The 144179-nt window shown below is 42.3% G+C and overlaps 3 protein-coding genes and 1 pseudogene across 7 annotated transcripts; 3 read left to right on the forward strand and 1 right to left on the reverse strand.

The window, feature by feature from the left end:
* Positions 1 to 23541: 23541 nt before the first annotated feature.
* On the reverse strand, positions 23542 to 78700 carry PTDSS1 (phosphatidylserine synthase 1). 3 transcript variants are annotated; one of them, XM_074944065.1, is made up of 13 exons: positions 78451 to 78700; positions 73045 to 73136; positions 68515 to 68559; positions 58780 to 58904; positions 55104 to 55262; positions 50996 to 51147; positions 48596 to 48737; positions 46170 to 46282; positions 43965 to 44030; positions 30861 to 30960; positions 30347 to 30415; positions 29714 to 29783; positions 23543 to 28171 (listed from the first exon to the last, which is right to left on the reverse strand). In XM_074944065.1, the coding sequence occupies exons 1-13, from the start codon at positions 78627 to 78629 to the stop codon at positions 28062 to 28064; spliced, it is 1422 nt and encodes a 473-aa protein (XP_074800166.1). In that variant the 5' UTR covers positions 78630 to 78700; the 3' UTR covers positions 23543 to 28061. The 3 variants fall into 3 exon arrangements, with proteins under 3 accessions (XP_074800165.1, XP_074800166.1, XP_074800167.1); XM_074944066.1 differs by having other exon boundaries at positions 78546 to 78587; XM_074944064.1 differs by lacking the exons at positions 73045 to 73136; positions 78451 to 78700 and adding an exon at positions 71606 to 71942 and having other exon boundaries at positions 23542 to 28171.
* A 280-nt stretch (positions 78701 to 78980) lies between these two features.
* On the forward strand, positions 78981 to 114766 carry MTERF3 (mitochondrial transcription termination factor 3). Of its 2 annotated transcripts, none has more exons than XM_074944067.1 (8): positions 78981 to 79013; positions 82310 to 82661; positions 85541 to 85693; positions 87122 to 87311; positions 96404 to 96551; positions 97828 to 97899; positions 105896 to 106057; positions 113645 to 114766. In XM_074944067.1, exons 2-8 carry the CDS (start codon positions 82331 to 82333, stop codon positions 113837 to 113839), a joined length of 1251 nt encoding a protein of 416 aa, XP_074800168.1. In that variant the 5' UTR covers positions 78981 to 79013; positions 82310 to 82330; the 3' UTR covers positions 113840 to 114766. The 2 variants fall into 2 exon arrangements, with proteins under 2 accessions (XP_074800168.1, XP_074800169.1); XM_074944068.1 differs by having other exon boundaries at positions 78985 to 79013; positions 82307 to 82661.
* A 5904-nt stretch (positions 114767 to 120670) lies between these two features.
* On the forward strand, positions 120671 to 134383 carry UQCRB (ubiquinol-cytochrome c reductase binding protein). Of its 2 annotated transcripts, XM_074944070.1 has the most exons (5): positions 120671 to 120767; positions 121294 to 121395; positions 126803 to 126874; positions 127097 to 127263; positions 134150 to 134383. In XM_074944070.1, the coding sequence occupies exons 4-5, from the start codon at positions 127102 to 127104 to the stop codon at positions 134225 to 134227; spliced, it is 240 nt and encodes a 79-aa protein (XP_074800171.1). In that variant the 5' UTR covers positions 120671 to 120767; positions 121294 to 121395; positions 126803 to 126874; positions 127097 to 127101; the 3' UTR covers positions 134228 to 134383. The 2 variants fall into 2 exon arrangements, with proteins under 2 accessions (XP_074800171.1, XP_074800170.1); XM_074944069.1 differs by lacking the exon at positions 121294 to 121395 and having other exon boundaries at positions 120682 to 120767.
* A 3501-nt stretch (positions 134384 to 137884) lies between these two features.
* LOC141981317 (elongation factor 1-beta pseudogene) lies at positions 137885 to 139526 on the forward strand (annotated as a pseudogene).
* The last annotated feature ends 4653 nt before the right edge of the window (positions 139527 to 144179 follow it).

Consider the following 144179-nt stretch of genomic DNA (forward strand, 5'->3'; position numbering starts at 1 on the left):
TATTCCCCATGCCCCGGACCATGATGGGTGGAGGTGGCAGTTATATTAATCCAAAAAGGCACTGTCAGTATACTTTTTTCAGCAAGGAAACGTGGATTACTGGGTGCATTTTCATTGCCCTAGGCAGTTGGAGTTTGAAGGCCATAGGGTTGATCCCCTGGATGACCCAGAATGGCCCAAGATATCAGTAATCTAACTTCCTTGAAGGCTGGGTAGAGTCAAGGTGCTGTGCTAAGAGCCATATTTTATCTCCACCTGTGATCTGAGGGGTTGCCTGCTGATAAAAGTCACTGTAATGCTTGTCATCTCTTTCTGGCTGACTCTAGGTGAGTTTTCAATTCTTCCTGGATGTGGGGTTCAAAAGGGAGCTAGATAGATTCATGGAAGATAGGTCCATCAATGGTTATTAGTCAGGATGGGCAGGAATGGTGTCCCTGTTTGCCAGAAACTGGGATTGGGTGACAGGGCATGGATCACTTGATGATAACCTGTCTGTTCATTCCCTTTGGGAAACCCTGCCATTGGCCACTGTCAGAGGACAGGATACTGGGCTTGATGGACCTTCGGTCTGACCCAGTATGGCTGTTCTTATGTTCTTATGGTGGAGATATTTGACTAGGTCAGGGGCTGCAGGTTCATAGGAGGCTTGTGGCATGGATGAGTGAAATCAAGGGTGGAAACCATATGTGGCAGAGCTCGTTCTCCGCCTTGTTGGGTTCTGTGCTTCCTCTTAGCGGCGGGCTGAGGGATTCCTCTCTCCCTGGGAATTTCTCCACACCCATGGGTTTACTGCCTCCACATTGTCTGGACAGGGGTTCCTCCCGGCCACCCTGACAGGGGGCAAGGTCTCTTCTCCCCTAACCTCTGGGGCCTGGAAGGGCTGTACACCCTGTTGGGCAGGGTTTCTCCTGCTCTTCACCTCTGTACCTGTGAGTTCTGTCTCCAGTGTTTGTCGGTGTCTGCACTGTCCGGCTCTCCAGTAGCATGCTTGCTCCCCACAGCTCCTATTGTGTGCACCTATCTGACTGGAGGGGAGGCTTTTAACAGCTTCTGGCAGGCCCTTGATTGGCCCCAGGTGTCCTAATTAACCTGGAGTAAGTCCTGTTCAATTACCAGGGGAAAAGGGACCTGCTTATCCTGGGACTAATATACCTGCCTTCTATCACTCTCCTATAGCCTTCTGGCCTGACCCCATCACACATAGTTGGCATAAAAAGGACTCTGGCAGGTTGACTGGTGGTCAGAATTACTGTATGCGAATTTGGCTAAGGGAAAGAGGGAAAACCAGTCATTCTGATGAAGATTGATAGAGCAATGAAGGTATTGCTCAAGAATTTGGTTCACTCATTCTGTCTGTCCCTCAGTCTGGGGGTGATAAGCTGAGGAAGCATATAGGTCACCATCCAGAAGCTCGATCAGCTCCTGTCAAAAACGTGAAATGAACTGTGATCATTGGTCAGAGGTAATATTAGATGGTAGGCCATGGAGTTTGAAGATAGAGATGAAAAACAGTTGTCCTGTTACCTGTGTGGTAGGAATTTTAAGGCACGGCATGAAATGGGACATTTTCATAAGTAGGTTGACAACAACTAGCACTTCAGTATGGCCCTGAGAATCAGGGAGGTCAACAATAAAATCCATGGAGATGGATGGCCAGGGCTGAGATGGAGCTGGAAGCAGAATCAGAGCACCAACCGGTTTGGTGGTGGTGGGAGGAGGTATTTGTTTGGGCACGGACACCACAGGAGTTGATGTGTGACTCAATCGACAAATATAGTTTTAGCCACCAGAGATATCAAATGACCAGTTTCAATGTTTTCCAGTGACCTAAATAGTTGGCCAGTACAGAGTCATGGCATAGCTGGAGTATTGCTAAATGCATTGCAGCATCAGGGACATAGATCCGGTCCTTAAATATGAGAATCCCGTTGCTGACAGAATTTTGAGTCTGAAGTTAAGTCTGCGCTGGTTGAAATATGGTTTACTGCAAATGGATTGTGGGATAGGAGGAGCTATATGACAGACAGCAAGTCATTGTTCCCATCACATTGATGAAGTGGAAGGGTTTCAGGACTGTGGCAGGTTCTGGAGCCATATTTTTCTTGTCCAGGTACTCACCCTGGTGGCATAGAGCACTGGATTTACCATTCTGGGTATGCAGATGATAGGTCAGGGTTAAATTGAACCTGGAGAAAAAAAGGGACCACCAGATCTGATGTTGGTTGAGAGGCCTTGCAGTTTGCAGGTACTCCAGGTTCTTATGGTTTGTATATACCTGGACCAGGAAACATGCATCTTCCAGGTGATGACACCATACCTCAAAAGTGGATTTATTAGCCAGTAGTTTTGTCATAGATTTCATAGTTTTGTTTCACCAGCATCAGTTTCCAGGAATAAAATGCACAAGAATGGAGCACATTCTGGGGCCCATGCTGCTGTGACAACACCACTCCAGATGCATAATCGGAAGCATCTGTTTCAACAATGAAAGGTTTTGCCAGGTCCAGATGTACCAAGATGGGTGCCGATGGGAATGTTTCCTTCAACAACTCAAAGGCAGATTGGGCTTCCTGTGTCCAAGTAAATGTGGTGTTCTTTTGAAGCAGCTGGATAATTGGGGTCACCATCTTCGAAAGGTCCTTGATGAACTTCAGTAAAAATTAGCAAACTCCAAGAAGCACTAGACATTGGGAATGTTCCTTGGAGCTGCCAGTCCACAACTGTGTACACTCTTGGGGGGTCCATACCTATTCCATCAGGGGACAAGATGTGTTCTAAGAATTTGACAGAAGCGTAGCTGAACTCACACTTCTTGGGTTTTATCTACAGGCTATTCACTTGGAAGTGCTCAAGTAGGTCGTGAAGACTTTAATTTTCCAAGAAGATGAGGATGTCATCTAGGTAGATCACCACAAAATGGTTTAAAATATCCCTGAAAATGTCATTGTCAAAGTACTGGAATGTGTCATGGGTGTTGGAGAGACCAAAATTCAAAACCACGTATTCAAAATGACTATAACAGGTGAGAAATGCTATTTTCCCTTTATCGCCCCTCCCAAATACAAACTAGGTTGTAAGCAACATGCTTGGCAAATACCTTGGTGGAAACAATTCTTTCCAACAGCACATTGTTCAAGGCAAAAGAGACTTGTTCTTGACAGTGATTTTTTTCAAGGCATGGTAGTGAATGCAAAGGTGCAAGGAACCATCCTTCTTTTTCATGAACAAAACTGGAGCCCCAGCGGGAGACCTGCATGGATGGAAGAAGTTCTTTGCAAGATTCTCATCAAGTTGTTCTCTTAGGGCCCTGAGTTCTGGTTCTGATAAAGAGTAAATCTGCCTGAATGGAATGTTAGATCCTGACTGGAGATCAATGAGGCATCTTAGGAGCCATTCAATGGTAAAATATCAGCATTCCTTTTATCAAATACATCAGTAAACTCTTGAGATTTTGCAGGGATTAATGAACCATTGGCTCTTTCAATCTGCTGGACACAGAAGGCAGTGGACTTCTCAGTGCTGGTTCTTGTTTCCTTGTCCCCTGATTTAGCTAGATGTGACTGTCAGCAGTAGCTCATCTCAAATTGTGTCTCAAGCATCTTCTATGAAACGTTTGGATCATGCATTGAGAACCAGGGAATACCGAGCATAATCGGAAAGTGTGGTGACTTAATTAAATTAAACTGCAGTGGCTTTAGAAGATCTTGGATTTCAACCTGGAGGGGTACAGTTTGATGGGAGAGCATACTAGCTTCGATCGTTTCCACTAGGGCTGGGGTAGACTTCCTTTGCACCAGAAGTTGATTTGCCTTAGCGAATCCAGTGTCCCTGAATTGCTAGAGGCACCAGAAAACATTAGCACAAGCTGGGAGCAATTCATCTCAGGTGTCAGAGAGGAAGAGGGTAGTTGGGATCCTGGGAGGAAGCAAGACCTGCAGATGTGGCTGCCAAGATACATGTGGGCAGAAGAGGGGGCCTGGTTGGAGGATTTGACTTTGAGGTTATGTCCAGCCACAAATCCTGTAATGGGACTTGACATGGTTGTTTCCCCAGGTATGTCAAAGGTCTGGATTTAAGGGTCCATTCAGTGGAAAAGTGTAGCCAACCAGGTCATGGGTGATCAGGCCTACTGGTTAGAGCTGGGTTCAGGGTGGGCAGAGTCCAGGAAATGAGCTGAGGATCAGTACTGGAGGGATAGAAGCCAAATGCCAGAGCTGGAGGATAAACTGGAGCTGTAAGCAAGAGGCAGAGCTGGGGATCAAAGCCAGACATCTGAAGCCAGAGTGGAGCATGGGCTGGAGCAGAGCAGGAGCAGGGATTGGAAGCAGGAACTGAACAAGGGCTGGAAAAAAGCAAGAGCAGGGACTCGAGCAAAGGCAAATGCAGCTGCAGGTGTGGTACATATTGAGCAGCCACGAATTTGCTGTGGGGGCCAGCCTTATAAGCAGGGCTGTTAAACCAGCAACCAATCAGGACCTGTGGCCACTCTGTCAGTTCCAAGGCCATGCAGTTGGGCTCATTGGTTGCCTAGCAGCGAAGTTAGTCAGGGAGCAAATAAGTGGCTGGCCCTAGCTGGTCAGGTCCCTGACATGAAGTGGCCCCGCTTCGCACAGTACAGGCAAAGACCATTCTGCTGCCAATACTGCTTCTGATCCATGAGGAGTCTTCACATCACATTGGTCTGTGTAGGCTACAGCTCTGGGGATAGCTTGAGGGGATGGCTGGAATGAAACAGGACCAGGCTGGAGTTGAGGGTACAACCTCTTCTTTTCTTGTTGTCGTTTGAACAAACGACTGCCAATCTGGAGGCACAGTGTGATGTACGAGTCCAAACTAGTGGGAGGTTCAACTTGTGCCAATTCATCTTTCATGTTGTTGATCACACCCAGCTGAAATGGTAAACCCGTGCTGCCTCGTTCCACACTGTTAGTGACCAGTTGCTGAAAATGGACAGCATGGGCTGAGACAGGCTGATGGCCTTGCTGGAGAAACTGCAGGGTGGCTTTGGCTGTACAGGCATCATTTGGATCATCAGATATTACAGAGAAGGTCTGGATGAACTCGTCAAAGTTACGGAGAATTGGGTGACCCATTCCAGGAGTGGCGAGGCCCAGTTCAGGGCTTCACTCGTCAATATACTGATAATAAGCCCCACTTTGGTCTGACCATTGGGATACATTGCAGGACGTAACAGGAGTGAAAGGTGACACTGGTTAAGAAAACCACAGAACACCTGATGATGCCTGTCAGATCTTTCCAGCAGTGGAACCTTTGGGCCAGGTTCTAAAGGTACCATGTGGAACCTTTGGGCCAGGTTCTACTGGGATTACCAGGGCAAAGGGAGGGATTCTCCAGATGCAACTTGGTCCCGAAGGCTGTGGACCAAATCTGTCATCTCAGTGATGAACATTCCAGGGGTCTCCATTTCAACTGCTGGAGTAGGGTACAAAAGAAGGCAGTCTGTTCAAACTGTCAAAAACTGAGAAGTGGATTGTCAGGCCTAATGGTTGAAGCAGCAGTGGTCAGGCCAGGGACCACAGCCCAGGTCAGAGCAGGAATCAGGAACTAAGAGCAGGGTTGGAACAGAGCAGAAGGCAGGCAGAGGAGGGGAGGGATAGGATACAGAAGGACCTAGACAAATTGGAGGATTGGGCCAAAAGAAATCTGATGAGGTTCAATAAGGATAAGTGCAGGGTCCTGCACTTAGGATGGAAGAATCCAATGCACCGCTACAGACTAGGGACCGAATGGCTAGGCAGCAGTTCTGCGGAAAAGGACCTAGGGGTGACAGTGGACGAGAAGCTGGATATGAGTCAACAGTGTGCCCTTGTTGCCAAGAAGGCCAATGGCATTTTGGGATGTATAAGTAGGGGCATAGCCAGCAGATCGAGGGATGTGATCGTTCCCCTCTATTCGACACTGGTGAGGCCTCATCTGGAGTACTGTGTCCAGTTTTGGGCCCCACACTACAAGAAGGATGTGGATAAATTGGAGAGAGTCCAGCGAAGGGCAACAAAAATGATTAGGGGTCTAGAGCACATGACTTATGAGGAGAGGCTGAGGGAGCTGGGATTGTTTAGTCTGCAGAAGAGAAGAATGAGGGGGGATTTGATAGCTGCTTTCAACTACCTGAAAGGGGGTTCCAAAGAGGATGGCTCTAGACTGTTCTCAATGGTAGCAGATGACAGAACGAGGAGTAATGGTCTCAAGTTGCAATGGGGGAGGTTTAGATTGGATATTAGGAAAAACTTTTTCACTAAGAGGGTGGTGAAACACTGGAATGCGTTACCTAGGGAGGTGGTAGAATCTCCTTCCTTAGAGGTTTTTAAGGTCAGGCTTGACAAAGCCCTGGCTGGGATGATTTAACTGGGAATTGGTCCTGCTTCGAGCAGGGGGTTGGACTAGATGACCTTCTGGGGTCCCTTCCAACCCTGATATTCTATGATTCTATGGGGCTGGGGCTGGGGCTGGAAAGGAGCAGGAGCCGTTGGGCAGAACCATCAAGCGGCGGGAGATACTCCCAGTAAGGTAGTAACGTTGAGCAGACTTGAGTGGCTATGCTCATTGGAAGTCTATATCCCTGGCCCAGAGGTCACCTGGTTAGACCTTCACTTGTGGATTGGCTGAACCCTGGCTGATTGACATGAAGCTCTCAGGTAATCAGGCTCAGGGATGACTCATCAAGCTCAGGCTGAAGGAATGACTCATTAGACTCAGCAGCACTCATCGGGCTCATAGAGCATCCTTCAGGCTCATTGCGGTCTGTGCTTTATAGTTTGCTACAATAGTGAAATGATAATTATTATTAGATATTAACCTGTGATGCATTTTTCTTAGCTAATCATTGCTCGCAGTATAAAAGCAAAGAGGTCATTTTATCCCTGAACTCATGTATATTTCATGTACATTTTCTGGGATATTTGCTCACTTATTTTAATTTAAAAAGAGGAACCCAATGAACCAAACAGCTTCAAAATCAACATTTATCTGTGTGATATTCTCCTAATTCATCTTGTGGGAAACTGCTGCTATTGCCCGCTTTTGTGCTTATCTCCATAAGACTTTTCCCCCCAAGGTTGCATTTAGTGAAACACAATCCTGGAATTAAGTGCAGTGTTTTCAAGGTGCGTCAGATCATTTCATTTGGTGGCTAGATCTCAGACGTAGGTTTGCTCAGCTCCACCAATTCCTGGAAAATTAAAACCACCACCTTCCAGTTTATTGGGAGTGATTAACTCCACTGGGTGAAGTTAATTTTGGTAGCGAGGGAAACGGGAAAATGAAAAAATGGCAAGAACGAACAAAGGGGGAGGTTGCAATTCAAAATTTAGAGCATATAGGATTGGGTGAGGTCCTGTGTTCTGATGTAAAAAATCTTGTAGTATGCAGCTCAACAACTAAGCTTTGATCCTGCAGAAGGAGTCCAAGGGGTGAACATTGACACCTTCATGAAGTCCTATTGAAGTCAGTAGGATTCAGTGCTGGTGCCTGGGCCCACCAGTTGGGATTTGCAGGATCTCTGCCTGATGTAAGAACAGTTGGAATTAAATGTTTACTAGGATGGAATGGGGAGTGTGATCAAGAAGTGAGAGGCTAGTCTTGGAGATTTTATCTTTTAATAGCCCAATTTTTTTAGGCTGAGCAATTTCCTGTGGTCTATAATGTATTTCCAGACAGGAAACACAAATTCTCTGCTGTACTACCCTCAGTAACTGCCACCAAAAAAGGGGAAAACATCAGCAACTTCTGCTCAGTTCAACCTTCCAAAACAATCAAGCTCCATGCAAATCAAATATGCCTCTCAGTCAAAGCTCTCCGTGTGCCTACTGAGCTATAAAATCACTTTCTGTGGTTAGAATAAATATGTCTTGTATATTGATTTCAGTCCAGGATCTGTGGAGAGGTGCCCACATCAAAACAATATCACCATTTCACACACATTTCATTTAACCCTCTTCTTGATACCTTCCAAGCCATTCTCTAGCCAGGAGAAGGAAGGCATTAGGAAGGCTCTGATTCTGGTATTCAGTATTACGAAGGGCATAGTGAGAAATGACCAATGCCCTCCTCTTAGGTCAAGTCTACACTACAAAATGTTGTCAGTATGGCTACATCGGTCAGGAGCAAGAAAAGAACCACACCTCTGACTGGCCTGGCTATGTTGGCAAAGCCCACTCACCCCTTCCCATATACTTCCCATTTTAAAAGTAAAATGAAAAGAAATTGTACAAAAGTTATTTTGAACTGAAAAATGCTAACCCTGATTAAATCCCTGATTGAAGAAGGCTCAAGGGCCGAGTTAAAACAGAGAAAAGAAAACCATAGAAATAAAGGCATGTAAATCTAGGATAATATGGGTAACGCTGTGCATAGTAAGAAATTTGGCTTCACTTTCAGTTTGCATTAACTGTTATTAAATGTCAGTGGAGCCATTATGGAAATATGTGTGAACCACATGAAATACTTATAATGAAAGCTGGTACAGTAGGTTCCAAATGGGCTCTTAATGAATGGACACCTGTGTGTTACTGAAAATGCTTCTACTGCTCTCCATGCTTCATCGGCTTTGTACTCTGTAACATATCAACTGGTTTGGAATGGATCAGATTGGAAAGTAATTTGGAAAACTCTCAGCACACTAGACACACAATTTCCATAGTGATTGCTAAGGCACTTTTTGAGGGCGAGGAATTTTGAAACACAACTCTGTAGTAATGTTTTATTTAAACACTTTTCAGAAAAAACAGATTGTTCATCAGGAAAGTTGGACTAAAGTAAAAGTCCCAGTTTTAACCACATATGAGGCCAGGCAACTGAAGGCATTCATATTGCAGATGGTGCATGCAATAAATATGAAGCAAATATTAAAACTCTACAAGTGGAGGCAGTTTAGCTTTAGCAGAGCCTTTTTCATAGCCTACATGTTACCTTCATGTTATATTACAAACAAGAGTCTCCCCTCACATATGGTCGTGACAGGATCAGGACACCTTACCAGGTATGCACATTTCAGGCTGCTAGCAGACAGGAAGGGTGGCCAAGTGGTTAGAGCACTAGAGTGAGACTCAGGAGAGCTTGGTTCAATTTCTTGTTCCAACACAGACTTTTCATGGGCAAGTCACTTAGGCCTTCTATGCCTCAATTCCCCATCTGTAAAATGGGGATAATAGCACTGCCTTGCCTCACGGACGTGGTGTGAGAATAAATACACTGAAGACAGTGAAAGGCTCAGTTATTATGGCAATGGGGGTCATAACAGTACAGCTGATAAAGTAATTGTCCCTTTAAGTCATGGACAGGCCAATGAAACTGCAAAAGGGCAGATAGTGGGTTAAAATGTAAAGCTGACTTTGGTTAACCTGTGAAATATTAGAAGAGCAAGAATTCAAGTGCATTAATTAATTCTTCCAGCTTCACATTTTGAAGTAGAGGATCTTAAACAAAGTAGCTTCATAAGGCCTAAAAGAATAGAACACAATCCCTCCCTATTTCATAACCTCCACTCCTATTTCTTCTCTCTCTAGATAGCAAACACTGTCTATCTGCTCTTCTTTGATGATGTAGGCAAGACCATTATTGCCCAGCTACCATTTGTGATAACAAAGAGTTTATACTGGCTCTGCCTTCTGACCTGGCGTAGGGCTGGAGATCAGTAAGTACATGAACCTGCTAAAATCCCAAGGGCAGTGTTGGGGGGTAGGGGGGAAATATTGATAAGCATGTGGCCTTTATCTGGTGAAGGAAAACATAGGCCACCGTGTTGAGTGCTGTTGTGTACTGTTCCTTTGTTTCTAGGTAACATGAGGTCAATTCTCTGTAAAGTGCCTTCTCTTGATTACCCCATTTGTTTATCATGTGTTTAAAAAGAAAAATAGAACCAAGGTTCCTTTTTAACTCTCAGTAATACTGGGCCTAGTGAAAATGTAAAATGTTTCTCAAGGGTAAAATCTGTGTGGGTGGATTCAAAGGGATGAATGGAATTTAGGGATTATGGTACAGAATTTTGCAATCATTCTTTTATTCACATATGGGTATTTCAATATATTAAATACCCATTTTGTTGTATCCCCCACTGCAAAGGGGGATGAAAATAATAGAAGTCCTTCCAAGTAATGACCTTAAGTAGCAATTAGGAGTATTAACCTGTTGGTGTGAGTGGTTCCACCTGTAAAGGACCCCAATATATAATAATAATAATATAATATACCTTATTGTACAGTGCTTTATATCAGCAGAGCTCAAAGTGCTTTACAAAGGAGGTCAGTATCATTATGCCCATTTCACAAATGAGAAAACTGAGGCACAGAGGAGCTATGACCTGTCCAAGCAGAGCAGTGGAAGAACCAGGAGTGGAACCCAGCTCTTTTGAGTGCCACATCAGCGCTCACGCCACAAGGCATCACCTCCTCAATGCCCTTGGGATGTAAAATTAATTAGACACATGAAGATGAAAAAGTATAAACTAAGAAAACCTTGTGCCAGCTCCTCAGTCCATTGAAGTCCATGTATGCAGAGATGGTTCACCATGTGAAATTCAGCTGAGGACTTTCTTAAAGTCCCACGCTGTTTGGATCTGGGGTTTTTGCTTGGGCCTCATTACACCTAGAAGCAAAAATGTTAAAATTAAATATAGTATTCAATATTATAACAATGTTTTTCTTTAAAGTAAGAGAGTAAATTGTATTTCTCTGTAGTCAGGTCTGTTTTCACTGCCTGACTGATGGTGCAGTTTTATTTAAGCCCTTGGATTGGGAAGAGGGTGGAATTGTTTCTCTTTCCTGCAGAGTGATGAAGGACAGAATGGGCAAGAAGAATGAACTACCATTTCCACACTGAAGTTTGGGTCAGGTTTGAGGCACGGCGAGGAATCTTGTTCTTACTGTCTACCTTATTTCTATGGCTAGAAGACTCCAGGGTCCTGACTAAAGCTGACTGTCAACATTTTTAACTGGAAAATGGCGTTTTGATTAAATGGAAATTTGTGGAACACAGTTAATCTGTTGTTGTTGAATATGGTCAGGGGTTTGAGGTTTGATGAAAAACCAAACCATTTCAACAAAAATTTTGAGAAGAAAAAAAACAAAAAACAAAAAAATACCCCAATTATTTTCCAAATCACTCTAGTCCTGATTCCTTGCACCTGGTGTAGTCATTTACTGCTGTAAAACAAAAACCACCCCCGAGAGTCAGGCCCTGAGGCTTTTAATCTGGTACCTTTCATGAGCACTAGATTTAAGGAATTTTAAAGAGAGAAAAATACACTATCTCCCTGGGTCATAATTTACCGCCCTGGAATTTTATTGGGTGGCCCTTTGTGTCCATCTTATCCAAAGGAACTAGGAGTGGATCATCAGTTTTTACAATCAATGGCCAGCTCCACACTTACGCTTCTCCTTTCTAGAGAATGGCATGGAATATATTATTTAAAAGGAGAGTGGATAATACAAAACCTTGCCAGTGAGATGCCACTGTGTATTAGAGAAGCAGCTGCAGAAGAGAAAAGCTGCAACAACTATTAGGTTTTGCCATTGACAACTGAACAGCTAATCACTGAAACGAAAACCAAATGAAGTGAATGAAGGTCTGTAGAGGAGTTTCAAATGTTCTTGGTAAGTATACCTAGTGGAATTGCCGTCTCTCTTCCCACAAGAAACAAAAACCCTAATCAAATGCCAAGAAGGCTAAACATTCCGTTCCCACACCCCCTTGCCACACCCCGACATTTTCCCTGCATGAGCACAGATCCTCTGGCCAGACTCCTGAAGTATCTGTTTTCCCACTGCCATGTATTTCTCTGCCCACTACAAAGCCAAACTGAGATCTCACTTACACACCCTGCAATCCAACTGACTGCAGTGGGATGAGTGGGGCGTAAGTCATATAGAATTCGGACATTAATATCCATCCTTCAGTTCTTCTTGATTTTGAAGAAGTTGTAAATTTCCATTGTCTCAAACGTCTTCTCTTCTTGACTTCCCTTGTATTTCAAGCTTTTTTCTTCATCATACTCTCATTTTCCTGAGAATAAATTTGATACCATCTTCAAGCCCTACTGGACACCGGACCCACAGTCAAAGGCAATCAAAAATAACACTGGCAAACAGTCAAACCAGTGGGCATTGTAACAGCTTTGATAATACTCAACCAAAGTTTGCAAAAGGATTTAACCGAAAGGTCAATGAAAGAATCTGTGCATATTGCAAATCCAGTAATCAGGATAAATTTAGTTTGTTTAAACTCAGGGAAGAGCCAAAGTAAACTCTCTAAAGAAATTGGCTGTATTTCTGAGGCTAGCAGCCTGGCAATAAAGAACAGAAATATGTACATGGTACCTGTTGCGGTAAGAAAACGTAACCTTTGGGTATTGATATGAGGTGATTCTTGCTTCCGCATGAATATATGCCTGCAAATGAATTTATTTGTTTTAGAAAAGTTAACGAAATATATATACGAACTGAGATGAAAGAGTCATCTGGACTACATTAGGCCAATCTGTGATATAAGCAAGGAGAGCATGCACCATTTGATCCAATCATGTAGAATTGAAATAAAAGAAAATGAGCAATTCGTACTAAATAATTGGAAAAAGTTTGTAATGTGTGTCACTAAGAATGAGCCCAGAACACTGCATATTGGGAAAGCTTCTCCAGCATATAAACTAGGCATAAGGTTAATTAAATCCACTTTCTTTTTTAATCAGTCATTGGGAGTTATTGGTGCTCTGCACTTTTTATGATCACAACAAGGCCCGATGGGAGGCGGCGGTCTTTGGGGGCCCCGTGGGCTGGTGCGATTGGCCAACTCAGTGGATCCCGGAAGTGATGGATTGGTCCCGGAAGTGACGGATTTGTCATATTTCATTTTGTTTTGATCAATGGTTTTCATTTTATTTTGAGTATTCTGGTATGTGATTTTTCATGGATTCTTGGCAACAACTGCAGCAAATTCTAGGATGTTTATAACAATTCAGCTGTTATATAGGAAACCCAAATGTGTCAGCAACAGCACACAACAGAGCAGAGATGGGGTACCCCTTTGGAGTGGCTGCTGGGTGGGTAGAAGTGTTTCAAGCTGGCGATGAATAGCTCTAGACTGACATATTAGTGAGTAACCAAACCCATGTGTAATCAGAGTCTGAATGAGCTCCCCCCTGACATATAGTGATGAGCTGTGGAAGAGGACTTCAGGAGCTGATCTCGTTTGCATGGGCAGACCCACCCTGCCTAGGTGCTCAGCATGATGGGATTGCTTGCCCAATGGTCACTTTTGGCTGGTGTTGGATTCTCAGTCTTCTTGTTATTGGGGCAGGAATAATAAAGCGTCGTTATCCTTGTTGTGTGAATCCAGGGCAGCAGAACTGTACTTGGCAGTTCCCGATTGAGGGACTCACCCTCAGGTAAATGGCACTCACTAGGCAGGGGACATGGGTTCCAAAGCCCAGTGAGTTGAGAGAGGATATGGTCAGTCTGTAAGGGTTCTTGACACCATTTGATCCTTTCTGTCTGTATTGTGTAATAATAGAGCTAACTGAGAGTTTTGTTACCTGCTGCAGAGCTGTAACCACTGCTACCTAGGTCTAAGTATTAGACCTGCTTTGGGAAAGTGCCTCTGATGCAAGAGACTATCCAGTTTGAGAGCAGTGAGGCTCTCCCACTAACAGCTGAAATCACTGTGTGCTGTGTTATGTGGGGGCCCTGAAGACATCTTGGAGTGGGTGGAGAGGTATGGTGAGTGGCTAGTAGGGTGGCTGGTAGAGAGGCATGGTGAGTACGGTGGCTAGCAGAGAGTGTCACAGCAGAACCCTGCAGAGAGGGGTGGTGAGCAAGTACTTGAGCAGCAGAGCGAGTAAGGTGCCTCCTTACCCCCCCTCCACCTAGGGTGGGAGGTGAACTCTGCAGATGCACCTCTGAACTCTGGGTCTGCACTGTTCAAGGACAGCAACTGTGAGTGGGGTGTAGAGAAGGGATGGGTATGTTAAAGGGACTTTTGGATTGCTGGACTTAAGAACCTGAGGGGAAAAGGACACTGCCCAACTTACTTGGGGGTGGGTCTTTTGCTCATGGTTTATGTTTATAAACTCTGTTTGCAGTGTTTTCCCAAATTAATGCCGCATTATTTCCCTCCTTTTATTAACTCTTTTGCTACACTCTGCTTGTGAGAGAAGTATTGCCTCTTAGAGGCGCCCAGGGGGTGATGTGTAATTGTCCTAGGTCACTGAGTGGGGGCTCAAGCCGGTTTTGTGTTGTATTATTGAAAAGGAACCCCTAGATACAGAACCGGGCCCTTGCTGCGGCCAATTATGACTGGCAGAAGGGTTACACGTGTTACTGCTATTCCAGTATATCCCTTACATATGGCACCATAGGTGATAATCTACTTTTTCGAGGCCTACAGTATCTCTGATTGTTACATATATATGAGGATTGTGTATTGAATGGAAGTGGAAAGATGGAGTTACGTTCAGAACGAATTATCACTCTACTGCTTTCGTATAGTATACGACAAAGCTAAGGTTATCACTACATATGGTACTATGGGATGGTTCCAGGTTCTTTTGCAACTACCACATGATAACACTGTCAGTGTAGAAGGGGAAGAGATTTAAGCTACAATTTTTTTTTTAATGGCATAGCAAAGCAATACCCTTTTTTCAGGGATCTAAGTCTTGCCAATGTGTGCTGCTTGGTCTAGAAGAGGGTTAAAGCATCTCACTAGAAAGCAGAGAACTTTATCATAGCTAAGTAGGATTAATTCTGGCATAATCCCTGTACAAAAGCTATTTGTCTTCCAATTCCAGTGCACAAAAATAAAAAAAGGATTGACTCAAAATATTATTCTCACCTCTAATTCTAGAACAATGACTGTTAGGATATAGATATTCAGGCCTGTCTGCAAAGGCCTGTGTTTTAAGAATTTAGGTGTATTCTTATCACTTAGCTAGTTATAGAGGTATAAAAGAATCAAAATCACTGTCTGCCGGTATAAGGGCCTTCTCTTACTGTGACAGTCCGAGGCCCTGTTCTTAGGCTAAGGCCTTTGGCTAAGCAGCAGAGGCAGCCATAAGCTGGGAAGCGACTGGTCACATCCTCACATTCCAAACTAGTCACATTGAAAGAAGGTGCTATTGGGCTGTTAGGAATACAATCCTGTCCTGATAGTGCCTATCACCTCCAGAGAAAGGGAAGCGCCTAGAAGATGTGAAAGGAAACTTAGTTTGATAGCATCCTGTCTGGCAAGAACTCACTTATCAATAGCTGGGATGTGAAATCCTCACTTCTGTATTGTTTTGTCATTATAGTTCCCACTTTGCTATTGTTTGTCTGTATAATCTCTGTCCGGTTCTGTGATTGTTTCTGTCTGCTGTATAATTAATTTTGCTGGGTGTAAACTAATTAAGGTGGTGGGATATAATTGGTTACATAGTCACATTACAATACGTTAGGATTGATTAGTTAAATTTCAGGAAAATGATTGGTTAAGGTATAGCTAAGCAGAACTCAAGTTTTACTATATAGTCTACAGTCAATCAGGAAGTGGGTGGGTGTGTGGAAGGGTGAGGGGAGGGGAAATGGGAACAGGGAATGGGGTTGGGGAAATTGGAATCATGTTTTGCTAAAGGGGGAAATGGGAACAGGGAATGGGGGTAAGGAAATTGGAATCATGTTTGGCTAAGGGCAGGAATGGGAACAGGGACACAGGTATAAGGCTCTGTGGTGTCAGAGTTGGAAAGGGAGACACTAAGGAAGGAAACTGGAATCATGCTTGCTGGAAGTTCACCCCCATAAACATCGAATTGTTTGCACCTTTGGACTTCGGGTATTGTTGCTCTCTGTTCATGGGAGAAGGACCAGGGAAGTAAGTGGGTGAAGGAATAAGCCCCCTAACAATAACCATATTAACTAATTAAAGGTTTCTAAACAAAGACTGGTGGAAGATGTATGATTAGCTACAGTGAGGTGCCTAGTTGTTTACTTTAGTTAATTTATTTGCACCCTGGGTGGGATCCCCTAGAATTTTTATATTTGAAAATATTTTGTAGCTGTGTCAGTCATTGCAGGGGGGCTGGGAATGGGGCAAAGTGGGCAAGGAAGAAAAAAGGGGAGCCCTTTTTATTGAATGAACATACAATATAGTTTATAACAGGATTTCAGGCAAGAAAGGGGCCTTCTGAAAATGCTGGCAGGCTTTTCTTTTAGGAGGATTTTAATTTTCTCAACAGGGCAAATGAACTTTGTAAACCCATTCTCCAAGAATAGCATTGCTTTTATTGTGGTGGAGGCTAGAAGCCCATTGTGCTAGGCACTGTCCGGATATGTAACAAAGACAATCCCTGTTCTGGAGTGCTTACACTCAAAGTATAAAAGGAGAGGCAGTAGGTGGATAAAATAGTTGGGGGAGCACTAGGCCACATTGAGGTAACTTACAATCACTGTATCCCTCCATTTGACCCTCTCTGGGACATACAAAAAACTAAGGTTTAGAGCATGGCAGCTGCAGGGAACTCGACCGCCTCAAAAATATATTCTTCATTGCTTTGGCTTTCCTGGCGGAACAGCGATGTCAGGGCCACTGCTGAGTGCACCGCGGTATGGAAAGTATGCGCAGGAACTGATTTTTATTTGCCTTCCCACTGCTGACTCTCTGCACACCCCAAATTGGGGCAGGGACAGAGTAAGTACATCCAGGGTAATCCCTTCTGCAGCCCCTATAAAGGGAATGCCACCTTCATTGGAAGACTCTTGTGTGTTGTTTAACGAAGAATTGATGTCTTCAGTGCTCTTAGATTTAGACAAGAGTCTAACGAAATCCAGTTCCACCTGATCACAAAATAATCAAACTTTTCTCTTTGACTGTTTTAGTTAGAAAAAAAATACACAGTCCTATTCAGCCCTGGTGTTAGGTCACTGAAGTTAATTGATTTGACCCATTAACTTTAAACTGAATTTACTCTAACACCAAGACTTCTTAGGTTAATCATGATTCATTTATATTTTATTTTGATTTAAATAACTATCTAAAAATTGCCTACATGGGAGATCAAGGCACCCTGATGCTTACTTGATATTACAGCATAATATGCCTGGCAGCATTAAAACTAACATTCAAGAGGAATGAAAAAAAACCAAAAACCAAAAATACCCAGCTCAGCCAGGGACCTGCTGTAGAAAAACTCCAACCATCCTCACCTTTGCTCTGAGTACATGCCTTCACCCCACTACAAAAATCCAGTCAATTAGATGGCCTTCACTGTGTGCCCAGAAAGCCATTTCAGACCCAGGGAGAGCAAATACCAGAGCCTGGGTGCACTCAGAGAATTTCTATCATCAGCTCTCCTCTCTCATAGAATGAGGTGCTTCAGCAGTATGTGGTGCAGTACATGGCATATTCAGTGACACAGACTTACATGTTTTCCTCTAAAGCAGGAAATCTCAAACTTTGCCTTAATAGAGACGGCTGGTCTTGTGGAACCCACACCTTCCCATTCACCTTCTTCAACCCAATCATAATTCATATTAAATAGCACTTAGAGTTGAAGGCCAGAAGGGACCATCAAATAATCTAGTCTGATGTCCTGTGTGTCACAGGCCATTACATTTCACCCAGATACCCCTGTATTAAGCACAAAGAGTTTAGTTAGACCAAAGCATTTCAGTTCTCAGGGCACTAAACTGTGTGCCACAGGGAGAGAACAAGAGAGAGCTAAGGTGCCACCAATGCCTGAGGCCCCTGCAATGGCAAGGAGTTGACAAATGAGATCCACGCAAATGATCCCAGCAGACAAACCACAGCGGTGCTTCAGAGAACATAAGAATTGTCACACGGGGTCAGATCACTGGTCCACCTAGCCCAGCACCCTGTCTTCCGGCACCAGCCACTGTCAGATGCTTCAGAGGGAATGAATGGAACAGGGCAATTTATCGAGTGATTCACCCCATTATCCAGTCCCAGCTTCTGACAGTGAAAGGGGGAAAAATTGAAGAATTTTTATGAGGTCATGGATGGAAAAAAAAAACCCTCACAAACTTTTTGACCTGGTAGAAAGTCATTTGGTTTTTCTTTCCCACGATTAACCTAGCTGTACCGCTAGGTAAATGGAAGACACCCGGAAAAATCATATGGTGCACATGAGGTCAGATCAGCTGATTGATTGAAAAAAAATACAAAGACAAGAAACATGAAGGGTCTTAAATTATTTGTATTTATGGTGGGGGCAGGACTGTGGCCAGACTGCAGACAGATGTGTAGTTTCCTGTAAACAGATACTAGAAAATACGTGTGCCCATGCATACAAAGCCAAACATAATCCTGCAAACAGGATGCACGTCTCTGCAACTCGATGGAGTTAGTTGTAAAAGGGGAATAATTCATGCCGTTTTAAAAACGCAATGGCCAGAATCCAGCACGTCCTCAGCTTTGAGGTCTCAGGTTACAATGGCTTCTGAGGAGTGGCAAAATCAGTTCCAGTGCTCCACATTATTTGTGGGACTGTATTTACCAAGTTAATGGTTGTTTGGAAGTGCTGTTGTCACATGGGCCAAGGAGTCATGGTACCACAGCAAAAAAACCCAACAAAAACAAACCACAAACTCCAAAAAACATGATGGCAGTGACTGTCTTTTTGTTCTGTTTGCACAGAACCTAGCCCAATGAGGCCCTGGTCTGTGACTAAGGCTCCTAGGTGCTATGGTAATATGAAATGAAAAAAAAGAATTGGCTGGAAGGAATATCAGGCTCTGCTGAGATTGGGATCCAGGCTGCAGGAAAGAGACATAGGAGGAGTGTGTTGGGGTCTTGCTGGCTCACCTAAGCAGGGTGTCTTCTCTCAGAAAGGCTCTTTGAAGTTAGGGTGGGGAATGCAGTCAGAGGTCAAGCAGGTAAAAATCACAGAGCTAGCGGAGATCACCAGGCAGGTCCAAAGCAAGAGCGAGGTTCCTAGCAGGGAAGAAGCTGCAGTCAGTCAAAAGACAAATGGGAGCAGGGTGATTGTGGCTCTGCCAAACTGGTGACAAATGGAAGTTCCAGAAGAAAGGAGCCTTGAATTAACTCAGACCCAAGAATTGAGGGTCTGAGCATTTCCACGGAGACTGTGCCTGAGAGTGGAGTTCTATTATTGTCTCATTGTTTCTTTTGTCCCCTCTCCCAAACTGTCTGTATCCAGCTGTCATGTCTTGTCTTATACTCAGATGGTAAGCTCTTTGGGGCAGGGACAGTTTTTTCTGTTCTGTTTGTGCAATGCCTCGCACAATGGGCTCCTGGTCCATGACAGACTCCTAGGCACTACAGTAATACAAATGAAAAGTTTGCGGGACAGGAAGTCTGTTCATGCAGGCATTTAGGTAAGCAGCAAGGATTTCAGGAGACTGAAAAAACTGTGTGTGTGTGTATAAAAACACAGTTCCAAAGTCCTGTTTTTCAGGTATTTGGGATTCATAGTGGATATTACACATAAAAAGAGAGAAGATTTCTATATGAAGCAGATACAGACTCAAAAGCATTGTAAGAATCCTACCACCACACTCCAGATGATGTTAAATCTATAGCACTGATTCACAGTCAGTAGCCTTTAGAAAGGTTGAGCTGTGAAAACCTCAAGAATGCGGATACAATCTTCACATCCTTGTGGTCTGATTGCTCAGAATCAAGGGAAGTCCAAGCATCCCAGTTCCATGTTTTCTCTCATTCAAGCATTTAGAACTCCTACACTTATTCAGAGCCACAAAGGTCTGATACGCTTTACAGGAATGAAAAAGTGCAAATCACTCTGAAAAGGAAAGAAGACAGGACTAACCCTGTTCTAGCTAGAAGAAAGGATATATTAAAATGGAGTCTGACATTCTCTCTCCTTCCCTCCCCAGATCTAAGCTGACCAGATACCTTTAAAAAAGTACTAATCATTTTTAAAACAATATCATTTAAGTGCACATGGAAGCTTATTGACAGAACCCTGCAAAATACAGTGAATATAATGAGAATTGAGAATATAATGTGGTGGGCACCTCTCTCCCTCCTTCCTTTGTCGGTACTGTGAGCTGTTTTTTGTTTTAGTATTGAACAGAAGTGGACAGTATTCTTTTGTTTACTTTAGAAGGGATAAAAAACAAATCCCAAGATGGTCGTGTGGTTAAACCCTGGGACACAGGGGCCTTGGATTCTATTCCGGTCTCTGCTTCCAGCTTCCCTTTCTACCTTAGTCCTACTTTCCAATCCAGAAGATGAGATTACTCAGCAATATTGCAGGGGTGGCTGTGAGGCCTAATTCATTTGTTTTGGGGCAAAATGCTTCAAGATCCTAGGATAGAAGGTGGGGATAGAAGTGCACTTTATTGCATTAAAAAGCAATTTCATTATTCACAATGACATTGCCTGGAAATGCAACAAGACTGTACATTTAATTACACAGTGTTTTGTAGGATCACATTTTGGTGTATGAGCTACATGAAGTATGGGGTTTTTTACACGTTTAAAAAGTGGAATACCAAGATTGATGGGGTATTTTGGGGCAATTCAAACTGGCTGCGGAGTATAATATCTAAGAGACATACAAAGATGGAGTAAAACCAAGAAAAAGCATTGTTTTGTGGTTGCACACATTCCTCACCCTCCAATCTTCTCCTCACACATCCCCCAAAAAGATCATCTGTGCCAGTGGCTCTCTACCTTTCCAGACTACTGTACCCCTTTCAGCAGTCTGATTTGTCTTGCGTATCCCAAAGTTTCACATCACTTAAAAACTACTTGCTTACAAAATCAGACATAAAAAAATACAAAAGTGTCACAGCACACTATTACTGAGAAATTACTTTCTCATTTTTGACATATAATGATAAAATAAATCAGTTGGACTATAAATACTGTACTTACATTTCAGTGTATAGCATATAGAGCAGTATAAACGTCATGGTCTGTATGAAATTTTAGTTTGTACTGATTTTGCTAGTGCTTTTAACGTAGCCTGTTGTAACACTAGGCAAATACCTAGATGAGTTGATGTCCCCCCTGGGAGACCTCTGTGTACCCCCAGGGGTACGCGTACCCTTGGTGGAGAACCACTGATTTGTGCAACTGCAAAGCTACTAGCATAATTTTTTGGTTACAACGGCAGTATTTCTATTGCTCCTCAGCTTTTTTCAATCCGTTTCCCTGCTACTCTTTAAACTTATTCTAAAAGCGGTCAGATGGAATGCGCTGATCCTAGCAAACTTGTGATCCAAATGTGGCAAAACAAGCTGACCTGCAGAACTAAATATATAAATATAAAAACATGTAATGGCAACATTGTGTGCTTTGGGACACCTACTGTTCTTCCAGCACATGTAGAGAAAAGAAACCACATCATCTTGATTAATTTAATAAAAGGGATATCAAGTTTTGGCAGAGTACATTTTTGGTTAACAAAAATATACCTTAGTTAGTTCGTTCACTGTACTGTTTCTCCTCCATGCAGGAGAATCAGTGCTAAAAGTCAGGTTAAAACAAAAAAGCAACACTGTACATTACCCTCTGTGATGTAGCAATATAGAACAGAGTTAGGGACTATGAGGTTTTGTGTTTCCTTTTCTCAGAAACGTGGGCTGTTGATTCTTCAGGCAACTTATGAAGCACCTGACCATCTATCACTCAGAACTGAAATGGATTTTCTTAGCAGCAGCTAGAATCATTTAGACATTAATACGTGGACGTGCCTCAATACTAACTTCTACAACGCGGCTGTCATTGATAATGACAACCCATGTTGAGGTCTCTATTATAAATAGCATTTTCAAAACCTTTTAACACTTCTTGGCTTTTACCAGAAAACATAAAAATTATTTAGCAGCGTGAGAAGATTTAAAATTTGCCACAATGTAGTGACTTCTCACCAACTCCAGAGCACATAATAGAGGAAGAAATAATATTTTGTATTTAGTTGTCTCAGGTTCCCCAACAAGACTAGAGATGTGAGAATAAGAGAGTGAGTTTCAAGCAAGCAAGCTTGCTGCCTCATTACCACAACCGGACACGCTGGCTTCTGTGAAAGAGCACAAGGCATTGTGGGTCATGGTATGGCACACTACAGACAGCATGAGAGTTTTCCTCAGCAAAATTGAACAGCCTTTTCAAAGAGCAGTCATCCTCCTAGCTCCACATCCCACCCAATGAGTGTTGGTAATGGGAGGAAAGCCAGAGAGCCCTGCCCCCAGATCCCCTCCCAAAGGACTGTTGGAGAGATCTGTACTCCCTTCCAACAGGAAAGCTATTTGGACAACAAACTGGTGGTTGTGGCTGTGTGCTGGAAACTCAGTAGAAGTCTCTCTCCAAAGACTATTTTTAAGCTGTCAAGGTGAAAGCTACCATTTAACGTTTTAATTAAAATGCTTCCAAAACCTATTCGTGTGTGTGTGTTTTGCGTTGGTTATTTTTTTAGTAAGTATAACATTCTTTGATAACAGTAACAGTTTGTAGGTCTGTGTGGACAGTGTATGTAATTGAAGTCAATGGGAGCTGTAGATTCCTTTGAAACATCAGGCTGGGATGAATGAAGTTAGCCACCCAAAATTACAAAGCAACTTTTGAAAATTCAGGGCCTTATTTTGTATTTGTAAGAAGGCATCACCTAGAGGCCCCATCTAAGACTGGTTCCCGCTTGTGCCAGGCACCATACATACACACACAGAAGGGAGACCGTTCATGCCCTGATGAGACAACAATTCAAATTGATATCAAGCATTTTGGGGAAAATACACACTTGGGATATTTAGATGAAATTATGCAGATTTTATCAATGTGCATTTTCAAAGCAAGTCACCAAGCACTTAAAACTTCCCCCATATGATGTAATATCTGTTTATCTAAAGCTCATTCTGTAAAGTCCATACAAGTACTGTGTGTTTAAAAAAACAAACAGAAAACCCACACAAAATAAGTCATCAGGACCTTTCATTTTTATCTGCAACCTTAAAAGTATGAAAAAATACTAAAATTAAATCCATATGGTACACTGCAGTATAGTCTGGGACTTGCATTATTGCTGATTATAGGAATTCAGTGTTTATAATTTGCATTCTTTCCCAGGCTTTTTTTTTGGGGGGGAAGTGAAGAGCTGAGGTTTATGCTCTTGCCAGGTCATAAATCAGACTCTAGAACAGAGTGGGAGCTTTAAAGACCGCCCCGTTGGGTGAAGTGTCATGTTCCCAAGCTTGAGGAGACCAGGCCTGCAGTTTGATAATGGAAACACTAGGATAAGATCTACAGTGGAGACACACCGGGAGCCTATGACAAAGGGATCTTGAAACACTTTATAAGTCCATACCGCTAACTCGGAGTTCAACATGGAACCACATTGTACAATAAACCATACATTTTTTAAAGGATGAGGAAATTCAGGATTTATTACACAAATTCTACTGAGGATGAATCCCGTTGTCAGTAATGAACCAACATATGAAGAACAGTGAAAATACCAGTGCAACCATGTAAACAAAACAGAGCTGAGCTCACTACAGTTCACGGCTTTCAAGAAGGGACTGGAAGAATCATTCCTCTCCAGTTTCCAGTGAATGTGCCTGTAAAATATAGAATCAGTCTTCAGTACGAGCTGTGAAAGTGGAGAGGATAAGCCAAAACGTCCATTGTTCCAGAGATTATTCAATAAGGGCCAAATCCTCCTCCCACTGAAATCAATGGCATCCATTACCCATTTTGCTGTGAATTGCGAGGTTTTGTTTTTTATGTTTATCTTTTTGCTTTTCTACTTTTCACATTTCCTTCTTTTTAGCATTGAAAACCTCTCCTGTTCCTGAGAAAAGATACACACAGTTAAACAAGCAGAGCTGCACATGTTGTTTGTATTCACTATCCAGACGCAGCAGTGCACATGGCTGGTTGTAAATTACAAGTCCTGTATCTCACATGTAAAACAGGCCATGGTTTGCAGACAGTATCAGCATTACGAGTATGTCTTTCAGAAAGCTTCTCATGATAGAACATAGGCCTCAAGTTGTGCCCGCAGTGTCTAGACACTGTGCTGCCTGGTGCTTTTAGCATATTTCAATAGCAAATAGCTACCTTTAACACACAGTTTTTATACAGTATAAGAACAGTGCTGCTGCCGCAACTACATCGGCTGTGAAAACTAAGCCTAAGTATTCCTGTTATCCAAATGTTGCTATTGTACTTCACTGATGGAAACATGAGCAAAAGCCCACCTTCTAATAACCTGTGTCTTCCGGTTCCTCTATGAGAAACCTTTCTGTTCACCTTAGAAGGTCTGCAATCAAAGCCACTTTGTGACAACTCACTTCTTTCCATATCTTTGTGGTCTGCAATAATAAAGTAACATATCCAAAATGCAAAACGAATAGCCAGGTTTACTAGAACAGCGGTATTCTGCCTGCTAGAAACCTGAGAAGTAGCGTCAGAAACAAGAGAAAGCTCTCATATTACTGATGTATTTTAAAAGTCTGCTCTCCTCCCAAGTAGCAGACTGCAGCGAGACCCGAGAGTGCTTTAGCCTCGGTTCTGTGATGGAAGTGGATGAATGTGTCAGCCTGCAACTAGGCGTATAAAAAATAACAGCTTCCAACAAGTGATCACCTGCTGTGCCCTGTTGTATATAGATGACAAACACATAGTGGTGACATGAGTTGTTTTACTGAACTACTGCAAAATACGATGCTTCGCAATCAGTACAGAGCAATTCTACTGAAAACAATGTCAAATACATGGTAATTGGTATTGGCACATATTGTTTGTATTCACTATCCAGACGCAGCATTTACTACATTATCACACTATCTTGTAATAATGTAGTAAATACCAAGAATTTAATAGATGAAACAGCAAACTATTTTCTTCACAGCCGAGTAACAAAAGAACAAAAGAAATCAAGCTCCTCCATGTATTTTATTAGAGACTGTGTTTGATTTACACAGCTCTCCATCCAGCTTTAATACTGGCAGCTGGTAGTGAGGTTCACTTTTGGTGGCTTCCGGTTCATTTTATACCCTCCCAGCATTCCCCATCCTGAAAACTGTCTACTGCTATTAAATCCACTCAGTGTTGTAAAGTGTTGCCACTATCCTCTGCTTATGCCATGCTGGACTGAATTAGCCCCCCTTCAATGACTGACATTGAGTAACGTCTCTGGAGGGCAAATTCAGTCCTTTCAACGGCAGGGAATAGCTTGTTTTAAAACTGGAGGACAGAATAATAGGAGAGAGAAAAGAATAAAAGGAAGGCAAGATGAGAAAACATGGAAGGACAAAGAATGGGTAAAAAAGGGACAGTGCATTTGTAACAGTAACAATGACTATTCAAGCAGCAGAATTCTTGATACAAGGAAATTAGTTAATGTAACAGCTCAAGTTATTCATTCTCACTGGCCATTGCAGATGGACTGTATGTGGAGTTCAGCGATAAGGGGGGAAATGATAATTACTTCAGATTTACAGCAGTGATCAAAAGCACCATCCTATTTGTGCCAATGCAAGGCCCATTGCCATGGAAAATGGAGTGGAAATAGCACTTGTCAGCCAGCGGATTAATTGTCAGAACACTTGTCAATCTCAGCCAGGATTGCTGGCGGAGTGCAGAAGGTGCCATTTTTCAAACTGCGTAAAAGACTCTACTTAATTCCCCCCCTGCATCCCCAACTCTCCCTTTAATTTTCAAAAAAGTAAAAACAAAACACATACTGGGGAAACGTGAAAGATGTTTTTTCTGCACATTCCTTTTCCATAGGCGTTATGAGTTGAAGGTCCTGACCTATGTTTTACTGGTCAGACCTGTGCTAGTGTAACAGAATTCAGAAGTCAGAACCTTCAACAGATGAACCTTCAACTTTCTTCATATTTCCTTTTTAAAATTTTTAGGGTCCAATTCACAAATGTGAGCACCAATTCTGCACTTGCAAAACATTCGCATATACTCACTGTGTGTGGGAAATGGATAACTGTACACATAAGCCCCAGTTTACACAAGCCATGGTGTGTTTTATATGTACAATGCGAGTATGCACATATTTTGCAAGTACAAAACAAGCTCTTACCTTTGAAAAACTGTGTCCTTTAAAATAAAAATTATACATCTGAAATACAAAATGTAAATATGATGTTAAACTTCAGCTTCCTGCTTTGGTACTGAATCAATAGGAAAAACAATTCACAATGCCATCCTCAGTCATGCAGTGACTGAATTATAAACGAGCAAAATATAAAAGTAACAATTTCGAATAGCCAAAGAAACTTGCTAATACATTCAACAATAAGCAGCATGCTAAGAACAAATGGAGATGCCACAGACCACAGCTTTGGTAATATAAATGAAAAGAGAATTTTTGTAGAAAAATCCAAAGAAGTCTTCCAGGCCTTTTTTCCTATAAAATTCAACATAGTTGCAGAAAAATGACATAGCAGACTTCAATACAATTTAGTTCTTAAGTTGTACATTTGTGTTGGACTGAAGAAAATTAAAAGGGCTTCCAATGAGTTAGGCTGCAGCATAAGTGTATTCAAAATGTTGATAATCTGTGGCACATAGGTCGTCATGGAATACACATAGGATGGTTTTCCTATTTACAGTATCATACACTTGTATGATAAAGTCTTTACAGCATTTTACTTTACTAGTACATAACATGTGGCAAATCACAGTAACATTTCTCAGAAATTAAATCTTAGTTATTACAAGGACTAGTGACTCATGGATGTTATTTATTTGTCTTAACCTGTCTGCTTTGCTGAGCTCTCTAGGGTTATAGGCCCCACAACCCAGTTGGCACCAAAAAAATCAAAAATCTGATAACTTAGTTCAGGAACTAACTGATTTCGCAGGTTTACTTAAAGAACAATCCTTATGCTAGCTGCAGTTTGAGGGAATCACCCACTTTGAGATCATAATTAGTATGGATGTTTCAAATATGTGGTTTATTTGCTGTTTGCTGTTTGATAGCATGTTAGGAAATAGGAAAACACTGTATAAACACAATAATATTGTGAGACCCCTTCTACTCTCAGCAACACAATGAGTCTTTACGAATGATTATAAACTTACAAAAAAGTGAGCTGCAGTACTTCGTGAAGAAGCTGCCCATCACCAGACTGGGCAGTACCAAAAGCCCTCAAGCTGCCTTTAACATGAATCTTGTTTAAAACTTGAGGCAAAGCAAGGGGCAAGTATTTTACAAAGTATGACGCAACTGAAAGAGTAATGCCTACTAGTACCGTACACAACATTACGTGCAGCTAATGGCAGCAAATACATAGCGGTAAATGGGGGGGAGGTGTGTGTAAACTGAACAATACTACATCTGCCCCCGGGGTCAACAGGTACAGCCCTCACTACTGTGTAACAGGTTTCATATATGCACTGGTATTAGGCTTTAACAAACGGGATAGGGAACAGAATCAGAAACAAGGAAACATTTGAAATTAACTCTGCAATCTTTCTAAGAAACCTGGACACATACCCCAGTTGGTAAAATCCTGCCACCGAGTGGAGATTTTTTAAATAAAAATGAGCAATTGGATAGAAATATGGAATTTTGTTTAAATACTTAAAATAAAAAGAACCATTAGTATGGAAAAGTTTAGTTGTCTGATTTTAATCAAAGATTGTGTATGTTTCAAAACAAAGGAACTAATCAAAACAAAGACACAAAAACAACCAATCAATCCCCTGGCGTTCCCCCCCCCAAACATCTGGTTATCATCCATTAGCCTTTGGGTTAACGTTCTCAACTAACAAAGATATTAAAAATGCAAATCGGGATACCTGAACATACACCTCTACATACCTGCCAAGAGCAAACTATTCTTCCTTTCAACATACTACTACTTGTTTCTGAATGCCAAGTGCTGAAGAAATTAGATTTAAGTCAGTGAATGGCACGTGGCAACAGGCAATGATCTGCAATACACTGATGGTTACATCTTAAAAGGTACTAGGACCCTTCGGTTGCTGCAAACATTTCCCCCCCATCTTCCACCTGTTTTCTTATTAACCTTCTAATAGGGAATTCAGAACCAGGTCCAGTTTTCCTTCTCATGTCTAGGCACACTCTGGAACATCTTTAGAGACTGATCTTATTTCTTGCCAATTCCATTGGTTACTTTTGTTTTGGAATGACGATTCCTTCTTCTAGATGAATGGCTCTCAATGTTGCCTGAATGTTTTGGTGGACTGTCTTCAGTACCTACAAAGAAATCAAAATTCATTTAAGATTTGGAGCTGACTGTTTAAAGCAATTCTTCACTGTTTTAGTTTTTAAGGTTTCCTAGATATGTAACGTTTAAACTAATTATTTCAGGCGGAAACTATTTGTTTGATACTAGCACTCCATCTAGTGGCCAAATTAAAACATTTATTGTGTCAGCATCTGCAAGGCAACTTCAAAAATTTAACAAATTAAAATGTCATGCAGAAGTGTCCCTCATTTACACTGATGTCACTCATTTTAATTTGCCATCTCCCTCATACTGTTGATAATTTTTTACATTAGAAATTAAGAACCATGAACCTGAGGTTGAAGAGAATTATGGAACGAATCCTCACATCACCAAGTTTCCTGCATGAATAATTGTTTAGTATCTCTCATTTTGGATCTTTGTCACACACATTGGGCCTGTGCAGGTGGAGAGGTCTGATGATGATTAATATACGCTGGCATTAACCTCATGCACACTTTAGCAGAAAATTTGCTATTGAGCAGATAACTCTGATGAAGTCAGGGGACACGGTCAAAGTTTTTAGACCAACAATTAGAGTTTTTTCTTTTTCTATGCTTGAAAAATCTATTTTAATGTATGTATTTTTTTAAAGAAATCAATACGCTTCTTTAAACAACAAACCAAAAAGAAATCAATACAGGCAACCTAGGAAATCTGTGTATGCAACTGAAGAAAAACACATTTAAGTGCTTTAAGTGTCAGGACTCCAGGAAGTTAAAATGAAAAGAAAATATTGTTTTAACGTTGTAAATACACCTGGAGTGTAACCTCTGAATGGTAGTTTCCAGACGCTAATTTTGTCCTTTTTCCACAGGAAGGTCCTCACTAAAGTGTAAGAAGGCGAAAACAGGCTGCCTACTTGACTTTCATTGCCATAAAAAGTGGCTGACTAACTGTCCGTGTGGACCCTGCTGAACTGCATTAAGTTGTTAACTAACTAATATACTTTGATCTAGTTCTCTTTGAAACAAAACGCACATCAGTAGGGTCCACATAGACAGCTAGTCTGTGGCAGGCTAGTGCAGGGTAGACTGGCACCCCAACGTGCCATGAACTAAATGTTCATGTAGTCAAGCCCTTAGTAAGTGTCAGTAGGAACATAAGCTCCTGGGCACATACCTGCCTGCTCACTAATAAGCAGGCATAAAAGCACATTTCACATTGTTCACTTGAAGCCATACAGGGGATGTTCAGTGAGAAAACCTGCCCAACAAGGTTGTGAAATTCTCCAATCTCAAACATTCACTGTCAGGAAGGAATGGAACAGCAACAGGTGGAGGAGCCATTTGTTCCATTAAAAATTGAATCACATTCTAACGAAATGAAAGAAAATCAGTGGGGAAAAATAAAAGTGGCTTTTGCAGCTTATTTCTATATGCACTTGAATTGCAAGGGTCAGAAAGGAAATCAAATAACCTATACTGCAGGTTTCTCAAGCTACATTTATTAGGACTGAGCTGTATTCCCAGTGATACGACACTGAAAATGTGCATGCAAAGCAGCAGTACCTTTAGTGAATTTAGAATGAAGCCATGAGGCATCTGGGCTGTATGGACTGTCCTCGCTTTCCGACAAGGTCTGTAAAGACAAGGAGGACACATGTCATGGGGAGGCTGAGTCAATCTCTACTTCTCCTCTCCACTACATTTTCGGTTAGGACTTGTAGCATTAAAGCTGCAGCAAGAATTCTGACGAAAATGCTAATGGAATTAAAGGCCTTTCCCCATCTCATTATCAAGCACAAATAGCTGATACAACAATGGGACCGTAAAATGGCAATAAAGCAACAGCTCCAAGGTGGTCTGTCCTTTAACAAAGCTTTTCTCAATATTTTTCATATTCTTCTGATCTTTTCACGTAGACAGTGGAGACATTAGTTATTTATTATTCCAGTCTTTGATAAAGTTCCAGCCCTATTTCATATAGCTAGGATTACAGTGCTCCTTGGAGACACCACCACACTTCGGGCTCACTCCAAAGCCAAATGACTTCAATGGAAGTGTTTCCAACTCACTTCCAAGGACTCTGGATCACACCCTTGATTCCTGTGTCAGAATTCTCTTTACAAGAACTTATAACAATATGGCTTTGCTGCAGTTTAATTTTGGCTTAAAATAAAAACTGAGTCCCCACCAAAGTACCTTTTCTCGGTGGCCATAGTACTCCGCATACCAAACCATTCCATATAAACACAAGAAAGTCGTAACAGCCTACAAGAGGGTGGAAAAAACAACATACAAATGTTTTTAGAATCATAGAATATCAGGGACCTCAGGAGGTCATCTAGTCCAACCCCCTGCTCAAAGCAGGACCAGAACTTTACAGAACTTTGGGCCAAGATCTCTACTGGTTTAATTGCACTGAGTCAATGCAATTACTCCATTTGAGAGAGTTTGGCCCTTTGTTTCTGAGAATATTAGTAAATTCAATTTGTTTATTAAAGAAAGAGTATTTACAAATTCATAGTAGCATCAATAATTTTCAAAGTATTAGGGCTCATATCTGCAACTCTTACTGGGTTAAGAAGTCCTTACTTACTGAATTCAGCAGGAGTTCTTGTATATGTACACACTACCCAGGTACATAAGGTTTGCAGGATCGAGGCCTCAAGGCATTGCTGGGCACGGTGTTTCATGAGCGAGAAGTCTCACTTACCACACAAAGAAGCCAAAACACAACATACAATATTTGTGTTTTGGAGAAGAGCTCTTGACCAAACTTTATGCACACAAAAGCTTCAAGGAAACCAATGACTCTGTGGGCAGAGAAAGAAAAAGGGTGAGGTTATAAACACTGATGAGGTAGAGAGTCTGGACTCTGTCCACGCTAAATAAGCAGTAGCTTTAGCCAGATTTCTGATGAGCATGCCATTCTTTTGCAGCAGCGTTACTGTAGAGAACATGGAGAATGCTGGGCTGACAGCCCTCAGGCTGAAATTCTCTGCTTATCCATGGTATGGGCACAAATGATTCAATGACAGTGAAAGCTTCCCCACACTCTCTGCTAATACGCCTCCATCTTTACCTGCAGGGATAAGATGATCATTCCATTTCTATGTCCACTCAACCCACAGGTTCTCTGTTGAGACAGTCAACTGTACTGTGGACACTTGTCTAACTCCATGCTGGACTGACACCACCAACTCATTTCATGCAGGCCAAACAGCCATTAGATGGTAGATGATAGCTACTTTACCATCCTAGAATCGTTTCAGCTGGGGAGCCAGAGGTGAAAAGCCATTCCCAATCCCCTGAGCCACCATTCACTCTGGGTTAGTCCCCAGGCTGCTGGCTCCAGTAGTTAGGTTTGATAGACATGTGAAAGTTCTCCCTCAAATTCTCCACCCAGCGGTAAGATGGGAAGAGTAGAAGGAGGGTAGCAAGAAGAAAGGGTAGACCTGCCTATTATGAGACAGCCAGTTCCCTCTCCTAGCTAATATGCATTGGGACATGAGTAGTGGCCACACAAAGCTGAGACTATGCCTTCCTGGCAGAAAGAGGATTCCAGAATTTTGGCCGCAAGTACACACATGAAAGACATTAAAAATGAAGGTCCAGATCCTCAGTAAATCAGTGCAGTTCCACTGCCATCAAGAGAACTGTACTCATTTACACCACATGATCTGGTCCTGTAAGTTTGAAAACACAGAGAAACAACCTTAATTTTATAAACTTGAAGAGATTAGCGCTTACATTTATGGTACAACTGACATATCTGACAACATCCCAGGAAACAAAGCTTCCACACTTGCTAAGTAGCAGGTGACACAATATCACTGACATACATGACTAATTCATGGATCAGGCCATAGGCGAGAGAAGATAGGGCAGCTCAGATAGCAGCAAGCAAAGTAAATTTGCAGACAGAAAACACAGCTTCCAAAAGGGTAGGTTTTTCTGGTTTGCTCTTTACAGGAAGATACCATGTAGGTCAATATGAAAATTGTAGGACAACAATGCAACATTTAATTTTGCACCCTGGAGTGCAATTATTCTTTCGATGACTCCTATAAAAATTTGCATATATAATTTGCAGCTGCTTACACATGTAAAATATTGTTTGATCCAAGTGATACTGAACATTGTACATTCATAAACACAAATCCAATTTAGGCATAGCAATAAACCCAAATACTTTGCTATAAGACAAAGGGTCAAGTACTGACTGCATTAGTCATTATTAAACATCCTTTTAAAAGGCTGCAGAAAGAAGGGCTTTTTCAGATGCCATTCTTATACCAAAAAATATTCTTCACAAAGGCTGTCAATTTAAAATAGGTCACCAGTTATCAAAGACATCTATTTTAGTCAGTTTATAATTAAATCTTCAAAAGCTCATGGGAACTTGGTGAGAAACTACCATAAGGGGTATATACAATCTATAGCTCATGAGGCAGCTGGATAGGCAGTGGTACCTTAGAATTTCTTATTAACTTGTTGAAACTGAGGTTCTCTAAGAACAATAAAAATAAGTTTTCTCCTCAGAAGTGTGTCCAGAAAGAACTATGAAAAATTAAATGAGACTGATTGGCTTACAATAACAGTATGCTCACTAAGGACTGGAAAGACTACAAAGAGATGTTATCAGAATATCTGTGAGGGTGTTGGTGGGGGGTGAGGGGAGATTTTGTATGATGTCACAACAGTAAGAGTGTGTGCATGAGGAGAGGAGGGAGGGAGGACAGTTAACAGATGCCTAAGCAACTACTGGTTTACTGGTCTTCCTAAAGAAACCAACAGAGATGAGAAGGAGTCTAATGGAGTCTCAGGTTCTCATACAGCTGGAGATTTCTAACGCAGAGGATATGAAAAAAGAAGGACTTTTAGTTCTGGTCATCTACCTCAATCTCCATTTGTTGCAGCTGTTTGAGATGCTGTTTGCTCAGCAGAAAAAGCACATCTATCCCCTCCTCAAACCTCCCTGAAGAGGATATCAAACACCCTGCTTAATGCAAATCTTTCTGGAACCATGACCTTGAATCACCCTCACTCATCTAAAACTGATGCTTTAGAAAAGAGGGTAGATGATGTTGAAGATTTCACAAGAGACTGGATGCAAGACCAGAGTGAAGTATGAAGTCCATTAGTGGAGTCCTTATCAATTCATTGTTAAATAGAACTCTAAGAAGAATAATTGTGAGAACATCAGAGCTACCAGAAAAAGTTGAAGGACTTATAGATTCATAGATACTAAGGTCAGAAGGGACCATTATGATCATCTAGTCTGACCTCCTGCACAACGCAGGCCACAGAATTTCACCCACCCACTCCTGCAAAAAACCTCTCACCTATGTCTGAGCTATTGAAGTCCTCAAATCGTGGTTTAAAGACTTCAAGGAGCAGAGAATCCTCCAGCAAGTGACTCGTGCCCCATGCTACAGAGGAAGGCGAAAAACCTCCAGGGCCTCTTCCAATCTGCCCTGGAAGAAAATTCCTTCCCGACCCCAAATATGGCGATCAGCTAAACCCTGAGCATATGGGCAAGATTCACCAGCCAGATACTACAGAAAATTCTTTCCTGGGTAACTCAGATCCTACCCCATCTAACATCCCATCACAGGCCATTAGGCCTATTTACCATGAATATTTAAAGATCAATTAATTACCAAAATCATGTTATCCCATCATACCATCTCCTCCATAAACTTATTGAGTTTAATCTTAAAGCCAGATAGATCTTTTGCTCCCACTGCTTCCCTTGGAAGGCTATTCCAAAACTTCACTCCTCTGGTGGTTAGAAACCTTCGTCTAATTTCAAGTCTAAACTTCCTGGTGGCCAGTTTATATTCACTTGGTGCACATGCTCTTACATTCCATAGTGATAGGCATCTTCAGATACTTTTTAGCATTAGAAAGCATTGGGTCAGAAGTTTGAAATGCTATTCTGTGTTCTAAAGTTTTTCAGAATGCATTTTAAATGATGTCCGGGCCCCTCCATCTGACTCATCCCATCTTTCTAAAACCCGTATTAAGCACAAATTGGAAGGCAACAAATAAGAAAAGGAGCATGAAGGTAATCTGGAGTCATAAAGACACCTTAAAATTATGACAAAATATACAATATTTGTGATCTTGCAAAGTCTATTCAGATGCACAGAAGTAAATCTTTGACTTGTCAATCAGGATATTTTCTCTTCAGGCAGAAGGGCATAGTTCTTTTTCTTGTCAAAACTTTCTGTAGTTGATCAGGGAGAGAAATGCACATTTTTGATTTTTATGACGAACAGCCACTTTTAAGCAATTCAATTGAGAAAAATAATTTGACTGGGCTAAGTAGGGTGATGAATGTGATAAAAAACTATAAAGAACAAAAACAGAACTTCTGAAGAAACCCTTTCAGATTCTGTTCTTCCTGAACTTCACTCAGGTTTTGTTTAAATATGTTATCTGCATTATCCCCCTTATTTTAGTGAAACTTCTATATTCTTTCAAATGATCATTTACATTTTTTTCCTATTTTAAGGATGATTTTTTTCTGACTGCTCAAGGAAGTTTTTTTTTTTTTTTTTAAATTTGTGATGAAGCTTTTTCAAGGAGAGATGAGGCTGTTAAATTCAGCTAGTGGTAAAGTTTCTGCTCCTCCTAATTCTGAATGTTCAGATTTATAAGCACAAAAGCACAAACTTATGTCCCTTTTTGGCAATAATTTTTTTTAATGATTTGATATTATCTGACTACAGTCTAAACACTTCCATAGTAATCTATTTATTAGACAGCTCTCTTCTTACCAAGGAAACTTCTATTTAAATTTTCTTTAAAACACATTTTCTTGCTGATTGTCAGTCACCCTATTATCTTTTTACAAATCAGATATCAATGACTGAGACTATTAAATCCCCTTCCATGCACAGAGCTTCTTTATACATTTTGATTTATAAAACACACCTAACCTGACGCTCCAGATGTACACACAATGCAGTCTTTAAAAACCCTATAGAAAACAAAAGTCAAGTTTAACCTAATCTGAATCTACTCATCCTTACTCAGCCCTGAAAAAAAACCTACAATAAAGAAACAGGGTTTGCAACATGCTGTGAAGGTCAAAACCTGTGTCAGACCAAAAGAGTCTGGGGAATTTCCACTGTGAACTTCATCTTCCCAGCCCCCAAAATAATTATTTCTAGAGCTTGTCATCTTGAGTGTGTCATCACAACCTTTGGGTTAAAAACTAAGAGGAGAGGATCTTTCTGAGATACACAGAATACTAACAGTAAAGAGAGTGTTATAGATCAATGCCAACACCCTGACTTGCATGAAACGGAAGCCAGTAGAGTCTCTGCAGTGCAGGTGTAATGTGCTTCCTGCGGGAAGTACTGGTAAGTAGGTGGGGAGCTGCATTCAATACCAGCTGAAATTACCCAACTTGTCTTCATAATTCTGTCAAGGCAACATTACCCTCTTGTAATTTCATAATCTGCCCTAAAATGGTAACGAAAGAACTAGACTTTCCATGCTGAGCTAGATAACACAACTGTACAGAAGTATGTTAACACAGGTTTTGAGGCAATAATGAACAGTCTAGCAAACTATGAACTGTAGGGTGCATTTTTGGATTCATGTACAAAGGTGCATGTTTCTAATCTATTATTGACATTAATGAGGGTTCCTGTGCTTAAATCTCCATAGATGGACATTAAAATACAGCCCTGACTGTGAATACGCGAAGGATACCTTACGCTTGTTGAAGGACCCCAGACTGTAACAAGTTTCAGAGTAGCAGCCGTGTTAGTCTGTATTCGCAAAAAGAAAAGGAGGACTTGTGGCACCTTAGAAACTAACAAATTTATTTGAGCATAAGCTTTCGTGAGCTACTGCATCCGATGAAGTGAGCTGTAGCTCACGAAAGCTTATGCTCAAATAAATTTGTTAGTCTCTAAGGTGCCACAAGTACTCCTTTTCTTTTTGATCTTTTTTATGATGCAGTCCACTCTTCTCCCAAGAAAGAGCAACAAAAGGAATCCACCAATACCACTTGTCAGTTGGTGAGAAGGGCCGCTACGGAGCATGTTTGGTTTTCTCCCTTTGACGGGAATGTCTGCACTGATCCCATGAAGCTTCAAATCTCCAACAGTCCATGGAGATTGAGAGGTTTTACATCAACAATGTAAACAGACCTTTACTTAACTAAAATGATACAGTAAAACTACATAGAGAAAGGATAGCAAAAAGGATACTGTACTTCTTACATTTTTCATCTTTTGTCAGTAGTACATAAGAACACTAGACATTTTCCTATAAGAAGCATGCAGAAGCTGTTCTAGCAGTGGTTGAAAATAAATTTTAAAGGCAACTCCCCTTCAAAATAAATTTAAAGAAAAATCAAATGATCACAGAGAACAAAAAACAGACCCCCGTCTGCATCAGGTAAATCAATTTTGTGGACAAAAGAAACGATTAGACATTTAAGAAGAACCAGGCGTTAAATTGTGGCTCTCTTGAAGTCACTGGCAAACTCTCCTCCACTTCAGTGGGACCACAATTTCACCCTGGTCTCTACTTAAAAGGAATTATTCAAGTCCTTACTGGTCCAAATACTTTGATTCTTTTAAAAAAATTTGCTTTAAGGGACTATATCCTGCTAAATTCTTCCACTTCTCTAAATGATATAGTGATGCCAAGCAAACTAGTGTTCACATTCAATCTCCAAGAGGCACAACATTACCATAACAGTAACGAATTTCTTGGCACATTTCCCTTTGGTCTGAAATGTACAAGTATACTGATGATCCATTAGTGTGTGCACATTCATGCCACTTCTTGATCCATTCTTTAAGAAAAGAAACCTAATCCACTTTGTGAAAGATTAAACAGCTTTCTCTGCCCAGAATAAAGTCAGTCTATCTTAAAAGAATCAATGACATATAGCTAAAAGCTGCCTTTTATCTTCCTATATTGTTTGGCCACATTTGTTCACATATAGGACCCACTCAAGAAAAAAAAAAAAAACTGGAACTTGTACATTTAGCATCAAGAAGCTCTATCCCTCAAACCTGCAGCCAAAACCTCAGAACCTAAATTAAAGCCTGCACTACTCTTAAGCACCCTTAAGAGGATATATGAATATAATAAAAAGGTTCCTTCATTGAACACATAATAGCTCTTCAGTGAAGACTTTTGCTTAATGTTCTCACCAACTTTGTGTGGGTATTTCAGGTGCTAGAAATTCATTGCTTAAAAGGGATGTCCATTTGTTCAGATTCTTGTTTAACATTTTTATTTTACTAGTGCTTGTTATATAAAATATCCACATGCAGTTCAAAGTCTGAACCACCCCCTATGACCTTGCTATATTAGGATTTTATATAATTTACAGGATTGCCAACCACAAGCATACCAATTTTTGTATATAAATGAGATTAAAAGAAACCAAACAGCTTTTAGGTTTTTTATTTACTTTCTTATGATTGAGCCTTTAGGGTTCACATTTTCCAGCTTTGTTCCACATTCCAAAACTTCCTTTTAAATGAAAACTAAGATTCTTACTTAGTCAGATGATTCTAGGAGCTGGGGCTATCAGAGAAACACCAAATGATTTAACTGGGAATTGGTCCTGCTTCGAGCAGGGGGTTGGACTAGATGACCTTCTGGGGTCCCTTCCAACCCTGATATTCTATGATTCTATGAAATACCATATGACTTCTGATAAAATCACAAGAGTTGGCAGCAATATTAAATGTATATATTGGTGGTACCTAAGCACTGTACAAAATTAAAGAACATAAAAGCCTAGAACAAAATGGTGTTTTAGTAAGCAAAAGTACCCAAGTTCAAAGGACTGACATGTGAGTGTGTGACTTATTCAGCTCTCTAGAACAATGGCTCTTGACCAGACGTCTGGAGCCCCCCGGGGGGGCCATGAGACATTTCAGAGGGTCCACCAAAATAAACCAGAGAGGGGCCAGCATTAGACTTGCGGGGTGCCCAGGGCAGAAAGCCGAAGCCTGAGCCCCACCACCCTCGGCTGAAGCCGAAGCCTGACCAACTTAGCTTTCTGGGGCCCTGGGCAACTGCCCTAACACTGGTGGCTTTAATCTACTGGATATACAGAAAAACAGTTGTGGCACAGGTGGGCCGTGGATTTTTTATAGCATGTTAGGAAGGCCTCAGAAAGAAAAAGGTTGGGGACCTCTGCTCTAGAACATCTTAAATTGCAGTGTGAAATATGCCATTACTGTATTTTGATTTTCTTTTATCATCTCTTCCAATGTTTTGTACTGTGCTAAACAATATAGTGCTCAGATAAATAGGAAGTTACACTCGTTTGGGGAATCTTCTGACGTTTCAGAGTTTAATTAACTGCAATTAAAAAAATTAATCACGATTAATCACACTGTTAAATAATAGAATACCAAATGAAATTTATTAAATATTTTTGGATGTTTTTCTACATTTTCAAATATATTGATTTCTATTACAACACAGAATACAAAGTGTAAAGTGCTCACTTTATATTATTATTTTTATTACAAATATTTGCACTGTAAAAATGATTAACGAAAGAAATAGTATTTTTCAATTCACCCCAAATAAGTACCATAGTGCAATCTTTTTATCATGAAAGTGTAACTTACAAATGTAGATTTTTTTGATTTACATAACAGCACTCAAAAACAAAACAATGTAAAACTTTAGAGCCTACAAGTCCACTCAGTCCTACTTCTTGTTCAGCCAATTGCTAAGACAAACAAGTTTTTTTTACATTTATGGGAGATACTGCTGACTGCTTCCTATTTACATTGCCTGAAAGTGAGAACAGGCATTCGCACGGCACTTTTGTAGCCAGCATTGCAAGGTATTTATGTGCCAGATATGCTGAACATTCATATGCCCCTTCATGATTCAATCACCATTCCAGAGAACATGCTTCCATGCTGATGATGCTCATTAAAAAAATAATGCATTAATTAAATTTGTGACTGAGCTCCTTGGGGGAGAACCGTATGCCTCCTGTTCTGTTTTACCGGCATTCTGCCATATATTTCATGTTATAGAAGTCTTGGATGATGACCCAGCACAAGGTCATGTTAAGAACACTTTCACAGCAGATTTGACAAAACGCAAAGAAGGTACCAATGTGAGATTTCTAACGACAGATACAGCACTCGACCCAAGGTTTCAGAATCTGAAGTGCCTTCCAAAATCTGAGAGGGACGAGGTGTGGAGAATGCTTTCAGATGTCTTAAAAGAGCAACATTCCAATGTGGAAACTACAGAACCTGAGCCACCAAAAAAGAAAATCAACCTTCTGCTGGTGGCATCTGACTCAGATGATGAAATGAACATGCGTTGGTCTGCTCTGCTTTGGATCGTTATCGAGCAGAACCTGTCATCAGCATAGACGCATGTATTCTGGAATGGTGGTTGAAGCCTGAAGGGACATATGAATCTTTAGCGCATCTGGCACATAAATATCTTGCGATGCCGGCTACAACAGTGCCATGCGAACGCCTGTTCTCACTTTCAGGTGACATTGTAAACAAGATGTGGGCAGCATTATCTCCTGCAAATTGTAACCAAACTTGTTTGTCTGAGCGATTGGCTGAAGTAGGACTAAGTGGATTTCGTGGACTTCTAGGTTCTAAAGTTTTACACTGTTTTATTTTTGAATGAATTTTTTCTTTACATAATTCTAGATTTGTAAGTTCAACTTTCATTATAAAGTACTTGTATTAGGTGAATTGAAATATACTATTTCTTTTGTTTTTTACAGTGTAAATATTTGTAATAAAAATAAATATAAGGTGAGCACTGTATTCTGTGTTGTAATTGAAATCAATATATTTAAAAATGTAGAAAACATCCAAAAATATTTAAATAAATGATATTCTATTATTGTTTAACAGTGTGATTAATCGCAATTAGTTTTTTTAATCGCTTGACAGCCCTAAAAAATATCATTAATCTTGCCAGCTCCATAAATGACTTGGCTATACAGCACATCAGTCCGGATGCGATTCCAAAAGCAGAATCTGAATGTTCACTGGTTGTTATAATAGAATCTCTTGAGATTCAGCAAATGGGTGCGAAATGGACGTCCCTTAAAACCTCAGAGCTAACTCATTCACCTAGGTTGGTTGTATTTGCCAAAAGCAAGAAGCAGGAGTAAAAACATACCTCAGCATGGATCAGCCCTGATGGGACAATATCTACATGAGCAAGCCTTACTGACATAAACAGCACTGATGTCTGTAACTTCAAGAGGACAGAATGTTCCTTTCAAAAAAAGCACAGCTGTTTTAAGACAGATTTGTTCCCGTCACCTTTTATAATGTTTCTGTGAGAAAACAGCAAGTCCTTAAAGGCTTTCTGCAGACTGTAATCCTCTCCTAGCTTTAGAGGACAGGTTTCCATGATTTTTGCCAGCTGTGCTGCTACATTGTCAGGGGCCAGACACCTGAAATATGGATCTTACCCAGGCAGTTACAGACATTTTGCTTTCCAGAACTGTCCATTTTAAAATGATCCTTTCCATATCTCAAAAAGAGAAAAAGAAAGGAAAGGAAAAAAATAAGAAAGAAAAAAAAAAGCAGGATAAGACTCTAAAGAGAGATGACTTTTTAAAAATGTTTTTTCTGCTTAACGTCTTTCATTGCCATCACTTGCATTACTTTTAACATGTTAAATTTCACTATTGTAGAAAAGAACATTTGGGATAACCGCATTGTTTAAAAGAACCTGTGTATACAAGTGAGGGAACAGTACATCAAAAAATAAGGAAATTTTAGTACTAAAAGTGTTGCCCTACACTACTCCAAGATTGATGGGAATCAAACAGTTACCTACCTGAATAGTAACTGTTGTTCTGCAAAACGTGGGTGCAGACATATATTTCACTTGGTGTGCATGTGCCCACTGCACTGAAATGGAAGAATTTTGCTTTACATTGCCCGTTGGGGTGACGCTTGTGCCCTCTGGCCCCATAGCCCCTCCCATAGCTATTTAAAGGCAGCGCTGCCTCGAACCCTCTCTGTAGTACTGAATGTCAACAGTTGAGACTTCAGTGCAGAAGGGACAGAAGTTGGGTTGTGGAATACACATCTGCACCCACATCTGGAAGAACAACAATTGCAGTACAGGTAGGTGACTTTTTTTCTCTTCAACTGGTTGAAAAGGTGTATTCTACTCAGATGACTCTTAAGCAGTAAACGATGGAGGTGGGGCTCGGAATCTACTTAAATAATGACAGCAGAAATGCTCTTCCAAAGTTTGGTTCTGATCTAGATGCCCCACTTAAGACAAGAACTTCGGGTGTGGCCTCATGGACACCTTGTTTTTGAAGAACTGAGTATAGGGAGAGTCCACCATTAAGGCCTACAAGCTCACTAAATCTCACAGAAGATATGACGATAAAAAAAAAAGCTGTTTTTTGGCAAAGAAGAGACAGAGAGCAAGTGGCTAGGAGCTCAAATAGAGGACCCTAATGGCAGTGTGTTGAGATCGCACCAGGTGGACCCTCAGTGAGCTGACTGGATACAATTAACTTAGGCTTGAATAGAGACTGGGAATGGATGTGTCATCACACAAAGTAAAACTATTTCCCCATGTTTATTCTCTTCCCCCCGCCCCACTGCTCCTCGGACGTTCCTGTTAACTGCTGGAAATGGCCCACCTTGATTATCACTACAAAAGGTTTCCCCGCTCTCCTGCTGGTAATAGCTCATCTTAAGTGATCACTCTCCTTACAGTGTGTATGACAACACCCATTTTTTCATGTTCTGTGTGTATATAAATCTCCTCACTGTATTTTCCACTGAATGCATCCGATGAAGTGAGCGGTAGCTCACGAAAGCTTATGCTCAAATAAATTGGTTAGTCTCTAAGGTGCCACTAGTACTCCTTTTCTTTTTGCGAATACAGACTAACACGGCTGCTACTCTGAAACCAGTCATTGTGATTCCAGCCACAGGAAGGAGGAACAGATAGAATTTGGATGGTATAACCCAATTGCACAGTGCTTAGGACCCACTTGTCTGAGGTTATTGAATCCCAAGCCCTATGGAAGTGGGACAGCATGTCCCCAAATGGAGGGGAAATAGCCTTGACTGGTGACTAGTTTGTTGCCCTTGAAGGGAGGGTCAAATTGGCTGCTTGCCATTAGTTGATGGACTATGGGCTGGCCGACTGAAGATGGAAAAAAGAGGGCCTTCTCCTGTGCAACTTGTGTCTCCTCTTGGAGAAGTCCTGTTGTGTTGCAGAATAAGCAGTCTGCCTGAAATACTGCTGGGAGGATCATTGGAATTGTTGTTGTTGTTGCTGATCCCCATAATGATGTCTTAACTGTTGAGGTATAAACCCCAAAGGATCATAATGTGGCCCTGGAGTCCTTAAAAGAATGTAATGTCTCATCAGTCTTTTCAGAAAACAAAGACATAGCCAAGTAGCTCTCTTCATTGTTACAGTTGAAGCTATAATCCTAGATGAGGTGTCCGCCATATCGACTGCTGATTGCAGTGATGTCTTAGACACTAGTGGGCTCTCTGCCAGAAAAGCCTTAAACTCTTCCACAGCATCCTCAGGCAACTCATCTATAAATCTGGACATTCTGTCCCAATTCACAAAGTCGTATTTAGATAAAAGCACCTGCTGATTATCAATGTGCATATGTAAGGAAGACATAGAATAAATTTCTCCCCCATTTAATCCAATCTTTTGGCCTCTTTTAGACATTCACTTACATATGCCCTGTCACATTCTCTCATTAGTGGCAGTCACTGTAAGCGAATTAGGAAGTGGATGCAAGTAGAAACACTCAAATCCTTGCACAGGGCCTGCACTAATGTGACCCTTGGTGTTGAAAACAGGATCAGTTCTGTTCTAGTTAAGCATCTGTTGAAGCACTTTACTAGAGAGTTCCCTTGTGATCCAAAAGAAGGCTTCCTGCAGTGTCAAAGAACCTTTTTACTGGATAGCGCTATAATCTGGTGGGGGGAGCCCACTAGCTCAGATTGGAAGTTCTGGTTAGCAAAAAGGTCTGTTCCATCTCTAATTTCTATGATATGAAGAGGATTTTGTCATTTAACATTTTATTAAGCCACTGTTCCAGAAGCCAAGTAACTAATAAATGAAGACTAATACAAATTAGCTTGATTGGATTTTTATATTGATCTAAAAATAAAATCTGATAAATGCCATCTATCTGCGGACAATGGTGAAATAATTTACAAAGTGTGCTTAATAAAAATTTGTATAGTGCCCAGCACTATGAGATCCTGATCCATGACCTGGGCTCCCAGGTGCTACTACAATGAAAAGTTATTATTTATTAAGAGCCTAAGATTCAGCTCTCATAAAGCCAATAATCACTGAAAACAGAAGGAGTTGTGCCCTCATATCTGAAGGCAGAATTTAGCCCTACTTAATTATGCTTCACAATATCCCTGCTAGGCAGGCACTTTGCACAGTTAAAATGGATGCATCAGAGGTTAAGCTATTTGCTAAAGCCACCAAATGCACCACCAACTAAGTGGGGAACAGAATGCAGATGCCCTGACTAACATTTCTTTCTTTAACCAGCAGCACCTATAAACTCTCCCTTCCCTTCTCCATCCTTTCCACCCCACAAATCTAAGATATTCTTCCCCCGTAGGCTTCTCCCCAGGAACCTTTTCTGTGCCTGTCTTTTAGATTGAAAGCAATTTGGGGCAAGGACTGGCTTCACAGCATACCTGGCACCGCACTGAGCGCACTGCCAACACTTAAAACAACAAGAACAGAACACAGCCTCACGTTTGTAAAATTTCCAACAGTCGAGAACACTTACCCAAACACCCAGCACTGAGTTCCTACCCTTTTGCACTGTGTGTCTGTGAGGTAGGCGTAATATTGCCTGGAAACAGAAACAACAAATGAAAATTCTTTAACAAAGCACAAAGCTTCTGAAATACATTTATACTTTTAAAAAAATGATGAACATTAATATTCCCTGTATCAAAAGTGGAGCACTTAGGGCTTGTATCATGCGTTACACTAAAACATGATGAAAGCCTACTGGATAGCTTCAGTTTTAGTAGGACTAATCATCAGATGGGGAAAAAACTCAACCAGAGGCGAACAAGTCTTGGAAGAGCAAATTTGATTTAAAAAATGATCTATGCTCTAAACTTGGAAGTTATTTTTCATTTTAAGTTATTCTAGTTCCTGAGTGCGCATGTACGTCTTGGGAGGTACAGTGTGTCAGTAGAGGGTTAGTCTTAGGGAAAAACATAGTCTAAGGAAACCAAGGATCTGTTTAAAAATTAGATTAATCATTTTAAAATACGCCTCTTTCCAGTTTTGACATTACTCTGAAAGGCTCCCATTCTGACACTGCGTCTCCATGGGAATGGAACACAGTTTACAGGACTATCCTGACAGCCCTGGTGACTGTTATCCTCCATTCACAGAACACACACAGCACAGGGAGCAGCACAATGCAAGGTTTTTCATAATCTGCCAACCTGTATCAGCACTGACCTGGAGAGATCACTGCTAGGGATGGGGGATAATTCAGTTTCAAGCCAGGCAGTTCATTGTTTTTCTACAGAGACTGCCAATAAAGGATACCACTTATGACAGTGATTGTATTTTGAGGGTAGCAGATTAACAGCTAATTAATGTGAATGGAAGGTAGAGCAATATTTGTGATATGATTATTAGGAAAAATGCCATTTGCCAGCACAGTGGGACACACGATATCAGCACTGTCTTCTTTTTATCCTTTCACAAATACAGAGGAAATTAAATTCAAAAGTCTTATGTTGCTGTAACATCAGGGTTAAGAATTTAAGCAGAGGAAGTATAATGGGGAAGAATGGTCCAGTGGTTCGGGGTGTTAAGCTGCGACTCTGGAGACCTAGATTCAATTCCCTGTTTTGCCATAGACTTCCTGTGTAACTTTGGGCAAGTCACTTATAATATGCTCCAGCCCGACCAGGAACGTCTACACTGCTATTTTTAACCCACTAGCACGAGCCCTGCAAGACCAAGTCAGTTGACCCGGGCTCTGAGACTCGCTGCCATGGGCTTTTTTTTTTTTTTTTTTTTTGGGCAGTGTAGACATACCCTTTGTTTCTCTGTGCTTCTGTTCCCCATCAGTAAAAGGAGGATAATAGCACTTCCCTACTCACAAGAGTGTTATGAGGATAAATACACTAAAGACCGTTAGGCGCTCAGATACTATGGTAATGGGGTCCATATAAGTACCTAAGAAAGACAGAACACACAATATTGAAAAGTTACGGTTCCTACACAAATAATTTGCACATACATATTAAAATATATATTCACCAGAACCCCACCCAAAAACAACCTCAAATACAATATATGCTTCAATAGCTGTAATCTTCACTTTTCAATTCGGATGTAAACAGAAGCTGGTACAAGACATTTTGGTTGCTACACAAAATTACTTCATGAAATAATTTTGTAAGGTGACTATGGATTGATTAGTTCTCAAGTCCCAGTCATGGTTCATATTTTGTAGCTTCACTAATTATTCAAAACAAGGAACTACCACCTTTCCTTATAAACACATTGTGGTATATTCCATACTCAAGCACAAATAGGTAGCTAGAGACAGGGATCATGGAAAGACGCACAGGTGTAAATTCCCTAACGTGCATGCTATAATGATCATATGGCTCTTGTCAACAAAAGAACCTAATATGAAATTATGGATGGCTGCATATGGAGTTAATCCACCCAACACAGGCAACTGCTGCGCAATCAGAAGAGAGAATGATGGATTCTTATCAAATGCAGATTTTCACACAAGTCTCACCATTAGTAGCATACACCCAGACTGCTGAATTTTATCCTTAGTCTTATACCTAGTACTGCAAAAATAAGGATAATTTTGCCCTTTTTGGAGACTTAAATGCATTATTTCTTTTCACATACTGTACTTATTTATAAAGCCTGCACACCTTTTCTTGTGTTCCTAAGGGTCACAACTACTGTACAATTAGAAAAAAATAAAATAAGTTACCTTACAGTGGGTGCTGTGATAATTCCAATGAAGAGAATTCTACCCCAGCTTAAAGGGTGACTTGCTTGGAACACAAAGATATGTTTCAAAAAGAATGTGTTCAACTCAGTCAGCTGGAAATAAAAAAGTCAGTTAATAAGGTTCTGTTTTACAGGACAGACCCATGCACATGTAACCCCTTTTCAGAGACTGATACATAAAATGTTAGAATTAATACAATAATTAAAATACACAAGAGGGAATGATTTATGGTTTATTTCAGCTCAGTAACTAGCTCTGCTGGTTGGATTAAGAATTAAAAGCTCTTAAAATATCATCTTCAGAACAGGCAAAGTTGTATACCAAGTCAACAAAACAAAAATTAAAAAAACCCATCACCACAAAAAAGAAAAAACCCAGTGCTGAATTACTTCGTATACTTCAGATAACCCATCACGGTTTCAGTTAATAGTTTATAGAGTTCCATTTTGGAATAACAGCATAATTCTTGAAGCAGGGCTAGGATGCAAATTTAGAAAGAAGAGAAAGTGTTCAAGTCTGTAAAATTCAGAGCTCACTGGACTCCTCACAAACCAAATCCAGCTTTTTTCTTTCTAAAAGAGATGCCCATATACACCTGTTTAGTTAAAAAAGTTGTTTTTTTAAATTAAATCCCTTAAAAAGATCTAAAGTTAGTATAAATTATGGGCAGGTGGCTGAAATATGCACAAACATGTTCATAATTTAGTACCAGCATATTTATGCTCTCACCCCAACAAAACCAGAAATGATCAAACTAGTCCATCACTTTTAAAAAAAAAAAATAGCTAAAATGGAATATGAAAATGTGGAATTGGAGGTGGTAACTCCAAACAGCTGTAATATACCACCTGCTCCCTTGAAACAGGTACTCCTGTTTAATTTTATTGAAGTTTTTAACCCCTTAAGAATTCTCACAGTAGAAAATGAAGTGAGGATGTGACTACTCAATATGATCATTTGTTATTTTAGATAGCGTGTCCTACACTGTATTGTACTGAAGTATTTTTGGAGTAAGAATTGTAGGAATGGCGCCCCAGTGGGCCTCATCTCAAAACAAGATACATCTCTCACAAAGGAAGTCTGTTCCAATCAGCAAAATTGTAAGTAAGTAAATTGCATGCTATCTTAGGGGTGAATTTTCTAAGATGCTAGAATGATTATATTCAAACATCTCTGTGGACATTGCAGAAATTATTCTTTCCCCATTAAAATTAGGCTCTCTTCTACTCCCTCCACCCTTTACATTCAATGCATTATTAGTTCCTTTCTCTTTTTGCATTAAAGTAAAAGCCTTTGGTGGCAGCAATATAACTGGGGCCAGACACCAATGACTGTAAAGGGTTTGCAGTCCCTCGGTAATGCAGTGCTCTCTTGCTGTATCTCCCTCTGATCAAGAATGGTTTACATTAAACCAGTGGCTCCTCAGCTTTTAGGGCAAGCGGACCAGTTTAACAGAGTTGTATGAGGTAGTGCCTGCCGACTCAGACTGCACAACTGAATGAGAGGCAGGTAGCAGTAGCCCAGAAGTGCCCAGGAAACAGGGTCACCACTAAAGGCTATGTCATTAAGGGCTATTATGGGCTTCACTTAAGCAAAACTGCCACTTGTATTAAATGTTGTCTGACTGAACACAGATTAAGGGCAATGGGATTAAAGTCCTAAAAAAGAGAGCACATCCCTGGGTACCATCACAAATGCTGTAAGGTATTTCAGCAAGTGCCTAATTTTAAGCACATGAGTAATTCCATTAAAGTCATATGCACTTAAAGTTAGGCACATGTTGAAGAACCTGGGTGCACTGATGACTGAATTCTGATCATCATACTGGTACATGCACTGAATTCTGATCATCATACTGGTACATGCACCAGCTGGGAAAAACCTACCCATCTGTTTCTTCAGTTCTCATAACTATCCATTGCATACAGACAGGTTTCAGAGTAACAGCCGTGTTAGTCTGTATTCGCAAAAAGACAAGGAGGACTTGTGGCACCTTAGAGACTAACCAATTTATTTGAGCATGAGCTTTCGTGAGCTACAGCTCACTTCATCGGATGCATACTGTGGAAACCGATGAAGTGAGCTGTAGCTCACGAAAGCTCATGCTCAAATAAATTGGTTAGTCTCTAAGGTGCCACAAGTCCTCCTTGTCTCATTGCATACAGTAATCCCACAGCCAGTACATCAATCTGCAGCCATTTGTTTCTTCCACAGATATTGCAATTTCACTTGTAACTGTAGTCCAGATGCGTTGGATAGTGTCCAGAATAGTTTGTGGTATCAGTTCATTTAACTGTACATTTCAATGATGGACTAAGATAAGAATATAATATCTTCTAACCAAATTCAGCCAGTAAGTAAACTGAGCTGATACGAGTTTTGATTTCACAAAAGTTATTTCTTACCTGCCAGATGATCATGAAAAGGTATATTCCAGCCACTCTTTGAAATGAAGACTTGGGGTCAAACCAGCGAACATAGGTCCAGCTAGCTGGAGTGAACTGTAATACAGCTCTTTTGATTTTCCCTGTGGTGGTATGAATGTCCCTGAAAGAAAAGAATGGCTGCAGTAAAGACAAGGAAAAGATAAGGCGGGGGGGAGAGGGAGGGTGAAGACAAGTGATACTGCATTTTAGTATTTCTATTACAAATCATGATGCAGTGCTCTTTCCCATAAATCTATACTTAAGGGCAATGTGTTGTGTGTTACAGCAAAGGTTGCATTAAGAGGCAGAATTTATTGAGTGTTTCAGTGAAGAGGAAAACAGCTATTATGAGAAATAGCCTTCTTATAGCAGAGCTATATACAGACTTCAGTCAGTAGTAAAAAAGCAAAAACTAGAAAACATTGAAGTCAAACTCCCAGTACTATCTAAAGTACAGTTATTCAGTTTGGGTTTCAAAGCATTTTTTTCTTTCCCTGAAGGAAAAAGGACCAAGAAGAATGGTGTTCTGCAAATCTGCCACAGATTCCTGAAGAGAGGTTCCCTCATTATCTCCCTATTTTACAGCTTCACTGTCCTTACCAACGAGGTGTAGATGGTGATTCCCTTCTATAGATCATCAGCACCACTCTTATTCCACAGGTCTGAGTGTGTTGCTATTGCAGGATTCCCAGCCCATGCTAAGCTTGGTATTGGACCCAACTTGGGTGTCCCACATGGCCACGTACCGCACTGGATGTAAGCCATAAGCTTACCCCTGCTTCATATATTTTTTCCCCCACGTCCCATCTTGGGAGGAAGGGGAGTCTCTGTCAGATGGGCTGCATTTTGTTTTTGTTAACATCTTTGTTACTTGAACAGTTAACAAAACAAATGAAAGGAAAGCTTTTGGTGAAACCTTCCAATTCTCCTCTCCTCCAGCTGAGGGTTGGGAAAGCGACAAATTAGATTTCAGCCTGTTGCAATGTCACTATCCCACTCCCTGTGCTCCTCCAGCGGAAACAGGGAAATAGAGACTGAAATTTCCGGTATTTGTTTTTTAAAGTGTAAGTTTGGTTTGTTTGTTTCTTTCTTTTAATCTTCCAAACCCACCTTTACATAACAGAAATTTAAAATACTAGAAATTCACATGAGCCTTTTAAAAGATAGTGACAACCACCACCACACCGCCATAAAATAAAAAGCTAGTGGTGAAGACGGTTCCCTCAATGGATATACTATTTGTCTTACTCTTAATCTGCACTGCACTCTCCCACAGACGTCGGACACCAACTCTATGATGCTCCCTGTGTCCCTGCTGGACTGAGAGGCAGGAAATCCTGAATTTAGACCAAAACCCAGGTCTCCCTCATCTTAGCAAACAGCATGTCCAGTTAAGGAAGGTAGTGTTGTTTAGCGTATAGGATACAAGACTGGAAGGTAGGAGATCTGGACTCTCTTCCTAGCTCTGTCCCCAGCTTGTTGTGAGTGACCTGGGGCAAGTCACTTATCCTCTTTCAGTTTTGCCATCTGTAAAAGATGGATAATACTGCTTGCCATCTCAGTTAAACTTTGGATGAAACTAAATCTTTGATTTAGGCCGGATTCTGCCACTCTTATTCACACTGCCTACTATCTTATACTGCAAGTGCTTCCACTGATATTAATAAAAAGAAAAGGAGTACTTGTGGCACCTTAGAGACTAACAAATTTATTTTAAATATATAAATATATAATATATATATTAATGCTCAAATAAATTTGTTAGTTTCTAAGGTGCCACAAGTCCTCCTTTTCTTTTTGCAAATACAGACTAACATGGCCGCTACTCGGAAACACTGATATTATTGGAACCACCTGTGGAGTAAGGTACTACACAACATACGTTTATCATAATGTGATCTTATGTATATTAGGTACTGATAGTATTATTGCTGGGTCACTACACTAGAGCATAACAGCCTGATCCCAAACCTACTATTAAAAGGACGAGTCAAACAGTTCAGATGTATGTGTGTATTTGGTTCCTTTTTCTTCAAACAATGCTTTGCTGCCATGAATTAAAAGATTAAAAATGCAAATATTTCCTTCTACCATTTTGTACTCTATTTGGCCTCAACTTTCACATTTAAGACTAAGCAAAAAATTCTTAAAAATTCAGTTATAATCAGGTACACAATTCATACAAAAGGATTGACACAAGATGGTGCCCCAACATTATTAATCTCATATATAGCACTGTAAATATACACTGATCATACTCCATTTCTATAGCACATGCATTTTACATACATAAAGACATTTAACTAGGAGCTAATAATTCAAAATTTTATACTGCAATATTTTAAACATGAAGCTTATTGGCTTTTACTTTAGACCTACTTGAAACTTGCCCAGTGATAGGTCCTCATCTCCAAGAAACGACAAACTATCATGCCCAACCAGATGCCACCCCCGTTACATAGCAGGATGTCCAAAATGACTTGATCCCACCAGCATTCAGCAAAATTAGGCAGAAGATGCATGAAGAACAGCTACAGAATACAGCAAAAAAATTCTGGATGAGGAACAACATAGAATCCTTACAAAGATTTTCAACTTTTTTTTTTTTTAAAGCAACTGTTGAACAAAAAGTGTCATATTTTATGAGCCTGCTTAAAAGTCTATTGAAGTCAATGGGCATCTTTCCACTGATTCTAGTGGACTTTGGATCAGGGTCCTACGAAGGCTTCAGAGGTTTCCCTCCTCTCACCTTTTCCCTCTGGTGCTGTACTATCTATAGGAATCAAATGCAGAGTTTTGAGCCCCACAGACATAAAATGTTATAACACAGAACCCTTGCAGAACAACTGCATTTCTTTCAGAGAAAGGAAGGTGATTTTGTGCTTGTCTAAAATCAAAAGGCTACATTTTAAAGAGAATCTTCTTTGTTATTTAGTGTTAAACTGTCTGTTCTCATGAGCATCAATACTGAAGCATGTTGGAATGCAAGATTTTTAAGACTTCTAATTGAACACATTTCAGGAACTTAAGTCTTTTTTGTTAATGACGTTTTGGGGAATTTCCTGCTTGTAAAAGGTTATAGGGCTGGCAACACGTATGATGCAGTTTTTCTGTTCACAGATAGATACAGCATAGACAGTGGCAGTGCAAGCTTTGCCATGCTGACCTACCAAACTGTCTCATTCTTGACCTGGAGGGACCTAGGAGCGAGAGGGTATTTCACACTCTGTGTGCTTTCAATCCCTTGCATTTCTGCTAACTACTGACCAAGATAGTGCTGTGATGGTGCTATTAAAAAAGAAGACCAAGGGTTGGTCTACTCTGCCGCTTAAGTTGATGTAACTTACCTCACTCAGGGGTGTGAAAACGACAACCCCCTGAGCCATGTAAGTTACACTGACTTAAGGCACTGTCCACATCATGCTATATTGGCGGGAGAGCAGCTCCTGCTGACATTACTTCTGCCTCTCGCGGAGGTAGAGTAATTATGCCGACGGGAGAGCGCTCTCCCGTCGCATAGCGTGTCTTCACGAGACATGCTACAGCAGCGCAGCTGCATCAGTGCAGTTGTGCTGATGTGGCGCGGTAGAGTAGACATGTCCCTGGACCAACTACTCATTTCACATAGGGCAGAACAGACAGTAATGACTTTCAGTCCTCAATAGCTAGATTCAAACTAGCAATACAGGGGTAAAAGAGCTGATACAATCTCCCAAAATTTCCAGTTTCCTACAAACTTCCTTTGGAGAGTGTAACAGCATTCATTTCTAAAGGTCACCGTCTTGCTCCTGTATGACTCAGGTTCATGTCATGAGCAGCGTATGGATTCAGTCCAGCAAGAATATATACCCTCTGCCCCTCAAGAAGAAGTAACTTTATAATCTTCATTCATAGAGTGAGTGAGGCAGAATGGTGGGACTGAGACATTTTAAGTAAAACAGAAACCTGATTCATTCAGGGCTAGAACCGGATTGCTCATCTTAAGTGAAAACAAGTTTTGATCTCTATTACAGATTATCTCCCCAAACCCCAAAGGCTTGAAATTGGATAACATTTAACAATTCATCAGAAAAGGGGATACGTGCATGTTGAACAGTCCCTGTGGTACGTTCAAGGAGGTGCCAAGCAAAACAGATATTCCTCATGGTATTCTATATTTTCTTTCATTAAACGCCAACAAAAGTGAATGGAATTGGCTTGTGTAGTCTCTTGCGTGCTACCAGAATTTCACATTAAAACATCTTTTCATTGCCAGAAGCATGCAGAAAAAATGTTATGTCAGATCTGTGAGGGAGGGGCAAGAAGTGCCTCATGCACAGAGCAAGAAAGGATGCTGGTCACTGTAAAACGAGATACAGTGATCTATCCTGACAGTGATACCTTTCCTCCAGGGTAACTGCAGAAACAGAACTGTTTAAACATCTTTATTTTCCCTGCACTAAAGGTGTGGGCCAGTTTTAACATGAAAAGGAAGAACTTTAAATTATTCTCCAGAATCAAAGATGTACACGACTTATACTCTCACAGTGGTTTCAAATCAATCATCTTACTTCGTAAAGTTTTTGGATAAATCTGGTGTGAAATGGGCATTATATCCATTTCTCATATTATGTTTTAACTCTCTTACAGTATTTAATGATCATATATACTGCACTATTTTTGCCCAAAGACACTACAGATTACAGCTGAGGATGCTGAGTGTAAACAGAGTAACGCTATTTGCATAATACCAATTTGTGGTGTGGTGGTGCCGAGCACAGAGCATCAAAGGTATGTTTGAATTCCAATTTTAAGAAGATAGTATTCAGCATGTGTGAGTGTCCAGTGTCAGTATGGGGATTTAGCCAGCTGACAGCTAGCAATGTTAACAGGAGATGCACAACAACTAAATCCCTATGCAACTCCCCTGATAACGACTGTAGGTTTCTAATGACTCTTCTGAAATAGTTAAAGGACTAAAAATCCATTTGAGTGGCAGCATCCTATGTATATGGTAAACTTTCCCCTAAACACATTGTCTATTCCAATACTCTGTCCTTCACTAGCAGGGAATACCAATCGTATGGGGTCAAGTTGTGGGTGGTGGCTTTGTGATGATCCATAGGGGATGATAAGAGTCACTTTAATTTGTGAGCTGAGTCAGGATTTCAACCTGTTCTCCCAAGGTGACGGCTAGTGCATTAGCTCACTGTGCCACCTAGGGCCTTCATGAATTGGAATTCTCTTTTAATTTTAAACAATACTGTTGTAAGGGGGCCTGGAAGAGACAGAATCCATGAATACCTAAGAATAACAGTACACATTAGTAGGAGGAGATGTTAGGGACAATATTTTCAAACTGAGTGGGACTCATATTAGGTTCCTAAATCCGTATTTAGTTTCTAAAACATAAGTCAGTTGATTTTCAGAAGGCCCACGCACCATCAAACTCCAATGAAGTCAATGAGATCTGCTGCTTTAAAAATTAGGCCTACTAAGTTGGGTGCCCTAAAAATGTCTTTAAGAACTTAAATTTAGACATCAAAGTCTCAAAATTTTGTCCAAAGTCTTTTTGGCTTGTAAGAACTAGAGCCTTCCTGGTCTGAATTGCTTAATAACTGAAAGCAAGTTTCAGAGAGTCTCTCTCATTGCCAGTTCTAGAACATCAGCTTCCCCAAAACTGATCATTCAGGTGTTACAAAACAGAATTCAATTTTGCAGAAATGTGGCCTCAGGAGTTTAGGGAGGTAACATTCTACTGATTAAAATTATAGGTTAGATAAGATAAAAGTTAGATAAAATTACGTTATTTAGGATAACGAGTATTCAACCTGATTATCACAACACATCTAACAACAATAGGCTAGTGCACAGACTGCTGTCCCTATTGGCCAATTCAACATAGATGTCAGCAATTTTCAAGCACAAAGAGGGCTTGAGAATGAGAGACAGCTGCAGAAGTGAGCTAATGTGTGCATGCGCTCACATCTAGAGAGAACTGCTTTAACGTGATAGCACAGAAATCAGTCAGTAACCCTTGAAGTTATACGACAGTGTTTTAAGATAACAGTTCAAAACGCTACTACTGTAGGCTGGGGTCACGTTATGTAGGATACTGTTACATATGGGGAAAAAGTAGGGCTGAGCACTGCAGGACTAATCTAACCAAAGGCTTTGTCTACAGTGGGGAATAGCTCCCACTTGGCAACGGGTGCCCAGCAATTCATGCTGATCCCTTAGCGTGGACAGGGGCAAGCTAGGGTTTGCACTGATTGAATTTGTCATAGTTTAGTACTAACTATTCTCACTTTCTAATTTTTTTTAGTGTAACCTATTTGGTCTTAACATTTCTTCCTGACATGATTATAGCATATGCTTTTTATAATTTACTTTGTACATATACTGGTATTTAGCTAGTGCTGAAGTAAAATTGCCAGTCCTCTTTCCTGTATGCGATGAGTAATATATAGTACCATCAGCCTGCTCATGATTTAACATGTCAACCTACCTCAGTGAGCTCCCAGGTGATGCTAATAGTCCAACATAGCCCATAGCTGCGGATCAACAAGGCCTTCATTGCCCAGCCCCAGAAATGCCCAAAAGCAAATATGTCAAAATGGCTGAGGATTCTCTCCCAGGTGATTACATGGCAGTTCACAGCATATTCCTGTTAACAAAACAACAACAGATCCTCAGCTAGGATTTACATCTGGAAGCACCAGAACAGGAGGACATTTTTAACTCAGCGTAAACTGAAAGGCTGAAACTAAAGATATTCTGGATTTTGAAATCCATGTTACTATTCCCACCAACATTAGAAATGCCCTCTTCCGCCTCCTCCTAGCCCTGGCAATTAGGTTAGAAAAAGGGTCACTGGGAAACTGAATGGTAAACATTTGAAAACAGAAATAATTTTTCTCCTTCTGCTGTCCATCTCTATCATTTTTGACTTGTTTAAGCAGGTGCTGATTGTTATCATTGCTGGTAATTATGGGGCAAATTCTGTCCTCAGTGCATAGCCTCAAGTATGTACACTGTAGGCTGGTTTCTGTACACGGTGTGGATTGGGGGCAGAATGTCCCGCTTGGGCCTCAGAGCTATACAGAATGGATTCTCTGTACTTTCCTCCCTGCCTGGATAGAACTGCACAATACTGCTGTGATCAGGACCTCGGATGCCTGTCTCACGTGGAGACAGGACTTAACACTATGTACAAGTTTATATTTTGCCACCTCCTTTTTAAAAAAAAATTAACCAAACAGCTGGAAGCAAAAATCATGCTGCACTCTTCTATGAGCCATAAATCTGAGATGAGGTAGAACAAGGACAGATAGAAGAAATCGAAAGAAATAGCTATGTGGAATAACGTTGCTCCCCATCCCTCAGTGCTCTTCCTCAATGTTTAGCCAATAAAGCTGCAAGAAACAAGAATAGGATAAGACTGATGTCATCATGGTACAAAATGAATCTGAAAGGGGTAGAGATAGTCTTTGCAGCCTTTGGGGTGAATGCTGCACGTGTGACTGAAGGATAGAAGCAAAAGTTAGGAGATAGAAATATGGAAAATACACATATAAAACCTCAGGCAAGCAGGTCATGGGAAAAAAAAAAGTTATACACAAGTGATCACGGTTCTCTTGCTTTAACGCTGTCCTTGAAGGTCTGGTTTTCAAGAAACTCAACAGTGGTACATCCTCAGTACAATGCCTGAAGCAGTTCCACAGACAAGTTGCAGATCCAACTTCCACTGACTTCAATGGAGCCAGGATTTCACCCAAGCCCTCCCAGCACAGGGATTGTAAACGCTGCTCACTGCAAGTGACCTCACATGGGCACCGGCTATAATAGGCTAGGGGAGGCTAACCCTCTGCCAACCCCGGCTGTTGCATAACCACACTCCGCCCCAATGCCCCACACTCACTCCCCCCCTCCTCTCTGAAGCTGGTGGGGGTTCAGCTCCAGCCAGCGGAGGGAGGGATCAGGCTGGGGCTCAAGGACTCTTCTGGCTGCAGGGGCGGGGCGGGGGAGGTGCTCAGGGCTCCAGCAGGTGAGGTCTTATGTGTAGGGCCATACCAAATTCACAGTCCATTCTGGTCAATTTCACAGCCAGAGGATTTAAAAATTGGTCAATTTTAGGTGTTTACATCTGAAATTTAATGGTGTTGTAAACATAGGGGTCCTGACTCAAAACGGGATCCGGGAAGGGGAGTGGGGGTGTGTGTTGCAAAGTTGTTGTAGGGGAGTCTGCAGATTGCCACCCTCACTTCTGTGCTCCCTTCAGAGCTGGGCTCTGGGAGCCCCCCAGCTGGGGGGCTCCTAGCTGCTAGTCCATGCCAGATAAAGGCAGGGGCCCCCAGCCAATTTGGGGGCCCCAGCCCCAGAAGAAGCCCCAGGGCAGAAGACCCTATCGGGTCACCCTGAGCCCCTGCAAAAGACGCAGGGGAAGAAGCCCTGAGCCCGGGCGCCCCAAGTCCTGCCTGTAGCCATGGGGCAGAAGCCCCGAGCCCAGGCCAGAGTGGATGTGGGGTGGAATGGGGCGGAAGCCCTGAGCCACAGTGGGTGGGGGTGGGGTGCGGGAGGCGTGGAAGCAGGGGAGATCAGATTTCACAGTCGGTGACATATTTTTCACAGCTATGAAACTGGTAAGGCCCTACTTATCTTGAAGGAAGGGGGCAAGCCTCCCCAAAAGGGGAGGTTTATGCGCCAACCATGCTTATAGGTAAGCGCCACCCTAACAGGGTGGCTGAAACGGGGGTTATTGCCCTATCTCCTCCTCCCGCAGGCTAGCGGAGTTGATTGGACACAGAGAGAAGTGAAAGCATCATCCACTGTAAGGGTGGCAAAGCTGCAGTTGCAGTCACGGGCCCAGGGAGATCCCTCCAGAGGAGTTAAGCTTCTTTCAAAGGCTCCTATTGCAATGCAGTCCCCTCTGCACCCTGTCCAGTGCAGACTACGCTTTAAAAGCCACAATCTGGCCCTACACTTTAAAAACCATTACACCACGATTAAAAAAAATTCTGTTCCTAGCAAGTCTCCTAGCTGTAAGGTTTACATTTACTACTACTGGAGAAACCAGTGTAAAATACCAAAGATAGGATAGCATGAGAAAGCTCAGGCCAAGAGGGTGCTTTTTGTGTGGTGGGGGGCAAAATGTAAAAGTCACCTTATTGACAGGCACAGCATTTTGAGCACCAGAAGGCTCTCATTTTGCCACCAATGCGTTCTTTAATTTTTGACCACAGATGGGCATACATCCCACAGCATGCCCTAGACTCTTCCCAGTTCTGGCCAAGAAGACCTGCGCAGTATGAACTTTATGGGTTTTGGGAAGAAGGCCAAGGAGGGAGAATACAGTTGCTTTATGCTTTGTTACTTCTTTTCCTGCATACACATATGCAGAAAACAAGGTCCAAATTCAAGCCATAAAGCTATGAAGTTAAATTAAGTTCATCTCCCAATTTGTATAATAACCCACATGCACATGCAATTTTTTAATTATGTACTCTATTTTATTTCTTGAACAAAAACATAAAGTGTATTTTTGTCTGAAGGAGATTGTAAGTTCCTAAATAGGGCAGGGTGCTGCAAGTTGTATATCATAGACACAATGATACTACTCAAATAAAAAGCATAAGGCTTGTAGCAAGATTCCCCAGAAAGAAGTCTAATTACACCTGGCACTGCAACTACAGCTCTGACACCCTAGCACTTTCACTTTCCTTTGTGTCAAAAGGAGACAGGGCCATACCTCTGGATTTAGTTTGTCCACAGATAAGTCATCTATTATAGCTATTTGTAAGTGATATGAGAGAAATTAAGTTTGTGCAAAAGCACAAAAGGAACAAAGTTCCATTGCTTAGTACTGTCAGGAAAAACCCCATATTCCCCATTAAATTTAGTCTGATAGCAATTGTAGACCTCCTATTCTGACTTGACTCCAAGCTCCTCAGGTATGATCCAGATACTACAATGATGGATATCTTCAGATATCTAGCATCACTTCCATTATTAATATACCCCAATACCTCAACACAAATATTTCTAATATGCCCAGTAGATCAGTTTTTACTAACTTGAATCAGAAAGAATAAAAACAAACATTTTTATTGGTTAATTGAAATGTAGAGATCTGACAGTTAATATAAAATAGCTGTAACTTGCACAAGGATGCTAAGTATACATACCATGATGTCTGCTTCCCTGGTGGCATAACGAAGATTAGGATCTAGCCAATACATCACTGCTTTGACCTGCTCCAAGTTAAGGAAGAGCACAAACACCAGAAACAGGAAATAGAGAACGCTGAGACCTGTCGGAGGTAGAATCATTAACATGGAATGTTTATTGAGGAAATTCCATGGGCCAAATAGTCAAAAGTTAGTTCCAAAGTGGTGCCCCAAAGCCTGCTTACAGTGGTTAACTGCACACAGAAATGCCAATTTGTACAAATGCAGGTTTTGTTCAGACAATAGCTGCATACAAACATTTGCAAACACACACCACGTGGCAATCTTTGAAAAAAAACCCAGCCTTTAATACCATTACCTATCGCATATTCTATTACATAGCCATGACTGAAAAAACAGAACCAAAACAAGTCACATCCAAAGAGCAATTTAAACACAGAATTTAAGCAGGAGCACAGGCGAAGCTCTTAAAAAAAAAAGAGACATTGGGATTCAGGGACTGGGCTTTTCCTGTCCCGCTTTCATGCTCTCCTGGCCTCACTAACATAGCTATCTAAACCAATACTTACATATTAAGGGACAGACACACCTGCTTTGAGCTGCTCTGGAAATGCAAATTTAGCTGCAATTCTAGCTTTCCTGGTTAATGCACTATAGCTGCTTTGATGTGCGGAGATTGTCATTAAAAGTTTAATTCTAAAAAAAAGGCAAACTACGGAAATTCAAAAACTCAAAACTACATTAAGATGGAGTTAAGACTGAGCATACATATCAGTAATTTAAGGGTGTTAGGGTTACTTCCCCACTCTGAACTTTCGGGTACAGATGTGGGGACCTGCACGAAAGACCCCCTAAGCTTATTTTTACCAGCTTAGGCTAAAAACTTTTCCAAGGTACAAACTTTGCCTTGTCGTTGAACAATATGCTGCCACCACCAAGCGTTTTAAACAAAGAACAGGGAAAGAGACCACTTGGAGACATCTTCCCCCAAAATATTCCCCCAAGCCCTACACACCCCCTTTTCTGGGGAGGCTTGAGAAGAATATCCTAACCAATTTGTTACAAAATTATTAAAGACCCAAACCCCTGGATTTTGGAACAATGGAAAAATTAGTCAGGTTTGTAAAAGAAAGATTTTATTAAAAAAAAAAGAAAGGTAAAAATCATCTTTGTAAAATCAGGATGGAAAATACTTTACAGGGTATTTAGATTTAAAACACAAAGGATCCGCCTCTGGGCAAAACCTTAAAGTTACAGAAAACAGGAATAAACCTCCCTCTTAACTCAGGGAAAATTCACATAAAACAAAAGATAAACTAATCCGCCTTGCCTGGCTTACCTATACTGGTTGCAATATTGGAGACTTGGATTAGGATGGGTTGGAGAAGATGGATTTCTGTCTGGCCTCTCTCAGTCCCAAGAGAAATTAACCACATAAACAAGGAGCACAAACATAACCCTTCTCCCCGTCCCCCAAGATTTGAAAGTATCTTGTGTCCTTTGGGTCAGGTGCCAGCCAGATTAGCTGAGCTTCTTAACCCTTTACAGGTAACAGGATGTTGCCTCTGGCCAGGAGGGATTTTATAGCACTGTATACAAAAGGTGGTTACCCTTTCCTTTATATTTATGACAAAGGGTAAAAAAAACATTATAGGGATGTTTTAATGCTTGATTTTGGGCATAATTACAATTCCAGGAAATTCAATTTACCGTATATACTTGTTCATAAGCCAAATATTTTTGGTAAAAAAGTGACGCATCAAAGAGCGGGGGTCGGCTTATAAACGGGTCTACACCAAAATTTGATGATTTTAAACTGTATGGAATCATTGAATTGAATATCTAATACACTGTCGTTTTGTTTACCTGGCACGTCTGCAGGCATGGAGCCCCCTAGCTCCCAGTGGCTACGGTTTGCCATTCCCAGACAATGGGAGCTGCGGGAAGTGGCGCCACTGAGGGGCTCCGTGCCTGTGAACGCTCCAGGTAAACAAAACGTCCAGGCCCGCTAGCAGCTTTCCCTAACGGGCCAGGAGCCAAAGTTTGCCAACCCCTGAAATATAAGGTCAGCTTATGAAAGGGTCATACAGTTTTTGCTATTTTTACCTAACCATCCTGGGGGTCGGCTTATAAATGAAAGGGCTAATGAACGAGTATATACAGTAAGTTACACTTAAGAGAAATCTAAACGTGTCAACGCAAGAAATGCACAGTTTAGACACTCAAACAACCTTAGTTCTGTCCTCTAGCAGTACCATGAGGGGGAAAAATATGGAAAAAAACCCATATTTGTCTTTAAAATCAGTTTAATTAGGACAAACACTAATGAGTCTTAATAATAATGAGGTTATTGCATGATGTCACTATATATTAAGAGCCAAATCCTGTCCAGAGGTATGCAGACAGAATATGAGGACGAGAGGACTGTGCAGAGGGCTTCCCTCCCTCAGGGGATCTGTACAACATCAAGGCAGGATGGATACCTAGCTAGCTACTAGACAAGGTGTGGCCTACTGATTAGGAGTTGTGGTGAAATATATGCTTCCCAACTGTGCATGAGACTCTATTTTGGAGTTTTAGTTAGGTGCACCCCTCAGAGCCATCCTGCTCTGCATCTACTGAATAGCTGTGGCTGACTAGTCATGCCAAGGGAAGCAGAATCACACTAGAGCAGGATTTTGCCCTAATTACGCAGGCACACTCTCTCTCCAATAGTACAACAGAAGTTCTGGGAGTGTCAACCTTGAGAGCATCCTTTTAATTTACAATTATTGTAACCCAAGACTGTACAGCAGAAGCCAGGTTATTCAAGCGTCTCAAGCTGAATTCTCAAAGTTGTTACAGCTAATCAGCAGTGACCCTTTAATGTCAACAGATGAGTCATTAGCTATTTTAAGAGGCTAGATATTTTTAGCTACATAAAAAATCCCTACAGAGGCATCTTCAATATCTTTTTGAACAGATCTATTCTTCATATCAGACTCAATTCTATAAAAATATTTTCAAAATCTGCTTTATGCTCCATGAACCTCCAAGTATTTTGAGGGGAATTTTCCATGTTTTTGCCATGTATTTCAGAGAGTTTTAAGAAATAGAATCACTGAGTAATTCCTGCAGTGGAGGGAATTTTTCTGCCCTGCTGTATAAGTGAACACTATGCTGAGCAATTTATGTACCCTGGTTAAAAGTTTTGCAATTAGACACCACATTTAGATACCAAACTGATGGTCAAAAATGCCTAGATAGATAAATTATGCTGGCACACGTGGTTTAATGGGACCCAAGTTGCTCCCCAATAATGTTAGTGTGAAACATGAGTGACTGTAGCATGGGTTCAACTGCACTCCCAGAAATGATAAAACCCAGGGTGCAAACATAGGCAAACATACCCGTCTCCTGGTCTAGTGCACCGGGGAGGCCTGCTGGGTTTGAGAACAAGCCTGCCCTGCATCTACCTCACAGTGGCATGTCCTGTCCCATGGGTTGGGCTCGACTGCCTGCTGCAGGCATTGCAGCTGGTGCACAGGGTTGCAGCATCACTCACTTCTGTCCTGGCTGCAGATGCTGCAACACCCATGCACCATGTCACAACGCCACTCGATTGAATTGGTCCAGCAGCCTCTCTGTCACGATGGAGGGGCAGCCAGGCCAACCCCAAGTGGTGCTGTGACCCCATGCACAGGTTGCAATGACTGGAACAGAGAGCGGGGCCCAGCCCCATGGGACAGGAGCCACCACTGCCGGTGAGCCCAGGGCAGGCTTGCTCTCTAGCCACTTCCCAGCACCCCCCAGGACGGGATTAGGGTTGTGGTGCCAGGGTGGTCAGTGCTCCCTTGGCAGTTCAGTATAGTGTACCCACTGAATCGGGAGGCTACCACCACCCCTGATGTGAAAACAGCAGGAAATTCGTAGCCCACCACAACGGATTGTGAACTTCACATTCTACATATATAAATGTGACATATTACTTAATTAATGGAAATCACAGTTTTAAAGATTATGATGCGGCAGCAGTTCACTTCCAACATTGTATTATCCGGCTGTGTCATTTTTGTAATCTTGTAACTAAATGGGCAACTTTCAAAATACATGTAACACTTTTGCTACATGTATTACAAAGAGGATTCCCTGTTCTGATTTTTTGTGTTTATTTCTCAGCAAATTAAGATACTTTTTAGGAGTAAAATGTTTAATAAAACCACAACATTTGAAAACTGCTTTTCTTGAAACACGAAAACATTTCTCTCTCTCTAAACCCCCATGCTTCCAGAATGAAGGTGCAGTGCCTGGGAGACATCTTAAATGCATCAGCCCCATCAGCAAACGATTCACAAATCTGCAAAGATTTTAAATTTGGGGCTCCTTTCAGTGTATATTTCATAAAAACCTATTCTCAATTTTTCTGCTTCGCTGGAGTTGATCATTTTAAGCAAAACTTGAAGCTCTAATTGTAAGACATTTTGGAATACCACAGGTCATCCCTCTATCTGTAGAAGCAGAGCAGCATCCCTCCACAGACAAGTTAGAGTACAGGAGCAGTGTCTAATTAAAATACTTGTCAATAAATTAATGAAAAAAATATATACAAAACAGCTTATACCAGGAATAAAACAATTACAGAGATGGCAATTTTCTTAGGGAGGTTATTTAATAGCTTGAAAATGTAATCTAACTGGATCTCCCAGGCTCCTGGCTCCACAGCAGGGAGCACAGGAGTCCCAGAGAGCCTCCATTGGTTTCAGGCTTCCAGATCCATGACAGGGAGATCTATGAAAAGAGGCAGGGAAGTTTTGGAGTGAGTTGAGAGAAGCAATGTAAAAGGCTTCTAGGTTCAGCACATGTGATATCAAGATGGCCATCAATGGAACAGTGGTGGTGACTTGCAATGGATGTACAATGTTTTCTTTCCTGCTTGAAATCCCTTCTGTCTTAAAGATTCTTGCATTGGAGAAGCAAGTAGAGATATTACTGAGAGTCAGAAAAGCTGAGGAGTTCCTAGAAAGCCAGGTTCAGGAAACACTGGTATCCCAGGTTCAAAGAAGAATGGAGCTGGCCACAAAGGAATCAGAGAGAGAGGAAGCCAGAGAGGAAGCCTGGCAATTTGTAACCACCATAGGCAAGAGGTCACAGTGGCATTCTACATGGCTGGAGACAGATGAGGATGGGCAGGCTGTGGCCACCAAAGAGAAGAGGACTGGGAAGGATTCCATACAGCTAGAAATTTCAAATCAACGCCAGGTCCTAAATGTGGAAACTTTGGAAGACACCTCTCAGGATCCAGCAGGTCCAAGGGAAGGGAGACATGTAAGGGACACACATGTGGATAGCAGCTTGGCCTAACATATAAGAAAATCAAGCTTGCCCGTGAAGAGTTCTCCAATCATCCAAGGAAGACAGACTATCCTTGTTGGAGATTTAATCCTCAGAAGAATTGAAAGAACATTCTGCAAGGGACAAGCAGACAATAGGATGGTGTGCTGCCTTCCCAGAGCCAAGACAAGAGATGTCACTAAGACTGAATAGGTTTCTGAAGTTGACAGGCAAGGAGACAATGGTGATGGTTCACATCGGCACTAATGGAACTGCATTGAAGGATATTTTGCAGATATTAGATGACTTCAGGGAACTCAGAAATGTGCTGAAGAAGAATGTCCAAGCAATCTTCTCTGAGATTCTTCTTGTTCCACGAGCTACATAATCCTGTGGCACTTCAATTTGAGTGATATATGTGGGAGATCTCATGCTGCCAATACTAAAACATCTTGGAATTTCTAAACATTATGGATGACAATTTTCTATAAAAAAAACTGTTGCGGCCAACATGGGGGAATACTTTATTAAACCTTGTCCTAACAGATAACGGGAAACTGACTACAGAAGTAGAAATTAACAGTAGCTTAGGTACGAGTGATCATGACTCGATCACATTTATAATGTTCAAGCAGAATAAAGTCCAGACCAGTAATATTGGTGCTTTAATAGGGCCAGTTTCACAAAGCTAAAAACAATTATGAGCCAAATCAGCTGGGAGGAAGGATTTAATCAGAAAAGAGTGAATCATAATTGGGATTCATTTAAGAACACCTTACTAGATGCCCAAAAAGCTGTTGACCCACAGTTGAGGAAGAAGGCCGTACTGGTTAAAAAAAAATGACCTGGTTTAGAGGGGAAGTGTAGGCAGCTATAAACATAACACAAAGGGGAAGAAGGGGAAGTTGATAGTAATGAATATAAATCAGAAGTTAGGAACTGTAGAAACTTGATAAGGGAAGCAAAGGGACACAAGGAGAAATATATGGCCAGTACACTTAAGGACAATAATGATATTTTTAAATATATCAGGAATAAAAATAATCTTGACAATAATATTCATCCACTACTAGATGGAAATGGTAGACTTATCAATAGTAATGCAAAAAGGCAGAAGTGTTCAATAAATATTGTTGTGTATTTGGGGAAAACAGATGATACAGTCTCATCATATGGTGATAACACTCTTTCCATTCCACTAGTACCTCTAGAGCAGGGGTCGGCAACCTTTCAGAAGTGGTGTGCCAAGTCTTCATTTATTCACTTTAATTTAAGGTTTTGCGTGCCAGTACTACATTTTAACTTTTTTAGAAGGTTTCTCTCTATAAGTTTATATACTATATAACTAAACTATTGTTGTATGTAAACAAGGTTTTCAAAATGTTTAAGAAGCTTCATTTAAAATTAAATTAAAATGCTGATCTTACACCGCCAGCCCGCTCAGCTCGCTGCCAGCCTGAGGTTCCGTTCACCTAGGCCGGCAGCAGGCTGAGCGGAGAGCTGGCAGGGACCCCTGCAAGGAGCTGGCAGCCAGAACCCCAGACCGGCAGTGGGCTGAGCGGGGCCAGCGGCCGGGACCCCAGACCAGCAGTGGGCTGAGCGGCTCATCCTACTGCCGGTCTGGGGTTCCATCCGCTGGCTCCTGCCAGCCAGGGTCCCGGCTGCCGGCCCTGCTCAGCCCGCTGCCGGTCTGGGGTCCCGGCCCTGTCCACATAGAGTAGGTACGTACTTTCTCCCTGGTTCTGGCCCATTCTCTTCCTCTCTCTGCACTGAGATGAGTGTGGGAGTGAACTGAGAACAGGGCTGGGGGTGAAGGAGCAGGCTGGGGGCTGGGATGCAGGGTCTGGCCAGGAGCTAGAATGAGGGAGGGGGCTCAGGGTTGGGGCAGGAGGTTTGGGTGTGGAGAGCTTACCTGGGCAGCTCCCATTTGGTGCGAGGGGTGCAGGTGGGAATGTGGGTGTGTGTTTGCAGGAGCTCCCCTTTGGTGCTCAGAGTGAGGGTGGGGATGTGGATGTGGGGGGGTGCAAGAGTCACTGCATCGGGTGTTGGGGGGCTGGGTATGTGTGGGGGATGCAGGAGTCAGGGCAGGGCTGGCGGTGTGAGAGGAGGGTGGAGGAGTCAGGGCAGGGCGGTCTGGGTATGTGTGTGGGGTGCCGGAGTCAGGGCTAGGGTTATGGGGGCTGCAGGGGTGAGGGCAGAGGGCTGGTGGGAGTGGGGAGGGTTCAGGGTCAGGGCAGAGGGCTGGAGGGGCATGAAGGGGGTGCAGGGGTCAGGCAGATGGCTGGGGTCGTACGGGTGCTCCCAGCCCCCTGCCCTGAGCAGCTCATGGCAGGGGGCTGGAGGGGATATGCTGATTCCACCCCCTTCCCCAAGGTCCCCGGAGCAGAGAGCGCTCTGCGGCTCCGCTTTTTCCTCTCCCCCTCCGTAGCAAGGGCCGTCAGCTGATCGGCCGCAGAGAGGGAGAGAACGAGGGGCAGGAACCCTGCACGCTAGGGGAAGAGGCGGGGGGAGGGGGAAGCTTGCCTGCCCTGCAAGGAGAGAGCGGCGGGCAGAGAAGAGTGGGCCGGGCCGGGCCAGATTTTTAATTGCATGTTGCTGTCCCCGGCAGACAGCAGCGTGCCATTAAAAATTGGCTTGCATGCAGTCTTTGGCACGCATACCATAGGTTGCTCACCCCTGCTCTAGAGGATGTTAAACAGAAGCAACAAAAGTTAGACATTTTAAAATCAACAGGTTCAGATAACTGGCATCCAAGAGTTTTAAAAGAGCTGCTGAGTTGTTCGCTGAACCATTAATGTTGATTTTCAATAAGTCTTGAAGCATGAGAGAAGTTACAAAAGACTGGAAGAAAGCTACGGTTGTGCCAATTTTTAAAAGGGTAAACGGCATGACCCATGTAATTATAGGCCTGTCAGCCTGACTTCAATCCCTTTCAAGATAATGGAGCGGCTGATACGGGACTCGATTAATAAAGAATTAAAGGAGGATAATATAATTAATGTTTATGGAAAACAGATCCTATCAAACAAAAACTTGGTATCTTTTTTTTTTTAATGAGATTACAAGTTTGGTTGATAAAGGTAATAGTGTTGACATAATATACTTAGACTTCTCTAAGGCATTTGATTTGGTACCACGCAACATTTTGATTAAGAAACTAGAAAGATATAAAATTAACATGGCACACATTACATGGATTAAAAACCTGCTAACTGATAGATCTCAGAGCATAACTGTAAACACGGAATTCTCATTGAGCAGGTCTGTTTCCAGCATGGTGTTGCAGGGACTGGTTCTTCACCCTAAGGTATTTATCACTTTTATAAATCACCTGGAAGAAAACTTAAAATCATCACTGACAAAGGTGGCAGACGACACAAAAATAGGGGGAGTGGTAAACAATGAAGAGGACAGGTCACTGATTCAGAGTGATCTGGATTGCTTGATAAACTGGGCGCAAGCAAACAATATGCATTTTAATACAGCTAAATGTAATTGTGTAATTTTGGAACAAAGAATGTAGGCCATACTTACAGAATGGGGGACTCTATCTAGGAAAGCAGTGACTAAAAAAAAGATTTGAGGGTGAAAGTAGACAATGAACTGAACATGAGCTCCCAGTGTGATGCTGTGGCCAAGACAACTAATGTGATCCTGGGATGCATAAAAAGAATAACCTTGAGTCGGAGCAGAGAGGTTATTTTACCTCTGTATTTGGCATTGGTGCAACCACTGCTGGAATACTGTGTCCAGTTCTGGTGCCCATAATTCCAGAAGAATGTTGATCATTGGAGAGGATTCAGAGAAGAGCCATGAGTATTAGTAAAGAATTAGAAAACATGCCTTATAATGAGAGACTCAAGGAGCTCAATCTCTTTAGCTTATGGCTAAGGGATAACTCAATTACAGTGTGTACATACCTATGTGGGGAACAAATATTTAATAATGGGCCCTTCAGTCTAGCAAAGAAAGGCATAACATGATCCAGCATCTGGAAGTTGAAGTTAGACAAATTCAGACTGGAAACAAGGGGTAAATTTCTAACAGTGAGGGTAATTAACCATTGCAACAATTTACCCAGGGTCATGGTGGATTCGCCATCACTGACAACTTGGATACTGGATGTTTTTCTAAAAGATATGCTCTAGGAATTATCCTGGGAAAATTCTATAGCTTGTATTATACAGGAATCTCAGACTAGATGATCACAATGGTCCCTTCAGGACTTAGAATATATGAACCCTGGCATGGCAGGGCTCTCCGGGAGCTGCGGATCATGCAAGCATTGGATCTACGGGCCCAAGCATGTGATTTGGTGCAAGTTAATTGAATCCAATTTGCTTTCTTGAAAAATCTCAGGTTCAACCAACCAGCATTTTCTGATGAAACTAAATAAGATAAACATAAAAATTTAAAACTTACCAAAAACCATCCGCCATATCGCTGGATGTGGGCGAGTAAAAGGCCCTGCGGAGAGAAATATTTGCTAGATGACAGTGAATTGATTACAAAGATTAAAACTACAGCATATTATTTCTAAGACTTGGTTCAGGGGGATATCAGCAAAAGTTAACAAGCAAAGATTGGTTTTCCTTCAAGCTTTACAATATACTTGAAAGTTTGGCTTAGAGCTTTAAATAAAACAAGTTCATTAGTAATTGATTCTAGGATTTGAAGGTTTTTTGATCATTACTTGGACATGGAAGAAATATGCAATTACTTTTCATTGGCATTCTTTCCATGGTGGTAAGAAGATGGCATATATTTTGGATGTATGTGTGCTGAGGTGTCAGCTGCTGGTATTTTTAACAGGCTGATCTCTTGATCTGTTTTTTAGATTACATCTGTTTTGTGGCTTTTTACAGTTGTGGGCATGTTTCATTTTGGGAATGAAAAAGTAATCAAGTACAAGTTTCTGCAGGTTAGCAATGAAACTGGGGGCACTGACTCCCAAAAACATTACCAGGCAGGCCACCTAAAACTTCTAACAGACTTAATATCAGATATCACAAAGAATATCAGGCATCTTACACACAGAGGTTGGATGTGTGTGAAAAAACAAGCTCTTCTGGCTACAAAATTGAAATTGATACCTTTAGAGACACCATTAAGATCAAACACAAATCCTGATTAAATACCTAGCTCAAAAGGGCTTAACTTCAAGATATATCAAGATTTCTTTAAAGGTCTCAAGAGCCTGGATTCCTGAGGACGAATATCCTCTTATTACGGCTTCTGTTTTAGATTTATTTATTTTGCCGGAGATTAGATTGACTTCCTTTATTAAATTAAAACGCCAAACTAGAGCAAAAAGAGAAGTGGAGATAAGGGCCACCTTTATCTGGTGGCGCTGAAAAGTTTCTAAATATAATCCATTCTTCTAGACTGCAGGAAGAGACTGAAAATATAGGTCTTCAACACACATTATGATTTGATCTTTGAACCCCATCTGCAAATAGCTATCCCTATTTCACCCCGCAAGGGTTTTTTCTAAACTCATAAGTGAATGACAGTCACATGCCGATCTTGTGGTTTGGGCAATTATATTATGTAACCTTCTTCGCATATCCAAATTTGTTCTTCCCCATAGGAAATCAGTTTGGTCTGCACGTGATACATAATTCATTTATGGGGGTAGGGACATGAGTGATTACCTTGATGAGATTTTATAGAATGTAGCTATGGGACAGGCACACTGGGTTAAACCCTTGCCTTCTTTTGTCAACAGCATGATAGTGGTTGATGTTCATTTGGAGAAGTTATTTTGAAATTATGATTTCTCTGAGTAATCCCTGAATTTGTAAGGAGTTATTTATTAGCTCCACAAAGATTTTGGAAAAATCTATCCAAAACCAATTATGGCCCATGAATCCAAGTTTTCTAAGAGATTTAATAAAGTTAACAGTCATTTCATCTCCACCTTCCTAGCACCCTAATCTTTCTGTTATCTAAGCATATTTAAAAATACTTAGTTCCATCCATAATATTTCAATAAATACATTAAGTCTATAACTCCCATCAGGAAACTCACATCAACAACTTAAAATATATATGTGCTAGTTCAAAAGGAATTATTATGGGGAAGTTCTATGGGATGTATTATACAGGAAGTCAGACCAGATGTTCACAGTAGTCTCTTTTTGCCTTGAAATTTATGAAACTGGATTTTGGCAGGCATTTACATCTGATGAGAGGCGGCATGATCTCTAATTTATCCCCTGTGCCCCCTCAGATACTCTCCTGTGATCCTTCAAGATCGAAGAATCATTTGCTGCTGAAGACAGAGCTGATCATCAGGAGTTTACACAAGCTCTCTTTCGTGCCATAACAGCCTAATCTAGAATGCACTAATTCATATTGCGCCAATGTGCACTCCAAAATAAAACTTTCATGGCAATTTTGATATGGTAATATAAACAGGAATTCAGTTTCTTGCACATAAAACTCTTAATTGTCAAGTGTGCATGTCAACAGAAAAACTACATGCTATGAAAAACTAAAAATTTTATTCCATAGGTGCTGGGAAGTATATGAATATAGTGTCATGCCAGAAACCGCAATGGGAGGTTTAGGAGTCTATTGAAAATATGAAAGCTAAAGGTATTGGCACAAAATTCCTGCATTTTCCTTCTCTCTATCCAATTCATCATTTTGGTGAGCGTGTTATGAAAACTACTCATTAATGAAGTTCTAGGAGGAGCTAGATAGCATCGTAAGACAAAGCTCTAGAGAGTCCTTTCAAAATGTTCCCCTTTAAAGCTGCAAATCTGTCCTGATAGAAACCATTGTTCATCTACTGTTGAACAGAGGCAATATCTGAAATGGGGGGAAGCAAAACTGACCAACAAATGTATAGTCATAACCAGTCTACAGCAGGAAACAAAGATCACAATATATGTAACTCAAAACAGGATAACTCTTCTCTTGAAGAGTCTCCAGTGTAACCAAAGCGTTATTCTTTTCAACTCGCATCATTAGTAGAACATGGCAATAAAAATATTTTGATTTACTTCACACCCCGCTCACAATCATTGAAAAATTCTTTCAAGTTTCATTTTCTTAGGGGGTGGAGATGAAGTACAGCAACTCTACTGTTGTACATCCATAACAATAAAGGTCAGATTTTGGTTCTAGTCCTGGCTCTGCCACTAGCCTCTTATATGACCTTCAGCAAGCCACTTCCCCTCTCGGAGCCTCAGTTTTCCCATCTATAAAGTGTGGATAATGATACTGACCTCCTGCTTTGAGATTTACTGATGTAGAGCACTGTAGAAGAACCAGATATTATTATTATTAAGAGATTTAATCCCCAAATATGCTGAAAAAGCTGACATTTCCATTTTCAAGGGACTATGGCTCTCTAGCGAGACCATGCAAAAGATAAATAGCCTGTATTTTGTTGGTATTTCAGTTCAGTGCTATTACAACTCATTTATACGGTTGCTTAATTTAATGCCATGTAAAGACAGTGAATAAAATCTATCTTAATTTAAAAAAAAAAAAAGTTACTAACCTTTTGTAACTGTTGTTCTTCGAGATGTGTTGCTCATGTCCATTCCATGTTCGGTGAATATGCTCACCACATGCATTGGTATGGGAAGTTTTTCTTCAGTGGTATCGGTAGGGGACCAAATCTGGCACCCTCTGGAGTGGCACACATATGCGCTGGGATAAGGGGCCACCTTCCATCCTCCCTCAGTTCCTTCTTGCTGGAACTCCGACAGTGGGGAAGGAGAGTGGGTCATGGAATGGACATGAGCAACGCATCTTGAAGAACAACAGTTACGAAAGGTTAGTAACCATTTTTTCTTCTTCAAGTGATTGCTCATGTCCATTCCATGTTAGGTGACTCCCAAGCAGTACCATCAGAGGCGGGGAAGAGTTCATGGACGTGTTGATTGCTTTACAGCTCTGCCAAATCCAGCATCATCTCTGGCTTGCTGGGTGATGGCGTAATGAGTGGTGAAAATGTGTACTGAAGACCACATTGCAGCCCTGCAGATATCCTGGATAGGGACATGCGCCAGGAAGGCAGCCAAAGATACCTGAGCCCTAGTGGAGTAAGTCTTCACTATCGGTGGAGGCACTGCCCGTGCTAACTCGTAACAGATGTGAAAGCAGTGGTGATCCAGTTTGAAATCCTTTGAGAGGACACTGGAAGGCTCTTCCTTCTGTCAGCAGTCACAACAAAGAGTTGAGTCAATCTGCAGAAGAGATTGTTGCACTCCAAATAGAAAGCTATGGTGCACCTGACATCTAGAGTATGCAGGCATCTCTCCTCATTGTCTTGTGAAGTTTCAGATAGAACACTGGAAGGAAGATATTCTGGTTGATATGAGGAGCGCGCAAAGTCTAATGTCTCTCTCCCTCTTGGTTCAGGGCTTGAATCCCTTACAAGTGCAGCACTTTTCATGGATATGGGACTCACCCAGACACTTCAAACAGCTTAGGTATGGATTGCTGATTGGCATGGGCTCCTTAAAACGATCGCAAGGCTTAAAGCCCGCGGAATGGGGCATGCCCTGTTCCTGGGCTAAGTCCCTCAGGGGACTATTTGCTAAAGTCTACTAGCTATTAAGAACGGTAAACTAATTACTAACTAATAACAATTTACATAAAAGTTCAAAGAACCACTGAATAGAAACCGCATGCTACAACAAGGGGAGCGTTCCAGCACAGACACTGGCAGTAAGAAGGAACTGAGAGCGGTGGGGGGCTTATACTAGCGCAAATAAGCGCCACTCCAGAGGGCACCAGGGTACCCCAATGGATACCACCGAGGAAAAACTTCTGGCACCGGTGCATGTGGTGAGCACACTCACCTAACATGGCATGGACATGAGTAATCACTTGAAGAAGTAAGCAAGCAATCCTTTCCATCTCAGAAAGTAAATGGCAACAAGTGAAAAGAAATATGCATGTGAAATAAAGGTAAAGCATCAATATACTTACCATTTGGAAAAGCCAGAACACTAACGATTAGAAAGAAGAAAACCACAGAGAGGATACCCTTCCAAATATTATCTTCTGGGATAGAATCATTCCTGAAAAGACAGACATCATCAAGTTAGTAACATGACTTTTTTGAGGACAATGAGAAAAGGCACTCTAGATGCCAGGTTAATGAAATACATTTGGAAATAAGCACTGAAAATCAATGATGGTTCACAATCAATAAGAGATGCTAACTTAGTAACTGCACTGAATGGTTTCACCCGACACCCTTGCACATCCATTTATACAAGAACAAAGCTAAACATAAAATCAATATACACAGGCCAGGAGTAGAGCTTCTAGCCATTGTCAGAACTGACTGCAAAGTAAAAATAACAAGGCTTAAATTATTCCTCTTTTTTTTGGAGAAAGGTTGTTGTTATATTATAGCCAAAGGATAGACCTAAGCATCGAGTGTGACTATCTTGACAAGAAATCCTGGCAAGCCTGATTTAGCTGTTTTTCCTTCTCAGATAGCTAAGAGTACCACCTAGTTTACATGGGAGATCCACCCATTTCAGAATAGATCTGGCTTTTGCAAATAAGTTCTCTCTTCTTCAGTCAGTTCTAGGAGCCTTAAATAACAAAATCAGTAAGTGTAACCATCAATTATTAATAACGCAAATACAAGCATAGTTGATATAGCACATCTTAATTATTACTATGAACATTAAAATCTTATTGCTTATAACTAAATATTTTTATGTACTCATCATGAACGTATCTAGGTACCAATATACAATGCACAGTAATATATTCCATTATTTCTTCCTTTCCTTTTAGCGTCAAATTTTCTTTCTAGTTTTACAATGGATTAAGCTGTGCATGGTGAAATAAGGGTATCTTATTTCAGGATGGTTCAAAAATGAATCTGCAGCAGTATAATTTGCCCCACAATAATTGCCAGGATGGGATCAGTGAGGAAATGGTACTGTATTTTAGAGTTTGCAATAACATTTAGCCTCAGATGCATGATTATAAATGTGGGCAGGGCCATCCCTAGGGGGTGGGTGGGGCCTGGGGTGGAAGTGACAAGATTCGTCTCTTCTGGGACTGACCGCACCAGCCAATCGTACTGGCCTGCGGGGCCCTCTAAAGCTTGGGGCCCGGAGCAGTTGCCCCGATTCGCCCTACCCAAGGGGCGGCTCTGAATGTGGGACATATAATTTTCCCCTCTTCCAAAGTGCTGCATAATCTCCTACTTAGATTGTAAGCTCTTTGGGACAGGAACAGGTTTTTTTGTTTTGTGTTTGTACAGCTCTTAGCATATTAGGGTCCTGGTCTATGACAATGGCTCCTAAGTACTATGGTAATACAAATAAAGAAGAAGAAGAATACATTACACTACAGTGGAATGCCACAGCAGCCTTTTCTACCTGGGAAGCTTCTAAGCCCTGGCTAGGTCAGGTCTGCCATGGGAAGGCTGCTGCCATGTGAAGCCCCCAAACTACACATGAATAGGAACCTACCAAATTAATGGCCGTGAAAAACACGTCACAGACTGTGAAATCAGATCTCCCCCATGAAATCTAGCTATTGGAGGGGCAGGGCTGGGGCGCCCCAGCTCGGGGCTCCTACTGTTCACCAGGCTTCAGCTGCTGGGGTGGGGTGGGGTGGGACAGAACTTCCTCTTCCCCTGAACAGCTGCTCTCAGCGGGAGATCAGACCCATGTCTGGGTACCTCCCCTGGCTGCAGGAAGCTCATGGCCGTACCAGCTCTGCAGACTCCCAGCAGCCCAGGGGAGATCAGACCCACCTCGACCTCCGGGAATCTCCCCCGGCTGCAGGAAGCTCCGCAGCTGCTGCCTTCACAGAAGGCAGCACAGAACTGAGGGTGGCAATCCCGCGACCCCCCCCACCAACCCCTTTTGGCTCAGGAACCATATGGTTACAACACCCCGAAATTTCAGATGTAAATATCTGAAAATGTGAAACTGACCAATTTTAAAACCCTCTGGCCCTGAAATTGATCAAAATGGACCATGAATTTGGCAGGGTCCTACATATGAGTAAAGCTCTCACCAACAGAAGTTGGTTCAATAAAAGATATTACCTCATTCACCTTGTCTCTCTAAAGTGCATCATGCCAGTGACCTTTCTCTAATCTTCCCCCTGTTCTATCGAGATTTACTAGTGTCAGTTTCCTGGTTATAGCGCCACCCATGCATGTCTTAGAGTCATTCCATGACTAGCTAAAAAACAGGAATTCTGCCCTAGCACTGGGCTCCCTGTGCTCCTCCAGGAGTTCCGCCTTGATCAGAGCTGTTGCCCTATCTTAGTACAGCCGACCCACAGATTCACAATGTCTCAGCATACAGAGGAGGTAGTCCTCTGCTACAAATTCACATAACAGTGTACATTCATTATTTTCACTTAGTAATGTCTGGTAGAACGTTTTCCATAAAAATGAAAGCTACTGAATGATTTAATAATCAAGTAAAATTGCTGCATAATTCAGTGCAACCTAGCCACATATATTAGAGAAGGGTTGACTAAGTCACTTAAGTTAAGCCTAACGTAGCAGCAAATACATTTGGCTTTGTACAGATAAAGATTTCTGAGCCTTATAAAGCATTTTGTTTTCTTTTTTGGTCACTACATGAACAGATCAGATTCTACCTCCCTACCCCACGTTTCTAAGATCCTGAGTATTGTGATTAATCTTTAACATCTTTCTCTCTGTACATCCTCTTTACTTACTGCCTACTAGATAGTCAAAGCCTTGATTAAGAAAGCCAGAAGTTACTGCTTTAGTTAGTTCATTTTGGGATTAATACAGTTACACTTTTAAAAAGAATGCTTATCCTGTCCCCCTGCCAGAGGCAGGAAAGAAAAAACCACAGCTTGGTTACTGCTTCTGAGCTAGAAGAGACACTATGGTGTTTGTTCGGAAGAGGTGTTGCTGGGAATCCTGAGAGGAAGGTGCAGGCACAGGGAAACAAAATGACTGTCACAACAAACAATAATAAGAAAATGTACTCTTGAGGGAATTCTGTGCCAAAAAAATAAAAATTCTGCAAACAACATTTTAAAATTCTGCAAATTTTATTTGTTGATAAATAAATGTGGAGGCTCCAGCATGGCAGTGGGGAACACAGGCCACTGGCTGCATGGAGGTGGGAGATCACTCTAAAGCCCTGCACATCCCAGCACATGGACTCAGCGGAGAGGCTGCACTATGTCAGGGTCAGGTGCAAAGGCCGGGCCTGCCCAGAAACACCCTGTGGCCCTGCCCCTCCATACCAGGCACACCAGTTGGGGGCAAGCAGGATCCAAGGGTGAAGGGCCTTAGTGTGTGGGGATAGGGTTTTGTGTGGGGCAATCGGGGGGGGGGGGGGATCTGGACGAACAGGGGCTTATTGGGGGGTTATGGGTACAGGGGCAATGGGACTCTGCAGGGGGTCCAGGTGAAGGTGGTTGGGGCTCAGCAGGGGAAGGGGGGCTGGATGCAAGTGGCTTGGGCAGAGGTGTCCAGGTGCTGAGGGAGTGGGGCTTGGTCGGTGGGGATCTAGGTGCAGCTGGCTGGAGCTCAGTGGGGTGGGGGTCTGGGTGCAGCTGTAACCCCATACAAAACCAAAAGACAGGATGCCCCAGACACGTTGGTTTAATCAGCACTGTTCCGGTGTTTTGAGGGGATGGGAATGTTTTACGTGGGTGGAGGCAGTGGGAGAACACAGTCCGGCATTCTATTCTTGCTTTACTAAAACACAGCCTGTCACCTCCATTAAGTGCTGCTGTGTGTGCTTCACAAAGGAGTGCCCCCAGCAGCCGTCCTTCAGTTGCCATTTGCCTCCTTGTTGGTTGCCTCTCAGTTAAATGAAAGCCATATCCTCCTCCCCAGAGGAGGAAAGGGAAACAGTGGAGCATAGTCAATAGGAATCCCAGCTATAGCAACAGATTTGGAGGTGGGAAGCCAGAGACCAGCTTATCCAAAAGGAAAAACAAGGCAGGTACAGCAGCTGCCCTGAATATTTAGGTGACAGATACATTAGAAAAGCCTAAAATAGGCAAATTAGGCAATTAAACACCCATTCAAATTTACTTTGTTGGCTTTCCCACATTGAAGCAACCCCTCTCTGAAGTCTAGCTCCACCCTGGTCTGCCTACTTCAGGACTGTGACCTCTGTCTCCTGAGATCCTAATGAAGAACCACTACCAGGTTCCCAAAACTAAGGATGGATCTGGCTGCTGCATCCAACAGAAGATCTTTTCCCAGGTTCACCTGAGATCTGCATAAAACAATAGCGTTCAATAAGCAAAAGATGTGATGCTACACAAGAAATGGTGTAGTCCCCTGCTTGAGAACTATGTTTGACTTCAATGAAGACTTCAACTGATAGTTTACAAAATCATGGTAGGAAACTAAACAACACTGAAAAAATCAGAGTTAGACTTTATGGTACTGAGAGCAAGCTTTTTTGTTTGTTTGTTTTTAAAAAAAGGATATGAATCATTTCTAGTACCTGATACTCTATATATTGATAGAGATATAATACTTTATAAGACACATTGTAATTAAGCTTATTGAAAAAGGCCAAAACAAAATCTTACTTGATACTACTACTAGACCAAATTTTGAAGACACAGCTATGGTTTGATAAGATCTGTTACAGCTCACTCTCACTAATCCTGAATAAATTTACCAGTGAGTATGGTAACAAAACACCCCCCCCCCCCCGGTACACTACCTTCTTCATCAAGAAATAGGAAAAAGAAATGTACAACAGACTTAATAGCACTGTCTTATGTCATGATAAAAGGGACTGGTATCACTATCACAAGAGATGCCTTGTTTTTATCTACGGTATCAGCACTTTCATTAATCTGAATTTGAGAGATTGACACAAAAAATGAAGATCTCATGTACATAACCAAACATACAGCAAACCCAAATGATTGTACTTCAGATTTACACTGTGCATAAAAAACACCAGGCAAAGTGAGTGAATGCCAGTTTGAATAAAGCCCTAGTATGATGGTCTAGGATGCATTGTCCTGCTGCAGTCAGGTGCTTTACAAAGGCAACCCCCCCCAAAAAAAACTTCTCTTTATGGTATTTATAGACAGAAGTAATACTTGGTAGGGATGCCTTGACAGCATCCGGGGGCGGGGGGGGGGGGGGCAAACTCCAGTCCCTCTGTGGCCATGTTCAAAATAACAGCTCAATATTTTTTTAAAAAAAGAAAACCTGGCGCATGGTGGGGACCAACCCGCCCCGGTGTGGCTGTCCCCCAGCTGGGCGGCGTCTCCACAAGTCACTGAGCTACCGGCCTGTCGCCGAGCCCGGCAACCTTCACGCCTGGCTCAGTCACCTGCCCTGGCGCTCTCCAGTCCCTCCCTCCCTCCCTCTCCCGCCCCGCGCACCGGGTGAAGGCGAAGGCCATGAGGCTGAGGATGGTGAAGCTCAGCAGGGTGATGGTGTGGGGCCGGTAGAAGAACTCCAGGGTGATGTCCTCCACCTGCTGCTCGTTGATCATGCGGAAGTGCAGCCGGTAGTTCACATCGTCCTTGCTCAGGGTCCGGCTCCCCACGCAGGACGCCATCTCCCCGCGCGCCGCCGCCCGGCCCGGCCGCCTGCTCCGCTCGGCGGCTGCGGGAGGGAGCAGCGCTCTCCCGGCCCGGGGGCCTGGGCGCGCGGCACCAAACGGGCGCTGGGACCAGGCCCCGGCGAGGCGGGGGGGTTGGGGCGGGGAATTACTGCACGGGGGAGGGAGCAGCCGGGCCGCGCGGGGAGAGGGAAAAGAGTATCAACCCCCCGCCGCCGGCAGATGGTCTCGGCCGGGCAGGAAGCGCCTCTGCAGTATGTGAGGGAAGGGGGCGGGCGAGGCAGGGTCGCTGCGCGCAGACCGGCCGGGAGGGGGCGGGGCGACGCGACGGGAGGAGGAGCCAGCGGCGCGGCGCGGCACAAGGCCTCGCCGCTGCCTCAGGTGAGACCCTTCCCGGCGTGGTCACCCGGTTGGGCCCCGCAGCTGGAGCTGGGCCAGGGGGCGCTGGGAACGGGGCAGGCTGCGGGCTTCAGCCCGCCCGCTCGCTGCTGAGCGGCCTAGGGCCTGTGTCTGGGGGCGAGGCTAGCCGCGCTGGAAGCCGCAGGGGCACGGACCTTGCCGGGGCTCCCGCCAGCCCAGCCTCTCGGAGGGTCAGGCTCGGAGCCGGGCTCCGGACACGGACGCGCCAGGGGGGGCAGAGGCAGCACCCTAGGCACGGTCTGAGCGTCCCTGCGCCCCCAGCCAGGCACTCGCTAGTCCTAGAATGTCTTGGGTTTTAATTACTTGTCTGCGGCCTGTTGTCTCGCTTAGAAACAGTGACAATAAGTATTTGTAAGGAGCTTTATGAGCTAACGGTTGCATGTGATTCTGTAATACCTGAAATTGTGAATTGTTTGATTCCTGTGCATGACCCCTTACTTTGGGACTATGTTAGGCCCTCCTGCTTTTTTTCAGACCACTTTAAGCGCTGCCTTATCTCTAGGTCTGCTGGGTGCTCCTACTTCATGTGTCCCTGGGAGCCCTTGGCAGGGTCCTAGCTCTGGGATCTGCCTGAGAGCAGGAACACATAGTAGTGTGTCTGCCCCGCCACTTACTTTGGTATAACTTAGGTCGCTCAGGCATGTGAATGAGCCACCCCTCTTCAGTGACATAAGTCACACTGACTTAAGCACTGGTGTGGACTGCGCTACGTTGACGGGAGAGCTTCTCCCCTTGATGTAGCTGCGTTGGGGGTGCACTGCTGTAAGCTCTCTACTGTAGCCATAGCCTAAGAGAGCAATATACCTGTTGGGCTAGGGGGAGCTGCCTTGTCTTTCAAGATACAGTATTAATTGCATGCTCATAACCAGACTAAATGTCAGGTTTCAGAGTAACAGCCGTGTTAGTCTGTATCTGCAAAAAGAAAAGGAGTACTTGTGGCACCTTAGAGACTAACCAATTTATTTGAGCATAAGCTTTCATGAGTTACAGATCACTTCATCGGATGCGTACTGTGGAAAGTGTAAAAGATCTTTTTATATACACACAAAGCATGAAAAAATACCTCCTCCCACCCCACTCTCCTGCTGGTAATAGCTTATCTAAAGTGATCACTCTCCTTACAATGTGTATGATAATCAAGGTGGGCCATTTCCAGCACAAATCCAGGGTTTAACAAGAACGTCGGGGGGGGGGGGGGGTAAAATAGTTATGGGTAAGGACAATTGGGGACAATGTATACCTTCAGATCAGCGGCACTGCTATGGGTACCCGCATGGCCCCACAGTATGCCAACATTTTTATGGCTGACTTAGAACACCGCTTCCTCAGCTCTCGTCCCCTAATGCCCCTACTCTACTTGCGTTATATTGATGACATCTTCATCATCTGGACCCATGGAAAAGAAGCCCTTGAGGAATTCCACCATGATTTCAACAATTTCCATCCCACCATCAACCTCAGCCTGGTCCAGTCCACACAAGAGATCCACTTCCTGGACACTACAGTGCTAATAAACGATGGTCACATAAACACTACCCTATACCGGAAACCTACTGACTGCTATTCCTACCTACATGCCTCCAGCTTTCACCCTGACCACACCACACGATCCATCGTCTACAGCCAAGCTCTGCGATACAATCGCATTTGCTCCAACCCCTCAGACAGAGACAAACACCTACAAGATCTCTATCAAGCATTCTTACAACTACAATACCCACCTGCGGAAGTGAAGAAACAGATTGATAGGGCCAGAAGATTTCCCAGAAGGCTCCTACTACAGGACAGGCCTAACAAAGAAAATAACAGAACGCCCACTAGCCGTCACCTTCAGCCCCCAACTAAAACTCCTCCAACGCATTATTAAGGATCTACAACCTATCCTGAAGGATGACCCAACACTCTCACAAATCTTGGGAGACAGGCCAGTCCTTGCCTACAGACAGCCCCCCAACCTGAAGCAAATACTCACCAGCAACCACATACCACACAACAGAACCACTAACCCAGGAACCTATCCTTGCAACAAAGCCCGTTGCCAACTGTGCCCACATATCTATTCGGGGACACCATCACAGGGCCTAATAACATCAGCCACACTATCAGAAGCTCGTTCACCTGCACATCCACCAATGTGATATATGCCATCATGTGCCAGCAATACCCCTCTGCCATGTACATTGGTCAAACTGGACAGTCTCTACGTAAAAGAATAAATGGACACAAATCAGATGTCAAGAATTATAACATTCATAAACCAGTCGGAGAACACTTCAATCTCTCTGGTCACGCGATTATGGACATGAAAGTTGTGATATTACAACAAAAAAACTTCAAATCCAGACTCCAGCGAGAAACTGTTGAATTGGAATTCATTTGCAAATTTGATACAATTAACTTAGGCTTGAATAGAGACTGGGAGTGGCTAAGTCATTATGCAAGGTAACCTATTTTCCCTTGTTTTTTCCTATCCCCCCTCCTCCCCCCCAGACGTTCTTGTTAAACCCTGGATTTATGCTGGAAATGGCCCACCTTGATTATCATACACATTGTAAGGAGAGTGATCACTTTAGATAAGCTATTACCAGCAGGAGAGTGGGGTGGGAGGAGGTATTTTTTCATGTTTTGTGTGTATATAAAAAGATCTTCTACACTTTCCACAGTATGCATCCGATGAAGTGAGCTGTAGCTCACGAAAGCTTATGCTCAAATAAATTGGTTAGTTTCTAAGGTGCCACAAGTACTCCTTTTCTTTTTTCAGACTAAATGTGTTACTGTTGTAATCAATTTATGTGTATTAGCATAACACCTAGGAGCTTCAGTTGTGGACCAGGACCTCCCTGTGCTATGTGCTTATGCTCAAATAAATTTGTTAGTCTCTAACGTGCCACAAGTACTCCTTTTCTTTTTACAGAACCAAAGGACAGTCTGGCAGTGCCCCATGAAGAGACTTGACATTGTGGTGCCCTGATTCTTTTTTCATAAACAGATTATTGAGTATTAACACACTTAATGCAAACAATGTCTGTTCAAGATTTTAAAATAATTTTTATTGTTCAATTATGTATTTTCTAGGATATCACATTTGTAAATTCACAAGGCAGCTGAATGACATTAGATAGCACAGACCTACTTCTGCTTTAATTTTGACAAAGCCGCTTCCTAAACTTTGGACCTAGTTTGTGTGAACAGTGAGATGCATTACTTTATTCCTGACCATTTTCTCCCTATAATTAAGTGCTCCTTTTTCTTAGCAGGGAACCATATTTATGTAGAAGATGGCTTTTTGGGCTCGGCAGATAAGCATATGGCACTTGTCAGTGAAAACAAGTAGTGTTGCTAATTCTGTTCAGCAACTGAGAAAAACTCACAGAATGTGGATGCAGGTGCATAAGCTTTCAATTCTATCTTTCCTGTGCACTGATGATCACTTTCTTCAGCGTGGATGGAAGACCTACAGATCTGTATCTTTAGGGAACCGTTTACAGTCCACCAACTTAAGTAATGGACAAATAGTTTCTTCAGAAAGTAACTTACTTTCTCCAGTAAACCACTACCAGCAGCAAGCAGAAGTAATACCCAGCTCAGATACAAAAACATTATATGAAGGTAAGAAACTTTAAGAACTTGAATTTAACTTAAAGTCCACCGTGTCCCATCAGTTCGGTGTCGTTGGCTCTTAGTCTCCAAGCATTCTTGTCCAGTGCATCTAACAAGCGGACACCAACTTTCATGTCCTCCTTCAGCATCTCAAGCCACCTTTTTCTAGGTATTTCTCATGTCCCACAGCTACTAGTTCATATACTCTCTAGCCAGCATATCCCACGTCTTGTCTCACTTGACTCGTTCATCTCAGTCGATACTTCCTCTGCTTTTCTGTGATGAGGGCTCATGCCGTTTTATTGTGTAGCCTATCTTACCAGTGTCCACCTAAGCATTCTCATTTTGGCAGCATGATGTCGGAACTTCTATTTTTCTGTACTGAAAATCCTGCTTTAAACTTGACATTTGGCTGTTAACTCATTGGACAGTCTTTACAAGTTTCACTCAGTTTGAACCTCAGTGTTAATATAGGATTTCTGTCATATAAGACAAGTATTTGATCCAAAACCATATTGATTGCTTTTAAATCTAGTCAGAAGTTTAGTCGTCTTATCAGAATATCAGACTGGTGGTAAGGAGACCTGAATTCTCTTCTCCATTGTGCCACAAACTCATTGTGTGACCTTAGGCGAGCCACTGAACCACTCTGTGCCCTGACCCCTAAATAAGGATAATAAAAAACAACCGCTGAAAAGGGCTTTTAATATGTATGGAGAAAAATTGCTATGGAAGTACTAAGTGTGAGAATACTTTATTCTTCTTATAGCATTTACCTGCAACTGTGAAATAAGGTATTGGAGATTGTTTTAACCCTTTTATATCACTCATAACAACGTATGTTAAACGATTAGTGTGTTAAAACAGTCGTTTAAACACACTAATCCATTTAAACTGTTTTAGATACTGCTTTACAGGCCTCTCTTCCACACAGCCGAGAGGTGGGCTATGAGCATAGTGCCAGGAAACTGAGTTTTAGTCTGGTTCTGTCAAAGACTCCTTTTGTGTCCTTTGACAAACCATTTTCTCCTTCTGCAAAAGGGGAATGCTAGAAAAAGTGACTTTCCTACACTGTGTTGACTTGTCTGGCCTACACTTGCAGCTAACCCCATGTACAACTGAGAAGGATTGGGTCCTCTGTGACTGTAGCGCAAAGTGTGTGTAAATCTGGTTTAGATGAGTCGGCTTTCATCCAGAGTGTATCAAAACAGATATTCTGCAGTCAGAGGTGCAGATAGGTGGAAGTGTAGAAAGCTGTTTAGTGACCCATACAATGTGCAACTCACGTATGTATTCTTGAGCAACAGGTACCTTTTCTAGCATAGACCAGGACTTTGTGTTTTGTAGACATTAATTAAAGCCCTACAACCAGTCTGTGAGGTACTCCAACTTCCATGGAGTTTTGTCTGTTTATGCCAGGGCTAAATTGGTCCCAGAAATGCAGACCAGTATATTAGGATGAAGTGGAGAAAAAAGAAACTTTTGCTGGAAAATCATCTAAAACTCTATAACAGCGAGAGCTCTGTTTAGACTGTGGAATAGAGTTGCTAGAGGCCATATCTCAACTTTTAGGGCATTTAGAAGTAGACTCTACAAAGTATGAGAAAATATGAGGAACAATTCTGCAGTGACAGTGGCAGATGGATGATATAACTTATAACTCTACCTTTTATTCTGTCTAGCCACACTGGCTATGCATGCTAGCTGGATGTTTCTACTAAAACTATCAGTACTGAAAAATTGAAGTGTTGACATATAAAACCTTGTTAGAGGGACACCATCCATTTCCCATCTACTAAATGGATGATTTTTTTTTTAAAGATACAGTTTCAGGGATTCTACTGGTCCCGAATGTCCCTGCCAGTTTTGTAGTTTTTCAGTTTTATTTTCTTTAAAAAATAACAAAAAAGAAGTTTCTCCCTTACTGCTGTGTGAAAGATCCACACAACTGGAGAAACTTTGAAACAGAGTATGTGAAATACACTGTCAAGTGTACAAAATGGAAAAAAGAGAAAAGTGTTTTTCTAACCTGTTTCAAGACAGACCTCAAATTACTGTAACGAGTAGGTTTTAAAAAATCAGCCAGAAGTGAGGAGGATTGTCTTGTGGTTAAGGCATTAGACTGGGAATCAGGATGTATATTTTCAGTTCTGAGGTCTGCTATAGACTTTGTGTTCAGTCTTGGGTAAGTCATTATTTCTGTATCTAAATTCCTAATCTGTTAAACAGTGATAGCAGTAGTTCTCTACCTTACAGGGCTGTTGCAAAGAGATGTGCTAATATTCTCCAGGCCTTTAAATGTCTCAATTGATGTGGCTTTTACCGCTTCCGTTGAGTAACTACTACGTAATTCAATAGATCTCACTATTAGGAAGCTTTTTGGTGATATTGCTACAGCAGCATCAATCCAAGGACCTTAACATACATTCCAGCTATTAATTGTGCTTCACCAGCTAGGGATCTGATATTATATATATTTGATGGGGAAACTGAAGCAAAGATTGAGTGACTTGCCCAAGTTGCACTGTAAAGTCCCAGTCCTGCTAACACTTATACACATGCTTCGTTTTAAGCACATGATATTACCACTTGGATGCTTAAAGTTAAGCATTCAAAAAAGCTTTTGCAGGATTAGCAGGAAGTCCTGGCTGAGCTAGGGAAAGAATCGGTCCTTTGATTTTTGTCACATTACAGCTAATTATGTTTCCTGGTAATCATAGTTGCCTCACAGAAGAAACGCCATAAACAAGTGAAAGCAACAACATAAGTAAAATCATATTCTGAAAATACTTTAATTTCTAGTTCTTGAGACAGATTGGGAAGGTACTGGAAATTCTAACACTTTGTCAAGAAAATCTATTAACACTTCTCTTATTAATGGCTTCTAGTTTGGGAAGATACACCACCTTCATCTGCTTTGGAGGAGATCTCTGAAGAAGAAGCTGTGCAGATTGTAGCTGAGCCACCCCTTCCCCTTGGTTCTTTCACACTTCGAGATTATGTTGATCGTTCAGAAACTCTGAGCAAATTAGTGCTTTTGGGTAAGTGTAATGATGTTTAGGCAGAATATTTGTGCTTGGTGTGTTGGGTATTCCTTAGTTTATATTTTGATCTTACTGATTGAGCAGTAAACTTGCAAATCATAATTTTATAAGTGTAGCAACGCACAATCCAAGATAGAGGGGAGAGATGCAGGACAAGTGAACACAAGTAGAGTCTGTTTATGTGGTTTACCAGCAATGTTTGTATGTTTGGGACAGACTCTGTGTTCCTCAGCTGTTGATCTAGCTAGGAGCACTGAGAGGGCATCACCTGCAGCTCCTGGAGGTAAGGAACACCTTGCTGTACTCTAGCAGCCTCCATCCCTCTGGGCTCACTGAAGAAATGTTAACTGGCTGTGGAGAAGCTGCAACTTTTTTCTTCTGGGTAGGAAGGAAAGTTACTATCATGGAGGGCCCTAGAAGTGAGAAAAATTAAGAGGCAGGGCGGGAGAAATGGGGAATATCCTGGCTCTCTCAAAAAATACCTTAAATTGAAAAAGAAGGATGCCTGAAGTCAAGGTGATCTTTTCCTTCCCTTTCCCTCCAACCGTCTTCAAGTGCAAGAAATGCATGGAATACAAAAATGACTTGTGGGAGGGGAGATGTCTACACTGTACCAGACAGTTGTAGATTTTAGCCCTCACTAATGTGCCATGTGCTAATGGTCTGTGTAGGCCCTGCTGCCATGAACTAAAATTTCTCTAGTGTGTATTCACGTAGTACTGTTTGAAATGGGACTACATCAGAGCATGCTAGGGAACTTTGTGTGTGGCAGCAGGGTCCATACAGGCCAGTTAGTGCATGACACAGTAGCACAGGCCAAAAGTTATACACTCTAGTGTGGAATAAAGCCCAGAGAAAGAAGTGAATTGCTGGATTGTTGGGGCAAGTGGGTTTTGTATTAGAATTGCCTTTAGCTAACAGTCTAATAATGAGAGCTATTTGTGTTGGTAACCAAAGACACTTTGCAATAAAATTTTCCCCTCATTTACTGTGCCCATATAAGAAAGAGTTGGGAGATACCCACCTCCACATACCTCTGAGCAAACAAAATGAGATCCCTGCACATTGCACAGTTCAGAATATGGTGTGAAATGCATCTTACTGTGCTTAACTTCTCTGATTGCAATACTGAAACCTGCTGTCTTTTTCTTCAAAGAATAAACTAAACTGTCTGAATTTTGCTACTAAAATTTGGGTTAGAAAGAATTTAGAGCTTGTTTTATCTCAGTTCTCTCCTGAATATACAAGCTATTGTGACTACTATATCTTGAGCAATCAAAATATTTTGGCTATGTGCACAAAAGTTGTATTCAAGACTTCATACATGCAGTGCAGCATGTACTTATGTTTCTTATGAATCTCTTCCTCATAATTCATTTAACTAAGTATTCAACTAAAGTAGTGTCTATGATTTATTTGCTGTAGGAGTTGATTTGTCCAAAGTGGAAAAACGTCCAAATGCAGGCCAACTCCTACTGAGACTGGATTTTGAAAAAGATATAAGAAAAAGACTTTTGTTTCTTAAGGATGTGGGTGTAGAAGATAATCAGCTGGGTCCATTCCTGACCCAAAATCCATACATTCTTGCTGTAGACATGGAGGCGCTAGAGACAAGGTAGGTCTTTCATGAAACATGCCCATGACCCATTAATCCTATGCCTGCTAACTATAATCACATAAATCCAATCCCTTCTACCTCGATTTACCCATCTATAAAATAGGTAAATATTACAGTGGGATTTTGTTAGGTCTAACATGTAAATGCTTTAAAATCTCAAATGTGGGGCTGGTGCTTGGTGTGCAGGGCTCTAAGTGAAAATCCACAGAAAATGCCTCCCTCCTCATCTATAGCCACCCAATTTCTTCTCACCTGTGCTACAAACCTGTTGGTTGTCCCATGCCTTTCTGTGCCCACACCATTCCCATCTCAGATTTCCTTCTGCCGCCCCACCTGTTTGTGGGATTGACACCTGCTGATGTCTGCCACCTCTACATGAACCAGGAAATAAGGCAGCGAGGAAGTGCAGCTTTCTAAACAGGTTGCAGAGAGATGCAGTTATAACTGGGTTTGTGCAGCAGGCTGCTGTTGCCAGAGTCAGTCTAGACTAAGGAGGGGAATTGGGATTGTGGGGGCTAGGTCTGCAGGCCCCGGGAGTTGGAATCCTACAGTCACATAGATCTAAGTCTGCCACTGCTCAGAAAGGTAGAATAAAAATTCAAAAAAATTTATTAGACTGGGAACCCTACAACTGTGACATTTAGGTAGGTGGGAACATGTGCTTGAAATTACTCTGAGAATGAGAAACTGCAGTTAAGTCACAACAAAATTCTTCTACCTGGCTGTTTTGTGGGAGCGAGTCTGACTAGCAGAGGACAGAAAACAAATGAAGAAGCTGGAAAGGTTTGGGCTACTCGCATCCTTTTCCAGGAGCCATATTTGTATGTCATGCCCACCTGCTAAGATGGCTTACTCAATTCTCTAGACTGATATAGCTAAATGTAGCAGAACTGCAGTTTACGAGCTGCCTCTGGCCAGAGCTGGGTTGGGGAAAGCTGTGCTGGCAGCTCTGGGGAGCCTGGATCCCTCCACCCTCCCTGGGTGGAGGGCTCAAGCAGCACCTAGCCCGTGTCCCTGCCCCCCAGGTGCCCTGCCCAGGGCAGGTGGAGACACCCGGGCTCCCCGCAGTGCAACTCTCCCTGACCTGGCTCCGTCTGGGGTGGGGGCGGCTTGGAGCTGCAGCCTGGCCACAGTAAGAGCTGGGCTGGCTGCTGTGTGGAGCTGCGGTGGACCCTCCACCTGCCCGTAGTTGGGGGGAGGGCTTAGAGCAGCCCCTGGTTGTGTACCTGCCCGGCTGAGGGCAGGTGGAGGGTCTGTGACTCCCATACGCCTCTGTCGACTGGGCTCCAGCGTGGGGGTATCTTGGAGCCTCAGCCCAGCCATGGTAAGTAGAGCTCTGCAAATCTGCGGATGCAGATATCCATGGACAATTTTTGCAGATCGCAGATCAGATTATGTGCGGATACACATTTTTGTATCCATGCAGGGCTCTATTAATAGCCCTGCACGTTTGCATGACAATGGCCCCGGTGGTAGATTTCTCAACTCCAAATTGATTACCGACTGATTGGTAGCAATCTGGTGTTGCAAGTTTCCACAGTGCGATCGCCACTCATTTCTCCACTGTCAATGCACCTCTCATTTTGGTCTCCCTGCGCTGGAAGGCTGGGGCAAGGTCTGCACACAGATCCAGGAATGTGGCCTTGTGCATTTGAAAGTTCTGCAGCCACTGCTTATTATCCCATGCCTTCATTACGACGTGATCCAACCAGACAGTGCTCGTTTCTCAGGGTATGTCTACGCTACGAAATTAGGTCAAATTTATAGAAGTAGTTTTTTAGAAATCGTTTTTATATAGTCGATTGTGTGTGTCCCCACACAAAATGCTCTAATTCCATTAAGTGCATTAACTCGGCAGAGTGCTTCCACAGTACCGAGGCTAGCGTCGACTTCTGGAGCATTGCACTGTGGGTAGCTATCCCACAGTTCCCGCAGTCTCTGTTGCCCATTGGAATTCTGGGTTGAGATCCCAATGCCTGATGGGGCAAAAAACATTGTCGCGGGTGGTTCTGGGTACATGTCGTCAGGCCCTCCCTCCCTCTGTGAAAGCAATGGCAGACAATCGTTTCGTGCCTTTTTTCCTGAGTTACCTGTGCAGATGCCATACCACGGCAAGCATGGAGCCCGCTCAGCTCACGGTCACCGTATGTCTCCTGGGTGGTGGCAGATGCGGTACTGCATTGCTACACAGCAGTAGCAACCCATTGCCTTGTGGCAGCAGACGGTGCAATAGGCCTGAAAACCATCCTCATTGTGTCCAAGGTGCTCCTGGCTGCCTCGGTAAGGTCGGTCAGGAGCGCCTGGGCAGACATGGGCGCAGGGACTAAATTAGGAGTGACTCAACAATGTCATTCTCTTTAGTCCTGCAGGCAGTCCTATTGCACCATCTTCTGCCAGGCAGGCAGGAAATGAGGATGGCTAGCAGTCCTATTGCACCATCTTCTGCCGAGCAGCCAGGAGATGTGGATGGCTTGCAGTCCTACTGCACCGTCTGCTGCCAGCCAAAGATGTAAAAGATAGATGGAGTAGATCAAAACAAGAAATAGACCAGATTTGTTTTGTATTCATTTGCTCCTCTTTTCCTCCGTGAAATCAATGGCCGACAATCGTTTTGGTGAGGTCTGTCGGGCACCTTGAAAACTATAATGGAGATTCAGTCCTGCCTGAAATACCAGAGGAAGAGATAGCTTAGTGGGTTGAGCATTGGCCTGCTAAACCCAGGGTTTTGAGTTCAATCCTTGAGGGGGCCATTCTGTGTGACAGTTGTTTTTGTTTCTCCTTGATGTAAAGCCACCCCCTTTGTTGACCAGAGGTCCCTTCTCTGGCTTGGTTGGGTTGGGAGGGTATTTCAGTCAGGGTGATAAAAAGATCCTGGCTGTCGGGGAGAACGGGGTGCTGTAAGCCATGTCGTCAGTCACCCCTCACTCCGTCAGAGCAACGGCAGACAATTGTTCCACGCCTTTTTTCTGTGCGGATGCCATACCATGGCAAGCATGGAGCCCACTCAGATCACTTTGGCAATTAGGAGCACATTTAACACCACGTGCATTATCCAGCAGTATATGCAGCACCAGAACCTGCCAAAGCAAAACCAGGCGAGTAGGTGCAGTCAGCGCGGTGACGAGAGTGATGAGGACATGGACACAGACTTCTCTCAAAGGACGGGCCCTGGCAATGCAGGGATCATGGTGCTAATGGGGCAGGTTCATGCAGTGGAACGCCGATTCTGGGCCTGGGAAACAAGCACAGACTAGTGGGACGGCATAGTGTTGCAGGTCTGGGACGATTCTCAGTGGCTCCGAAACTTTCGCATGTGTAAGGGCACTTTCATGGAACTTTGTGACTTGCTTTCCCCTGCCCTGAAGCGCATGAATACCAAGATGAGAGCAGCCCTCATGGTTGAGAAGCGAGTGGCGATAGCCCTGTGGAAGCTTGCAACGCCAGACAGCTACCGGTCAGTTGGGAATCAATTTGGAGTGGGCAAATCTACTGTGGGGGTTGCTGTGATGCAAGTAGCCAACGCAGTCATTGAGCTGCTGCTATCAAAGCTAGTGAGTCAGGGAAATGTGCAGGTCATACTAGATGGCTTTGCTGCAATGGGATTCCCTAACTGTGGTGGGGTTACAGACGGAACCCGTATCCCTATCTTGGCCCCGGACCACCAGGGCAGCCAGTATATAAACCGCAAGGGGTACTTTTCAATGGTGCTGCAAGCACTGGTGGATCACAAAGGACGTTTCACCAACATCAATGTGGGATGGCCAGGAAAGGTACATGACGCTCGCGTCTTCAGGAACTCTGGTCTGTTTAGATGGCTGCAGGAAGGGATTTACTTCCCAGACCAGAAAAATAACTGTTGGGGATGTTGAAATGCCTATAGTTATCCTTGGGGACCCAGCCTACCCCTTAATGCCCTGGCTCATGAAGCCATACACAGGCACCCTGGACAGTAGTAAGGAGCTGTTCAACTATAGGCTGAGCAAGTGCAGAATGGTGGTAGAGTGTGCATTTGGATGTTTAAAGGGTCGCTGGCGCAGTGTACTGACTTGCTCAGACCTCAGCGAAACCAATATTCCCATTGTTATTGCTGCTTGCTGTGTGCTCCACAATCTCTGTGAGAGTAAGGGGGAGACATTTATGGTGGGGTGGGAGGTTGAGGCAAATCCCCTGGCCGCTGAATACGCGCAGCCAGACACCAGGGCGATTAGAAGAGCACAGCAGGAAGCGCTGCGCATCAGAGAAGCTTTGAAAACCAGTTTCATGACTGGCCAGGCTACGGTGTAAAAGTTGTTTTTCTCCTTGATGAAAACCCGCTCTCTTGGTTGCCTCTAAATTCCCTATAAGCCACCCGCCCTCCCCCCTTCGATCACAGCTTGCTTGCAAAGGAAATAAAATCACTATAGTTTTAAAAACCATGTATTCTTTATTAATTGATTATAAAAATAGGGAGATAACTCATAAGGCACCCCGGGTGGGGTGTGGGAGGAGGGGAGGAGAAGGCCACTTCAAACTTTGTTGAACGACAGCCTTCTGTTGCTTGGGCTGTCTACTGAGGTGGAGTGGTTGGGTGCCCAGAGCCTCCCTCCTTCCCCCCCCCCCCAAGTTCTTGGGCATCTGGGTGAGGAGGCTCTGGAACCTGGAGAGGAGGGAGGACGGTTAAACAGGGGCTGCAGTGGCAGTCTGTGATCCTGCTGCTGTTCCTGAACCTCCACCAGACACCGGAGCATGTCTGTTTTGATCCCGCAGTAGCCCCAGTGTTGCATCCTGCCTCCTCTGATCTTTCTGCCGCCACCTCTCATCTCAATCATCCCTCCTGTCCTCATGTTCATTGGCCGCTTTCCTGTATTGTGATACTGTGTCCCTCCACACATTCTGCTGAGCTCTGTCAGTGCCGGACGACTGCATGAACTCAGAGAACATTTCATCGCACGTGTGTTTTTTTTGCCGCCTTATTTGGGATGGAGGAGGGAGGCTTGAAACATTTGCAGCTGTGGGAGGAAAAAAAGGGAGTGAAGTATTTAAAAAGATACATTTTACAAAACAATGGCTATACTCTTTCACAGTGAACAACACTATTCACATTACATAACACGTGTGATTTCGGTACAAGGTTGCATTTTGCATCTTATATTGAGTTCCTGCGGCTTTGGTGTTAGAGGTCACACGCAGTACCGGGCAAGAGAATTCGGCTTGTAGGCAGCTGTGGTAAGCCTTAGTCTTTCGACTTCTGCAACCTTCATAACAGCAGTGCCTCTCCTTTCCCATACCAAGCAAAGCCCATTGAGTTGGCCATTTAGTGCTATAGTTTTCGTGTTAACATGCAGCAGCAGAAACCAAACTAATCCGCCCCCCGCCATCCAATTCTCTGGGATGATCGCTTTACCCCTCCCCCACACCGTGTGGCTGGTATCAGGAAAGATCCCTGCTAGCCAAACGCGAACAGCTCAGTGCCAGTGGCCCCTCCCCCCCACCCCTTGGCTAACTGGGGGGGATTTCTTTTCAGGCACAGGCAAACAGCCCAGTAGGAACGGTTACCTCTGAATGTCCCCTGAATTAAATTCCCCTATTTCAACCAGGTTACCATGAACGATATCACTCTCCTGAGGATAACACAGAGAGATAAAGAACGGATGTTGCTTGAATGCCAGCAAACACCATACGCTGCCAGGCTTTGTCATGCAATGATACCAGATTACTTGCTACTAGCATGGCGTGGTAAAGTGTCCTACCACGGAGGACGGAATAAGGCTGCTCTCCCCAGAAACCTTCTGCAAAGGCTTTTAGAGTATCTCCAGGAGAGCTTCATGGAGATGTCCCTGGAGGACTTCCACTCCATCCCCAGACACGTTCACAGATTTTTCCAGTAGCTGTACTGGCCACAAATGCATCCCAAGTCCTCAGGGCAAATTAATCATTAAAAACCACTTGCTTTTAAAACATGTATTATATTTAAAAAGGTACACTCACCAGAGGTCCCTTCTCTGGCTTGGCTTGATTGGGTTGGGAGGGTATTTCAGTCAGGGTGATAAAAAGATCCTGGCTGTCGGGGAGAACGGGGTGCTGTGTGCTCTCCTCAAGCTCGTCGTCGTCCTCCTCCTCCTCCTCATCTTCCCCGTCTGCAAAATCCTCAGGCATGGTGGAGAGTACCTCATCATTGGAGTCCACGGACAGGGGTGGGGTAGTAGGGGCGGCCCCCCTTAGAATTGCATGCAGCTCAGTGTAGAAGCAGCATGTCTGGGGCTCTGTCCCGGAGCATCCATTTGATTCTTTGGTTTTCTGGTACGCTTGTCTGAGCTCCTTAAGTTTCACGCGGCACTGTGTTGCGTCCCGTCCATCATGGCCTTGGAGATTTTTTTTAAAAATGTTTTGGCATTTCGTCTTTTGGAATGTAGTTCTGATAGCACAGATTCATCTCCCCATACAGTGATCAGATCCAGTACCTCCCGTTTGGTCCATGCTGGAGCTCTTTTTCGATTCTGGGATTGCAAGGTTACCTGTGCTGATGAGCTCGCCTGGCCAAACAGGAAATGAGATTCAAAAGTTCCCGGGGCTTTTCCTGTATACCTGGCCAGTGCATCCGAGTTCAGAGTGCTGTCCAGAGTGGTCACAATGGTACACTGTGGGATAGTTCCCGGAGGCCAATACCGTCGAATTGCGTCCACGCTAACCCTAATTCAAAACGGCGACGTCGATTTCTGCACTAATCCCTTTATGTCGACAAAAATGGCTTTGTTGTGTGGACGGGTGCAGGGTTAATTTGATTTAACGCTGCTAAATTCGACATAAACTCGTAGTGTAGACCAGGCCCTAAATACAGATGGACACAATATTGGTTACATCACTCTCTGGAATGTTTTATTGTTATGGATCCCATGTTGCCAGGAAACAAAACAAAAGTTTCAATAGATTTGGCATTTATGACTTGAGATAAACACTGTAAAAGTAAAAACATTCCATAATTCATAACAATTCTGACAGTTGCAAATCAGTGTCTGTAGTGCAGCTGCACCATATATGTTTATTTTGAAATACTGTTAATGGTGACTTGAATCTTTAACATGCTTTATACAACTGCTGATCTGACAGGGTTGCCAATTCTCACAGGATTATCGTGAGTCTTGTTCGTGTCTGCCTTAAAAGTCCCAGCTCTTAGTGTCAGGTGACCACATGAAAATGTCAGCTGTACTTTTTTAATTTTTTTTTTTGTTTAAAGTAAGTTTCTGGCTCTCATGGTTTTGTAGAAAAGCTTGAAACCATAAAACCTAATGACTCACCAAAGAGAAAGCAAAGAAAAAGTACTCCACAATCCTTTGACTTACATTGTGAAATTTTAAAAACCATATTGTGGTTTTTTTTAGAATGTTTGGGATTGGCAATTCTGAGTATATGATATATTTAAACGGGTCTTGAACAATCCATTCATTGGGGTAAATAGGAGACTTCCTCTGAAAATGAAGACCTCTGCCATCAGTTTCTGCAGAATTCTAGGTTTCATTGCAAGGAATAGAGTACAGTATCTAGCAAATTTGAGTGGAAGAAGTGCAGCAGAGCAAAATTGTGACAGGAAAATTGTTTCTTTTTAGAACCATATTGGAAACAAACTGACAAGAATTAGGTCAATTTCACTTTGTTACTTGGGTTGGGACCCCCAGGGTTACACCACCCTGAAATTTCAGATGTAAACATCTAAAACTGTGAAATTGACTAATTTTAAAATTGACCGAAATGGACTGTGAATTTTGTAGGGCCCTACATATAGTATTTTAAATAGAACTCCATTTTCACTAATTTCAGGAGACAGAGAGGAAATAAACCTCTCTTAAACATAAAAATGTTACTCATAGACTTTAAGGTCAGAAGGGACCATCATGATGATGATCTAGTCTGACCTCCTGCACATTGCAGACCACAAAACCTCAACTACTCACTCCTATAATAGACCCCCTAACCTCTGGCTGAGTTACTGAAGTTTTCAAATAATGATTTAAAAACTTCAAGTTACACAGACTCCACCATTTAAACTAGTTTAAACCTGCAAGTGACCCGTGTCCCATGCTGCAGAAGAAGGTGACACCACTCAAGTCAGATTGGCAATGCTGCAGAAGAAGGTGAAAGGCCCCTTCCCCCGCCACCCCAGGGTCTTTGCCAATCTGGTCATAGGGAAAATTCCTTCCCTACCCCAAATATGGCGATCAGTTCGACCTTTTTGAGCATGTGGGCAAGATCCCCCAGCAAGACAGCTGGCAAAGAATTATCTGTAGTAACGCAGAGCCCTCCCCATCTCATGTCCCATCACCAGATGATGGAGATATTTGCTACTAGCAGTTGCAGGTCAGCTACATGCCATTGTAGGCAGTCTCATCATACCATCCCCTCCATAAATATATCAAGCTTAGTCTTGAAGCCAGTTGGTTTTTTGCCCCCATTGCTCCGCTTTGAAGGCTGTAGATAAACTCTTTCTGTGTCCTGGCAACCAGATGTTTTATAACTAAATCTTGGGGGCAGTGACCAAAAGTAGAGATCTGTTATAACAAAAATAACTTCTACAGATCTAAAAGTGTTTAATTTACTTTTTTGTGGAAGGTTTCACCATACATGGCAATGTATGGTATTTCTACTTCTGTGATATTGGCATAATAGGACTGTGCAAGGGAGAATGGTATTGAGGTCCTTCTTAAGTTTGACCAAAGCAATGAAAATGTATTTCATTAAAATAAGCAAAAGGCAATGTATATTGTCATAGCCACGTGCCCTGATGTGCATTAGTGCGTTCTTAATCGGTGAGACAGGCTGCTACTTAAGCAGATAACTATTTTAACCTGTATTTTAAGTACAGCTGGAAAGAATTAAAATCTGTCTTCAGTATTGACATTTTGCTCTCTCGTATTTTGCTTGTAGTTAATTGGAAGGGATGGTATTTTGTTTTTATGATAACTGCAGACTTTCCCCCCCTAATTATTTCTGGCAGGGTTGTATGTTAATATTAAAACATCTGTAAAACATGTAAGATATCACTGAGGAATTTGAGCAACTAGATGAATAAATTGAGGCAATAAATGTTCATCACTGATTTCCTTGCTCTTTCCTAGAGTGGCTTACCTAAAATCAAAAAAATTTGGTAAGGAAGCAGTTGCACGGATGGTCTCGAGAGCTCCGTTTTTACTGTCTTTTTCAGTGGAAAGATTGGATAATAGATTGGGTTTCTTCCAAAAAGAACTTGGACTAAGTGTGCAAAAGGTAAATAATATACCCCTACATACTTATGTATTTTGTTAGTGAAAGTAGGCTAGACTTGAAATATAGGTGCCCACAGATAACCTCAAAATACTTATAGTGTACGTGCAAGGTTATTGATTGTCACTCTCATGCTGTTGCCGAAAGACATGACTTTAACTCCCCCAGGTAGGTAGCATGAATCTTTAACACTAAGGATCCCAAAATACTGCCTCTGAAGGCAGTACATCTGTGAACAGTGTCAAATGTGTATACAGCTTTATCATCTGATGCAGCATCTGAGGATCGATCCTACTGCTAAAATAATAAATAAAACAAGAAAGACAACTGACTTCATCATTTTCTAAACGCTGCAATATAATGAGGGCCTTAAGTACATCATATAGTATACAAATACCATACTAGCATAAACTCGTAACACTGTACTTAGCCAGAAACCTATTGGATGTACTCTGCATGGTTGCACAGGAGATCAGATTAGATGTATGGTTCCTTGCTTTATGGTCTTTAAGGCATTAGCAGTCCATTCAGTCTTCTGAAGCATGTAGGAGTTGAGTTAATTACTTAATTAAGGAGTAGCTGTTGAATGATCAGCCTCCAAAGGGTGTCCTCTGCTCTTTGGCTAGAAAGATAACTGGAATAGAGCCTTGAGAGTGGTGGGAAGGGGAAGAAAATCCAAATAGTACAAAACCATGATGATATGTGTCACACGTGTCTCTGATTGGTGGTTAAATTCTTATTTCAGTCTCATGATAATAGCATAGAAAGAGGATATGCTGCTAAAAGTCTTTAGGAGACCATGGTGGAGAAATAAAAAGTGTACCAGGAGATAAAGTCCATACAGCTACCAGAACCTTAATGTCTCAAAACTGATTGGCTGTCTTAACAAAAGAACAACTCTTAAGAACTGTCAAAGGATATGGAGTTCAAAATGCCTTTGTCGGTAGGCCTGTTTTAATCCCATCTTCCTGCTGTTTTGCCATACCTTTCAATCCCATCTTTTTCCAAATGGTGAAATTTGACTCCAGCTATTTATTGGTACCTTTTCCTCTTATTTTTTCCTTTCTCTTCAGACTCTCTAATCCTGGTGCTGGAGATATCATAATGAATTTTCAAATGAAAGAATTAATTTCCTCAGACTAGAACTGAAATTCAGGAGCATGTGTGTAAAAATCCAACAAAACATTTGTGAATGTAAAATATGTATCTGATTTACATGGATGGATTTCTAACAGTTGTGGTTTCAGTAACAGTAATCTTTCCCATTTTTAAATTACAGACCCGGGATTTAGTAGTTCGTCTTCCAAGGCTACTGACTGGCAGTCTTGAGCCTATAAAAGAAAATTGGCAGGTAAGCTTAAAAACCATCTCAGAAGTCAATATACTATATAACTATGCTAATTAAAAATACAGATTTAAAATTCCTTAGACGTAAATTCCATGCAGGAGGTAATGTATTTATATGTACATATAAAACAACTTTAAGGATCTTTCTGGTAAATCTGTTTTGGTGTTTAACATTCAGGTTTCAGAGCACACATGCTCCAGAGCACTTTGTTTTTTTTTTTTTTTTTTAATTTTGGATTTAGAGGATTTTTTGGGCGTAATTTACTCAGTTAAAAGTCCTGTTGACATCAGCGGGTATCGTTTTCTGAGTAAACAGTGAATGATTGGGCTGCTATCTTTTCTTAACCCAAGCTGGCAAAAAATATAGTAATTATCCCTGAGGATTTAGGAGCAAGAAATATGCAGCTGATTATCTTCTCTTGGTAGGAAGCTGAGCTGCCAAAAAGTGGATTTGACACCTATTGTCTGATAGCAGATGGTCATTATTAACAATTGTTGGATAAATAACTTGCAATTCCATAAGGACTTCTTTCCCCTTTGAAAATGTAAGTTGTGTATTGCTTTAATTATTGTGCTGTCACACCAGCTAGGCCAACAGCATGATGTGCAGTAACTCAATTTGAGAAATCCTATTACCATATAATCCATAAATGAATAAAAATCTATTGTTTTCAGATGGAATAGCTGCTCTGGCAGATTTCCAGTGGTCAGGAGTGTCAGTCTGGAAGGGTGTGGTGAGGGAGGAGGTTTGGAAAGGAGCAGATTGTTTCAATTAATAGCACTTTCTTTTTAATGAACTTTGAATCCCCTATCTGTGCAAGTAAAGTGTCGCAATGAATGTTTTTGAAAAGCCCAAGTTTGTCTGTCTGTCTGTCTAATGAAATACATAGTGTTGCTGTCCTTACCTTTGTGGATGGGAAGAAACAGTTCTCATTAGTCACTAATTAAATCTAGTAATACTGTGGAAATAAGTCCCCTGAAGGCTAGATAATTCAGGGACTGCAAGTAAGATAGTCTTTAATCTTGCAGACTTGATTACAGTCTATAAGTACCTATATGTGGAGCAAATATTTAATAATGGGCTCTTCAGTCTAACAGAGAGAGGTATTGTGATGGGTTGGATCACAGAAAGCCCCTGGGGGCTGCCAACTGATGTGCCAAGACTACTTCTGCCCTTGCTTTCTTGCCCTGGCAGCTTGGGACTTCAGTGCCCTGCCTGGTTTGAGCCAGACCCGCTAGCCTGCTGCAATCCCAGACCAGGTCTGAACCACGTCCCCCTAACAGCTGTAGACTTAAACTGAAAGCAGCTTAAGAAGCGTTCCTGTCTTTGACACTCAGATGCCCAACTCCCAATGGGGTCCAAACCCCAAATAAATCCATTTTACTCTGTATAAAGCTTATACAGGGTAAACTCACAAATTGTTCGCCCTCTGTAACACTGACAGAAAGATACGCACAGCTGTTCCCCCCCCCCCCCCCCCGGTATTAATGCATAATCTGGGTTAATTTGTAAGAAAAAAGTGATTTCATTAAATACAGAAAGTAGGATTTAAGTGGTTCCAAGTCATAACGGACAGAACAAAGTGAATTACCAAGCAAAATAGAACACGTAAGTCTATATCTAATACAGTAAGAAAACGGAATACAGATAAAACCTCACCCTCAGTGGAGTTCCAGTAAGCTTCCTTTTACAGACTAATCTCCTTCTACTCTGGGTCCAGCAATCACTCACACCGTCTGTAGTTACTGTCCTTTGTTCCAGTTTCTTTCAGGCATCCCTGGGGATGGAGAGGTGATCTCTTGAGCCAGCTGAAAACCAAGTGGAGGGGTCTCCCACGGGCTTAAATAGACTTTCTCTTGTGGGTGGAGACCCCTCCCTCCCCCCCCCGTAGAATTCCAGCTACAAGATGGAGTTTTGGAGTCACATGGGCAAGTCACATGTCCATGTATGACTCAGAATTTACAGATAGCAGCCGTGGTTCACATGCTACCTTGAACGTCCTCATGTAGACTTCTGATGTGAATTGGAGCCTTCCAAGATCCATTGTCTGTTAAGTGCTTCTTGATTGGGCACTTAACTTGCAAATTCCTTTCTAAAGAAGCTGACCAAATGCCTTACTAAGGCTATTTAAAATCAAACAAGTACACAGCCAATATTCATAACTTCGAATACAACAATGACACATGCATACAAATAGGATGAATATATTCAGTAAATCATATCCTTTACATACATGTTACATGGCATATGTAGCATAAAACATATTCCAGTTATGTCATATATACGTTCATAAGCATATTTCCATAAAGTCTTGTGGGGTGCAACGTCACAGGTATAACACAATCCAGTGGCTGGAAGCTGAAGCTAGACAAATTCAGACTGGAAATAAGGTATACCTTTTTAATGGTGATAGTAATTAACCATTGGAACAATTTAGCAAGAGTTGTGGTGGATTTTCCATCACTGACCATTTTTAAATCAAGATGGGATGTTTTTCTAAGAGAGAGATTCTGGGAATTATTTTGGGGAAGTTCTGTGTTATACAGAAGTTCAAACTAGAGGATCACAGAGGTCCCTTCTGGCTTTAGAATCTATGAAACTTTAGATCAGTAGTTCAAATCCAGCCTAGGTTGGTAGTGGACAAGAGTTGTTACTATCAGACAGTTGTTAGATGGACTGATGGTTCTCTGGGCACCCGGGACTGAGAGTCACCCTGCCTATGCAATGATGGTGTCTTGTCTGTGACTAGCTGGGTATCAGCTCCTTAACGCTACCAGTCTTTCAGCAACTCAGGTACTCTCCTCTGGGCTATACTAGCCTTGTCTTTGCCTTGCAGGTTTGGTGCATCTGAGTCCCACAGTCTGAAGTGTTCCCCTGTGGTATCCAGCCCATGACACTAGTTAATCACAGAAATGCCAGGTCCTCTGCCCCAAAAGAAGCAGTGTATCCCAATTTACTAGTTTTACCTTAAATCTCCACTCCCGTATAACACACAATACAAGACAAAATCATAAAAGCAACTCTTGGTCTGCGCTTAGTAGTAGTTACCTTTCCTGTTTAATAAAGTAGTTTTTCCCCCCAAAAAAGTTCTGTTACAGAGCTGGCTGGCTTCACAGGAATGAGGCGCATCCAGTTTTTCATGAGAACACCCCCACTTCTTAAGATGCTTCCTCAGTAAGGGCTTGGCTACAGTGCTACAGCGGCTCAGCTGCACCGCTATAGCACTTTAGCGAAGATGCTACTGTGTTGACTGGAAAGTTTCTCCCATCGGTATAATTAATCCACGTCCCTGAGAGATAGTAGCTTCTCCCGTCGATATAGTGCTGCCCACATGGGTGGGGGTGTGGGGGGTAATCCTAGACTTTAAGGTCAGAAGGGACCATCATGATAATCTAGTCTGACCTCCTGCACGTTGCAGGCCACAGAACCTCACCCGCCCATTTCTCTAATAGACCCCTAACCTCTGGCTGAATTACTTAAGTCCTCAAATTATTATTTAAAGACTTCAAGTTACAGAGAAGCCACCATTTACACTAGTTTTAAACTTGCAAGTGACCTGTGTCCCATGCTGCAGAGGAAGGTGACACCACTCCCTCCCGCTTTCCCCCCAGTCAGATTGGCAGGATATTAGGTGGGAAGGCTGTGACAGATACAGAGGGAGCAGTGGTAGTCACCGAAGCAATGGAGGAGACAATGAAGACGACTGGATGTGGAAGCTGCAGGATGAACGCGATCCTGGAGCGGATACCTGAAAAGAACTTTCTTTGTATGAAGTGCCGCCTGATAGAGCTGATGGAAGAGAAGATCTGAAGTTTGGAGATGCAGGTGGAAACTATGGTTGAGTTTTGAAGGGGATTCGAGCAGATGATGGAGGGAAGGCAAGAGGAGGCTGAAGGGAAATGTCAAGACTTGCAGATGCAAGCTGGACTGAAGAACTGTGAGGAGAGATTGCTGGGTGAGAAAAGTGGCCAGAGGAAGCATTGCCTACAAGAACCAGGTAAAGGAAAAGACCAGCTAATGAAGAAGAAATAGAGCTCAAACAGATTTGCTGAGTTGGTGAATGAAAAAGGGGCATGGCAGGCAGTAACTGAAAGTGGGAGGTCAAGGAAGAAGAGAAGAGTGGCTAGTCCTATAAGAAGAGGGGAAGAGTCAATGGAGATACCCAGAGTTCAGAGCCCCAGGAGGATACAAGATGACTTGCAGAAGATTGTAAGGGAGAATAAAAGACAAGAGGACTTGCACCAAAAAGAACAGGAGGAAGGCTGGAGAATCACTCCATCACCAGGAAAATGCAGGTCTATGTGATCGTTTTCTTAGTAGGGAGTCCCAAGACCCAGGCCTGTCACCAGAGCTGATCCAGAGAACAGAAAGGTGTGCTGTCTGCCGAGAGATAAGATATGGGATGTGGATCTAAGACTGAAGAGGATCCTAATGGGAGCAGGAAAGGATCCACTGATTGTCCTTCATGTGGGAACAAATGATACAGCTAGATTCTTGCTGGAACATATCAAGGGAGATTATGCCAGGCTGGGGAAGATGCTTAAGAAATAGAGGCTCAGGTTATCTTCAGTGAGATTCTATTTGTCCCTAGAGGAGAATGAAGATGAGACAAAATTACAATGATCAACAGATGGCTCAGGCAGTGGTAATATGAGGGCTTTGGGATGTTTGACCATTGGGAGGCATTCATGGACAGAGGACAGTTCTCATGGGGTGGACTCCACCTGAGTAGTGAGGGCAATAGACTTCTGGGATGGATGTGGCAAAACTGATTTAAAAGAGCTTTAAACTAGAAACTCAGGGGAGATGGTTGGGGTATGCTCATGTAATTTCCACAGCTGATTTTAACATTGAAAAGGAGGAAAATCAAGAAAGGATAAAACAATGGATAAAGGAACAGCAGTGGGTAGGAGAATGGACATTAAAAGGAAAAATAGTGCCAATACCAATGAAGCTACCAGTCAGGTAGGCAATACTGGCAATAGATTGAATGTACCCAATTGGATAAGGAATGTCAGTGAAGCTAAGCAGCAACAATTAAGATGTTTATACAGCAATGCCAGGAGCCTGGGTAACAAAATGGAGGAACTAGAACTATTAGAGCAGGAAGTGAAACCAGATATATAGGAATAACATAAACATGTGGAATAGTTGTCATGACTGGAGTACTGGTATTGAAGGGTATGTGCTGTTCAGGAAAGAGAAATAAAGACAAAGATGGTGGAGTAGCATTGTATATTAATGAGATTTACTGTAAAGAAATTAGAAGTGAGGGAATGGATAAGACAGAGGGCATATCTACCCTTGCCATTTAAAGCGGGAAAAAGTCCCTTTTTTGCTCCCCATGGGAGCGTCGACACTTGCTAATGACTTTTTGCAGTGAAACTCCAAAGTTTCACCGCAAAAAGAAAACCACCTCCATGAGAGGCGTACAGCTCTTACCAGTGATGCTTCTGCGGTGATGTGCAAGTGAAGACAAGTTCGTCCCTGGAGGAGATCTCTCAGTGCCTAGGTGACCACTCTGGCCAGCAGCTCTGCTGCTCTGATGCCAGGTAAACAGACATCCATCCCTCCCCCAGTAAAGCCCTGGGAACTTTGAAACTCCCCTTCCTGTTTTCTTGGCAAGTGCACACTTATCTGGCCAGGTGACAATGCCTGGTCCACAGAGCAAGTGATCCCCTGCTTGGAGCAATGCTGAGCTACTGGAGCTTATCAGTGTTCGGGGAGAGGAGGCTGTGCAGGGACCCAGGATGCCCCGCGATCATCCCCCCCCCTTTCCAACAAGACCCATGTCAAACTGGAGAGAGCTGCACTGTGGGATAGCTGCCCTAGAGCGCTGCTGTCCTCCGTGATGGAAGTGCTGCTAACGTAAACACACTTTGACACCTGAAGAATTAAATGAGTACTCAAACCAATACTTTACTTTCACTGGTTCCCTATTACCGGTGAAACTTACAGCGCAAAAACTCTGCAAGTATAGACATACCCAGAGTCTGTTAGTGCGAAAATCACTTTTGGGAAAAAAGCTACTAGAGGATCCCCCTGGGCTTGTGCTTGGGGTATGCTACTGAGCCCCAGGATCCAATTTGGATATGGTAGAGACCTCTTGAATGTTTTTAATGAAATAAATACTACTGGGAATTGCGTGATTATGGGAGACTTTAACTTTCCAAATATAGATTGGAGGACACGTCCTACTAACAATAGTAGGATCCAGATTTTCTTGAATGTGATAGCTGACAGATTTCTTCACAAAATAGTCTCTGAACCAACAAGAGGTGATGCCATTTCAGATTTGGTATTGGTGAGTAGTGAGGACCTCCTAGAAGATCTGATTGTAGGAGACAACCTTGCTTCTAGTGATCATAAGTTAATTCAGTTGAAACTAAATAGAAAGATAAATAAACATATCCTGTAACTAGGGTCCTTTATTTCAGAAGGGCTAACCTTAAAAAATTAAGGGAATTAGTTCGGGAAGTGGACTGCACCAAAGGTCTCCAGGATCTGAATGTGGAGGAGGCTTGGAATTACTTTACGTCAAAGTTGCAGAAACTGTGTGAAGCCTGCATCTCAAGCAAGGGGCAAATATTCATAGGGAAGGGTTGCAGACCAACTTGCATGAGCAAGCATCTCAAACAGGTGATTAAAAGAAAGCAGAAAGCCTACAAGGAATGGAAGATGGGATGGATCAGCAAGGAAAGCTACCTCTTGGAGGCCAGAAAGTGTAGGGATAAAGTGAGAACTGCCAAAAACCAAGCAGAGTCGGACCTTCCAAAGGGAATTCTAACCAATAATAAAAGGTTTTATAGCCATATAAATAAAATTAAAAGGAAAAAAGTGGGACTGCTAAACACTGGGGTGGGGGGGGGATTAAAAATAATCTAGGTATGGCCCAACACCAAATCAAATACTTTGCCTTTGTTTTTAATAAGGCTAATGAAGATCTTAGAGGCAGTGGCAGGGTGGCTAATGGAAACGAGGATATGGATGTAGAAATTACTGCATCTGAGGTGGAAGTCAAACACAAACAGTTTATTGGGACTAAATCAGGGGGCCCAGATAATCTCCATCCAAGAATATGAAAGAGAGGTTGGTATAACTACATTGCTCAGAGTGTGGATAAACAAAAAAATCCATTCATCTGAGCAATGTAGTTATACCAATATAAGTCTGTAGGGTAGACCCGGCCTTGGGAATTCTGCTTCTGGGCAAGTGGAGGTAGTTATATTGTGCAGGGATAGTATTTCTGGAGGTAAGTCTGACCATTTCCCTCTATTTTCATTCACCTCTTATCACCCAACCAATAACCTTCTCAGGCTATCAGAAGAAATATTGTTTCTTGTGTTTCCTTTGGTTTGTTGTCCCTTGTGTCATCAACCACTAATCCGGATGGAAGAGGAGGCATAAAAGGATGCCTGTTAATGAAATTGTGGGTCATAGGCCTGGGATGGCAGACATAGTTAATACAATTTAAAAACCCCTGAGAATGTAAGTATGAATACAGTTAAATCACTTGGGATATTCACTTGGCTCTACAACAGACTTATTGTGTGACCTTGGGCAAATCTTTTGATCTCTGTGCTTAGTTTCCTCATCTGTGAAATGGGGATAATAACTCTCCTACCTGACATGAGTTAAGATTAAACTTATTTATGTTTGTAAAGTGCTTTGAGATCCTCAGTTTGATTGTGCTGTAGTATGAAAGTGCAAAAGTTTTCTTATTCAGCAACCTACCAGATCACGTGTGTTTATATCCTTGTTTGTTGAACACCATCAGTGTTCATGGTGGTCTATAATATAAAGCAACTCAGTTTCTGTCCCAAAGCAGTTTACAGTCTGAACATGGTGGAAGCTATCGTTTAGAGACCCACAGCTAGATGATCAGTGATTAGAATATCTTAGTAGTATGGATAACTTATTTTAAAAAAATATAATCGGTTTCAGTGATGTGTTGTTAAAAATCAAATTATCGTAGCTGATTTATTATTTCTTTTTTCAGGTGTGCCAGGTTGAACTTGGTTTTCGGCGTAATGAAATTCAGCATATTGTATCTAAAATCCCCAAGATTTTAACTGCAAACAAAAAGAAGCTTACAGAGACTTTTGACTACCTGCACAATGTAATGGGCATTCCCCACCACATCCTTACTAACTTCCCTCAAGTAAGAGATTTAAGAATTGTGGGTTAAAGTGTAATTGCCGTCAAAACAAGGAGTTTATTTCCTTCACTGGGCCAGCACTGAGGGCAAAATTATACAATCGCCAAAATCCACATGGATTCTTCAAGTGATCTCTGGCAGCAAAAAGTAGTTTGGGGCTTGGCTTAAATTAGAACAATTTTTATCAGTAATTCACTCATGACTAGTTCAGTGGAGCAACAGGTAGCTGTGCTAAAGATTTAAATTTGGGAGCGCATTTAGTACTTTTTTTCTTCCTTGGTCCAGTGAACATAATAATCATGTTTTCTATGGTTATGGCAGTGGTGATCTCTACTGGCTGATTTACAATATAGATAAGTGCCTGCTACATCGAACACTGTTGTTGGAGCCTTCATCATCTGCACCTCAGATACTCACACTGACGCTCGGGAGCTGCAAGTGGTTCTTTAATGTCTCCCCTGCGGCTCTTTGCAGCACATGATACTAAAACACTGATTTAATTATTAACCAATCAGGATGCTTTTACTATATTATTAACCAATTGTAGAATACTTGGTAATTTGCTGTGAGAATAATATATACCTATAAAAATAGTAAATGAAACAATGAATTCACACTACTGTGGCTCTTTTGGGTAATGTTGATTGCTAATTTGACTCCTGAACCACTGAGGGCTGAGTACCACTGGACCTAAGGTTTTCATGTCAGTTGAGGGGGGAAATAGGAAGGACACTGGAGAAAGTTCATTCTAAATTATTGGAAAATCTAATCCAAAAAATCCAAACTTTCTTCATCAGGTATTTAACTAGTTCTAAAAATGCAGTTCTCGCAATGACTTCTTTCAGATTTACACTGTTTCTAAGTTAAGTATTTTAGCTGGCAGAAGTTTAATATCATTAAATAGCTTGAATGTAATTTCATGTATTGCCTTTAGAATATATATGGCAAGCAACAAAATGTCTTTACACATCAGTGTACTTCTTAGTACATTCACATAAAAAAGAATCTGACACTTCATAAAAGGGCAGACAGATACACAGTGACAAGTTTTTAAAGTGCTTGTACACAAATGCTAGAAGTCTAAATAATAAAAAGGGTGAACTAGAGTGCCTCGTGTTAAAGGAGGATATTGATATAATAGGCATCACAAACCTGGTGGAGTGAGGACAATCAATGGGACACAATCATTCTGGGGTACAAAATATATCAGAAGGACAGAACAGGTTGTGCCGGGGTAGGCGTGGCACTATATGTGAAAGAAAATGTAGAATCCAATGAAATAAAAATCTTAAATGAATCCTCATGTTCCACAGAAACTCTGTGGATAGTAATTCCATGCTCTAATAAGAATATAACAGTAGGGATCTATTATCGACCACCTGACCAGGACAATGATAGTGACGATGAAATGCTAAGGGAGATTAGAGAGGCTATCAAAATAAAGAACTCAATAATAGTGGGGGATTTCAATTATCCCATATTGACTGGGTACATGTCACCTCAGGACGAAATGTAGAGACAAAATTTCTCAATACTTTAAATGACTGCTTCTTGGAGCAGCTGATACAGGAACCCACAAGGGGAGAGGCAACTCTCGATTTAGTCCTGAGTGGAGCGCAAGATCTGGTCAAAGAGGTAACTATAACAGGAGCGCTTGGAAATAGTGACCCTAATATAATAACATATAACATTCCTGTGGTTGGAAGAACACCTCAACAGCCCAACACTGTGGCATTTAATTTCAGAAAGGGGAACTATGCAAAAATAAGGAGGTTAGTTAAACAGAAATTAAAAGGTACAGTGACTAGAGTGAAATCCCTGCAAGCTGCATGGACACTTTTTAGAGGCTCAACTTAAAACTCCAAATTAAAAAACACAGTAAAAGAACTAAAAAAGAGCCACCGTGGCTTAACAACCATGTAAAAGAAGCAATGAGAGATAAAAAGGCATCTTTTAAAAAGTGGAAGTCAAACCCTAGTGAGGTAAATAGAAAGGAGCATAAACACTGCCAACTTAAGTGTAAAAATGTAATAAGAAAAGCCAAAAAGGAGTTTGAAGAACAGCTAGCCAAAAACTCAAAAGGTAATAACAAAATGTTTAAGTACATCAGAAGCAGGAAGCCTGCTAAACAACCTGTGGGGCCCCTGGACGATCAAGATACAAAAGGAGCACTTAAAGACGATAAAGTGATTGCAGAGAAACTAAATGAATTCTTTGCTTCAGTCTTCATGACTGAGGATGTTAGGGAGATTCTCAAATCTTTTGTAGGTGACAAATCTGAGGAATTGTCACAGTTTGAAGTGTCACTAGGGGAGGGTTTGGAATTAATTGAGAATCTTAACAGTAACAAGTCACTGGGACCAGATGGCATTCACCCAAGAGTTCTGAAAGAACTCAAATGTGAAATTGCGGAACTATTAAGTATGGTTTGTAACCTGTTCTTTAAATCCGTTTCTGAACCCAATGACTGGAAGATAGCTAATGTAACGCCAATATTTAAGGCTCTAGAGGTGATCCTGGCAATTACAGACCAGTAAGTCTAATGTCAGTACCGAGCAAATTAGTTGAAACAATAGTAAAGAATAAAATTGTCAGACACATAGAAGAACGTAAATTGTTAGGCAAAAGTCAACATGGTTTCTATAAAGGGAAATCATGTCTTACTAATCAAGAGTTCTTTGAAGCGGTCAACAAACATGTGGACAAGGGGGATCCAGTGGACAGAGCATACTTAGATTTCCAAAAAGCCTTTGACAAGGTCCCTCACCAAAGGCTCTTATGTAAATTAAGTTGTCATAGCATAAGAGGGAAGATCCTTTCATGGACTGAGAACTGGTTAAAAGACAGGAAACAAAGGGTAGGAATAAATGGTAAATTTTCAGAATGGAGATTCGTAACTAGTGGTGTTCCCCAACGGTCAGTCCTAGGACCAATCCTATTCAACTTATTCATAAATGATCTGGAGAAAGGAGTAAACAGTGAGTTGGCAAAGTTTGCAGATGATATAAACTGCTCAAGATAGTTAAGACCAAAGCAGACTGTGAAAAACTTCAAAAAGATCTCACAAAACTAAGTGATCGGGCAACAAAATGGCAAATGAAATTGAATGGGGATAAATGTGAAGTAATGCACATTGGAAAAAATAACCCCAACTATACATACAATAAGATGGGGGCTAATTTAGCTACAACAAATCAGGAGAAAGATCTTGGAGTCGTCATGGATAGTTCTCTGAAGACGTCCACGCAGTGTGCAGCAGCAGTCAAAAAAGCAAACGGTATGTTAGGAATCATTCAAAAAGGGATAGAGAATAAGATGGAGAATATCTTATTGCCCTTATATAAATCCATGGTACGCCCACATCTTGAATACTGCATACAGATGTGGTCCCCTCATCTCAAAAAAGATATACTGGCATTAGAAAAGGTTCAGAAAAGGGCAACTAAAATGATTAGGGGTTTGGAACGGGTCCCATATGAGGAGAGATTAAAGAGGCTAGGACTTTTCAGCTTGGAAAAGAGGAGACTAAGGGGTGGATATGATAGAGGTATATAAAATCATGCGTGGTGTGGACAAAGTGAATAAGGAAAAGTTATTTACTTGTTCCCATAATATAAGAACTAGGGGCCACCAAATGAAATTAATGGGCAGCAGGTTTAAAACAAATAAAAGGAAATTCTTCTTCGCACAGCGCATAGTCAACCTGTGGAACTCCTTGCCTGAGGAGGTTGTGAAGGCTAGGACTATAACAGGGTTTAAAAGAGAACAGGATAAATTAATGGTGGCTAAGTCCATTAATGGCTATTAGCCAGGATGGGTAAGGAATGGTGTCCCTAACCTCTGTTTGTCAGAGGGTGGAGATGGATGGCAGGAGAGGGATCATTGATCTTTACCTGTTAGGTTTGCTCCCTCTGGGGCACCTGGCATTAGCCACTGTTGGTAGACAGGATACTGGGCTGGATGGGCCTTTGGTCTGACCCAGTATGGCCCTTCTTATGTTCTTAGACTTCTTAAAATCTTCACTGAGGTGTATTGCACAAATAGTTGAGTTCTGATGATTAACTTTTTTTCTACTGCCTTGTTTAAATGATTTTAGACCTTACATTTACTATCATCCTAAAAATAAACAGTATATTTTGGGTTTACTTTACCCACTGCTGAAATGAAGTCACCTCTGAGTGGAACATGGCAACTTTTTACAAGAAAACCATGTGCAATTTAAAACTGCAAGGGGCAGTTTCAGAAGGAATGAAATTATTGTAGCCATGACACTGAGTCTAACATTCTAAATCTTGAAGTTAAAAGCCATGGGATGGCTAATCTTAAGAAGTCAAGACCAAACAAAAAGGTCAGCTAACAGATTGTTGGGGAGGACTCTTCTGTCTCTCCATCCAGGATCTTGATAGTTTTTTCCCCAAGGAAAAATGAAAAAATCTCATGTGATCTCCCATCACTGCTTGTATCTCCACCCTTCCCTCTCAGCATTCTCTAACACAGGGGTTTTCAAACTGGGGGTCGTGACCCCTCAGGGGGTCGTGAGATTATTACATGGGGGTCACGAGCTGTCAGCCTCGACTCCCAAACCACGCTTCACCTCCAGCATTTATAATAGTGTTAAATGTAAAAAAGTGTTTTTAATTTATAAGGGGGGTCACACTCAGAGGCTTGCTGTGTGGAAGGGGTCACCAGTATAAAAGCTTGAGAACCACTGCTCTAACACTAAGTCCAGTGGCCTTGGTGTCTATCTCCATATTCATCTTCCTGCCTTTAGTACTATTCACGTCATCCCTTAGGTTCATGACTCCATCCCTCTTGGTTCTCCTCCTAACTACATGTTTAGCTATTCTTTCTGTATACATTTAGAAGGCTTTTTGTCTGTGCCTGGCTGAGCCTGAAAGCTCAGTTCTTTGACCCATCAGCTTTTCTGCCTGTGCTCTATCCTTGGTGAGGCCCATGCACTCACTATTAACTATTGCCTTTATCCACATTCACAAATATAAGCTGTCTCCAGCAGCTGAGTCTAATCTTTGTCTCTCTAACATCTCATTTTAGATAATGGATCATCACCATTTCAAGCCTCATGCAAAACCGAACACACAAATTTCCTTACCAAGCCCTCTCACCTACCTCTTTTCCACAACAATTGATGCCACCATTCTCTCTGCTACTTAGGATTATAACTAAGGCTAAGTTTTTGTCACGGATATTTTTAGTAAAAGTCACGGACAATAATGAAAAATTCATGGAAGCCTGTGACCTGTCCTTGACTTTTACTAAAAATACCCATGACAAAATGGGTAACCAGGGAGCTCCAGGGTCCCCCCTGCTGCAGTTGGGAGCTGCCGGGGTCCCCCCTGCCACCCGCAGCAGCCACGAGCTCCAGGGGTCCCTCTTGCCACCCGCAGCGGCCGAGTTCAGTGGATCCCCTCTGCCAGCAGCGGTGTATGGGCCTCTCTTCGGCAAAATGTGATTACCTGACCAAGCTACTATGCAAACAGAAGACTGATGTCCTCACTTATCCAATAATAAAAAAGCATTGCAGTGCCATATGAAAGAAGAATATACATCTCTGACCTGGTTTCTGTGTATCTTCTCTGCCCTCTTCACTCTGCCAATATCATCAGCTTTGATGCATCGTGTTCTCCTCTCAGACACATCATATTTCCTTCTTTCATGCTACCCCTTAAGCTGAGAACAACCTCCCCAAATCTTTCACCAAGCCACCTCCCTTGCCTCATTCAAATTTCTCCTAAAAAATTCTGCCCTCTATTCTGCCATCTTGTTTACAAGAAGTGAGGGGAGAAAAGATGACAATTTTATTAACATAACCATTAAAATAGTCTTAATTGTCACACTCTTCCATCTTATTCCCTTATTGTCTGTTTCTGATCCTCACTTATTGCCATGTCATATTTAGATGTTAAGCTTTTTGGGGGCAGGAACATAGGCACTGCCATACCAGAACAGACTAGTGGTCCGTCTAGTCCAGTATCCTGTCTCCAAGAGTGGCCAGAGTCAGAATACCATACCAATATCAGCCTCTTCAGAGGAAAATGGAAGAAGCCCTGCAGTCAGCAGTTCTGGATAATCTGCCCCCAGGTAAAGATTCTTCTTAACTCCCCTTAAAGAAGTTGAGTGATGCTCTGAAGCATGAGAAATTATATTCCTCTCAAAACTCTTGAGTTTGTTTTAATCCATACTGCTATATCTCTGGATACCTTATCCATATAAATGCCCAATCCCTATTTGAATCCTATCGACCGCTTGGCCTCAGTGTTGTTTTGTGAAAATGAGTTCCACAAGCTAATTGTGTACTGTATGATATAAACTTTCTTTTATCAGTTTCATCACATATTCTGTGGGTTCTGCATTATGAACGGTGAATATACCACCACTCTACCATTCATTATTTTGTACTGTATCATGTCCTCATCCCCTCTTATTTGTCTGTTTTCTAAAATACAATCCTAGTCTGAATCTCTTTTCATATGGAAGCTTCTGTTTGCCTCCAATCATTCTTGTTGCTTATCTCTGAACCCCCATTTGTGCTATATCCTTTTTTGAAATAAGGTGACTGACTAGAACTGAACACAGTATTTCAGGTTAGAGAGTACCATTGATTTATGGGTTAGCATATAAAGGGGATGCTGCTTAACAGCAGACCGATGTTAATAATTTTCGGTTAATGGGAGCTGATTCCATCCCATTACCTTTAATATTAATGGGATTTGGATATTGGAAATAGGCATGCTGCTTACTTTTTTTTATTGATTGGAGTAAGGGCCCCATCCACAGGCATGTTCGCAGTGCTGCAGCCAGGGAAGGAAATCCTAGGGCAGTGCGGCACCTCTCCCTGCACTCTCCAGGGTGCGTCCTGACCTGGCACTGGAGACCCAGGCTTAGCACATCAGAGAGCTTTCTTCCCTGGCGGCAGCCTCACTGCCTTCATAGGAGTTAGCCATCTGGGATGCTTGCATCCCTGCCCACTGGGGAAGCCCCTGCAGGAGTCCTGGCATTGCGGACGGGGAAGGGAGGTTGTGGGTAGGGCAGGGAAGGCTGCAGTCCAAATGCCGGGGTTTTCCATGGGGAGTGAAGGCACTGGGGGTCCATGGGGAGGCATGGTACCTCTCCAAGCGCTCTCTGGGCTGCATCCTGCATGCACCAGCTGCAGACAGGCTTGCAGTGCTGCAGGCAGGGAAGGCACGTCCCAATGCTTTCTTCCCTGGCTGCAGCTCTGCAAACTTACCTTCTGCTTATTGGCAACTTCCAGATAATGACAACTTTTTGCTGGGAACCAAGCAGTTGCTAATAAATGGAATCCACTGTGTGAAGTTACTTTCTAGAGATTTATCATCACTTATTGATTCTTTGTTTAATTCCAACAGTGTTATTTAAAAAAAAAAAAAAAAAAGTGTAGTATAGGATCTGGTTCATATGCTTAATGAGGAATGGTTTAGAAAAATGGAGGGGGGAAGATGCAAAATTTTCAGTTTTATTCAGAACTTTTACTTTAGTTGCAAAACTTTTAGTTTTAGATGTTCTTATAGAGCCTGAAGCTTATAAAACTCAGCCTTTTCTTTTGTTTCCTAGGTTTTCAATTCAAAGCTATTACGAGTCAAAGAAAGACATATGTTTCTTACATTTTTGGGAAGAGCACAGTATGACCCAGCACAGCCCAGCTACATCTCTCTGGACAAGCTAGTATCCATGCCCGATGAGGTGTTTTGTACAGAGGTTGCCAAGGCCTCAGTAAAGGACTTTGAAAAATTCTTAAAAACACTTTAATTAGTAACACATGTAAAAAGAGAGAGAATGTTATGAAATAAATGTATTTTACAAAAACTGCTCTCTCTTCTGTCTCTTAACTGCTTATTTACTGGTTTAAAAAGTTATTGCTTATGAAATTACTGCAATGTGTAAGGATAAAGGCATATATATATTTTAAATTGATTTAAAATATGTATTTCTTAATGGAAAAGGGTTAAGCAAATGTATGTATAATTATTGACGTAACTCTTGAAATAAAATCCTAATTTTCATTCATGATTGGCAATGCAGCCAACCAGGAACATAAACTTATAAAGCATGTTAAAATTGATTTTTTTGCTACTTTTTCACCTACAGTTTGTTTCAATATATTGTAAGATGAAAAACTGATCCTCTGTTTAGTTTGCTTGGATGGACACAGTTGCACTTTCTGAATGAGACAGATAATGCTGGAGCAGCAAGATTATTATTCTTTACTACTAGGGTTAGTGGTTGATTCAATTCTATTGCACCACCTATACATGCTCTGACATGGTGGCTCTCACACCAAAGGGACTTCTTAACACCTTCCAGTGAGCATACATCTTTCTTAAGGTGGACACTGAGGTTACTCTAACAGTAGCTAGATAGCTAAGCAAATCTGTTCTTTAAAGATATCAAAGTACCATAATCATTAAAGGATAGCAAGTTAAAATTTAGTCCACTTACAAAATAGATAGAAATACTTTTATACTTCACTTGTCAATCTGTGTAGTTTTACAATCCATTTTGTCTCTTCCCTTTTGCTGTCTGAAAGAGAGAAAGTGCTGTTGTGTATACGGAGTTAACTGAAAAACAACTATGTTCCCCACAACTTTGTTATAGTAATGTTGGAAAATGTAATAATAGATAAATATATTCAGATGGAAGTGATCTAAACTGGCTGCATTCATTAATACAGAATTATAAGAAACACACACCTTCATGGTCCATGCTACTTGCCAAGCTGAATAAAATGCATAAAGTAAATTAAACTAGAGTAGACACTTTCTGATTTTGTTTACAGTCAGTATGATTCTTCATGCTAGCACAGTGGTGTAGTGTTTGTCTTATAAATATTTTAAGAAGTTTAAAAACTAGATATTTTAATTCAAATGTATTAAAATACAATGAAAATATTTCCACTGATATAATTTTTGTTTTTAAAAAGCTAAAATTTGGAGCCTATGTTCCCTAATAGTTGTCTCACTTTACAGCAGTGATACTCAGACTGAGGCTCGGGAGCTGCAAGTGGCTCTTTCCAGCACTATAGTATTTCTAATAATTAGATTAACCAATCCAGCAACAAAACAGCTTCTACAACACCTTACTGGTTACCCAGAAGCCAAGAACACAATTCCCTTAAAACAATCCAGCCTTGGGCTCCCACCCAGGCAGCCAAGTCAAATACGATAAGGATTACTGAAAATCTTATTCATCATATAAAAAATTCTATCAATCCCAAAGGATCGGACACATTACCCACCAGGTCAATGAATATTTCAGTTCTTACCCAAATACATGCTTACAGCCAATTCTTATTAACTAAACTAAAATTTATTTAAAAAAAGGAGAGAGTGAGTATAGGTTAAAAAATAATTATACATACAGATATGAATAAAGTTCTTAGTTTAGTTTCATAGTAGAGATGGTGAGCTTTAGAGTTGCAAAAAGTTCTTTCAGAATAAATTCCACTGGACTATAACCTATGACCAATATCAGGATGACCCAGACTGTAGCTGGGGACCTCAGTCTTGTGACTCAAACTTTCCTTGATGGAGTTTAAGCAGATCTGAGATAACAGGATCAGGGCCCAAGAGTTCTCTTTATAGTTCTCTGGCAGCTTCTTGACAGCAGTCGAATAATAAGTGAAGCATTGTGGCTTTGAAGTAGGCCTATTTCCTAAGCATCACCAGTAATTAGCTATATGGATTAGCATAAGGCAACTGCCCATCTTCCACCATTTACAGGTAAAAAGAAAAGGAGTACTTGTCGGCACCTTAGAGACTTGACTTAAATTTATTTGAGCATAAACTTTCGTGAGCTACAGCTCACTTCATCGGATGCATTTAGTGGAATCTACTTTTTCCACTGAATGCATCCGATGAAGTGAGCTGTAGCTCACGAAAGCTTATGCTCAAATAAATTTGTTAGTCTCTAAGGTGCCACAAGTCCTCCTTTTCTTTTTGCAAATACAGACTAACATGGCTGCTACTCTGAAACCTGTCATTTACAGGTAGTTTATTACATATTTCAAAGAGAAATAGACTGATATTACCACATTCACCATTCATTTAAATGTTAATATTTCCCTTTGATCTTTGAGTCAATAGAACATAGTGACAGACTGAAACCATCTAGTGACACTTTTAATCTCTAACAAGATATAGGTAATCATCGACTATTACAATCACTATCTTCTTCCAATTCCTTAACAATACAAGTCTACATTTCAAAGCTCCAGTCTATCTAACATGGCTTTGATAGCTATTTATAGGGAATAGCCCTAGTTATCATTTATTTCTTTCCTAATATGTCTTTAGAGGTAGAATTTGGGTAATTTTGCCTGCAAGTTGTTTAACCCTTTCTGGCTCAGTGTCACAATTACAATCATGAGAGCAATTGCCATTGATTTAAAATAAAACCAACAAAATGGATTCTGCACAATTCTGCAGGATGGAGTGGATTCTGCTGTGGAATTGCAGAATAGACTGATTCTGGGGTCTAGCAAGTACCTATCCTTTTAAATGGAGCATGCATAAGAGGGTGGGTTTAATAAAAGGATGGTTATAGTTACTGAGGTTGCCTTAAGTCTACTTTTCTATACCTTCCATGGATGCCAATGTGAGGAGGAAGGCCCTCAGCCCTGGAACCCTGTCTGCAGTGCCTGAGACGATGTTGGGAAAGGGAAGACCCCAATTCTGATTACTAATGGGAGATGGGGAGGGAGAATTAGGGCAGGGAGCTGGAGTCCTGAGCTGGGTGGGCCTCTTCAGGCTCTGGAAACAATGTGGTGTCTGTGTCTTTGGTCAAGAGGGGAAAGAATAAATCTTTTGCTATGCTGGTAAAGCTAGTATGTATTCCTTAGGGCTTCTTGACACTTAAAATGCTACAAGGGCACAGTTGTGCCACTGCAGCTCTTCAGGGTAGACACTACATATGCCAACAGGAGGGATTCTCCTACCTGTTGTAGGTAAGCCACCTCTCCAAGAGGCAGTAGCTAGGTTGACAGAATTCTTCCATTGCCCTACTGCTGTCTACTTGGGGACTTAGGCCTGGTCTACACTACCAACTTAGGTCGACATAAGCCGCATTAAGTCAATCTAATGATATATGTGTCTACACTACCGGGTCCCTTCCGCTGACCTAAGTGGCCTGTAAAGTTGCCTTCTGTACTTCACCTCCATGAGAGGCGTAGCGCTTGATTCGACATCCATGGGTCGACATGAGGATAGTGTAGACACTACACTGTGTAATTCAAATGAATTGGCCTCCAGGTCTCTGCTGTGACCGCTATGAAGAGCACTTTCAACTCCACAGTATGTCAGCCAGGTAAACAGGAAATAGCCGCTCCCCTGTTAAAGCCCCAGGAGCTTTTGAATTTTCATTTCCTGTTTGATCAGTGTGGAGAACTTGCCAACACAGATGATCATGGAGACTCACGGCCACAAATGCGTACCAGCACGGAGTACAGAGGTGGTGGATCTTATTGCTGTGTGGAGAAGAGTCTGTGCTGGCAGAGCTCCGATCCAGCAGAAGAAATGCTGACATCTATGCCAAGATTGTGTGGAGGAGAAGGGCTACACCAGGGACACACAGCACTGCCCCATGAAAATAAAAGCACTTCAGCAAGCGTACCAGAAGACAAGCGAAGCAAACAGTCGTTCTGGTTCTGCCCCACAAACAAGCCGCTTTTATGAGGAGCTGCATGCGATTCTTGACAGCGACAACACAACTACCCCACATGCTCCGTGGATACCTCCCAGAAGCCCCAGGTGACCCTGAGCAACAACAAGGAGGACATTGTTGAGAAAGAGGAGGAGAATGTGAGGCAGGCAAGTGGAGGATCCATTCTCCCTGACAGCCAAAAACTGTTTTTAACCCTGGACCCCACCCCTTCACAGGACCAGTTGGCAGCAGAGCATGAGGCCAGGGAAGGCACCTCTGGTGAGTACACATTTCCAATCAAACTGTAAGGGTTACTTGGTATTTTTTATGTTTAATCTGAACAAAAAAGTAGGTGTAGTGGGTATCGGTGGCTACTCCAGCTACGCAGAGGGTGCTCTCCAAAAAAAGACTGTTTATGTGCATGGGGATGGCCTGGGAATTCGCCATGGATATCTCTAGGAAGCTTTCATGGAGGTACTCTACAATCCTTTGCAGGTTTCTGGGAAGGGCTGCCTTATTTTGTTCACCACGATAGGACGCTTTCCTACACCACTCCAGTATTAAGAACATAAGAACGGCCATACCTGGTCAGACCAAAGGTCCATCTAGCCCAGTATCCTGTCTTCTGACAGTGGCCAAAACCAGGTGCCCCAGAGGGAATGAACAGAACAGGTAATCATCAAGTGATCCATCCCCTGTCACCCATTCCCAGCTTCTGGCAAACAGAGGCTAGGGACACCATCCCTGCCCATAGTGGCTAATAGTCATTGATGGACCTATCCTCCATGAATTTATCTAGTTCTTTTTTGAACCCTGTTATAGTCTTGGCCTTCACAACATCCTTTGGCAAGGAGTTCCACAGGCTGACTGTGTGTTGTGTGAAAAAATACTTCCTTTTGTTTTAAACCTGCTGCCCATTAATTTCATTTGGTGGCTCCTAGTTTTTGTGTTATGGGAAGGAGTAAATAAGACTTCCTTATTTACTTTCTCCACACCAGTCATGCTTTTATAGACCTCTATCATATCTCCTTAGTCATCTCTTTTCCAAGCTGAAAAATCCCAATATTATTAATCTCCCCTTGTACAGTAGCCGTTCAATACCCCTAATAATTTTGTTGCCCTTTTCTGAACCTTTTCCAATTCCAATATATCTTTTTTGAGATGGGGTGACCACGTCTGCACGCAATATTCAAGTTGTGGGCATACCATGAATTTATATGAAGGCAATATGATATTTTCTGTCTTATCTATTCCTTTCTTTATAATTCCCAACATTGTTTGCTTTTTTTTCTGCCACTTCACATTGAGTGGATGTTTTCAGAGAACTATCCACAATGAGTCCAAGATCTCTTTCTTGAGTGGTAACAGCTAATTTACATGAAGCTGATTTAACTTTGTAGCGTAGACGCGGCTTTAGTTCTGCTTAACTATGCCCCTAAGCCATGTCATTAAATTGAGCTAATTTTCTGCTGTAGACCAGGCTTTAGGATCAGTACTGAAGTAGGGAGTCTCCATAGAGCTAGGAAAATGTTTGTTTTAATTTAATGTGCTTTTCTTTTAAAAGTTGTTCCATAGTGGCTTTCTCAAGTTCTTCCTATTCCTAGATAGTGAATTAAACTGCTTAAGTAAATTGGTCAGCCATTAGTAATGCCTGTGACTTTTTCCACTTCAGAAGAAATTCTCAATAACTCTGATATGTGCAATGTTTCAAAATAAAGTTGTAATTAAAAAAAAAAAAGCTAATAATTCATAGTAGTGGTATCCTAATACTTTTATGTGTCAATAGGTATCATGTTGGGGGCTGGTATAAGAAGAACCAGTGGTGGAATTATCTATACTTGGAGTAGTCTCTTGTATAATTTAGAAAGATACATTATTTTTTTCATATCTTTTTAAGGGCAGAAGAGACCATTATGATAATCTCAACAAACCGCACAACACCAGCCCTAGAATTTCACCAGTTCTTGCATAAGGGATAAATCTATCACAGGATTAAGAACCTAGAACATCTGCCACTGAATGCCAGGAGCTATACTTCTTGGGCGATCAGACTGGCTTCCTACAGTGTTTCAGTTGTTTGAACTGTCATGTATTGCTAAGCAAGTGAAATGTTCAAAGTAGTCCAAAATACAGGAGCCCTACTTTTGTGTAGCCAGCATGCTGCCATCACCTGACTCGATTAAATATTTCATCACTCTATTTTTGGGGAGACTTTAACCCATCAATAATACTCACAACATGGGGGAGGGGGCAGATTTTAAGCCCAGTAAAAGGTCAGCTGGCATGAGAGAGGCAAGACACAAACCTAACAAGGTTTGTCCATACTGCACCGTGCTTCACTCTGTGGGTTTCTGGCAGTCGGTCAAATTCAGTCGGTTTGGCCTACAGCGTCAGCTCTTTGGGGCAGGGGCCGGCTCTCGCTAGGTTGGTGTGGTGCCTAGTCCTGACCGCGGCTGGTCGTCTGAGTGCTGCTGCAATATCCGGCACCCGGAGGAGAATATGTACATTTACAGCGCCCTGCCCTGGCAAAGGACCCACCAGAGACCCCGGGCGCCCGTGGTTGTAGCCTGCCCTCCTTGCGGGGGCGGGCCCAAGGAACGAGCCAAGGAAGCGGCTCCTGCGCGCGGATGACCGAGGCGCCCCGGGCCGGGTCACCCTCCCCAGCGCGGCCTCCTCGAGCGCTTCTGCTTTGCCCAGGACGGAGCCTTCCAGGCAGCAGAGGCACTGCCGGGACAGCCAGCGGGACGCGCTCACGCCAGCAGCGCCGTCGCGTGGGGGAGCCAGTGGGGTCACAGTACCCTGGGGAACCCCCCCGCCCGCTCTGCGCTCTTCCACAGAACGCGGCGCCACCGCTCCGCCCCGCTGCTCCGCTGACACAGGTTACGTTACGTGCCTCCCGGAGCGCATGCGCATTGCGCAAACGCAAAGAGCCCCGCGCGGTCACGTGAGTGCGCCCGCGCCTCACGTGACGCTGGGGCTCGGTAATTTACCCAGAAGCCTGCACGCCTCTCGGAGGTCAAGATGGCGATGAGGGCACCAGGTGAGGAGTCGGTGGCGGCTGCGGCCTCCGCGAGTCCTTCCCGGCTTCTGGCCGCAGATGAGCCTGGGGACATGGCAGTGCCGGGCTCCGTGCGCGGAGCGGGTGATTTCTGCGCCCCCCCGGCCGCTGTTGGGACGTTGTGCCCGAGGGTGGGGGGAGAGGCCCCTGACCCTTTCTCTCTGCGCCCGGCCACATCCGCAGCCCTGGGGGCAGCCCTGCCTCATTAGCCCCAGCAGACGGCTCTGTGGGGGCGGGGGGAGCCAGAAGGATGGGTTGGCTGGGGACAAGGGGTCCCACCTGGGAATTCAGTGTGCGCGGGGGGGGAGTTAGATTGGGGAATTGGGACTCGAAGTAAATTCAGTTCTACAGTGTTCTGCTTCTTTGTGAAGTCTGAGTAGTTTGCTTTTTCAAAGGTATTTGTGAGGTGGCTTAACATTCTCACTTGTTGTCAGGGGGCTGACCTAATGTGCCTAGTTCCTCCCCTTCTCATAGAAGTTTCTGTTTCCTATTGTGTTTTCATATACAGTCAGAAATTTAGGGCTGGAAAGGACCTGGACAGCTCATCTAGTCCATCCCCTGTACTGAGGCTGGACCAAGTATACCTAGAGTCCTAAACCATCCTAGAGAGGTATTTGTCAACTCTAACCTGTTCTTAAAACTTCCAGTGATAGTGGTTTCACAATTTGTTTTGGAAATCTATTCCAGAATTTAATTATCCTTATAGTTGGAAAGATTTTCCTAATATGTAACCTAAATCTCCCTTGCTGCAGATTAAGCCCATTACTACATCTCTTACCTTCAGTGGACATGAACAATTGATTGCTGTCTCGTTTTAACAGCCTTTAACATATTTGAAGACTGTTATCAGGTCCCTTTATTCCCCCTCCCATTGTCTTTCTATCAAGACTAACCATGCTCAGCCATTTAAACCTTTCCTTATAGATCAAATTTTCTATATCTTTTATCATTTTAGGTGCCATCTTCTGGACTGTGTCTAATTTGTACACATCTACTTTGATGCATGGTGCCCATGCAGTACTCCTGCTGAGGCCTCATTAGTGTCAAGTAGATCAGGACAATTGCCTCCCTTGTCTTACATATGACACTCCTGTTAATACACCCCAGAATGTTAACCTTTTTTGCAGGTGAATCACATTGTTGACTTGTATTCAGTTTGTGATCCATTATAATCCCTGGTCCTTTTCAGCAGTACTACTGACAAGCCAGATATTCCCCATTTTGTAGTTGTGTATTTGATTCCTCTTCCCTCCCCTGCCCCCCCCCCCCCCGTGTAGAATTTTTGCACTTGTCTGGAATTTCATTTGTTTGATTTCAGACCAATTCTTCTATTTGTCAAAGTCACTTTGAATTCTAATCCTGTCATCTAGAGAGCTACCAATTCCTCCGAGCTTGCTGTCATCTACATACTTTATAAGCATACTGTCCACTCTGTTATCTGAGACATTAATGAAAATGTTGAATAGTGTCAGACCCTGGAGTGACCCCTGAAAAGACCACTAGATATGTTCTCCCAGTTTGACAATGAACCATTTTGAGTACAGTCTTTGAACCAGTTGTGCACCCATCTTGTAGTAGGTTTCAGAGTAACAGCCCTGTTAGTCTGTATTTGCAAAAAGAAAAGGAGGACTTGTGGCACCTTAGAGACTAACCAATTTATTTGAGCGTGAGCTGTAGCTCACGAAAGCTCATGCTCAAATAAATTGGTTAGTCTCTAAGGTGCCACAAGTCCTCCTTTTCATCTTGTAGTAGTAGTATCAAATAACATTTCCCTAGTTTGCTTATGAAAAATCATGTGGCAATATGTCAAAAAAGCCTTACTAAAATCAACATGTATCACAACCACAGCTTCTCCCTCATCATCCAGGCCAGTAATCCTATCAAAGGAGAAAATTAGTTTGGCATGATTTGATCATGACTATTACTAATAACCTTATTATCTTGAAGATGCTTACAAATTGATTGTTTAACTTTTCAGGCACTGTATCAAATTTAAGATGACTGGTCTATACTTCCTTGGGTCCTCTTTGTTCTCCTTTTAAAGATAGATACTGTGTTTGCCATTCTCCAGTCCTCTGGAACCTCATCTGTTCTCCAGGGTTCTTGAATCTTCTTAGATTGCTTCAGCTAGTTCCTGAAGTACTTTAGGGTGAATTTTGTCAGGTGCTGCTGACTTGACTATATCTAACTTATTTAAATATTCTTTAACCTGTTCTGTTTTTTAATCTGGTCTATGTTCCTTCCTCCTTGTCAGTACTAATTGTGTTAAGCATCTGGTCATGATTTTCTAGTGAGGATTGAAGCAAAATAGGCATTCAACACCTCAGCCTTCTGGATGTCATCTGTTATTAGCCCTCGTTCCCTGCTAAGTAGTGGACCCACTCTTTCCTGTCTCTCTTGTTCTGTAAATATATTAGCAGCCGCCTCTTGTTGCCTTTTATGTCCCTTGCTAGGTGTAACTCACTTTGTGCCTTAGCCTTTGTCATTTTGTTGTGCTGTTCTTTTGTACTCATTCTTAGAAATTTGTCTGTTTCCACTTCTGGTAGGATTCATTTTTGTACCTACCTGTGGGCTTCTGTCATGGGTCCCCTTTGAACCTAGTTTAAACCCCTCCTCGTTAGGTTGGCAAGTCTGGGCACAAAAATGCCCTTCCCCTTCTTGGTTGGGTGAACCCTATCTCTTCCTAGCAGTCCTCCTTTCCTGAACAGTATCCCATGGTTGAGGAAGTCAAAGCCCTCCTGTCAACACTATACAGCCATGCATTCATCTCCAACATACACATGTCCCTGACTGGGCCCTTTACACTCAGCCTGCAACTCTGACTCCTTCACCTTTGCTCCCAGAGCCCAGTAGTCAGTGCTGATCTTAGTGAATGAGAAGCATGGGGTAGTGGTCAGAAGGATGGATAAACCTTGCAAAAAGAAAAGGAGTACTTGTGGCACCTTAGAGACTAACCAATTTATTGAGCATAAGCTTTCGTGAGCTACAGCTCACTTCATCGGATGCATACTGTGGAAAATACAGAAGATGTTTGTTTTTTATACACACAAATCATGAAAAAATGGGTGATTATCACTACAAAAGGTTTTCTCTCCCCCCACCCCACTCTCCTGCTGGTAATAGCTTATGTAAAGTGATCACTCTCCTTACAAACATCTTCTTCTGTATTTTCCACTGTATGCATCCGATGAAGTGAGCTGTAACTCACGAAAGCTTATGCTCAAATAAATTGGTTAGTGTCTAAGGTGCCACAAGTACTCCTTTTCTTTTTGCGAATACAGACTAACACGGCTGTTACTCTGAAACCGGATAAACCTTGGCAACCTTTCCATAACGTCTAAGATGTGGGCTACAGACAGGCAGTGCTCCTTCTGGGATGTTGAGTCAGGTCAGTAGATGGATGCCTCCATCCCCCTCTGAAATAAGTTACCAATCACCACCACCTTTTGTCTCCTGCTTTTGGGTGTGGTGGCTGTGAGCGTTCCAGCCTTGGGGACAGGTGGTTCCTTTCCCTCTGCCATTGGTGTCTGCTCCTCTTGTCATGTTGCCAGTACAGCATACTGGTTCTTGACTTTGATGGACAGGGGACCCAAGTTGGGAGTGGAGCACTGTCTACTGCATGAGGTGGCCAGCAGCCAGTTCCCCTTCCCCCTCTTGTAGGGTTGTAATGTTCTCCAGTCAGCTAGCATCCTCCATTCTTGATGTTTTCATGAGCATCCTGTTGATGATGTCCTTGTGCTCCCAGATGCTACACAGACAAACCACCTCCTTCTGGGTGTGTCTTTCACTTTGTGTGAGTCCACCAACAGACACCTCTCTCACTGGATAGTTTCCCCTGCCTGGCTTTTGTTAGCGGGGATATGCATGCTGCATTCTTAGCAAGTCAAGACCAGGACCTGGGTAGGAGCTTCCAGGGTCCGGATGCCTGTCTGGCCAGGGCTCACAGTTACAGGCAGAGAAACAGTTAGCAGTGGAGTTGGTGACACATTGGTTTTTGTTCTGTCGTGGGCTCTTCCTTGTAGAGTACCTGGAAGTTAAACTTGGGGGAGTGTGTGATTGGGGCGGGGGAGGGGGGAGAATCGCCTTATCGCTCTGTCTTCCTCTGCTGGGGAACTCATCTGGTTAATTGCCATAGTACACCTGCTACCTTTCTGTTGTTCATGGGTTTCAGAGTAACAGCCGTGTTAGCCTGTATTCGCAAAAAGAAAAGGAGTACTTGTGGCACCTTAGAGACTAACCAATTTATTTGAGCATAAGCTTTCGTGAGCTCATCATGAAGTGACCTGTAGCTCACGAAAGCTTATGCTCAAATAAATTGGTTAGTCTAAGGTGCCACAAGTACTCCTTTTCTTTCTGTTGTTCATGGTTTCTTTAAAACTGGTCATTCATACTCTGCAATATGTTTCATGTATTTTTAAGGCACTCATCAGCATTCTCTCTCTCCTTCTTTGCCTATCCCACACAAACTTAGCTTCCTTGGAAGCCTCTCTATTGCCATGCACGTTATTCCTAGAAGAATCCTAAATATAGCAAGTGTGATTGTAAAATCACAAAAATTTGTGGGGAGTGTCAGGGGTGATGTAGTACCTGAAACTCTTTTTAATTCCTTTTGGGAATGGACTAAATTTCAAATTGATAGTGTCCCTTTTAAGCACTAAAATCTTTCCACTGAGCAAGACCAGAGAGATGGAGTAATGTATGAAAATGAGATACAGGTATAATATGTAAAACTATTCTATAATATCACTTATTGTGATCCATCTTAGTGTTGATTACTGGCTCAGGAACAAAAAGGAAAACAAGCATACCAAAATAAGGCTGCACCGTACACACCTCTCGGAAGAGGATGAGAACAAACGTGACAGATGTTAGTAAATGCTTAATGCACTACTGGAAAGTGCTTTGTGATTAGGGTGGTATAAAAAGTTATAACCAATAGAATAGAAATAGAGTTCTAAAAAAATCTTGCTGTTGGATCAGTACAAGTATTTTTCCACCTGTGCCTCACTTAATCATTTTCTTCATGTATTGTGCAAAAATTCTCCCCTTCCCCAAACTCTGTTTAAGCAAAATTTAAGTTAATATTTACTTTCACTGTTCTCTTTCCCAGTGAAAACTGAGGCTGTCAATTTCCATTCTGCAGTTTGATATACTTCTGGGTTCAAGGGGAGTAATGGTTGCCCAATTTTATTAAATACTGAAAATTTCTTTTGTTCTCTACTAAACATCACTTAAACTGGTCTACGTTCTCTTTAACATAGAAATCTTAGTTTGTGATCTTGAAGTGGCTTGTAAAAACTCAACTAAAATTTCTTGATAATATCAGTGCTCTAAAATGTCTAATTGTCTGTTTTCAGTTATGCTATAATGTTCACCAGCTTGTGTCTCAGTAATAGCTAGACAAATGTTGTAAGTTGTAAGCTGGTGTTTAAGTCTTTAGAGATATTTTAACTAGTTCTGCTTGTGGAAGCAGACACTAAAATAATATTGTACTTAAGTGTGGGGGGAGGAAAAAAGATAGCAACCAAAGTGGCATGACTTCAGGGTAAAATACCTCATAGCACAAGGGCTAGGGGAAATACACAAATATAAACAAGTAATACTGGAAAACAATGCCTCTTTGCTTTTTAATGGTATAGAGTGTATCTTTATTCCTGGTGTGTTGTGAGGTGGTGGACCTTAAAATTGTCATTAGTTCCTGGTATTAGTCTGAGGGTTTTTTGGTACTGGTCCAGGACTTGGACCAATATAACTTTCAGACTCTGTTTAATAAGGCAGATACCAAAATGAGTATTGTAGGAGTACTATAATCTTATGTGCACAGTATCATTTTAAAAACACTGAAGAGCAGATGAAAACAAAACTGGCTTTGGTGTAGCCTAGATTAAATGGCATAATTAACATATATGCATAGCAAAGTAGATATTAAAATATTTGCATGTTAATCTGCTGCTAGTTATCTACCAATGTTAAGTTTTTTTTTGTCTTACTTCTGAACTAACAGAGATCACTTTCAGTTTCAGCAAGTGCTCGACTGTTAGAAGGCTTTCGCAAATGGTATTACAACGCAGCTGGATTCAACCAACTTGGTAGGTGTCTTAATTTTTTTAAGAGTTGAAAATAGCAAACATTTGTGTGCATCCATTGCCTGTGTAAAGAAACTTTCCAGATTTTTAAAGTTGAATACAAATACGTTGGTTTTGAAACTGATACGCAAGATAGGTTTTAAATTAGTTAGCCACACCCTTCTATTGCAGTTATGAAAATGTTTGTAGTAGCTTGAAAAATATTGAAAAATGTTACTGTTACAGGATTAATGCGAGATGATACCATATATGAAGATGATGATGTAAAAGTAGCACTGAAGAGGCTTCCAGAAAATCTTTATAATGAACGACTATTTCGCATCAAGAGAGCCCTTGATTTGAGTATGAGACAACAAATTCTTCCTGAAGAACAATGGGTGAAATATGAAGAGGTATTTGTAAATTCACTTTTTAATATAGGCAATTTATCTCTTTTCATCTTTAAATGTTTGTTTCTTCTATACAAGTTTGGCTGTGTCCTGTTAAATGAAAACAATGAATCCTTATTGGACAGGAGACAGCCTACTAAGCTTTGATCCTGAAAAGACTTCCATGTGCTTAATTTCACATGTGCACAGTCCCAGTGAAATCTATAGCCAACTCAAATGAGTAAAGATGAGCAAGTATATAAGTGTTTTTCTGAGATACTTAGAATTTGCTCTTGTATCTTACAGGATGCATTTAATAGTATTTTACTTTGGTCAGTGTACTATTTTGTATCTCTTATAAATGGAAGTTCCATTTACAACACACTACTTAGAAGCTTGAGTATTCTTAACTGCAATTATAAACATGAAATTTTTACTGCTGTGCAGTTAAAAATGTCATCTTCCGAACAAAACTTAATGTTGTATATTGTAAAAGTCTCCCAATAACACTAGTATATCTTGATCTTTTGATAAGTTCCTTTAACTTTGCAGAAAACTATTCTGACCCAAAGATTTTATTCTTAAAGTGGGCTGGGGACATTGGGAGGGGGGAAATTGTTTAAAGGAGAACTCCAATGTAATGTGAGAGATTCCGGTTGTAAAGTAAATAACTTTATACCTAGATATGACTAAAATACCTGATTACCATGGAACTTTCTTTCCTTTAAGTGCCTTAAATGTGTCACACTTAAAGTCCAGCAATGCTGTGACACTTTCCTATATGCAGTTGCCACTCATTCATGTAACGGGAAGGTTATACTAAGTTACTCCTGGGGGAATTCTGCACCACTGCGTGTGCTCAGAATTCATGTCCCCTGCAGATTTCTTTGCTTCCCTGCAGAAAAATGACTTTCTGACAAGGAAGCCAAAGGGAAGGTGCAAGAGCAGTCACGCACCACTCCCTAGCTGCACAGGTATGTTGTTTCAGGCACTCGGAACAGCTAGCAGAGAGGTAAATCACTACAGGGCTGGGGACACCCCAGCCAGTGGCTCCTACCCTGAGCTGGGATCAGCTGCTAGTCCCAGCTGGGCTGGAAGCAGGAGAGGATGGGACTTCCTCTTCCCTTGCAATACGTGTCTGGGGCTGTGTCAGACCCACCCCAGAAACCTCCCCCCAGCTGCAGGAAGCTCAGCATCCTCCCCTGCTTCTTGCCCCCATTGCTCCTCAGCTGCTGGGGGAGGGGTACTGTATGGGGAGCTGCTCCCCCACCCCGGGCATCTGGACCTCCCAGATGCCCCCACCAAGCCTTATCCTGTACATCCAGAACCCCCTTTGCCCTCCATACCCAGACCCCAACCTCTGCACCCAAACACCAATCTATGCACCAAGACCACCCCGATGAGCTCCCTGCACTCAAGGCCCCCCCCGCACCACCCTGAGCCTCCACATCCAGACCCCCAAGCCACTGACCCCCCCCCCGCCCCCATTAGCTGTACCCAGACCCCCACCCTACTCCCACTGACTTCCCCACACCCAGACCTCTCTGCTGAGCCCTAACCACTTTCACCTGGAAGCCCCTGCAGAGTCCTATTGCCCTTGGAATCCCTCCAACAAGCCTCTGTGCTTCCAGATCTCCCCCCCACACATAATCTTCTCCCTTCCGCACCCCACCCCCACTGAACTGCCTACACCCAGATTGTCCCACACCAAATCCTCTCACTCTACACTTTGGATCCACCCACACTGACCCTCTCCACACTTGGATCCTGCCTGCTTGCCCCACACTTAGTGCACAGGGCAGGCCAAGGCCTTGTGCTGTTAGGGTCAGGTGCAGCATCACCACTGAGTCTGTATCGTTGTGTGCATCTGTATTGATGCACACAATCGTTTGAGTTGCAAAGTCAAGCACTTAAAAGTTTGGAAATGTCATATTTACATTTGCTGTGCAACCTTAATTCTGCTCTCTTGTGTGTGTGTGCATTCTGATAGTCAATCATTAGATCACATGCTGTTTTTTCCACAGGACTTCTGTCTCATGCACTGAATGAATTTGTGATTGTTCTTTAATGTATTTTTGGTATAATTTTTTAGCCTTTTCTAAAAGGAAAGGTTAAACCCAAATTCTGGTTACACAATGGTGATGGATGTTAGTTTCATCGGGGTTTGAATCCTGAGCTTTCAGCACTGCTGCATGCTTGACCTATTGGACCAACTACATTAGCAGACAGCAGGAGAAGGCTGTTCTCATAGACTCTAAGGTCATAAGAGACCATCATGATGATCTAGTCCAAGGGTGGGCAAACTATGGGCCACCGGCCTTCAAGCTCCCACTGGGGAGCGGGGTCTGGGGCTTGTCCCTCTTTGGTGCTCCAGGTGGGGAGCAGGGTCAGAGGCCATTCCACGGAGTTCCTGGAAGCAGCCACATGGCCTCCCTTCAGTGCTCCAGCTGGGGAGCAGGGTTGGGGGCTGCTCCACACGGCTCCCAGAAGCCGTGGCATAGCCCCCTCTAGCACTCCAATGGGAGCTGCAGGGGTAGTGCCTGTAGATGGGGCAGCATGCAGCAGAGCTGCCTGGCCGTGCCTCCGTGTAAGAGATGAAGGGACATGCTGCTGCTTCTGGGAACAGCTTGAGGTAAGTGCCGTCTGGAGCCTGCACCCCTGAGCCTCTCCCCACACCCCTGCCCCAGCCCTGATCCCCCTCCAAACCCCTCATCTCAGCCTGGAGCACCCTCCTGCACCCCCAAACTCTTCATCCCCAGCCCCACCTCAGAGCCCGCACCCCCAGATGGAGCCCCCACTCCCCAGCCTGGAGCCCCCTCCCGCACCCTGAACTCCTCATTTCTGGCCCCACCCTGCAGCCCGCTCCCCAACCCCAATTTTCTGAGCATTCATGGCCCGCCATACAATTTCTATTCCCAGATGTGGCCCTCGGGCCAAAAAGTTTGCCCACCCTTGATCTAGTGTGACCTCCTGCACATTTCAAGCCACAGAACCTCACCCACCTGTAATAGATTGCTCACCTCTGACAAAAAGAAAAGGAGTACCTGTGGCACCTTAGAGACTAACCAATTTATTTGAGTATAAGCTTTCGTGAGCTACAGCAGTGAGCTGTTAACACGGCTGTTACTCTGAAACCTGTCGCCTCTGACAGTTACTGTAGTCTTCAAATCCTGTTTTAAGGATGATTTATTCCAAAGGGCGGTGAGGAATGGGCTGCTGGCACCATATGGTAGATCTGGGGGAATCTGGCCAGGCTGTCTCCCTCTCTTCCCCCCCCAAGAGATGGGATTTCCTACACACGCGCACACACCCCAATTTGGTGCCCCATGGGTGAGGGATGAGCTGCTGAGATCGTATGCTGCTTCTGGAGTTATAGTGGTGGCCAGAGTGAATATGGGGTGGCTCTACTCTTTCCCCTGGTGCTACATCTGCTCTGACAGCTCCTGTATATCCACGTAGTGGTTGGCCTTCAGAATGGTCATGTTTACTATTGGCATTCTGCCCAAATTTTCTGGGAAATGTAAATAAGTGTTAAGTTAGCTAAACTTGAATGGAATTTCATGGGAAAAGGCACTCCTCTAGATGGAGGGCTTTCTTGTTACTGAGTTTCAAAGGCCTGTTACAAACAGTGTAGATGTTATAGCTTCTCAAAGTCGCAGGAATCTTATACTGTAAAGTTGCAACCTGCTCCCCCTCCTCCCCCCAGTTTTCAGGTTTTTAAAAAAAATTGCTTTAATCACTTTTCAATGTAGTTGCTCAACCCATTTTTTAAATGCAGAATTTACCTTGCTGAAAACGCTAGCTTAGCCAAGTTTCACTGTTTCAACCTGTTTTGCACACCAGATTTTCATGTATCCCTATCCACATCAGATGGTATAGGTGAGACTAAATTTACAGTGTAGGGTCAGATCCTTCTATAGCACCCCATTAGCCATGATGACTGGCCATTGAATTCAGTTGAGGTGGAAGAAAATATCCCAGCTTGGCACGGAGTTAACATTCCACCTCTGTAGGATTCTGTCAGCTGGAGCATGGAGGGAAATGCAGTTGTGGGCTTAATTTTTCAAGAGTCATAATTGTGCAATGAATTTGAAGGCAATGACAGGTATTTCAGGAAACCTGTTCTGAAAATTCTTTTCTGTGTATGTACTTAGCACAACAAATATAACTGCATTTTGGAATTTTCCAAAGATCCCCAAACACTTAACAAAAGTTAAGGAAAGCGTGCAGAGCTCTGAATTTAATATTTTGTCTTCCAACAAGGGCAAATGATTTGAAACGCGATTGTTTGCTGTAGAAGAAAAGTCCTTGCACAAAGCTGCTTGCAGTCTAAATGCGCAAACAAAATGTATACATAGGTTGAGGTTAAAATTATGCATGTGATCTTTGAATCTATAGCTTGTGCTTGGTATCGGTAATTGATTGAACGGTCACATTGCCAAGTTCTTCAATTAACAATATAGTCTCTGATTATACCACTATGCCAGGTGCATTTATAGCACCTTGTGCTGTAATCCTGTTTAATTCACTTGCTAATATGGGTCAGTATTTGAATGACAGTGATTTAGTAGTGACTTGCTGCTTGCATTTGTTTAAATTTCAACTTGAGTCTGTATTCTGCCTACCAAAATTTCCCTTCCAGTTTCAACTGGATATGTATTTACTCCTGGGGGAGTTCTGCACCACTGAGCAAAGCAGAACTGTGCAGAAATTAACGTGTGCACAGAATTTCCTTTCCTGCACAGAAATGGGCTGAAGTGCTGTAGGTCACCACTAGGGGCCGCTGGACCCAGCAGAGCCTAGCTTGCACATAGAGACACTATCTGTGGGAGGTTTCAGAGTAGCAGCGGTGTTAGTCTGTATTTGCAAAAAGAAAAAGGAGGACTTGTGGCACCTTAGAGACTAACGAATTTATTTGAGCATAAGCTTTCGTGAGTTGCAGCCGATGAAGTGAGCTGTAGCTCACGAAAGCTTATGCTCAAATAAATTCGTTAGTCTCTAAGGTGCCACAAGTCCTCCTTTTTCTTTTTACCTGGGTGAGGGAGCTGGAGGGTTCCTGGCAGCTGCAGTTTCCAGCATGCCCTGAGGGAAGGAGACAGCAGTGCACAGGAAACTCCATGCAAGCCTGGGACCAAGCATCAGGCTGTTTCTCCCTCTGGATCCCTGGGCTCGGGGGGAAGGGGAGTGTCTGGGCTGGGGGAGCCACCATAGCTGGGCTCTGGGGGCAGGGGTTGTGGGTGGCCTGAGAGGGAAGGGGGCAGAGAAACAGGAACTGGGTTGTCATAGGGGTTTCTTTAATTCTCTACTCCTGGGGGAATTTTTATGTGCATTTGTATTAGACATATTTGCTGACGTATTTTGAGATTACCAAAATAATTGAAATGGTGTGATAAATAAAATTTGCAGAATTTTAAAATTGTGCACAGAATTTTTATTTTTTGGGCACAGAATGCCCCCAGGAGTAATAGTTCTGTATTATTGCTGTGTTTTAACAGAAGTCTGCACTTCTCTTTAGTGGAGAACAGTGACTTGTCTAATAATTCTTAGCACTTAAATAGCTCTGCAACTGCAAACGAAAATGTTTTATAAAACATCTTGTATGAATTTGGGTTGCAAGGTGTTATATTTTGCATGGTTATTTTATGTATAAAAGAATAACCATTTCATGAAGCATGGTACCATCTCCTAAACTGTACTGGATGAGATGTATGTTGGCTGAAAGAATAAAAACCTTGATTGTTGAAGCCAAATCACCTGGCATATTTGCAAAATACAAAAAGGAGTTGTTCATTGTACAACATTGTGTTGCATGGTTTAGTTAGGATAATTCATTCCAAAACAAGACGTTGGCCAGGAAGCCAGTTAGTTGTTATCCTAAAGCTGGTGTGACTTTAAAAGGTAAACCAAAAAAATGCTCCCCAAATGTCTGCAGCAGGATATTGATCACAACGGTCCCTTCTAGCTTTGGAATCTAACATTAAGAGTTGAAGATTCTGGATCTTATCTTAGATGGGCAGGTCTTTCATGACCTGCTTTTAAGTGTTTGGAAGCTTCTTTCAGGAACAAAAGGGATTCAAACTATCAGTATTGGAAAGGTGGTGTGCAAGACTTCTCCAGTCAGTGCAACTGTGGTCAGTAGCTATCCAAAGGGAAAATAACTTGGGGTATAGGAGAAAGGAAGACTAGAATTGCTTGTGGGCAAGATTAATACATTTTTAAATCCATAGGATCCTACAGATAATGGATTACTCAAGTGACTAAACATAGCTGGACAGATTCACAACAGTTGCATGTAGGTGTGAAACTATTTCTTGGACACTACTTCTGCAGCTCAAGGAGTGGATTGGAAGAAACTGAAGGGCATTAAATGCTTAAAATACAAAGAAATTTTATTCTACGGATAAAATAGCAAGAGCTTAGTTCAACCATTTTAATTGGCCTTCGAATTGTTGATCATGTGGAACTCAAGTTCCACCCAGAAAATAGCTAAAACCATGTGAATAAGAAGGTCTCTAAAATGTAGGATGATCAAAGCTTGGTTATTCACTAGAGCACTTTGGTATTGAACAATGAGTTGGGAAAATTCCTGTGCTTTTGCCATGGAAGACCTGCAAGAGGGCATAACTTGGAGATGGGGTTGCACATGAAAGATGATTTGGCCTGCTCATGGTGATGAAGCGTGAAAAGGTAGAACACAGCTTGACTATCAGATGACAGGCTGAATTTGCAGAAATTGGAGCTAGAAAATTCATCCTTGGCCCCTTAAAGTAGGCACGGTTTGATACGAATTTGAGAAACACAGAACCCCTGTGTGCCATTTTCAGTCACACTTCCAGAGTTAGAGCTGCACTTAGTGTGACATTTCTTGTATGTGTTTTTTTTTTAAAAAAAAAAATCTGTTCTGTTTCAGGATAAAAAGTATCTCGAACCATACCTGAAAGAGGTAATCCGTGAACGACTTGAAAGAGAAGAGTGGGACAGGAAGTAACTGCTGGGAAGATACTTCATGCAAGCTGCTGCATTTCTTTCTAACAAATATTTTAAAGTTATGGTAAAAATCTGTTGGGAGGAAAATCTGAGGCTGAAGAAACTTTGTTCACTGAATTTGTCAGTCCAACTAAAATAAACACGTCAAAGTACAAAATCTAGTTGGAGACTTTTTTTGTAAATTGTAACAAAGCAGTGTTCAGACCTTTCCTACAATCAGATACATTGCATATCCTCACATGAATGTGGTCTTCATTCCAGCCTCTTGATTCATACTCTTGTCATAGTACAGCTGCTTCCTGCAGCTGGGAGGGTAGGTAAGCAAAAGTCTTTGGGTGTTTATGCCAACTCCTCTAGTTAATTTATAAAAGGGATACTTATACATGGAGTGATAGGCTTATATCCTTCATCGCCTCTCTTCCCTGGAGACAGGAATACTATGATGCATGCTTGAGTACTTATTCAACAGCATTATGTAACTGTGTGTGTACCCAAGCACATGGAATACTACAGGAATGGAATGGAATTTGAGTGATTTGTTAACCACAGAATAAAGATTGCCTCAGTTTTATTAGTGTCCTGGTCACTCCCTTCATATACTAAATGCTGAACACCACTTTAGAATAGCCGTCTTCTTTGGTAACAATGGGTGGTTCTAATTCTAAATTCTTGAAATTTTACAATGTTACTGGGTCATAGTGACTTACTCTGATACCCTTTCTAGAAACTAATTTAAAAAGGCATATGTCCTTCCTCCCTTTGCCCAAAGTAAATCTTTGTGCAAGCTGCTGATCTCAAGTACAAATGTCTACATGTTTAATATATGGACAGTTTAAGCACAGAGAAAGTAACAGCTTTCTTGTGAGGCCACAGCATCTTCAAAAAGGAGATGGAGCTCAAATGTGGGTGTTTTAAAATTAAAACCTGATGGTGGACCATATGCTTTCCTGCACTTTTTTCCAAAGCCTGCCTCAAAACTCTGTGCACGTGCAATCCTGTTGAAATGCACAAGTCTTGCTTGGATAGTAGCAAGATGTACAGACTTTAAGAAATAGCACATGTTTGTGATCTGCAGAAAGGTAAAAGGAGGCAGGGCAAAGCTAAGAGGATTACATATTACGCTGTAAAAACAAATTAACTATGAAAACTTGGAGCAAGCCAAGTCTTCTGGTGGTAGGATTAGTTTGGCCGACTGACTAGAGCACTGGGATGGGACATGGGAGTCTTAGGTTCTTTTCCTAGCTCTGCATCTGGCCTGTTGTGTGACCTCCAGCAAGTCACGTTACCTTAGTGCCTCAGTTTCCCCATCTGTAAAATAGGGACCATGCTCTTTTTTGTAAAGTACTTTGAGCTCTATGGATGAAAAGCATTATGTAAGAGCTAGGTATTACACCACTATTTTTGAAATAAGTGGTCCACACAGTTTGCAGATGGATGGTGACCATCTCAGACTAGCAGTTTGAAAAAGTTGCTTTCACAATGCCATCTGCCACAGCCCCTTACAAATTCTTTCAACAAAGGATCCAGTTATTTTCTTGCTTCCCTGAAGTCATAGTAAAATGTATTGACTAAAACATTTTTGCTGTTACAGACCTGCAAATGAAAGATGGATGTGCCTTTTTATAAACTATAAAAAGGCCTGAAAGCTTATCAGACTTTTTTAAACTGTTGAAGTATCAGCAATGTGTAGTCTCCTTTTCCTGGGAGTTTCAGAAGTGGGATTGGTGCTCTGACAGTCTAATCTCATTTTTAAAAATTCTTAAGTGTTTGTAGGCAGAAGTTAAATAGGTGTCTAAACAAGTAGTCTAAATCTAAATTAAAACTTTTCAATTAAATGATTAGACTTTGGTAGTGCAATATCTTAATCCTACCACTAGTTCATAAAGTATTGGAGGCTAAGGTTTTCATAAGTGACTGGTGACTGAGTGCTCAAAGTGAGATACCTTAAAGTGGCCTGACTCTTTAGAAAGAGCTGAGCCACCCATGCTCTGAAAACTGGATCCTAAAAATGGACACTTGAAATCACTGACTTCTTAAATAAATGTCTGCAGCATTCACAAAATCTACACTTGTATTGTAAAAAACTTAAGAAGCCTTTTGAACTGCCTTAAAACAATGAAGCAAAGTATAAATTCAATTTTCTTTGCCAAATAGCATTTAAAGTTCTGTGCTGGGGGAGTGGCAGGGAGGAAACCAAATTAAGCATAGGTGGTTGTACTGTTTATTGCTAAGGTTGACTTTCCATTATAAACATGTTTTCAGTTGCTTATTACTTTGTTAAACTAATCCATTGGGCTGAAATTTTCCATTGTGTATGTCTGCCTCAGCTGAAATTTTCAAATACTTCAGCCTAAAATGGTTCAGCTGTCTGTGACATTTGAGGGGAAAAAATGCATTCTGCCCATGTTTAAAATTCTTCTAGTCATTTAGTTGAGAACCTCTACTACCTTCATGTTGTGGAGGAATGATTTGAAATTTGGCAAAGGTATTGCAGTGCTATGAGGGCTGTGCCTTGTGCTGTGTCCATAAAAAATTTGTGTAAATTTGGCCAAGTTATGAGCTGCTGGGAGCATGGGGGTGGAGGCAGGATACAGAACAGGTGCTGAAGCGGGGTGGGGAACTGACAGTGGGAGCCTAGAAGCAGAAGGGTCTTTAGCCATTAAAGACACTCTTCTCCAAAACCTGGAATTGAACCCAGGATTCTTGTCTGTTCCTCTGCAGTTAATAAATAACTGAGAAACCCAGTAGTAATCTTTCTTGCTGTCTAATGTGTAGTCCACACAGAGGAAAACAGCCTACTAATGCTGCCAGTTACTCTGTTAGCTCAAGTGTAGAGGTCTGTGCTGCTGATGATCCAAGATAGGGATCAATATGGCTCTACAGGAGGACATTTGGGGTTTTTCAGTTTTTGTTTTAAAATTAGGAAATTACATTTTAAAAAAAATTAAAGAATACTAAGGTTGCAAAGTCAAGCATTCAAAAGTTAGTCAGTTTTATGGTTGCCCTGAAACCTTAGTCCAGCCCCCTTGTGTGTATTACACAATCTTCAATTGCATGATCAAATACCATTTTTCCACAAGATCCTAGTGCTCAGGCTTGGAGTTCTGGAGCTGAATCATGGTTGTGTAATGATGAGGCTGCTGTCTGCAGGACCCTTGCCTCATTCATTGTAGAAGTTGGAAGGTGTGTCGAGAATGAGGCAGGGGATTACAGGAAGAGAGAGGCTGATCCTGAGGTTAAGGCAGTTGAATGGCCTAGCAAATTGGATTCTATCCCTACCTGTGCTACAGAGTTGCTATGAAATCCTGGGCAAGTAACTTAAAGTGTTCACAGGTGGTTGGTTTTGTTTCTCATTTTCTTGCAATTAAATTGTGTCCATTTAAGATGGTCTAAGTTAATGCTGTTCTGCAGTTTAATGGTATTTGACTTGAATTCAATTTTCACGCTCCTCTTAAGTCATCTTGCCCATCGCTTGAAGTCCTCGTATTAATTTCTTTAACTAAATTTTGAAACAGCAAAGCCAGAAACAATGGATTATTTTAAACTGCTCTGTAACTAGAAACAAATGTTTGTGTTAAATCCAACTTCCACCCTAACGAAAACTAAAACAGATATAAACTCCCAAGGAATTTTGATAAAATATTCATGGTTGTCCTAATGGAGCTGCTGAATGTTGGGATTCCCCTTTGAGGCCTTTTCTGTGTGGTTTATACAGAACACCTTGTCAAGTTCTGGGAAAACAGTTTGGCTAATTCTCTGGGATCCAAAAACTGAATTTGATGCCCACTCATCATTCATGTTACTTTGTTATGTATGTAACAGCTCTATGCCCACAGGGCCCAGGCCCAGACATTGGGCAGTAGGTACTGGGTAATACCACCGTAATTCCACATCATGTCTCACACTACATAGTTTATATACATCTTTCCTAGCTACTAATATCTATACTTGAATATAATTGGTTTGGACATTGTATGGCTAGTGTAAGGACCGATCACTTACATCCTTACCCTATCTGTACTTCAAGCTTATCAGTTCAGGGTGTTTCTACTTTTCTCAACTAGCCCAAAAACACCATCCAGCACACAGCCTGTTACACCTTGTTTACAGTTTAACCTTGTGCTCAAATCAAGCTATATGCAGGTTTACTTATGCCCAACAAGATCTAAGCCTGCACTAAATATTAATGTGATAAATATATTCCTACTTAAAGTATTTTCTCTCTAGATAGGTATTGGTTTCTGCTGTCCTACAGGTTCCATCACTCAAGCTTCAGGCACTCTAGAGAGAGATCATGGGCTGAATCCTTTGCCTTGCAAAAGTCGGTTTGTCTGTGTGCCGCACTGCCGCCATCATCATGGGCTTTGGGGACCTCGGGTCCGCTGCCGGCCTCCAACTCCACGACGACTTCCTGGCCAACAAGAGGTACATCGAGGGGTATGTGCCCTCTCAGGCTGACATTGCTGTTTTTGAAGCAGTGTCTACGCCGCCTCCTGCTGACTTGTTTCACGCTCTCCACTGGTACAACCACATGAAGTCATATGAAAAGCAAAAGGCAAGTTTGCCAGGATTAAAGAAGGCTTTGGGGAAATATGGTCCTGCTGATGTTGAGGACTCCACAGGTGCAGCCACAGATAGCAAAGATGATGACATAGATCTCTTTAGATCTGATGAGGAGGAGGAGGAGGAAAGTGAAGAATCCAAGAGACTGAGAGAAAAGCGTCTTACTCCATAGGAATCTGAAGTCCAAAAACCCAACTCTATTGCCAAATCATCCATCTTACTGGATGTAAAACCCTGGGATGATGAGACGGACGTGGCCAAATTGGAGGAGTCCAAAGCATTCAGGCAGATGGCTTAGTCTGGGGATCTTCCAAGCTGGTTCCAGTTGGCTATGGTATCAAGAAGCTTCAAATTCAGTATGTAGTTGAAGATGATAAAGTTGGTACAGATATGTTGGAAGAGAGAATAACAACCTTTGAAGATTATGTACAATCAAAGGATGTAGCTGCTTTCAACAAGATCTAAACCCTGCTACATCTGGACTAAAAGTACTTGAAAGCGTGTTTTTAAAAAAAAAAAAAAAAAAAGGCAGCCGAGGCAATCATTGAGTAATGTAAAGCTAGAGTAAACTCTGCATAGCTGAGCCTTGGGACCAATATCATAATGGTAGACAAATCTTCACCTCCTTTCCTCCCCCAATCTCAAATAGCACACAGCCCTCCTAAAGCCTCTCAAATGAGGCCCTTAATTAACATTTTTTTTCACTGAGAGAGTGGGCCCAGTCCTGGGAGGCAGTAAAAGCTCTCCACTCCTGTTGCAAACTATGAGCTCGGTGCTTGCAGTCCAGAAACAAGGCAAAAGCCCTTTGCTGTTCAGCATCCCAAACTCAGTTCTCTTCAGGGCACTTTCGAGTTCTTCTGTTGGCAGAACCTCCAGTTTTGGTGGCAGCTTTTTTTAAAACAAGTTCCATAATGGAACTCAATCCTCAGACAGATGTGAAGCTTCTATGCTGAATGTGGCTGGTTTTCTTCAGTTAATGAAAAGCCTGAAGATCCTGGAAAGTTACTGAACTTGGGCTTGAGTTAGCAGCAAGCATCCCTTTTGAGAGCCAGACGTAGGGGGGAAATTCCTTGATTTCATTGGTAAAGAACCAGGCCCTAATTTTGTGACTATATTACTCTGGCAAGGCCAGGTTCAGAAGCCAGACTACCTGTCTGAACAGAGAATGTGCAGTGTGCTTGCCTCAAAATCTGTCACATTCATCATGGCTAGATAGTCTGATGGCTGGTGCAAAACTGGTCTGGTCCCTGAAAAGCTGAGCAGCTACTAGGGGAGAGGCAGGGAATATATTTTAAGAGATTTACTGATGCTGTCACCTCTATCCAGGGATGCTGATTTGTAACAACAGACACATCAGAGCATGAGGCTGCATCCAGAACCATAGACGTTGGGAGGGTTCCCCCTCCCCACATGCATCTCACTCGCTTTTGTGATTTTAGGATAAAATAGTGTTTAATTCAGAAGACTAATGATCTTGTACAGCAGCTACTGTTCCCTTTGTTATTGTTTGTGCCTATAATTAAGGTAAAGGTTTAACACGTATTTTGGCATTTTATACACGCAATGGCCCGCATTCACCTCACCTAGCACACGGTGGTGTCTATTTTCCCCCATTCTTTTCTCTGCATTCTGCCAACAGAGGTCAGGTGCTGCCATCCTTCCTCTGGATTTTTAAGAGTGGAGAGCAGTGTTGGATTAGTCAGGCCTCCCCGGAGCCCTCCTGTCAGTGATTGCACAGTCCTTGCATGGCCCCACGCTACTGCACAGCCGAATTTTGTAGTGGTTCTAGACTCCAGCGTGTTTCCTAGAAGGAGGGGAGGTTGTGGCTGTTTTCTGCCTACAGGAGCTTGGATCAGTGTGTCTTATGGGTTGTTTAATTGGCTGCTCCCCCCGCCATGGACCTTCTGCTGCTGGACATCTCCAATAGACTCAGCAACTATGGCCTTTTTCTATTTTAAAATGTCCTGTTATGTCACAATCTCTCTCACAAGAGTTTAGTTGAAAAGGAAAAGTGTGTTACAATGTCCTCTATCCAACAGCTTAAAAGCTTGCAGGGTAGTAACAAAGCCTGTCTCACAGTGCTAGCCCCTAATAAATGAAGCAGGTTCTGTGCCAGAGCAGGTGCTCCCACTTTGGCCAATTAAGAGGGTGGGGCAGCACCTGAGGGCTATAAAAGGTCAGGGAGAGACCCAGGCAGGGAGGAGTTCTGGTGAGAATTAGTCAGGAAACGTGAGGAGAACTCTGGGGAATGTGTCAGAGGACAGAAAACGCTCTGTAGCTCTCCCTGGAAAGTGAGAGATGTTATCAGGAAGCCAGCAGAGGTTGGCCTGCTGACCTTTCTGAGTCAAAGTGAAAGCAGGGAGGCTGCAAAGGGCTGAGAGCTAGGAAGCCAAGGGCGGGGCTAGTCTGCTGATCTTCCTGAGCTAGAGAGCCAAGACGCGAGAGGGCTGAAGGCTGAGAGCAGCAGAGGGAGATGCCTTCTGGCTCTCGCAGCTGGGAGCTGGAGAACTGTCCTTGTACGAGGACAGTGCTGGGGGGCGGGGGCTCTATGTTGCATGCTCTGTTTGGACTATGCTGGTGGAATTCTGGACTGTGGGTGTGGGACTTTTGTGATGACATATGTGCACAGGACTCTTGTAATAAGTGAACCCCCCAGGGCTATGATTATACTTGGGAAGATACTTTGGACTATTTCTGGGGAGTCTGAAGGAAGGCAAGTGAGGCAGCTGCATCTGTCGGGCAGTGGCCTGCAGCAGGAGGGTGTTCCGGGGGATGGCCCTATCACATTGCCATCAATAAGTTATCCAATGGGTTTTTGTTGAACGTTACTTCTAAAGCACTACAAATGCATATAGGAAATCTGATGGATAATCCCCCAAACAGCAAAAGAAATAAAATTACACACAGGTAATTGAGGTCAGAATCTGCCTTAGAATCTCCATACCCTTAGACATGTAACAGCTGTCACTTGGTACCGCAGTGTAATGATATGCTGTTAAATGGGAGAAGGGAATCACACTTTCAGGGAAATTAATGTATAAAGTCTTTGGGGAAAATCAAATAAGATTCACCAGTTAAACCTACAAAACAATTAATGCCCTGGGGTATAGATCCAGTCAGTGAAGGACTAAATAGGCTATCTGGTTACCTCTCACTGGATTTACTGTAATGACTCAGCAGCAATCAACACCTCAGCACTGATTCTCTGATGGAGATTGTTCTTACCCAGTTCCCCATCCCTGAAATGGTGTCCCTGTTTTTGTTCAGTCCTGTACAACAGGTGTCTTCACCTCCCATGAATGTCCCAGAAGGTTTTCCACTCTCTGGGGTGACGACTTGTTAGAGGTTGCTGCAAAGGACTGTTATGTATATGTTGAACATGAAGACCCCTGCTGTATATGACCGAGCACTGAAAGAGGGGCCATGCTGGAAGAAAAAATTAGATGGTTTGGATTGCTGTGTTGGATGGGTTAGTAGGGGAAAGGGAGTAATCAATCTTGCATAGGGCACCCATAAAGAAACAAACCTCAAAGAGTAAATGAAAACAGTGAATGAGAAAGCAGATATGTAGTGAAACATAAATAGCGTGCTACAGCTTTAATAAGCAGACTTCAGAAAGGTGAGGTCAATAAAGCATTGAAGTTCATTAGTTCCTTAATTAGACATCAAAACTTAATACTCAGCATTTAACACTACACACGTGGGTAAGATGCTCATTTCACAGCAGGGGAAACTGAGACAAGAAAGATGAAGTGACTTGCTGAAGTCCAAGCAGCAAGTTAATGGCTGAACTAGGATTGGAACTCAGGACCTGCTGATGCCCGTCTGTGCTTATCATGGCATTCCAAGGTCTCTTTAAACTTCAGAAATGTACGAGCTGAACAAAAGTTCAAGCTGCAGCAGATATTTTAAAATGCAGAAATCATGAAGAATAGATTAATTATCAGGAATACATCAATTAATAATTTATAGCTCTGGATATCTGATGCTATCAGCCTACCATCATCATCTTTAATTTGTAGAACTATTTAATCCTAATATTAAACAAGAACATCCAAAAAAACAAAACAAAAACCCAACTATACGAATGTGCTGTTATGCCTAACATTGCTGCGTCCTGTTACATACCAGTTCTTCACCCTGACACTAGGTGGGTCTATACCATAACCTTACAAGGCACTACTAGAAATATCCTGGCTTTGTCTTTTTTTTTATTATTATTATTTATTTCATTTTTCAGATGACAACACCTGAGAGGTTTATGACCATCAGGAGAATTTACTACTAAGTCATATACTGATGTAATGAAATCTAATATATGCTGTGTAATGAATTATGAGATGTTACTTAGTTTCAGGATTTTATTACTTCAATCAGTTATGACCATATTTCCTTTTATATGGTTGCTCACTCTTTAAACATACCAGATGACTGTATAGAGAACACCTAATAAAATCTGGAGATGTTAGAATGTAAATGTTTTAATTTTTTTGCCGTAAATTTGTTTTCATTCTAGCAATGCGAGCTGTCATATTGAAAACAGTACATACCTTGTTGGTATTTTCTCAGATCTTTGATAGAAAATAATTGGATAGCACTACTTAATTATGCCTACTGAGAAACATTATTAATTGTAGTGATGGTGCTTGGGGAAAGAAGGAAGAAGAGGAAAATAGTATTCATTTTTAATAGAAAATTGGAAAGACTATAAACATGCCATTCATGATAGAAACTATTGTCCTGATTCTCATCTCATTTATACCCAGGCACCTCCAGTGACTCACTGAACTCACTCCAGATTTATACCACTGTCAATTAAAGGAGAATCAGGCTTTATGTTCTATAAGCTACAGCAAAATCAGAGGTATGAAAACTGTCACCATAGCCTCCTGGAATTTCCTCCTAAGTTTTGCCCCAAACCAATTCTTGCATTACATTTACAAGGCTATCATCATTTGACATGTAGGGCTGATGTGGTCTCACACAAATGCACTCCTTTGAAGTAAGTGGAGTTACATAGCTATAAAACAGACATAAGATCAGAACCAGTATCTGCATAACTCAATAATAAAACTGTCATGAACTGTCTTAAACTATATTATAATAAATAGTAGCTGAAATTTCCCTATTGACATTGTTAGGGTGTTTATAACCAGTGTTGAATTCTCATGGAAAATATTTTAAAATTGGTTTAATGAGGGTTAGTATAATATACTCCATGGAATAAAAACATCAAAGGGTGAGACCTTTGTGCACTTTAATATAGGTACTGCCCTGATATGTGAGCATAGATACCTTGTATTTTATAAGGACTGCAGCTAATGATATGGCTATACATGGCTACCGCTGTACAAAAATAGGCCCCCATTGAAATAAAAGGGGAGTTCTAG

This window comes from Natator depressus, chromosome 2 (genome assembly GCF_965152275.1).
Source record: "Natator depressus isolate rNatDep1 chromosome 2, rNatDep2.hap1, whole genome shotgun sequence".
Lineage (NCBI taxonomy): Eukaryota > Metazoa > Chordata > Testudines > Cheloniidae > Natator > Natator depressus.

Coding starts and splice junctions, on each gene's coding strand:
- PTDSS1 (XM_074944064.1), bottom strand. CDS start 71,927: ATGGACATGAGCAATCACTTGAAGAAGAAAAAATGGTTACTAACCTTT. Junction 46,283..48,595: donor TTTTCATGATCATCTGGCAG/GTAAGAAATAAC, acceptor TTTTATTTCCAG/CTGACTGAGTTGAACACATT. Junction 44,031..46,169: donor ATCACAGCACCCACTGTAAG/GTAACTTATTTT, acceptor TTCTGTTTCCAG/GCAATATTACGCCTACCTCA.
- MTERF3 (XM_074944067.1), top strand. CDS start 82,331: ATGGCTTTTTGGGCTCGGCAGATAAGCATATGGCACTTGTCAGTGAAA. Junction 85,694..87,121: donor GAGCAAATTAGTGCTTTTGG/GTAAGTGTAATG, acceptor TATTTGCTGTAG/GAGTTGATTTGTCCAAAGTG. Junction 96,552..97,827: donor TTGGACTAAGTGTGCAAAAG/GTAAATAATATA, acceptor TTTAAATTACAG/ACCCGGGATTTAGTAGTTCG.
- UQCRB (XM_074944069.1), top strand. Junction 126,875..127,096: donor AGCTGGATTCAACCAACTTG/GTAGGTGTCTTA, acceptor TTACTGTTACAG/GATTAATGCGAGATGATACC. Junction 127,264..134,149: donor AATGGGTGAAATATGAAGAG/GTATTTGTAAAT, acceptor GTTCTGTTTCAG/GATAAAAAGTATCTCGAACC.